Below are 144179 nucleotides of genomic sequence, written 5' to 3'. Positions count from 1 at the left end.
TGACCAGGACTGGGAATGACACGTAGACTGTGATGCACCAGAGACAGAGCCCAATAGAGAGGAGGAGTAAAGCCCAGGGAAGCTGCCTGCAGACAGAAAAAGAAAAGGGGTTGTCCTAAACACTCAGGGCCACCGCGAGGCTGCATGTCTAGGAACAGAGCTTAACTCTGCTTCTTACCAGCAAAGCAGTAAAAACATCAGAGCAACACTGGACCCTGCAGATGTGCTAAAATGAAGACTTAACTTAATGTCTTTCATATGAAGAAGAGGTACTACGGCACCACAGAAAATGATGAGATTCAAACACAATCTGAGCGACTTACCCATCATATGATGTTGGAACTATTACTCATTTTTTCTGAACCTTGGATTCCTCACTCACAAACTAAAGATGTCATATCTCCTTTTGAAGATTGTTGTGGTGATAAGAAAGATACCTATAAATTATCTTACAGAGTACCAGCAGGACGGCTTATAAGTTAAATAAGTTAAATGTTTGGACTTCTCTTTAAATATGTCAGTTTAAACTACATATCATGTTTTTACTCTCTCAGAAAATCACAAAAACAACAATAGAGAACAAAAAGAAAATCATAAACCCATAGGGACAAAGAGAACAGAAAATGAAACTCTTTTGAAGATGTTCTATCTGACTTATAGGAGTTGTAACCTGAATATCTTCCAACAAGAAGCAAGCAGTTTCCAAGCACAGAGCCCCAGAAAGTCTCAACAGTTGGCAAAATCAAGTACATATCAATCGGAGGTTAGACATGGAGCTGAAAAAAGGTGCAATGGATGAAATGCCCAAATGACCCATCTCTACGCTGTGGCACCAAATGAACTTTCCTCCCCAACCCCTCAAGACAGTGTATTAAAGTATTTGAGATCTAGGTAAATTGAATCAGAGAGGCTACAGTCACCAAAGACAGGTAGAGGTGAGATATCAGACTGAAAACAGAAAGATCCCAGACCTTCAGCAAACCCTCAACCCCTTGGTCTCTAGATTTCTGATAATCGAGTTCCTACAATACAAATAGGTGTTTGGCGCATTTTTGTGCTATGATATTATTGCTTTTGTTTAAATGTTCACTTATTTAAACTGAATATTTTAATGTCGTACAGAACTAGTTTTAGAATTGAAGGTGTTCTATTTCAGACCCTGACCACATGGAAAAATTACTTGGCACATAGAAACTTTCATGTCTACCAAATTCTTTATTTCGAAAATAAAGATGAATTTAAGAGTATCATATATGACATAAATCTAAGAAGGACAGATAATCCCCAATCCAGCTCAGCTATCATGTGGTGTATGCTACTGAACAGCCAGTATGACTACTGCCTTCCTGCCCTGTGTCGTTCGATGTAAAGGCACGTGTTTATGGGTATTTAGAATTTTGGAAAGGAAAGAAGACGGGAGTGGAATAATTGGAAAAGAAAATTACTTTCAAAAAATTAATTTCTGTTTTTATCAAAATAACACACACAATTTGAAATATCAAAGTTTTTGATGAAAACCACAGCCATCTACCCTGTTCGTCCCAACCCCTCTGCCCTGCTCCCCAGAGGCAACTACCTTCAAGCCTTTGTGTTGTTTCTTATGGGCCTTACCCCTGTATTTCTAGATAATATGCTCATATTGCTATTTTCTTAAGTTGATTTAACCAACTTTAAATTGATTGACCACTATTAGAAACATCTATTGACTTGCTCCTGTGGTAGGTGAGGATACAGTTCTCTTTACTCTCCTCTCCCCACCCCATCAATATAGCTATATCACCTTCCTTCAATATAGTTATGCCATAACTTTTTACTAAAAACTTTGGTGTTTACATTACTCTGACAATGTAAATTTTTTTTTTATTGTGGAGCAAAATAGTACTCAGCAACATTAGATTTCTTTTCCAATAAAGGTTATTTTCCTGTTATTATTGCTAGTTTCTTCTCTTGCTAATTTTTCTGTGTTGTTTTCATTAATTCTTCTGAATCCTACCAACATCCTCTCAATACAACTTTTAAAGTGATGAAATGTATCTGATCATCTAGCAAATCCTTCTTCTTCTTGCCTCACCCCCGTCATCACTCCCAAGGCCCTGCATTCACCTACTGCAATCTAGGAATCTTTCTGTCTTGGTTAATGCTATCATCCTGTCACATCTGAGATTCTTAAATCCATATCTTTATTTTCAAAAAAATGGAGTCTCGTAATCATAAAAATTTCTGTGTTCTGAGTAAGTTTTCCACATGATCAGGATCTGGAATAGAATAACAACTTCAATTCTAAAACTAGGTCTCTGTGACATTAAAGTTCTCAGCTAAAAAAAAAAACACTAAACACTTTAACAAAAGCAATAATGTCATATAAGCACAAAACTCACCAAACCCTTATTTACAGAATTTCATAGAAAGTTATTTTTATGAATTAATACAACCTAAAAGAAAGGCCTTGGTTTTCTCCATGCAGGGAAGCTCACCAATACCACGAAATAAAATAGAGAATGAAACAATAGGTCCGCTGCCTAGACTATCATTTCCATAAATCTGAAAACAGGGACTTCCCTGGTGGCACAGTGGTTAAGAATCCACCTGCCAATGCAGGGGATACAGATCCGATCCCCGGGCCAGGAAGATCCCACATGCCGTGGAGCAACTAAGCCTGTGCGCCACAACTACTGAGCCTGTGCTCTAGAGCCTACGAGCCACAACTATTGAGCCTGCATACCACAACTACTGAAGCCCGTGCTCCTAGAGCCCATGCTCCACAACAAGAGAAGCCACTGCAATGAATGAGAAGCCCATGCACTGCAACAGAGTAGCCGCCACTCACCATAACTACAGAAAGCCCGCACACAGCAACAAAGACCCAACACAGCTAACCAACAAATAAATAAACAAATAAATAAATTTATGTTTAAAAATCTGAAAACATAAAATGCCTTTTGCATCTTAGAATTAATCTAAGTAACCTACATTTAGATGCTGGAAAATATCTGACAGTTCTTCCCGTTAAAATTAAAATCCATCTTTCCTCTCCATCCTCCCTAGACCTTATGGAGGTTTCGTTTTGTTTTTCATTCAGGATGCTAAACAGCCCCGAAAATTGATAACAAACCAGCCTAATTTTCAGTCTCCGAGTTAACTGACACTATGTTACACAGACAATCAACCATCAAAATTACTACAGCAGTGTTTATTTTCTAGACTACGTTTTGTAGTCTTTGAAATGTCAAATATGCCTTCCCACTGAGAGGTAAATGTGGATATACATATGCAAGGATGTCATCCACGTGGAGAAGACTGAAAGCAGATTCTTGAGAATTCATTACAGGACTCATCCTTCCTAAAATTCTGATTAAACAAGAAACTGACAGGTTGCTGGATGTGACGGGATTCGAGTTATTGATTACTGACTAGGAACTGGAGCTCCTTATGGTGAACCAAAAGGACCTTCAGGTTTGAAAGTGTGTGGCCTCCAGATAAAGGACATTCATTTAGGGTGTGTGTGCTCTATTCAGACTAACATTACACAGTCTCGTCCTACCTGTAACAGATGGATAGCTGTCACCTGAAGAGCTGTATATCTTTTTACCACGTTAAAGAGCAAAAGGCCACAAACATGCTCATTAATGCGTCTAAAAGTCTCTTGAAAACATATAAGTCTTTTAGAGCAATGATGGGAAACATTATCCCAGACCTCTGTGCTGATTAGTCAGCCCAGGCACTTAAATTTGCCTTTGCTTTCTGGCTTAGCCAACTCTCCACCTCCCCAACCTACCCCAAACACACACACTTTAAAAAGTGTCTGTAAGTGTTTTTAACCACCACGTACAAGTGACTGACTTCTCCTGGCAACCACACTCCTCAATCCATCTTCTCTTGCCCTGAGTCGCAAAACACAAGGACTAACTGGGAACAATGGCCCTCCTTCAGATTCCTCACGCTCTTGTCCTTGCACTCTGTGTGGGGACAGTGGCACAGGTTTCTCTTTTTAAAGGGCTCATCGTTCGCAGAGACCTCATTTGAGAGCATCCTTGAAGGTTGCGGGAGGCAAGGGGTGCCAGCAAGGCCAAGGGCAATACTCTAGGCTGGGGAACAGCATCTCAACAGTGTTCTCAGGAACATACATCAGTGGTCCCCAACCAGGGACTGGTTTCGTGGAAGACAGTTCTCCCACGGCCTGGGGCGAGGGGGTGGGGGATGGTTCAGGCAGTAAAGCAAGCCATGGGGAGTGATGGGGAGGCGAAGATGAAGTTTCGTTTGCTGGCCCGCTGCTCACCTCCTGCTGTGCAGCCCGGTCCCTAACAGGCTGCTGACCAGTACCAGTCGGGGACCGCTGTTATAAATGGGTTCCATGTAACTGAGGTCAGAATGCGTTGGTAGAAAATGTAAGAGATGAGGCTGTAAAGTTGTAAGAATAAATGACAAAGGGTCTCCTTGCAGGGGAGCTAAGGAGCTTGGATTTTTATCTCGTAGGCCCTAGGGAACCATTCAGAATGTCTAAGTAAGAGAATATAGTTCTCAAAGTTTCAAGATTAATCTGCTTCTTCCTGTTTTACCACAAATTCACCTAAGAAAACTCTCAAAAGGCTCTTCTCTCCATTTTAGGCTGCTAGAGGATTCACCTACCAACACAAATTCCTCTCGTGGCCTTAGATCAAGGGCCCATAAAGGGAGAGAATGCATCTCTTCTATGTGCTTTCCACCCCCTCTAATTCTGCTTAGCCCTAAGCAAGGGAGCCTTAAGTGTAGGCTGAACCTATTCCTGGAATTTCCTAAAGTAATCCACAGCTTCCGTCTTCTACAAGTAACTTTCACCAAAGAAAACTTTCAGGAGCCTCTCATCTTCAGACTACATACTACTTCCTTCTCTAGGACTGATCTCGCCCAATAAAAAATTTCAGTGCACTTGGATTTTTTGCCCTTTCACCAATCCGATTATGCGTCATGACAGTGCCTCCATCCCTTCGCACTCCACCTCAGATGCAAACATTTGACCCTGGGTCACACACGAAACACAGACAAAAATCATTTTCTTGCATTCCTGTGAAAAGGAGATCCTTTTTAAAAACATAGTAAGTGCTTGGGGCTTCCCTGGTGGCACAGGGGTTGAGAGTCCGCCTGCCAATGCAGGGGGCGAGGGTTCGACCCCTGGGCGAGGAAGATCCCACATGCCACGGAGCAACCAGGCCCTTACACGACAATTACTGAGCCTGAGCTCTAGAGCCCTGTGAGCCACCACTGCTGAGCCCACATGCCGCAACTATGGAAGCCCGTGCACCTAGAGCCCGTGCTCCACAACAAGAGAAGCCACCACAATGAGGAGCCCAGGCACTGCAACAAAGAGTAGCCCCCGCTCGCCACAACTAGAGAAAGCCCGGCACAGCAATGAAGACCCAACACAGCCAAATATAAAATTTAAAAATAAATAAATAAATCTTTTTAAAAAGTAAAAAGTAGAATAAAATAAAACCATAGTAACTGCTCAATAAATGCCAACTGCCAGATTCGTGAGCACCTCTTGCTCGTTTCTCAGCAGATTAGAGGAGCAGCAGATCTCCCGACAAGGCCACATTCCCAAGGTGGATTTAACTAGAACACACAAAAACCATCAGCACTAAAATTAGCCTTAGCTGAATGCCGGCTAGAGACAGTTCTTTGAAGAGCTGAGCTGTACAGTGCCAGATGGACAGATGTAGTTTATTCAGAAATCTCTCCAGAGAGCTTTAGGCTAAAAATTGCCACTGGGGCTCAGGAGCGGTCAGTCCAGGCCTGGAGGCCACTGGCCCAAGGCCAGTGCCCGTCACACATACAGCTTGGGCTTCTCATGTTGTAGAGAAGCAGAGGGAGCAGAGGCCGGCCCCAACCCCATGTTGGAAGCCCCATGCAGCCCCTGTGAGTCAGCCGGTACCTGCTAGGCATGCCCTGGGCAGCCTGTTGATGGAGGTGCTCTCTGGGGAACGTCAGCACCTGCAGACCTGGCCACACAGTTACTCTACATTGATTTTTTTTTAATTCCCCTTTACAGTTTTTAACATTTTAAAGGTTATTTTTCAGCCTAATTAAAGATAGGGAATTAAACTACTTTTTAAAGCACTACTCTACATTTATCCCATACAGGAAATGTTGAAGGAATCGGTAGAGGTAGGCAGGACACCGAGGCTGGCAATACAGGAAGCAATGTTTATTGTACCAGGACAGGCCCAGTGGATTCACGTCCAAAGACTGAGCCCCGAAACAAAGAAAAGTTTCCCCTTTTATAAACCAGTTCCCACGCTTTTTGGGAGCCTATAGCTATGCTTATCTAGGCAGGGGCAAGGTACAGAGGCCAGAGTGCAGAGGTTAGGTTTTCCCTTATCTCCTTGACTCAGATGTCTGGGCTGCCCATGGCAGGATCTTTGTGAAAGAGGCCATAAGTTACTTCTTCCCTGAGGCTTGCATTCTCTTATGTTTGCCTGGTCCTTTCCGGCTTTTGTTATTAACCTGCCTCAATAACGTACATAACGTTTATGATAAATACTGTCCCCATTCTAGAGATGAGGAAAATGAGACTCTGAGAGGGTAGGGCACTCACCCATCACACGGCTTTTAGGGAGGGGAGCCAGAGCCGCCTCTCAGATTGCTCTGTTCCCTTGGCCAAAGCTCTTTCCTCTGGGCCACACTCCCTCTTGGGACTCCCTGGCTGAGTGGAATCAGTGAGGACTTCAGGGAGAGTTGGGAGAGTTCCTCCTGGAGGCTGTTTTCAGGTGTGTGATGATGCCCTGATAGAGAGGAGGGTGGAGGGGGAGAGAGAGAAGGGGGGTGGGGGAAGAGGAGTGGAGGGGAACCTAACTTGCTAATTTCCACCCCCTCCAAGTAGATCCTATGGTATGTTGGCCCAGGATGCTTCATAATTAGAAATACGTCTAGCTTCGGTCAAAGGAGCTAGAGTTTACCAATGTGGTGAGCATCCACCGCAGGATTTTAGAGTGATTTTTGTCAAACCAAGTGTGTTGGGTATTGATTTCCCTCCCTCTCTGCCGTTAACCATTGTTGCATTTCTGTTACGATGGGCAAAGTGAGGCAGAGGCAGGAGATTCCTGAGGCGTTCGGAAACCCCATGCCAGGGGGCTGCTTAAGTCCTTGAGTGTTGTGCCCTGGTTGGGAGAGGAAGGGGAGTGGTTTAAGACAACAAAAAGAGGCATTACATTTATTTTCTGCCTCAGAAATCACATTCTGTTTTTCCCAAACCCTTGTCTGTGACAAAGCCTGCCATTCTTCCATTCTTCCTTGGGACCCGGGTCTTCTTCCCACATTGCATCCAGAAAAAATTTTTTAGGAGCCATCTGCCTGGGGAAATCCTGTGTGAAAAACAACAAGACAGGCAATCCCTAATTGCTCCTCACATAATAGAGCTTCTGGGGGCCAATCTTAGAAACCTCAAATTATAAATTGTAGGCCTTCTGATTACTGAAGAATAATAACTAAATTACATAGAAATTTCCTTAACTGTAAGGTTGGAAGGAACAAAATAACTGGTAATTGGTCTCCACCGGAGTAAATGATGTCCTTCCTTTTATTTACATTTGGTTTTCCTATAACCTGCCTACTGGGTTGTGTGGAACTAAGAGGCTAGCAAAAAACTGAATCCCCATCCATCAGTATTAATCTCACACTTTCCTGTGGCTCCATCCATTTATCTTTCCGACACAAATTAGAAATTCAAGAGTTTTAACAAATGAGCCTGCAAATGTAAACTTATTAGGCCATATATTTTTACTACACACTGTGCTGTGCCCTCCACAAAGCTGTCCCTTCAGAGAGCATTTTCCTATTTTGTGTTATTGATGGCAGCTAACTAATCACATTTTTAATGTTGTCTTTGGGGAGGGCTGTTTGAGTGAATGTGCGAGCTAAACTACCCAGAATAAATCTACCTTATTAAATGCTTGAAATTATGTGTCTTTTACGATAAAGAAACTCCGGAGCATTGTTACATTTGCTAACCTTCTTTCTGCAGGAATCAAAAGACTGGGATTAATTAAAATAATACATCAAAACTGGGGTGTTGTACAGAATGTGTCTATGTGTGAGGAAAGGCCAAGAAAAATTGGTTAATTGGTCTCTTCATCCCTGTTCACTCCCCTCCATCTAAATAGCTTTAAGTGTTGTTTTCTGAACTGAAACTACAATAACAGGAGGCAGAAGACTCACTCTGCCTGCTTGTAGACAATGGCTGGTCTCCACCTCCAGGAAATTTGTTCTAGTTTACATAGTGCCTCTCTGATTAACAAAGATCTCCAAAAAAATTGGTCTCTAGACCCAGATGCTCTAAAACATACAGAAAGTATCAATATGTTAACAGCCCAGCATTATACTTCATCTAAACAAAGATGCACTGATTGAATGCCTGTGAACAATGGCATGTTTCAGAAGCGTCAGAAGAAAACGTCTTGAGGTCAATACCTCTTTCCTGGAAGCCCAGGTCCTCCTTTCCTTTATCTATGATGAGAATCTAACAGGGGCCTCCCTCCGTACTGTGTACAATCATTTCATTATTCTGAAGTGGTTTAATTACTGGCAGGTCCTTTATTACTGAGCTCAAGCGCTAATCTGTTCCCTGAGTGCATCTGCTTTCTACCTCTTCGCTTTGTAAATTTTGCACTCTCAGAAGCAAATGCAAACATGGCCACAATTCTGGCTTGTCACATAAATTTCAAGGATAACAAATGATGCTTAAGCATGAATAGAGGGACTAGAGATCATCTGGGAATCAGAGCTGTCAACAACACAAGTGGTATGAATTTGGAAGCTGAAACTGCATACACTTTAGGACATAAAGAGATGTAATAGAAATTTACCTAAACAAGGGGAAAAAAAAATGATTGCAAAGTGGGAAGTGATAAAGGAAGAGCTCAATTTTTTGCAAATTATCTTCCAGTTACTTGACTGTCCCACTTGAGATGTATGGCTTTTGTGAAACTGACATTTGAACACAAGAAGCATATGCTCTTCATTGAAATTAAAGTCACAAGCATTTTAAGACTGTGTAATAGATGGCTTTAGTGTCCCCCTGCAATCAGAGTTCTTCTCTATTACTTAGCTTGGAGGGGACACATAAACTTGATTAGTACTTAACTGGAGTGTAATGGCTGATAAATTGGCCTTAATGTTTCAAAACTAGACAACTATGCAAGCGTTGCCTGGAATTTCTTTCTTGACTTCACAGATACATTCATTTTTCTCACTTAGTCACAGGAATCAACAATTTAAGAACGCATTGGCTCTCCTGAAGTGCATTTCTTATTTATCTTGGATTACTTAGAGGAAAGATTTAGCTGTTATCTCTAGCAAACCTGCAAACCAAAGAGAGTTAAGGACTGATGAATTAAGACAAAAGTCATGGTCAGCAGAGGCGAAACTGACTGGAAAAGCCTTCTGCTTTAGAATTTGGTTTGAAAAATGCAAGGTGTTTATTTAGTTACTCAGCAAATATTTATTGAGCACCTACTGAGAGCCAGGACCTGTGTCAGGTACTAGAAAGACACAGTTAACTAACGTCTCCTGTCCTCAGTGACAGAGCCAGTAAAGAGGACAGCCCTGTAAGCAGGTAATTCTACAAAATGAGGGCTGTTACAGAAACATAAACCAAGAGTTTGGGAGCTCAAATAATCACTGAAGAAGCATTCCTGCCTCTCAAAATTGTATTTGTTACAGAGCTTAAAAGCTAAATTACACTTGCTTTCATTGCAGTCACATGGCGGAAAAAAACTCCACTCTGCTGTTTATGTTAATGGAAACAACATTCACATATTTTAAATATGTACAGTGTTACCTTCACTGTGAAGCAGGTAAAACTCCACATCACAGAAGAGCTTCTAAAAAGTTGCGTTTACAAAGAATTAAATAAATATTCATTTTAATGAGCCCATCTAAGGAATATTTACCCTTAAAGAGTACCCTGCAATTAATCCTTTATTTAAGCAAAGAATCCTTTTGCAGTATAAGCAATCCCCATATTTATTTGCAGTATAAGCCCGGATTTTCATATATTAGGTTTGAATCACAAAAATCTTAGTGATGGGTCCCCAGGCAACATATTGTATTATCTTCTTACGCCATGACACTGCCTGTGCTTGCAACGAATAGAACAAAAGGCATTAAAAGCACTAATCCCTCTTGCCCTCAGGGTAAAGTCCAAACTCTTTAACCTTTCATGGATGGGGCCCTGCTTAATCCTCCAGACTCCCATGGAGTGGCACAAGCTAGTGGACCTAGGTTCCTAAGTGGCTACATGGCAGAGACACCGCCACGCCTCCGACTGTCCCCTCCTGTCCTGTTGGCTATATAACATGAACCATAAGTAAATGAGCCATTTTTCTTACACTCCTGAATTCAGGGGTTGTTTGTTACAGCAGCATAGCCTCCCCTGACCCTCAGCCTCCTGCAGCCATATCACACTGTGACTTAGAGCCATGTTTTCAACACGTGAGCACTCAAGTGCTATCTTTTACCGTTTTTTACATACCTAAGTTCTATTTTTCATTTAAATTAATTAATTTTATCTACCTAAAAACATTTACTTTAAAATAAAGCTATATTTTCCTATTGTTAGTAAGTAGAAAGTAGCTGTAAAACCCTTAACTCTTCGAATAAGGTGTTTATTCATGTACCACATTAAAGTCTCTGATGTACCGCTAGTGTATAACACATCCTTAGACATGCTAGTAAAGAAAAGAAAGGCATAACCTTGATGTCCAACACAATTCCATGTGAATCTCAATTTTACCACCAGCTGTGTGTCCTCAGGTAAGTTACTGACCTCACTGAGCCACAGATATTTTATGGTGTGGACAACTATTAAATAAGATTAATTTGAAGGTAAGTAAGAAATGTATGTGAAATGCCTAGCACGTGTTTTTAAGAGCAAATTCAGTGGGTTTTGGTATGCTGGTACATTTTTAATGCTCAGAGATAAATTACATGTTACTATTGTTATCATTATTGATGTCACATAATTCCTAGTTGTGAGCTCCCTACACTATGTTTACTCATCTCTGAATCTTCCTCACACCTAGTACTGCCCTTAGCACGACAGAGGTGCTAAATAAATGAAGTGATCTGCATAATCAAAGATTTCTCACTGTATCTGTGGTGTTTGTTTTTCACACCTGTATGTGTAGTATCAACTAATCAGTTGAATTACTTCTCAAAGTTTGCATGTAAATCATTTTGGGTAGGCTTTCCATGATGTCCATGGCTAGGCTAATCAAGGGTTCTCATTTTATCAAATGAGACATCTGTATCATGTCTTTTAGTTCAAAGATTTAGTTACTGATTAGTCACAGAAAGGATCCCAAGTGTGAAATTCTGGTGCATGTATTTATATTAGAAGGCTGGGTTTTACACTCAGAAAACTCAGGATCCAGCACATTCAGACATGAGAGTGTCAATTACTGTGTACCTTTCTCAGACACATCAGGAGGCACACAAAACCTAAAATCAGAGATATGTGGGTTTGAACACTGAATTTGCTGTGGACAAGTTCCTAGACCCCTCTGTCCTTAGTTTTATTATTTGTAATATGACCCTATTACTAGAAGTCTCCCCTTCGGATTGTCCTGAGGGTTAAATGAGAGAATGTACAGGGCTTAGATGGGCTTAGAACGGGTCTTGGCATATAGAAAGAGCTTATTAAATGTTCACTGTTATTACTACCATTTATACCTAATTATTGTTATAAAATTTTACATTCTGACTGAGTATAAGGATTTATACTTTCAACCACTACAAACATTTCAGGTAAGTGAAGAGAGGCATCCTATAACTTGCCTTTTTTTATATTTGATTTTTTTCAATTCAGTCATTTTATTTACCAGAATAAATTAGACTAAGCTGTGGTTTAAAAAAAAAAAAGCCCAACAAAGTTTCTCTCTCGCTCTCCCAGACAGCAGACGACAGACAGCACTCTGGGCAGCTCATCACCACATGTTGACTTCATTTTCGCCTGCTGGAGTCTTACAGCATCTTTGCATCAACATGCATGTCCGTGATAATCACCATGGCAGGCACAGGCAGGCGGGAGAGCTGGGTCATGACTAACACAGAGTACTTCCACTCCCATGGCCTGGCCAAAGCAAACTGCAGGCTTACCTGTCTTCAGCTCAGCAGGTGGGGAAAAGCTGCCCCACATCTGCCTGCCCGAAGGTGAAGGAGAACCAGACGCTGAAGAGGAGTGGTAATGCCTGCCGCGGCTGTGAATGGTCACAGCGGTCACTCACTGGGTAGTCACTCATGGCAGTGGCTGGGGCTTGGGCAGTTATAAGTTCTCAAAGCTTCTAATAAAAAGCTATTATTGGGCTTTCTAAGTAGCGCAGTGGTTAAGAATCCGCCTGCCAATGCAGGGGACACGGGTTCGAGCCCTGCCCCAGGAAGATCCCACATGCCGTGGAGCAGCTAAGCCCGCATGCCACAACTATTGAGCCTGCACTTTAGAGCCTGTGAGCCACAACTGTTGAGCCCGTGTGCCACAACTACTGAAGCCCACGCGCCTAGAGCCTGTGCTCCACAACAAGAGAGGCCACAGCAATGAGGAGCCCGCACATTGCAACAAAGAGTAGCCCCCCTCGCCACAACTAGAGAATGCCTGGCAGTCTCTGATGTGATGAACTCATTTAAATCCTGGAAAATAGATCACTGTTTCAGTTAGGCCAACTCCTCAGGAGTTCCAGAAAAATATTTTAAAAAAAAGAAAAAAAAAAAGCTGTTATTATGTTACAAATCCAATAAAACATTTAAAAAATTCCAAAGCAGATATCAAAGGTCATGAAAAAGCATCCTACGAAAACATTTTTAATTCACACACAATTTCAGGAATGTATGGTAGCTCCCCACTCTGAACTCTGATCTTACTTCACACTGCAAGAAAGGGAGTGCCTTTTCTTTGCTGTCCCCAGAGCCGCAAAAAAAGAACCTAATTCTTGGGTCTAATCCAATGTGGAATTTGGACTTTGATATTGTTGACCTAAAACAAAGCAACTGCCAGCTATTTCTCCAGCAAAAATGGGTTTATTCACCATGAGCAAAGAATTGCGATTCGTGGTCTGTGACCATGGTGAGCTGTGTGCAAGTCCCCACTTGGCAAGGGAAGGAAAACTTTCATAGAGGGGAAAAGGAAGTTGGAAGGGCTCTAGTAAACAGAGTCCATGGCTCTTCATTGGCTGAGTTGTTATCAGGAAAGAAGAGGAATCTAACTTCCTCTTGTTGAGCTCTGCTGTGGTCACAGAACGTGAGAGCCCCTCCACTTCCCTCTAGTCTCCGCATTGTGTTTTTTCTTTTTTTTAATTAATTAATTAATTAATTTTTTATTGGTTGTGTTGGGTCTTTGTTGCTGCACACGGGTTTTCTCTAGTTGCAGCAAGCGGGGGCTACTCTTCATTGTGGTGCGTGGGCTCATTGCAGTGGCTTCTCTTGTTGCAGATCACGGGCTCTAGGCACATGGGCTTCAGTTGTTGCAGCACTTGGACCCAATAGTTTTGGCTCACAGGCTTCGTTGCTCCACAGCATGTGGGATCTTCCTGGGGCAAGGCTCGAACGCGTGTCCCCGGCATTGGCAAGCGGATTCTTAACCACTGCGCCACCTAGGAAGTCCTCCCCACTGTGCTTTAATTGAGGTTTCTGTTTATTAATTTTTTACAATATGATCATGTGACTTGCTTTGGGCAGAGGAACAACCAATAGAAAATCACCTTCTCATAGTAAAGAGGTGTCCCTACTTTACGGGCCCCTCCCAATTTCCTTCTCTTTTCTTGAAAAATAATAACTTTCTTATAATTCTCCTACTTGCTCAAGCTATCTCCCTAGTTTACATTCCTCTTTCACTGTCAAAGTCCTGAAACAAGTTATATCCCCCGACTCTAGTTTATCATTTTTCATTTCTTCCTTCCATGTAACTCTCATATTTGATCTCCACATCTGCACTTCCAATCTCAATCAAACACTCCAGCTACATACACACTATATTACTTGAAGAGCTTTATCATAAATCTAGAATTACACTCAGAACTTCTCCCCAAAGCCAGCTCTGTTTCATTAGTTAATATTCTGCCCAAGTTTGAAACATCAATGAACTTTGATTTCTTTATCCTTCTTAGCTCCAAATTTTATCTGGTCTCAAGACCTATTAATTCTTTTTAAGAAACTTTTGTTTTATGTGCTCTTCCCTTTCCATTTTTCACCACCTTTGTACTTAGTACCTCACACCTGGATCATTGAAATCATCTTCTAACTGGTCTCCCTTTCTTCAGGCTTTTCTCTGTCTCATTATTTCAGCACACCACCTGCACAATCATTCTAAAACAGTCATTACTTTCACTAGGTTAATCTCCAGGGGTAGGATCTGGGAGGCAGCCCCTTTTGTAACTTGCCCCTACATACAGTAGAAACACCAACCCGTTTTCACCATTGGAGCCTTTGTCTTGGGCATGAATTTCTTCTCAAATAAAATCAAAGCAGTCACTGATCTTAGGAAAGACCATCTACTTTCTCTTGCTCTGCCTTTCCCCTTATACGGCCTCTACTAGCATACGGCCTCCTATCTTCAAATCTCGCTTTTCATTTAAAGCCTAAAACCAATGCCTTCATAAACTCTTCCTGAACCATGACTGGTTCTGTAAATATAACATAATTTGCATGCAAGTAGTTAGAAAGCAACATCCCTCAGAATGTCACACAGATGTATTTTGTCTCATCAACATGATGTTGTTGTTGTTGCTATTGATGAAACGAAATTTCAGTACTTTTAGGGACCACACACACTCTTCAGTTCCCATACTGCTTGAGTTGGAAAATCCTGGTCTATGCATGTCATACTGATGGGGATGTTTATTTCCTAATCTTTATCTGCGATTTTTAAAAATATGTTTTGTTTATATTTCCAACCATCTTGTAAGTTTTCTAAGGTCAGGGAAATGTTTTTACACAATTAAAAATTAAAATAGGGCGAGGTGAGTGGAAAGCACTTTGTAAGTATAATTAGCCAAAGAGCTGTTCAGTCTCATTTATCTCAAGTTCTGCCAGCACCGAGACCAGGAGGATATATTAGAGCCATTCAGGAACCAAAATGGTTTCACTCACTGGGGAAGAGAAGTGATTCCATAAAAGTCTTCTCTCCTCTTTTCTTCTTTCCCAACCCAAATGACAACTTTTATTTTCATATTAATTCGTGGATGCCTTCAGTATTTTATCCCAATATAAGCTTAATATTCAATAAAAAAAATTCTATATGCTCTTCAAGTCCCAAATAAGAGTAGTCACTGAAGCAGGTGAGTCAAATATGGAGAAATGAATAAAGATGCTTTCAAAGAAAAAAAAATATCAAAACTCAGCAGAGAGAATAAAGAATCTCAGCATTTACAGTGTTTTGGAAATGGAAGAGGAAAAATATTTGCAGGAAATATTCTGAGAAAAGAGCAAGAGTAGGATTTGAAAGAGTAAATTAATATTTATTGAGTGCCTAATGCCAGCCAAGATTTCACATGCCTTAAATCACAATAACCAAACAAGGGTAGTAGGCTTGTTCTTATCCTAAATGAGGAATTGAAGTTCACAGATTTTGCCTGAGGTTACACAACTCGACAAATAACAGTATCAGGATTTACACCCGGATCTGTCTGACTTGAAGCCTGTATTCTTGGAACTAGGCTGTGCAGTTTCCTAACAGAAAAAAAAAAGTTTAAATAGTAGACTTAGTAGACAATTGATTCGATGTTTTATTTTAACTAATAAAAACTTTGAACTTTATTCAAAAACTAGAAGCCACAGAAGAATAATTCTAATGGTGCCAAAAGGTAGACAATAGTTAAGAGGAATTATTCTAATGTGAAATGAATAAGGGGTGACTATGACAGTAGTTACGACCTGGGATGTGACTTTGAGGGGACAAACACACCAAACAGGAAATGCAAGCAAGACCGACACCAGTGAGGGCAGAAATTGCGGTTGACGTGTTAAGTGCTTCAACTTCTTGGATGACAATTTTGCAATATAGTTCAATATTCATAAAGAGCCCATGCCATACGAAACAGGAATCTCACTTTGGAAACTTAACTCAGAGGAATAATACAAAAGGTGGGGGTAGTGGGATGGGGGCCTAAATGAATAGAGATACAGGTAACAGTGTTTATTTATAAAAGAAAAAGGACTAGTAATAATATGAACATCCACTAGGTGGGGAAATATTGGGGAAACTATGGAGTATTATATAAAACCATTAAAATGCTAAGTATGATTGCTTAGAAACCTTTCAAAGTTATTTAAAATAGGTCAAAGGCAAAAGTAAAGCATTAATTTTGTATGCACTGTAATAATAGCTACTACTTTTGAGCACTCACTATGTGTCAAATCCTGATCTAAAAGCATCTCATGCATTAACTCATTGAAACCTAATAACTAATCTATGAGGATAGTGTTATTACCATCTCCAGTACGTCAAAGAGAAATCTGGAGGTAACAATGAGTTTCTCCCAAGGTCACACAGCTACTGAGAGCATGAGACACAACTCCAACCCATGTCTGGTTCCAAAACCCAAACTGTTAACCACAGTGTTAATGCTGCCTCCATAATTATATGATTCATAATGAAACTAACACAAAATGAAAATATATGTGGATAAAGAATAAGAAATATTACTGAAGAGGAATCAGCACAACATGGAAGTAGAATGAAGGCAGGCAGTGCTTTAGACTTATTTATTTTGTTTCTACTCTGTAAAAGGTCCTATGCTAAGTGCTATAATAAGAGTTTCATTCAAGCCTTCCTAGAGTGTTAAATTAATTTTTGTGGTCCTTTCCAGAGTTTTGGTTTAGAGACATTAATATATCTTATAATCAATATTGTTCATATGTGACTAGTCATATCTAGCTGAAATTTATACATCAGGGTCATAGAGACTTTCACCCACAAAGTAAGAAATTACGATGGCATAAAAGTAGTGAAGTATAAACAAAATGTAATTGGGATGAAGTTATTCCCCTAGCTCTGTCAAGAAAAAAAAGTTCAACCTTAAGTTTATCATATACATGCTAAAGTGGTGAGCATTTCATACCATAATCTAACTTTAAACTAAAATGGGATTAGACATTGTAAAGAGATTAGTGTACATTCAAATTTTCATATTAGATTTAATCCCTCGGCATTCTAGGGGGTTGTGGCAAAGAGAAAGACATTGTTTTCTTTAGGGCAAAACTGTATAAAGTTATATACATTCAAACATTTCTTCCATTAATCCATTTCATATGACCTACTAAAAATAAATCCCAAAGGATTATTGCAAAATGATGTTACATCACCTTTTGCAAACCACAAACTGTAATGTCACATTTCATTTTAACCCAATTTCAAGAATATAACCCTCCAATTCTCCAAGGCAATTTAAGCTGTATTCAACCCTAAAAGTTTTCAACTTTAGTTAATGCCATCTTCACTGTTGCTTGAACATCACAAACCTAAAATACTGGGAACAAATTAATGCAATAAAGCTATCAGTGGTATTGTTGTGAATGAAAGAGACGTTTTCTTGTGTGACTCCTGGAAAACAAGTTTTTTGACTTTATAGAGACACCATATGTACTGTTTTAGTGGGCATCGAAAAATTACCAACCTAATTACCAGCCTGTAAAAAGAATAGTTAAAGCCTCTTTATGACAAATAATGCACCAGACTGTACCTAGTACACATACAAATTTTCAAAACACTCATATTACCTACCATTTAAACAGAGCTCTTGTGATCGAGTATTGTGAGCAAAGGAATTTTATCCATTGTTTCTAATACGATTTCAAATGGAATCATTTGAAACCTTGATTAAAAATGTATACTGGTATGTCAGGTAAAGTATTAGGGAACAGAAATGTGCTTTTTAAGACCCATTATACAAGTTTTGTTATTTGAGGAACAGAAGGAAGCAAAATAACACATAGGTTTTAAAGTAACATAAAGCTTGCTACAATACCCACCCTTAATTTTCTCCTACCAAAATGGTACATAAAGAAATAACATTATCAAATGGAAGAGCACACAGAGGCATCTACCAGCCTTGTAAAAATCAATTTAAGAAGTGCAACTGCAGTTGTCTTTCCTGGGTTTTTAATTATGTGTTTGTTTGCCATGGTGGCCTAATTTAGTCAAGGAGATGAGCCTACATTAAAAGCCGGGAGGAGAGGTAAGTAATCCCCAGGGTGGGCTGCTTGTGCTCAGGAGTTTAAAAGCTACACATACAGAGGCAGAAGCCAAGGCACATTTGAGAAGGGGGTCCACATGACAAACAGTGAAATGCAAGCAAATCAAATTTTTCACAATTAGTTGAACAACAACTGTGACAGGTTTAGCGCTTAGCATTTTCATTTGTGTGCTCAAATTTGGTTATCTGTCCTCTTTTATGCAAATGCGATGTGACAGGAGAAGCTGGGAGCGCTGGAGCAGGCCAATCACTCACAACAGGGGCTGGGGCAGCTCGGCCGAGCGGCCAGGATTAAATGGACTGAATGCTGATGGATGAATGACAGGAAGCGCGCTGAAAGCCTCATGAACTGATTTAAAACTTCTAAGGGAGGATGCCAAGAACATAATTATGCTTTATGCCCCAGCCCAAACTGTCAAAAATAAAAAGATAGAAGAATATAAATTGTACCAAATGAATATAATCAGCATTCACAGTGTAACTAAACCCAATATGTTTATCCCACATTGGAAAATAGATGAGAGTGGAAAGCTGTGTTCTTGTACCACAGGCCTTAGGACTGAAGCAAAGTTTAACATTTTTAAAGCGAAGCTCAATGGAAAGAAATGTGAGACATCGCAGGTTTTCTTAACAGGCTTCCATCTCCAACAAGGCAGAGGTCCTCTCTGCAGTTAATATAGGAGCTCATCTTCAAATGTGTCTCTGCAAAGAGGTTCAGGTTCAGGGTGGCCTCTCCTTTGTGCTCAGGACCTTGGAGAACAATCAGCAGCATCCAGGAGACTCTGAGGGACCATGACCCTGCATGTGTAGGGTGTTTGACCTCTGTGCCAACCAGCACCAACAGTCTCTGATTCTATGAAGCCAGAAAGGTTGAGAAACACTAGAGCTTGTTACCTAGTTTACTTCACCTAGGCTTATAATTCTGTTGTCCCTAGAAGTTCTTAATAAAATGCTTTACAATACCAAATTTCTTAGAGGGTAGGGTCTCCTGTCTGAAAATAGGAATATGAACTATTGCCCTCAATTCCTTTCAATATCTGACTTTACAATTTCTCTATTATCACTATACACACACACACACATACACACACACACACACCCCTTTCTGGGAAGACATCAATGATTTTAGACAAAAAGACAGAAAATGCCCACACATAGGTACTTTATGAATAAAAATATATTTAACCCACTTATTATATGGATTAGTATATGTATGGCGATATATACATATATTTAAAGGGGGAATGTAATCTTAAATTCTTTTTATAAAAAGAGAGCAGATCAAACAGTACAATAATTTATAAAGAGATGCAGAAAGTAAAGATGGCAAACCATTGATACTATTAGCTAATAGAAATTTCTTGCTCTACAAGAAACTTTGATATAATTTGTTACCCCATCATCTCAATAGATGCAGAAAAAGCTTTTGACGAAGTTCAACATCCATTCATAATAAAAGCTCTCCAGAAAATGGGCATAGAAGGAAATTACCTCAACATAAGAAAAGCCATATATGAGAAACCAAAAGCCAACCTCGTTCTAAATGGGGAAAAACTGAAAGAATTCCCTCTAAGAACAGGAACAAGACAAGGGTGTCCACTCTCACCATTATTATTCAACATAGTTTTGGAAGTTTTAGCCACAGCAATCAGAGAAGAAAAAGAAATCAAAGGAATCCAAATTGGAAAGGAAGAAGTAAAATTGTCACTCTTTGCAGATGACATGATATTATATATAGAAAACCCTAAAGACTCTACCAGAAAACTGCTAGCACTCATTGATGAGTTTAGTAAAGTAGCAGGATACAAAATTAATGCACAGAAATCTCTGGCATTCCTATACACTAACAATGGAAGAGCAGAAAGAGAAATGAAGGAAACTCTCCCATTCACCATTGCAACCAAAAGAATAAAATACCTAGGAATAAACCTGCCTAAGGAGGCAAAAGATCTGTATGCAGAAAACTTTAAGACACTGATGAAAGAAATCAAAGACGACACAAACAGATGGAGGGATATACCATGTTCCTGGATTGGAAGAATCAACATCATGAAAATGACTGTACTACCCAAAGCAATTTACAGATTCAATGCAATCCCGATCAAATTACCAATGGCATTTTTCACAGAACTAGAGCAAGAAATCTTATGATTTGTATGGAAACGCAAAGGACCCCGAACAGCCAAAGCAATCTTGAGAAGGAAAAATGGAGTTGGAGGAATCAGGTTTCCTGACTTCAAACTATACTACAAGGCCACAGTGATCAAGACAGTATGGTACTGGCACAAAAATAGAAAGGAAGATCAATGGAATAGAATAGAGAACTCAGAAGTAAGCCCAAACACATATGGGCACCTTATCTTTGACAAAGGAGGCACGAGTATACAATGGAAAAAAGACAGCCTCTTCAATAAGTGGTGCTGGGAACATTGGACAGCAACATGTAAAAGAATGAAATTAGAACACTTCCTAACACCATACACAAAAATAAACTCAAAATGGATAAAAGATCTAAATGTAAGGCCAGACACTATCAAACTCCTCGAGGAAAACATAGGCAGAACACTCTATGACATCTATCAAAGCAAGACCCTTTTTGACCCACCTCCTAGAATCATGGAAATAAAATCAAGAATAAACAAATGGGACCTCATGAAACTTAGAAGCTTTTGCACAGCGAAAGAAACCATAAACAAGACTAGAAGGCAACCCTCAGAATGGGAAAAAATAATTGCCTATGAAACAACAGACAAAGGATTAACCTCCAAAATATACAAGCAGCTCATGCAGCTTAATACCAAAAAAGCAAATAACCCAATCCACAAATGGGCGGAAGACCTTAATAGACATTTCTCCAAAGAAGACATACAGATGGCCAACAAACACATGAAAAGATGCTCAACATCACTCATCATCAGAGAATTGCAAGTCAAAGCCACAATGAGGTATCACCTCACACCGATCAGAATGGCCATCATCACAAAATCTGGAAACAACAAATGTTGGAGAGGGTGTGGAGAAAAGGGAACTCTCCTGCACTGTTGGTGGGACTGTAAGTTGGTACAGCCACTATGGAAAACAATTTGGAGGTTCCTTAAAAAACTACAAATAGAACTACCATATGATCCAGTAATTCCACTTCTGGGCATATACCCAAAGAAAACCATAATCCCAAAAGAAACATGTACCATAATGTTTATTGCAGCACTATTTACAATAGCCAGGACATGGAAGCAACCTAAATGCCCATCAACAAATGAATGGATACAGAAGATGTGGCATATATATACAATGGAATATTACTCAGCTATAAAAAGGGATGAGATGGAGCTATATGTAATGAGGTGGATAGAACTACAATCTGTCATACATAGTGAAGTAAGTCAGAAAGAGAAGGACAAATATTGTATGCTAACTCACATATACGGAATCTAAAATTGGTACTGATGAACTCAGTGACAAGAATAAGGATGCAGATACAGAGAATGGACTGGAGAACTCGAGGTTTTGGGGGGGCGGGAGGTGAAGGGGAAACTGAGACGAAGCGAGAGAGTAGCACAGACATATATATACTACCAACTGTAAAATAGATAGCCAGTGGGAAGTTGTTGTATAACAAAGGGAGTCCAACTCGAGGATGGAAGATGCCTTAGAGGACTGGAACGGGGAGGGTGGGGGGGAGTTGAGGGAGGGAGGGAATATGGGGATATGTGTATAAAAACAGATGATTGAACTTGGTGTACCCCCCCCAAAAAAAAAAAATTTGTTACTCCAGTCCATCTCTTAAAATCATCATTGCTTACCGCAGGATTAACTACTACAGAGAATGTCATAAAGTTCAGAAAATACTAACTGGTACACACATGTATTTAATGAAAAATAAAAATACTGATTCTTGTGCAGAATACTCGACCCTACTATGCTCATGAGAAATAAATATTTAAATCTATCTTTACAAGACTAGAATAATATTACAACTGAAGTGTTTGTTGCTAAAATCCCTCTTTAAATTTTTTATAGAAGTAAAAATATGCACACAGAAAAGTGCACAAATCATAAGTGTGTATATCAATGACATTTAATACAGTAAAGATACCTGTGTAATCACCATTCAGATTAAAAAAATGCAGCGTTACCCATGCCGCAGAAGCCCCTGATAGGCCTCTTCTTGGTAATTAACCTCTTCAAATATAACCACTCTTCTGAATTTTGTCAGCACAGCTTGGTTTTGCCTGTTTTTGAAACTCATATGAATGGAATCTTACAAAGTCTGCTCTTCGCGGTCTGACTTCTTTTTGGGGGAGGTGGGAGTACCTGACTACTTTATTCAATACATGTTTGTGTTGTTGTGTAACAGTAGTTTATACTTTCTCGTTACATAGTATTCCATTTTACGCACAGCCTATTCTTACCGTTGATGACCACTTGGTTCGCTGCTAGCAACATTCTTGTACATTTACTTTGGGGCATATATATTTTTATTTCTATGGAGCCTAATACTCAGAAGCAGGATTCCTGGGTCATTGGACGTACACATATATTTGAATATGACTCTATATCTTTAGTCGATCCTGCTGAACCATTTTCTAAAGTAGAACAAAGCTCTTTTTATATAGAAGGAAGTCTCTCTATGCACTGTGAAATTTTCTTTTAGGTTACAAAAAAAAAAAAAAAACCCAGCAAGAAAAAAAATTGACTAAAATTAAATACACGTGACATACACGCAATTCTCAGCCAGTAAATAATGTGCCCAAATTGAAACCTGAATGCTGATTTCTCCTAGCTCTGCCAATATCATATATGACTCACTGTGAAAAGAAAGAGTGGCTGTCCTGGCTGCCACTCTGATGCCATGTGCTTAAGGAGTTCATTAAATGGACTGGAAAATGATTGGTTCATTGAGTGACTTCCCAAAAGTGTGCTGTGCAACTAAAGTTAGATATATCTGCCCACAAATCCCAATTCTATGCGGCAGACACAGGACCCACTTTATATTGTTCAGAACATGAGCCATGTTTTTATGCATCTAACACATCTGATTTTATCCTTTTAGAACAACAAAAGGCCTGTTGCAATTTCAACGGTAAGTGTGCTTTTTCAAAGTGGGTAAATGGACAGATCCTCACTACTCAGTCTCACACAGGAGAGGGCCTGGATGATACTATTAGCCAATCATGGCATGAGTAAGGCTCATCTGCTGCCGAAATGGGTACATGCAGCTTAAAAAACAAATCCAACCGCTAACTCTATTTACCAGGCACGCCAACACGTAGTCACAACTCAAAGCACCAGCAACCAAGCCCTCTGAGCAACATTTAAGTTTATTTCAGGGAAATTTCATCTGGTCCACTCTCACTTTTTCCCAACAGTTTTCAATAGCTCGAAGGGAGAGGGAGCTGAGATCTGCAACTATTCCCTCTAAGGTGGCACCTGCTCTGAGAATTTCTCCACTTTACCCAGGAAACCATCACAGTCTACAGCGTATGTTTTTTCTTTTGTTTTTTGCACATATTAAAAATGAAGTCTTCAGCCACTAGTACACAATCAACATGTACCTCCGTGGGTTCTACATAGCCTTTCTTCTGGTGACTGAGTTCTCTTGTTCACCTGACTTTTGATGGTCATTCTCATAACTTAACACTTTATTTCACTATCATAGTCCAGCATGAGATACTGCTTCCACCTTTGTGTTCCTGGAGATGCCAAGTCCTTTCCTGGGAGGCCCCTGGTTTAGGGCCATCCCTTTCCAAATCGTTACACCAATTCCCTGATGAACCCCTCCAACCCCCAACCTCCTTCTCAGCCAGTGTGCCCTCTTCCCTTCTCTCTGTGTCTCCAGTTTTTTTTTTTTTAAAGAATATTTATTTATTTATTCATTTATTTATTGGCTCTGTTGGGTCTTCGTTGCTGCATGCGGGCTTTCTCTAGTTGCAGCAAGCAGGGACTACTCTTCATTGCGGTGCATAGGCTTCTCATTGTGGTGGCTTCTCTTGTTGTGGAGTGCAGGGTCTAGTGTGCGGGCTTTGGAAGTTGTGGCATGCAGGCTCAGTAGTTGTGGCTGGCCGGCTCTAGAGCACGGGTTCAGTAGTTGTAGCACACGGGCTTAGTTTCTCCGAGGAATGTGGGATCTTCCCAGACCAGGGATTGAACCCATGTCCCCTGCATTGGCAGGTGGATTCTTAACCACTATGCCAGCAGGGAAGTCCCTGAGTTTCCAGTTTTGATCAGCACAGTTCTGTCATCTCTCCTTTCAAGCTGTTCCCTGATGTTTTCATCCTGAGATAGTTAAAATTCCATCTAAATGCTTCATTCCTCTTCTCCCACTCAGTCCAAATTGCATTTCCAGGCCTACATCATTTGACAATATTTTCTTAAACAAACATAAGAATAATCACTAACAATTATAGTTCAATTTTCTATACTCTAACTTAACCAAACACCCAAAATACAAAACATCTGTGGGAAGAAATTCTTTTTTTCGATAATGTCAAAATACCTAAGCTACCCTACTTCAGCAGACAGACTTTTATTTACCCTTTAACACTCAGCTCAGATGTCATCTTCCGTGTGGCACCTGCAGCAACTCCTTCTGACAAAGTTAGTCTTTTCATTTTTTAAGCTTCACAAAACCATTATAGCATTTAACTATTGTATTGGAATTACCTGCTAGGACGTCTGCCTTGCCCACTGGGCCATGAACTCTACAAGAGCAAAGGCTGTGTCTATTCATCTTTCTATCCCCAAATTCAATTCAATTCAGCAAATATTCAACACCTGGCACTGTGACAATTTCAAAGTTGGTGCTTAATAAATATTTCATTCAAGATAGAAAGAGTAAAGGGAGATAAATTTACATTATTTTAAAACTCTTTCAAAAAAGTTCTGGCAGAAATTGCCTTTTTAATTTCTACTTCCAAAAGGAAAAAGTGTGTTTTTCCAAAATCCGTGTTTAGGTCAGGGAACCTCAAGGTTTGTTTTTCCAGTTTGTTTTATGTTTGTAAATTTAAATTATGAATAACTTGAATTATACAGGATGGCACAAGTGACCTTGGAGGTAAGCTGGTCTAGGGAGACAGCTAATATATGACACTCACAATGCTACTCTCCACCTCCTGCACTCATAGCAGACAGCACTAATCGATCATGGCACTCCTTCTCATTAAGTCCAGACTCAGCCTTAGAATTTTCAACTCAGCCCTTAACAGGCTAGTTTCTGGAGTTGGTGGTCAAGATGTATCCTGCTTGTCATTCCTGGTCTGATTCATTGTCTTTTATCACAGATAAGCAAAGTCGGGTCCAGAGAGGTTAAATGACTGCCTAGGTCACAGAGCTAATTAGTAGTAGAGCCTGAACTGGACTGGAACCCTGGTCACTGAAGCCTCTTTCCACTAGAATACACTTTTTATTGCTATAGTCAGTTAATAAAAATGAATACTTCATAGAACATGTTAGTTTTGTTCATTTTATATATGTACATGTTATATATGATACATACATATGCATATTATATATGATACATATATATGATATGAAGTTTAGAACCTTCACTTACTACTTCTTAGCCAATGGTGTTATTAGCAAACCAATGTATCATAAAGACCTCCTTGGGATGTTATACCAAGCCAGTCTTCCCTTAAAGCCACAGAGGCATAATTTTTCAAAAACTGACTGCAGCTAAGTCTAGCTCTCTGGGACAAATATTCCATTTTTTTAAGTCAAAAGTGAAGTTTCCACAAAAAGTTATAAAGCACAAAATGATGCAATGAAAAAGAAGCACCGATCAGTTTAACTGTTTGATATCCTTCTTATAGCTTCTTAGCATATCATAGATATATTTGGGGAAAAAAAGCTACAGAAATTAGAATATAAGCAAGACTTGTCATCTATAGTTAATTTAGTCATTTTTATTAACTTTCTCTGTATATCTCATTATCTTCTTCCATCCTGGTGTCACTGCCACCAGTACAAATAGGTATCAGGTAGGATCCCAGAACTGTCTTAGTATTTTTAAATGCTCAAATACTGTGGTTATCTATCTTTATCACACACAAATGCTTATGTGTAAATGAATGTATGTAAAAGAAAACAAGAAATATATTAAGAAGTATGTGCAAGCTTCTGTTTTCATTTCCAGAGCATAAGCTCAAAATTCTCCAAAGGGGTAGATTTGTTTCTTCCCAGTGGGTCAGGAGAGGTATAAGAAAGAAACAAAGAAAGTTGAAATGAATGAAGATTCCTTAGCCTCTTTTTCCTTTGAGTAGCATACTGAAAAATCCTCTCAAAAAATCAACACCCAGGATACCTCATTACCAGAAATAGGCAAACGAGAAAGGGAGTAAATAAAAAGCAACCCCGCAGCCTGAGAATAGATAAAAGAAGGCAAGCGAAGGTCTTGGACATGGAAATCACACAAAGGTTAGCCATTTGAGGATAAGAAATGAAGTAAACTATTACCAAATAACAATGATAGCCTTTGGGAAAAAGTGTCTGATTTTTGTGGACCAATAAAAAGTAGTTGTAACTGACCTCTGGTTGGTATTTGGGCAACGTGTCCATTTATTTCAATACATGACTTATAAGTGCAGCAGACGTATGACAGTGGCCCTGTAGACATGACTCTTTGAAGATCTAGGATATCAAAGCAAGGCATTAGCAATCCCATTTTTCCAACAATCCCAGGGAGAAATGGTGATGGCAGCTATCACTGTTATTTACCTACTGCCTGTCAAACCCAATCCAACCCCTCTTTGTAACACTGGGTGTCTATGAACTACATTTCCCAGACTAACTGCCAATGGGAAGCACTGTTGGGAGATTGCCAGATTAAGGAAGGAAGAAAAGAACCTTTCACTTCCAGCTCTTGTGTGTATCCTCCCAGCATCTTTTATCACTTTCAGAATCAGCTGTGTGTGGACTTCCTAGGCCGCGCAGTGGTTAAGAATTCGCCTGCTAATGCAGGGGGACACGGGTTCGATCCCTGCCCCAGGAAGATCCCACATGCCTCGGAGCAACTAAGCCCGTGTGCCACAACTATTGAGGCTGTGCTCTAGAGCCCGTGAGCCACAACTATTGAGCCCATGTGCCACAACTACTGAAGCCCAAGCACCTACAGCCCATGCTCCGCAACAAGAGAAGCCACAGCAGTGAGGAGCCCGTGCACCACAACGAAAAGTAGCCCCCACTCGCTGCAAGTAGAGAAAGCCTGTGTGCAGCAATGAAGACCCAACACAACCAATTAATTAATTAATTTTAAAAAAAGAATCAGCTGTGTGTGATCCCCTCAGAAGTCCAAGCAGCAGCTGTGAGTGGGTTCCTCTTCCATGACAGCTAACTGTCCCCTTCTATCCTTTGCTCTTGAGAGAGCAACAGCCCTCTCCACCACTTTAAAACTGTTGTAACTAACACTTCATTATCCATTTTGGTAAACTGTTATGTGAGTCTATCACTGGGAGACAAGAAGCCAACACAGCTATGTACTTTGCTATATGTGCGTGAACTGAATAAAAGATGAGCAGTGACCAATCACCGACGGACTTTGAAAGAAGCAACGTGACTGTTCACTGATGATGATGATGTGTATCTTGCACGTCACCTACTTACACAATAATGTGTGGACCCAAGAGCTAGTGGTGATGTTTGTACTTTATATAAGTAATCACAGTTAATATACTGTGGTAACTGATTTTGCATCATGGGGACCGGTGTTATTTAAGTAAACTGTGGTAACTGACATTTGTGCACATGGGAATGGTCTAAAGCAAGGGCTGCCTGTAGCCATTTGTGTTAAGACTCAACTCTTTGGGAGTTCATAACTTCATTCCTTTTTTTTGGTGGGGGGGGATACACCAAGTTCAATCATCTGTTTTTATGCACATATCCCCGTATTCCCTCCCTCCCTCAACTCCCCCCCCCCACCCTCCCTCGAGTCCCCCCCACCCTCCCCGCCACAGTCCTCTAAGGCATCTTCCATCCTCGAGTTGAACTCCCTTTGTTATACAACAACTTCCCAATGGCTATCTATTTTACAGTTGGTAGTATATATATGTCTGTGCTACTCTCTCGCTTCGTCTCAGTTTCCCCTTCACCCCCCGCCCCCTCCCATACCTCGAGTTCTCCAGTCCATTCTCTGTATCTGCTTCCTTGTTCTTGTCACTGAGTTCATCAGTACCATTTTTAGATTCCGTATATGTGAGTTAGCATACAATATTTGTCCTTCTCTTTCTGACTTACTTCACTCTGTATGACAGACTGTAGTTCCATCCACCTCATGACATAGAGCTCCATCTCATCCCTTTTTATAGCTGAGTAATATTCCATTGTATATATATGCCACATCTTCTGTATCCATTCATCTGTTGATGGGCATTTAGGTTGCTTCCATGTCCTGGCTATTGTAAATAGTGCTGCAATAAACATTATGGTACATGTTTCTTTTGGGATTATGGTTTTCTTTGGGTATATGCCCAGAAGTGGAATTACTGGATCATATGGTAGTTCTATTTGTAGTTTTTTAAGGAACCTCCAAATTGTTTTCCATAGTGGCTGTACCAACTTACAGTCCCACCAACAGTGCAGGAGAGTTCCCTTTTCTCCACACCCTCTCCAACATTTGTTGTTTCCAGATTTTGTGATGATGGCCATTCTGATCGGTGTGAGGTGATACCTCATTGTGGCTTTGACTTGCATTTCTCTGATGATGAGTGATGTTGAGCATCTTTTCATGTGTTTGTTGGCCATCACTTCATTCCTTTTGAATCATACATAGTTCATCTCTTTCAACCAATGTACCTCCAAACAGACTTGGCTCCTTTTTGAAATGAATTCATGGTGAAATATTCTGAACAATGGAGTGCTGTCTGTTCCCTTCTATTCTCTACTCCCTGATGCTATTCACATATTTCCTGGCACTCACAGGCTAGATATATGAGTCATGGTGAGTTGTGCCCATTGACCCATTTTCCCCTGTAGGCTGCTCTACTCAGCAGCCTTCTGTGCAAGAGCAGCCAAGGATGAGATGAGAGTGGGCACCTGATGCACACATAGATTATAGTTGTCTGGCACAGAGGTTGATTCAATGTTGACAGTTCTTCACAACTTCCTATCTTAGAAGTCCACATCCATGCCCTCTCCCTTGGGACACTGCTTTATTAGAGTAAGCAGAGGATATTTACTGCCCTATTGGTGGCTTGGCTATGTGACTTGTTTGAGCTGAAGAAATACAGGTGGACATGGCAATTTGCCAGCCTGAGGTCTCAGGAGACATGACTTGTTTATCTGCCATGAGAAGACAGTGCCCAGGAAGCTGCTTCTCCTTCAGCCTAGGCCCCAGTGGAACAGAGCTGAAGCCAACCCATAACCTGGAGCAAAGCTTCCCAGTTGACCCCAGTTCTAGATCAGCTGAACCACCATCAACCTGCAGACATGCATGAGAATAAAGGCTGAATCTGGGGATATGTCATTCTCTTTCTCTCTCTCTCTCTCTCTCTGTCAATAACTGATTAATATAGAACAAGAGTATGCATTTAGCCAATTAGCATCAACCACTCGCCCACCCCCCACAATTCTACTATAGAATACAAAGCAGAATGGAGAAGAAAAAAGAGAAGGCTGATACACTATGGGAAAAGAGGTACAGAGTGTTATCTTTCAACCTTGAATAATTTTGGAATTCCTGGCCACATATACCGCTCAAGCCAGTTTCCCCCCAAGACACCGAGCTCATAGGGAGTGCTTGAAGCAGCCTGAGTTCTCTGCAATACAAAAAGCTCAGCTATCACTATTCCACAGGCTCCATGCTCCTTTAAGTCAGGGTTCCAGAGTATTTAGAAGCAGCTGGAGAGGAAATGCTGAGACTTTCTCTAGGATTCCCTACTTCTAAACCAGACCAGATCAGAGTGTAAATCCAGTTCACCTTCACAGAGGAGGCACTGGGAGTGGCTGATAGAACTATCCCACATCTATTTTCATTATGACTCTCTGGGACTTCCTTTCCCCAAGACATGGAGCTCATAGGCAGTGTTTTCCATCCCCCAAGGCTTGAAAAATAATTACTAATCCATTGAGTCATTACTATGTCCCAAATGAATCCTTAATTTGTACGGTTTCATAAGGTTTTCTCAGTGGTTCAGTGAGGAAGGTGCTGTTTTTAGCTCCACTTTATATATGAAGAGATGAGATCTATGTTCCAAATCACTTGCTTGCAGTCACACAATTACTAAGCCCAGGAGCTTCATCTCTCGACTTACCTTACGCTACTTGTTACTAGGAAGCAGTAACAGCAGCCGCAAGTACCAGCTCTTACTCTGGGAAGATTTTCATTACTCTGGGCATCAAGGCACAGCTTGAAAGAAACAAATAGTTCCGAGAAAATAAAAACAAAAAGCAAAACGCGAATTTTCTGTCTTTTATCCCTGGCAAGCATAGACAAACACATGTTTTTCTTATACAGGGTGTGTTTTTAATTCTGGTGCCATGCTTTGTCATTTCATCTTTCTTCCCTGGGATTCTCCCTCTCCTCAATACCCTTTCTTATACCTTTATTATTCATAATTTCCCTTCTCCCTTTTCCCAGAAAAAATTCTCCCTTTTTCCAGAGCAGCCTAATCCATTTATTTTACAAATACTTTGGATGCTTATTATGAGCAAGGTACTTACATTTTGTAATGGACAATTATAATTTTCCAGTTGTGTTAAGGTTTGTGGGGACTGGTTGCAAATGACCACCAGCATCCCTCAGCACCTGCCACCTGCCTCAGTAATGACCAAAAGCACTATCAAAACATAGTTAAAGTACAGAACTTGGCTAGTTCCGTGCATCCTGTCTGCCACATTGCACTTGGGCCTTGGCAACCACATTCTAGCATACTCTCATCACTGTTCTCACAACTCCTCTGCCATGCCTTTCCACAGTGTACTCTGAAACATCTTATTGATTATAAACAAATTCCCTTACATTCTTCACCTCCTCCTTCCATTGACTCATTTCCTTCAGTCTATAAAATACGTTCATGTGTCTACCATTTTAAAAAAAACCAGTCACCACCTTTCCGTTACCCAGCAAGCTACCACACTGAATTTTCCCCTCCACTTTGAGTTTCCTACTGTCTCCACCTAACATCCCAGTCACTCTTCATTCCACATCAGTATGTCTTTCCTTCCATTAAACTATGTATAGAAGTATGAATTGTCAATTCATCTTGACCTTACTCGACTTCTTATTTGATCAAGTCCCCATTTGTGAAGTTCTCTCCTTCACTGGCTTTTGTGATACCACTTCAGTTGGGTCTTCTTTTCTTCTAGCAACTTCTTTCATCTACTTCATGGCTACCTCCTCCTCCAGTCCTTGCAAACAATCGAGGTCACCAACCTTAGTCTTCCCTCTTTGCTTGCTATGTGTCCTCACTGGGGAATCTCATTCGTATATATGGTTCGGCCCAGACCTATATCTGCATCCCAGACTTCTCTCCTGGGCTCCAGATAGTGGACATCTGCCCACAGGTTATTTCCATTATGATACGCTACAGGCCCTGAAGCTCAACACGTCAGAAATGAATTCAACTCCTCTTCTTGTTTTACAAACCAGTTCCCAAGCCCTCATGTCCCATCTCATGACCATCCGGCTTTACTGCTCAGCCCAAAAACCTGGGATTTCTCTGCCCATGTTAAGCTCAATGTCCTCCCTGCCTCCAATTCACCCCTCTTACCAGTGCAAAAACGATCTTCCAAAACTGCAAATACAATCATTTAGCACTCCCCTACCCTCATCCCTGTCTTCCTTCCATTCCATCATCCTCTTTCTTATAAACTTTCAAATCTTTCAGTGGCACACCAATGCCACAGGATGAAGTTCAAAGTTCTTACCATGCTCTGAACCTTATTTGTTTTCAGACTCTTTCTCTCCTAGCTTCTATTTTCCTTAAAACCCTCTACATTCTAAGTACTTCATGTTTTTTGCCACTCTTCTAAGCACTTATTTCATTAATTGATACTTATGGAAACTACTTTTTCCCCTAAATATCAAGAAAGAAAGAACAAAAACGGATTATGAGATAGCAAAATGTTTGTTTACCCACTGGCTTGAGAGGTTTGGGGCAAGAAATAGAAGGAGCTGTGTTCAAGAAAAGACAGGCTCTGAGCAAATGCTATGCACTGTACCCCAGGCACAAAGATTGACAGAGCTGGAGAAAGATCATTGACTTTCTCACACTACAGTGTAGCTCTGGTGTCCTGGGTAGGGGAGAAGGACACTGTGAGGATTTCCAGTAAAGCAGTGTTTTAACAGAGGCCACATTAGTGATAGAGGCCATGGTGAAGAGTCCGGATGAATCTGGTAAGGAAGAATGTGAGGGGACTAGTTAAGACTAGATATTTAGGAGATTCTCAGGTATAACTGGGAAAGATGGTAAAAGGGGGATTTTATTCAGCAGTTACACAGGTGAGGGCTATGCAGCAAATGATATTCCTACTTGTAAAGAAAACTGAAGTCATTTGCTGGGAACTCTTTTAGTTTTGTTACCAAACCTAAAGTCATAATGAAATTTTTTCTCTCCTTGCCTCCGGTTACAGTGGAGGACTTGCCTCTGTTACTATTTAGGGGCAGTGCTCCTACATGTGCCTTGGATCTTTTCTCACCCCATCTTTTGGGCACTGTAAACTATCATTATTTTCTACTCTATTTTCTATTGGGACTCCTGCAGGAGATTTAAACATGATTTGCTTAAGTGTCTGGCCTCTCTTTATTCCATACACCTTGCAAACTACTAATCTCTCTTCTATCCTTAAAAATGTTCTCAAAAAACCTGTGTATACTCTGTCTCCACATCCTTAACCTCATTTAATCCTTGGTCTATCCTTTTTGTCTCCGATATTCATCATTAAAAAGCAAATAAGCAAAACAAAACAAAAAAAGGTAAAAACATTCCAGGGAATCAATGACTTCTTATCTTAAAATGGAAATTTTCACATTTCATCTCACTTTGCCTTGCAACATTTGAAACTGTTGATCATTTCCTTATAAAACAAAGTGGGTTTTTTTGTTTGGTTTGGTTTGGTTTTATTTTTTTAGTTTGGCCTCTATAACTCCCGTTCCTGGTTTGTTTGCTTTGTTTGTTTGTTTGTTTTCTACCTCTGTGGTTGCCCCTTCTAATTTTCCTTTGCACTATCTACCCACATTATCTGGATTAAATGTAGAATTCCTCACTCTATACTTGATCTCTAGGAATTTCACGCTCACAGATTAAATTTTCTGTAGTAAAGAATTCTCAAATTGTATATCTCTGCCTTGCAGCCACCCTGGGCTTCTCTCATTCTTCAAATGCATATTGGGTCCCTCTGTGGTACTTTTGTACAAAACCATTTACTCCCTCAAGAATATGCCCTCTATAGTAAATTCCTGCTCAGCTCTCAGATCTCAAATGAAAGATCACTTTTTACGGGAAGACTTTCCTAAGTCAGATCCATTTGTTTTATACTTTCATAAAACTCTGTTCCTTCAAAGCATTTATCATTTTGCTTTTGTTCTGTTTCCTTCCACTTTTGGATGATTTCAAGCCACCTGAAGTATGGTAAAGGGCAGGAAGAGCAAGATAAACATCAATTGTTTCACTCCTCACCCACCTTTTCATCGGTAGGTGAGCTGTGCCATTTCTCAGTCTGAAGTCGCTTTCAGGCAGCAATGCTGATGGGAAGAATTGAGTCAGCATATACCTAGAACTACTTTATTTACTGGCACTGGTTGTGCAGTAACCAGTGAGAGAAATGTCTGCAATAATTCCAAAAATTTCTTAAGTGTGCAAATTCAACTTAATCATTTATATTCCTCAAATACTTGCTCTCAAGACTTTTTTTTTTTTTTTTTTTTTTGGCCACATTGCGCAGCATGCGTGATTCTCCACCAGGGATCAAACCTGTGCCCCCTGCAGTGGAAGCACAGACACCAGGGAATTCCCAAGACTTCATTCTTTATGGGGAGCACACATCCAAGACATTTCCCTAGATTGTGCCCTAAAATGGGACTAGTTAGATGTTACTCTTTTACTTTTTTTTTAATTAAACTTTTGATTTTGAGATAATTAAAATTCACATGCAGTTGTAAGAAGTAACAGAGAAAGATCCCATTACCCTTTACCAAATTACCCCTAATCCAATGGTCGTATCTTGCAAAACTATAGTACAATTGTCACAACCGGTATCCTTACACTCATAAAGATACAGAAAGTTTCCATCACCATAAGGATCCCTCGTGTTGCCCTTTCACAACCACATCCACTTCCCTCCCACCTCCACCACCTCCATAATCCCTGGCAACTACTAGTCTGTTCCTCATCTCTACAATTTTGTCATTTCAAGAATGTTATATAAATGGAATCACACAGTAGCCTTTTGGAGCTGGTTTATTTCATTCAGTGTAATCTCTGGAGAGTGATCCAGGAGTGGCATCTATCAGCAGTTTCTTTTTTTACTGCTGAGTAGTATTTTCATGGAATGAATGTATCAGTAACCATTCACCATTGAATGATGTGGATTGTTTCCAATTTTTTACTATTATGAATAAACCTTCTATGAACACCTGTGTACCGGTATTTGTGTGAAAAATAAGTTAAATGCCCAGGAGTATAATTGCTAGTTCATATGATAATTGCACGTTTAGCTGTTTAAGAAACTGCCACATTGTTCTTCAGAGTGGCTATCCAATTCCCACCAGCCATGTACTGAATATCTGTGATCCAGTTTCTCTGCGTTCTTGACAGCACTTAGTGTCATCACCGTTTTTACTTCGGCTATTCTGATAGGTATATAGTGATGTCACATTGTGCTTTAATTTCCATTTCCCTAATAGCAAAGAATGTTGAATATCTTCTCATGAGCTTATTTGTCTTCTGAATGTCATCTTTAAGGAAATGTCTCTATGTCTTTTGCCTGTGTTCTAATAGGATTTTTTTTGTTTTGCTTTGAGTTATCGATATAACCTAGATACCAATCCTGACACATACTAGAAATGTGGTTTGCAAGTATTGTCTTCTACTTTGTAGCTTATACTTTTGTGCTTTTATCAGATTCTTGCACAGAACAAGTTTTCAATTTTGATGAAATCCAATCTGTCATGCTTTTATGGATTAAGCTTTTGGTATCAAGTCTTAAGAAATTTTCACCTTGTCCTAGATTTCCTGGAATTTTTTTTCCTTCCTGAAAGTTTTATAGTTTCACATTTAAGTCCATGATCCATTTTGAGTTGAGTAAGATGTAAGATTTAAGTAACAGCTCATTTTGTTTTTGCCAGTGGATGTCCAACTGTTCCAGAATCTTTTGTTGAAAAGCCTATATTTCCTCCATTCAATTGTTTTTACACCTGGTTAAAAATCAGCAGCATTATTTACAATAGCCAGGACATGGAAGCAACCTAAATGTCCATCGACACATGAATGGATAAAGAAGATGTGGCACATACATACAATGGACTATTACTCAGCCATAAAAAGGAATGAAATAGAGCTATTTGTAGTGAGGTGGATGGACCTAGAGTCTGTCATACAGAGTGAAGTAATTCAGAAAAACAAATACCATATGCTAACTCATATACATGGAATCTTGAAAAATGGTACTGATGAACCTAGTGGCAGGGCAGAAAGAGATGCAGATGTAGAGAATGGACTTGAGGACACCTGGGGAAGGGGAAGCTGGGACATAGAGAGTAGCACTGACATATACACATTACCAAATGTAAAATAGATGGCTAGTGGGAAGCTACTACAGAGCACAGGGAGATCAGCTTGATGCTTTGTGAAGACCTAAAGGGGTAGAATAGGGAGGGTGGGAGGGAGGCTCAAGAAGGAGGGGATATGGGGATATATGTATACCTATAGCTGATACACTTTGTTGTACAGCAGAAACTAACACAATACTGTAAAGCAATTATACTCCAATAAAGATTTTTAAAAAATCAGTTGGGCATGCTCATGTGTGTCTGCTTCTGTGATCTCTATGCTGTTCCACTGATCTATATGTCTATCCCTCCCAACAAGAATGGTCTTGATTACTATAGTTATAAAATGTCTTGAAATTGGATAGATTGCTCCCACTTGATTTTTTTAAAAATTTTTATTCTAGCTCTTTTGCCTTTTCAAATTTTAGTATGATCTTATATCTACCAAAAATTTTTTTCTTATGTTAAACCTGTATATCAGTTCAGGGAGAAATGACACACGTACTACATTGGGTTTTCTGACCCATGAATACGTCTCTCCATTTACTTAGGTCTCCTTTGATTTTTTTGTCAGCCGTTTGTAGTTTTCAGCACACAAGTCCTGTACACAGTTTGTTAGATTTACACCTAAGTATGTCATTTTTTTACTTATAATTGGCACTGTATTTTTAATTTCAGCCTCCAGGTTTTCAAAGCTAGTATATAGAAATGCAATTAATTTTTGTATGTTTACAGTTTGCAGTACACCAGTTAGAATTGCACACAGGAAGGCCCTTATTGTTCACATTTGGAACGTTCCCAGGTCCAACTGGCTAACAGCAGTCACAGGTAAATTACATACACAGCACAGTCAAAACCTTGGGGCACTGAATCTGGACATTAGGTCTGAATGGTGTGGCTTATGGCTTTATGCAACAAGTTGTGCTGAGGTGCTCTTGTGGGGGGATAAAAGGGGGTTCTTGGGTGGTGAGGGGCACTGGAGCTCGCTCAAGGTTGCTATCATCGTCTCTACCTTGAGTGATTCCCTGTGAGAAACACAAGTAGGACTTTGAATAGGTGTACCCTGGATACATGTTTTTTCTATGAAATTTTCATGTCTTTTGATGTTCCATAAAGCTTATCAGTGGAGGAGAAAAATAAAAATGTACTACTTGCTTCCAGGCTGCTTCAGTCAGAACTTTTACAAATGCAGGATGAAATCTATAATCCATCCTCTTCCCATCCTTGGCACCTTAGATGGCTCTATTCTTTTATGAGCACTCCCAGTCTGGGGATTCTCCCCTTTTTCATAGGAGACCTTGACAAAACAAAATTTAGAAGACCTACTCCTTTTAGGTTGACCAAAAAATGGTTGGTTAGGATTATAAGTCTATGCAGTTTTCACCCATTGAATATGACACGTGTGAGGGCCGTCATCACTAATAATCAGCTCAGTACTCAATATTTTTGTCAAGAGTTACCTATTTAGTTTTTATTTAAATTCTTAACTCAATTCAGACATGACAACTGTTAAATGCCAGAGATCGTCCTTTTAATCATTCTTTAATTTTTGTTAACTTTGAATATTAACTTAAGAAAAAATAAAATATAAAGTTGGCATATTATCTACTAGTTATCAGAAAAAAAATCCTAAGCAACAAATACTGCATCAAACTTAGTACAAATTTGAAAGCTATCCATTTCTAACTTCAAACTTGCAGACAGCTATAATTTCCAAGTATTTCTTCCTAACAGACTTCTAATAAAAAATAGAGAATGTCCATGAAGTTTTAAATCACAGATGTTACAGGTGTAATGTCCCTGAAAATCCTGATTTAAATGAGATCTTAGGAACAAATAACATTTTAACATTAAAAAATGGTTCAAAATGTGAAAGACTTTAAAGGCTTTCTTTTTTGTGTATAATTTGTACTGTACCCTCCTTGAAATCAGAAGGATGAAATTGGTCTTTTCATTAACTCCATGGCCTAAATTCAAAATCAACACAAATACACTGCATACTGTATTTCAGATAATCAGAATGATTCTCACAGTACTGAATACAAATTCTTGCAGAGTACTTCAATAATACACATTTGAGATTTATAAAAAGTGAATGAAAGACTGACAACTTAGGAAAACGCTGCCATTAACATTGTAAATCCTTGAATGCTGAAACTGTCACATGGTATTGTGCTAGATAAATATTAGATGAAACATGACCATGGATAGCTCAGGAAATATTCATGGTTTGCAAGGAATCGTTCTTTCCAATAAAATGATTATCTTTTCAAAAATGGACTTTTCTATTTATGACACATAAGGAAAATATATGGAACCCACCGCCTTCCCATTTCTATGTAATTTTTTTTCTTTCATAGTTTATTTCATGCTTTATGTATTTCATGAAAAATGTTCATGAACTTCAAGGGGAAAACAAATTTTTCTGGAAAAAAGCAGTTTGCAGAGTTGAGATAAAAAAAAATGGGGAGTTTGTTATTACTACAAATTATTTGGTGCATATTTGTATATTCTTATAGTGTATATGGTTATTAAGACATGGAAATTCCAGTCCTTAATCTGTCATTTATCTTATTTAATAAAGATAAAGGTTCTCTGCCCTACTGTTCAATAGACTAGTTATGAGACTACAGTTCTTGAAAGTTTATAAAATGCCATAAAAAACGGTGTAAAAATCTGTAGTCCCAAGGGGAAAAATACTGCTATAATATACAAAATTCTGGCAACTGTATACTGTGGAAAATAATAATAGTGTAACTATTGCATCAGAGCTTAACCACTATAACAAGTATAATTTGGTTTTTGCTGTATTTAAAACAAATACAATTAAGTTCTAACACATCTGTAAAGAAAATTGAGTGTATGCTCTTCTCCAAAGCTAAATTATGAAAGTACCTAAGTTTTTACACACATCTGCTTTGGAAAAGATCAAATTCAAAATGTATCATTTTAAAAATAAGTGTACTGGACTTCCCTGGTGGTCCAGTGGTTAAGACTCCACGCTTCCACTGCAGGTTCCATTCCTGGTCAGGGAACTAAGATCTTGCATGCCCCGTGATGTGGCCAAAAAAATAATAAACAAATAAGTAAATAAAAATAAATGTACTTTGATGTAGCAGTTCTGAGAAAATATCTTGAAGAAATAATCAAAGATGTTTAAGGATATAGCATCACTTACACTAAAATAAAAGATGGAAAAGCCCTAAGTGCCCCAAATGCGGAAACAATAGATTATGATTCATTTACAAACTGAGGGGCTTTAAAAATGGTATATAAACCTGTTATTATAAATGAAAAGGCTACAAAACAGTATAGATTATATAACCCCATTTTTAAATGCCTGGTGATCATTTATAAATGACAGGCTATTATCCTACTTTTTATTTTTGAATTCCTAGTTTTTCAACAATAACATATAGCATATGTGATTTTCTACACAACTAAAAAATACCAAATCCAGTCATACTTTACACTAATACTTTCCAGTTTAAGAGGCTGACAACATGGTCATTCAGCAAATAGTCAAGGGACTGGCTAAATATATATATAGAATGCTCTTTAGTAATTTTACCAAGTGTCATTATCTATTAAACAAAGTCCTCTATTTTAAGCCAGAGACTTCTACTATTTCATAACCAGATCTCTTTAACTAGATTTTTATCAAAACTTATGTACTTTGAGATGATAATGTATCTTGTATCTTCTTGTGGAAGCAGTGGAAGACACATTATTACCAAACATATTTAATCCACTTTATAGATAATAGAAAGAATATCTACAATGAAAAACAAAACAAATATTGCAATATATATCATGCAATAAAAATAAATATGAAATGAACATGCTGAATGCTGGAAAAGCATATCAAATCAAATCAGGAGAAAAATGTTTAGATGAAAATTGAAAATTATGGAGGGAATTCTAAAAACTTTCATCGGCTTTGGAGGTTGACAGTATAAATACTTCACGTTTCTAATTTCACTTCAGAATCTATGGCAGTCCTTCTCTGACATCACAATACTTTTATACTTATCACTCATGATATGCAGAAACTTTTTAGCCCTCAAATGAAATAAAGAGAAAATTTCCAGCGGTAAAGAGGCATGAATTAGGGAGAAAAGGGGTACGGAAGATTTTTGTATACATGTGAGAAAAGGAGTCTTTATGTCAAGAACACTTTGATACCAAAGGTGACTGAGAACAATTTAAAGTGAGAATGGAGGTGTAGAGAGGAAGAGGCAACATAGAGCAATTTCTTCATATAAACATTTTCAGAATTCTCAATTGTGCAACACCCAAGGGCTGCAAATTTTCCTTTCTATTCTATATTAATGTAATTGATGCAAAATGCAGGACAATTTTAAAAAGTTAACAACTGCTTTTAGTAAGACTATTTTATTTTTAAAAATTTCAAAATATAAAAATAATAAACATTATGGATATTTAACAAAAACAACATAATTCAACTATAAATAATAAAAATGTTGACAACCCCACATAAACATGTAATACTATAAACATTCTAAGCATACAAGAGTAGTTTTCTAGTTCAAGTTTTACCATTTTCAATTCAAGTTTTATTATCACTTTAAAAAATAAACAAAAAAAAGCTGCTACAGCTTAACCAATTACTTTCGCTCCACTCAAAGAGCAGGGAATTTTCCCCCATGCCAACACACATTCGTGAAATGGGATACTTATGGGCACAGGTATTAAAAACTGGAATAATCCAGTCTCCAGACAAGAAAGAACTCCTTTGGTGTTTTTAGGTTCAACAATCCACAGAAATTGAGTTAAACTAAACTACTATTAAAGGAAATCTTGTGCCAGATATGTTCTGAAGTAATATCACACCCAAAACGGGTTCAGGATTCTGAGACTCAAAAGTAAACATCTATGAATGCTTTGCTGATACTTAAAAATTGTATCTTAAGAACATTCACTAAGGTGCTGGAATGAAGTCTTGCAGATGTAGAAAACAATCTGCACATCAACACAAAACGTGTACAATGTAAATAATACATCTCTTTACAACTCATCAAATGTTCTATAAATATTTAAGAATTACCCTGCCTTCTGTTGAGTAAAAGACAGATGGGAATTTAAAGCAGAACAGGATTACATCATATTTTAGGACTAGAAAAGTCTTCCATTTGAAATGTGGGAAAACTGAGCCATGCTGAATGTATCATTTTTTCTTATTCTAGTCATATTAACACCATTCCTTTTATCAAAAGAGCTAATGACAAAGTGAAGAAACTATTTTCTTTTGGGAAGCTGAACACAAATTAGTATAATGTCATTCTGTATCATATCTTTAAATTATGGGATGTTTCTAATTGGCTGGGCTCTTTACCTGACTCACCAGAGACCACTTTTATAATTATGCTGCTAGATTAGATTAAGTTACAAGCAATCATAGATTTAAGCCTAGCAGAGTCTAGATAACAGATTGAAAACTGATATTGAAAGGTTTTGTAGCACCAATGACTTTTTCCTAAGACACTTGAGGGGCTGCATCACTTTAAAGTATTATTTATTTTGTAAACAAGACCAAAAATATTCAATTGATCTATATTTTGAGCACAAATATTTATAAACTCTATTAAAAAAAACAAATATAGCATGACTAGGGCAGCTAATAGTGTAAAATCTAAGTATACTGAAAAATATAAAATATATAAAAGGCTTCCATAATGCAATCATGCAGAGTAAACTGCTTCATTCAATTACACAAAAGTGATTCTGTACAGTTATCTACACATAGATCCATGAGAATCCTCTTCAGGAAAATGAAATGATGAAAATCCCTATCTTTAATTAATAAACATATGGGAACTCAAATATGTACCTGACCTATCAGATCTCACAGCAATTTTCAAAAAGTACAATGATCTTAATGAGAATTAAATCATCTCAACTTCTGATTCCCAATGGCATGTTCAATTTTGTTTTGCTTTATTCTGTTTTTAATTTAAAAGCAAGGGGGAAAAAAAAGAAAGATGACAAAATAAAATTAAGAGTGGTGGTGTGTGATCGACAACTATTTAACCAACTAAAACTGTTAACAGCAAGTATGGTCTCTTCAGAGAATGTTCTTTGGGTTTTCAGCCCAGCAGGTTAGAACTATTTGAACTATTACACAGGCAGAGAATCTTTCCTTAAAAAGAAAAAATACTGAACTAATCTGGGAAAATATCTGTGAACTCCCAGTGGCTGTATGTTAGTTTCCAAATGTGAACTAAAGCAAAAGTCTAATTTTTAAAATGCCTTGTAGGCTACAAGGTCATAATTATGCTAAGAAGATCTTCCCTTAAACCAAGCCTACATTAACCATGCTATCTCCAGCTAATGTGGAGACAAAAACAGACAACTTACATTATGTCTGACGTGTTCATTTTTTTTTTTCATGAAGACAAATGCAATGCATACTCAAGAAAAAGTGCTTGCTGAATAGTTATCAATAACGTTGCACAAAAAGATGAAAATATGAGCATGACTGAATGGAACTTAGAAAAAAACAAGGGTGAAGAGAATCAAGTACAATTTGGACTTTTATAATAAAGAGTTGCTATGAAGTGTAACTTTCGATTTCTCAAATGCTAATGAGAATCTATGAAGGAATACTAAGATATTAATTTTCTGAAAACTTTATGGTGCCCATTATAAAGAGGGTACTTTGGATGAATATTTAGAATAAAATTTAATCACACTCCATAAATAATTCCAAGCCATACTGCTTATTAATAAATAATACGAACATACACCTTTTAAGGCAGGAAAACTACAGTCTTTAACAATGTTAGACACACAAGACTATTTCCCCTTGCTTTTAAGATTGTCTTTGATGTCTTGGTTGAAAGTGAGGAAAATAAGGAAAAACTGTACATTAAACATTTAATACATATTTCTCAATATTTATAATCCACAGATCATCCTACACTACTTGAAAACAAAGAAAATTATTCTCCTTGTGGATTTTGAAGAGTTAAGAACTTAAAAAAAAATTTGGGTAAGTGGCCTTGGCAATAACTTCAATAAGTATATTTAGAAGAAATAGGCAAGTTATTACCATGTGAAAAAAGTATTTTACCATTTGTTCAAAATTATTTTAAGTGACTATCCTAACTCTAGAAACATAGTCTAAAACCCAGAAAAATTAAAGCCAAACCAAGGTTTAACTTTTTAATCGTTTTCATCATTCTAAATTGTTCAGGCTAATGAACACGGTATCATGGCTTTACAGATTTCCTAGACACGATTTCAACTTGGCCAAGACTGACAACTTATCCCATGTTAGGAAAACCAAGAGGATTTTTCTTTTCCTTCTTAGAGTGTTTAAAAATAAATGGTTATAAAGGGGAGAAAACATTTAAGAATAAAGTCAGACAAAGCACACACTCAGATTTACTTCTGGACTCAGATGTACCCTAAGAGAACTGTAAAGATAAAATGCTAATTATAGTACATGTAAACATCTACTCAAATTGATAAAGGGCAAACAAAAAACGACAGAATCATATTATTATAACAGTCGTCTCCAGACAGGAACAGGTCTTGCTGTTGTAGTCACAAAACTAAATTCAGGCAATGATGATCTCTCTCTGCTGGAAAAAGAGAAGACTATTAAAAAAAAAAAAAACTTTGAAAACAGTAAATAAATCTAAAAATTGAATCATACCATACATTGACCTCCAACGTTTTTAAACATTAAATAAAATCTGAGAAAGGAATCAAAATGAAAATTGCAGACAAATTTCACAAAAGATCAGCCTTGGGTTATAATGATTTTAAAAAAATCTCTCTGCATCATGCTTCACTGAAACATTAAACTGCAAAGATCACAGCTCTGCGACATGGTTACGATCTCAAATTTTTGGTTAGGAAATGTCACAACTGACCACATAGTAAATTTTTATCAGTGTGGGTTGGCAAAGTAGTAATTTTAAGAAATCACGAACAAATTTCAAGATATAGATATAAAAATAAAAGCAAGAACAATTGTCGTAAGTTTCCCAAGGACTTCAAAGTAATTGTGAGCTATATATAATTTCCTTAAACTCCACGTGATGACCGTTTCATTCCTCAATCACACTATATGACATAAAATACTATACTAAACATAATGATTAACAACAAAAGTAAATAAAAAGGAACATGTCAAAATGAGACAGTGGTACACAAAGGAAGACTAACTTGGATGATGGGAAGATGAGAGGATGAATGAAATAAAGTAACAGGGAGGGAGGGATTAGGAAGAAGCAAGTATAATAAATTGACACAAAAGTAAAATAAAAATGCTTTCAATTATACTAAGTAATGAGTACATAATACTGATAAAAATTAAGATTTTTTTCTACTGAACAAGTATGATGTCCTCATTAGAAATTACTGAGCATGTCAGTCATGTTCACCAAGGTTTTTTTCTTTCTTAGGTCTTTTAGATAGCTATTTCGGAAAATAATCTGCTGTCATCTGATAGGTATACAATGATCAGAGAGAAAAAAATCTACTCTTCTCTAAAACCCTGTAGGCTGAATACATACCTTAGAGCAACTAGCCAGTTCAAGAAGTTAACAAGAACAAGGTAGTTCCTGAGATCTGGGAAAAGGAAATTTTCTTTCTGTCCTAAAAATACTGTATGCTGATGATTTATTCCCAGATTAAATTTCTACTTTTAATTTTAGGGTTTCAGAAAATTAGAAAAGCTTTGCAAAAAGTGAACTAACCTAATAAGCCAGAACTTTATGCAGGGCATTTTTGTTTTAAAAGGCTAAAAGACTTTTTGCAAGGGAAGAAAAAAAAATCTTACAAATATTTACATAAATTCTAGAAGGCCTAAAACAAATTTTCTATAATTAGTTCACACTACAGGTGGGAAAAAAGAAAATATAGACTGATAAAGTTTGTATAATACTCTAAAATAGCCATGATATTTCAGCACACCAAACAAGCAACTGTTTGCCTTCTTTTTGTTATTACCCTTAGAGCCAGTGATTAGTGTTCCAAGTAAGACTGAAAATACAGTCCCCATAAAACAGTTCCAGTAAAAGAAATTTCCTTCAATTAAGCTCAGCCACACTTTCTACAAGTAATCAGCTAAAACAGCTTATCTTTATAGTAAACTACTGTTTGATACATTTGATCATATTACAAAATAAAACAAGAGCTATGGAATACTCTCTCATACATGCAACATGATTTCATTAAATGCTGGAGTACTGATTAAATACTAAAATTAATTTCTAAATGTTACAATTATCCAATAACATTTAAAACAACACTGCTTATGTAGAGACATAAAATATTGAGTGAAATATGTAAAATGACAACTCAACCATCCCTTGAGGTAATCCTAATCAATCTTTTAACCAATGACATATAATTTCCTTCAATTTTTTTCCTGGAAAAAGTAGCTACCTACATCTCAATCCCTTTTTCACTCCCACCTCAACCCAGATCTATACTACAGCAGAGAAATTGTTAGGAGAACTGCACAATTTAAAAATGTGTTTCAAGTTTTAGGTAGCATACTGTAATATGAAAGAGTTTTAAACTTTTGAGTTTAGAAGTGAAAGGAAAAGTTACAAGTAGAAAAAGTGTGAATACAGAAGTTAACCTATACTTTATAGGTTAAATGGAATTTGTGTAGCAAAGGCAAACATTTGGGAACACTGTATACAAAACTGTACCAAGACACATTGTATGAATTATCATAACCAAATCTAAGTTGTTTTCACTGATAAAATGATAGAAACAGCAACAGCAACAACAGGTAGGGAGAATTGGTATAGATACGTTAAATTGTCTTAGATCAAACACTAATATATCACTAGGGAAACCAAAGATGTGAAAGGGACCTTAGAGATCATCTAGTCCAACCCCTTTCATTTTACAGACAAGGAAACAACCCTGGATAAGTTAAGAGACTTGTCTAAGGCCAGAGAGTCAAGTTACAGAGCTAGGGACCAAAAGCTAAATCTCTTAACCCTTGTCCAGTACTCTACACTAGCTCATCTTTGGATATAAAAAATTAATGGGATGGACTAGATTAGTAGCCCTTGACATTTTTATTCTTACAAGCGGATAGAAACCAAAAGGCTACTTTACTCCTGAAAAGGACAACATTTAATACTCCAAAATTTTAATAGCTTACTAATTGTTATGGAAATTCCACTAAGACTACATGTGTATTCCTCTGTCAGTATTTGTAACCCCCAGTGGTGCAATAATTAACAGTATCAACTGTTTACTAAGCCGGTCCCAATGACTGAGAAGACCTTCAAGAGAGATTTTTGGAAAATTGATAAGAATTAACAAGGGAGGTAATTGTCACTCCATTATTGGAGATTTAAATATGCATTCATTCATTAATTCACCCAACAAACAACTGAATGCCCACTATGAGCCAGGCTTTATGATAATCACTAGAGATAAAAAGATGAATAAGACATGGTCCCCTTCCTAGAGGAGCTTGTAATCTAGTGGGGAAGACAGACATATAAACCAGATAAATTATATTACAACATAAGTACTGTAACAGAGATATGAACAAAGTGCTGTATTAAAGGGGATGGTTAAGGTATGAACTGGCTAATGACCAAAAAGTCTACTAATTATGTGTAACTATCACATTTACTGCAAACACAATCTCATGCTCAATCAGTAATTAGGAAGGAGGCAGCAATGTAGAGCTTTAAAAAAAAAGTTGGCACGGAATCAGAATGCCTGCATACGAATCTAGTCCTTCTACTTACTAGCTGTTACTTTGGGCAAGTCATTCCATCTCTATTAGCCTAAGTTTCCTTATCTGTAAAATGGGAATTAACAACTACTTCAAAGGGATATCTTAAGTTTTAAACGAGAACACATGAAAGTACATGTAGAGTACTAGTATTTATAAACATACTCATTAATTTAAAAAATCCAATAGCAATTTAATACTAAGTAATATTTATAAATAAAATCATATTAATGATAATAAAAATATAATTATGGACCTAATAAATGTTGCTAATATTTAATCCCCATACTTCAGGACCCGATGAAAACATAGTTGTGTTCTGATTCATTCAAAGCAACATGGTGTAAAACATTTTAATTTTAGGTTACTAGAGAATTTAAGATTAGGGAAAGTGATTAGCTATTTATGGATTTAAATAAATAGTATGTGATTTCAGTTACATTATAAGGGAATTCTACAATTAATTGCAAAATATCATGCTAAAATTTACTAATCAAATTATAAAGCCAAAAATCAGCATGGAGATTTAACTGGCCTTTGAAAGATTTTCTTTCTTTATAATACCTGTTTGGTGTAAAGAGAAGAAACGTGAGCCTCTGCCAATTTGGCATCTTTCACGACTACTAAAAAGAAAAGAAAACAAACTTACCTAATGAATCAGAATATCACATGGTCAACATACAAGAGACTACATAAAAATATATCATAGCTCTAAGTATAGTAAAGAAGTTTGAAGTAAAGTCACTATTTTGACAAAAGAAATCTGACTGTGAAATTTTAAATATAAACATGTGCATCAATTGCAAGCCAAAACATTCCTATGAAATAGTATTACCATCAAGAATATATATACAACTTTAACCCTAAGTGTGGGAAGAAAAGAAAAAGAGGAACAGTATCCACTAGCTACTCCACTGGCAAAAGACTATGGTGGCGAAATTACAGTTTGTGACTGTGAGGACCCCAGTATGGGAAGAAAGTAAATTTTTTATGTGACTTTTAATATAATCATTATAATCTCAGGAGGGGTAGAAACACTTGCAACCAAAAGGATAAATTGTAAAAGATAAATATGTGATCTCCCACCCTCCATTCTACAAAGAATGCATTTATTTCCTGGAAATTGCTCTATCAACTTTCAATGATCATGTTCACTTGTAAGAGAAATCCACTTAAAAATCACTATATTGTTGCAAATGTCAAAGATTTTTTATACAAGTACAGGAAATGCACGCTTAAAATATCAGACTGGAACACTTACCAAACAGTGTTTTCCTAAAGTAGTATCTATAGTACATTTCTTTATTCATACATCTTCAAATGGTCAAGTTTTCTTTCATACATCCAAAATGTAATGTGATGTTTTCTTATTCACCAAATGTTAGCTCTACTTGAAGTCTGGTTCCAAACTAATCAGCCTGCTTTTAAATTTTAAGACATCTGTTGAAAGTTTATAGGATCAAACCAAACTGAAGTGGTATAAATTTTAAACAATGGATTGTACATTATTGTAAAGGTACCGGCAACCATTATTAAGAATAAGTTAGTGATTATAGCTCCTTTTGTGATAATTGGGGGGAAGGGTAGCTCACCATCTGGAATGGTCTATTTATTTTAACTTTTTTCTTTTCTTTTTTTTTTTTTCTTTCTTTTTTTTAAATCAAAGAACATTGTCTTTTTTTTTTTTTGTCATTGCTTTTTTCTTTTCTTTTCTTTTCAAGAGACCATTCCACTTTATTTTTAACATCTGAATGCATAAGGACTCAAATGCAAAGCAGTCATACACCGTTATCATTAAAACCCATATGGTAAAATACATACACAAGTCCAACAAAAGGCTAATACATAGTAAAGCCTAAGCACACTACTATGTAATATTATGAATACATAACTTGGAGACTTTAGTTAGAGTACTATGTTATCTATTCATTTTTGAAAACATTCATTAAGATTTTAAATGCAAATTCATTCCTTACTTGGAGTAAAACAAAATCCTCTAAGTTATAACAAGTATTGGTCATTAAGTCTTCAGACCTATTCATTAAATTACAAAGAACCCAAAGAATTCTGTAATGTTCAGTAGAAGTATGTAATAAAAACATTGCATATGCTTCTAGTGTGATGTCTTTACCAATTGTTTACTGAAATAAAACGCAAACATCAATCTTTCAAAATACAGGATTCAGAAGGTAGTTTTCTTCTCTTTTGTCTATTTCTGAAATCCATCTTCATCACATTTTACCAAAAATTGTTTTTACAAATATGTAAAAGTACATTAGATAATACTAATGAAACACAGGTAGAGTTCTATCATATGCAGATCAATGATCAGTCAAATCATCTTCTCCAAGAACGAGATTCATTGTCCTCTTCTTCTTCATCATCATCTTGAAGTAATGAGTCATCCACCAAAGACTCTTCCTGAAACTTTAGGTTAAAATGCATTTAGGAATTTACCCAAAAAAAAAAGAAAAGAAAAAAGGTGACACTTTTAAATACTGATTACTCTCAACAGAGTCGAATACAAAAGGTATTTCTATAGCTAGAACATTCAAGAAACAAAGAAAAGCAACTTCATCCACTCAATGGTTTCTCAATACTATCTACTCTATTGCTTGCATCAAACAGACACTACAAAAATATCAAAGTAAGACTTTGTATATGCCAGTTCTCCTGCCTCTCTGTATCAAATCATGCCATCTTCTATACCTACAAAACATTGCTCCACACCTTTTTTTTAAAAAAGAAAACAATAAGTCTTCTCTGACACTAAATTAACCACTTAACTTGGATAAAGTTTATCAATATTTATATTTATTTTCTGCTGTATGTAACAAACATTTTCTTTTATAGCATTCTTTTCTTTTCCCATTCCCTTCATAAAAGCTTCTCAGACTACTTTTCAAACTTTTCAAAATACCTAATACCAGGAGCTCTCCTGCTTTTCTCCCCATTCAATTCAAACTCATGGAAGGACAAAGGTATAATCTAAAATATAAAATGACAAATCATGTATATGAGTTTCAAAATACACATTTTATTCTTGCATTTGACTATGGATATGTATAACAGCCTTGAATGCTCTTCAAACAAAATGAAGTGCTATTATGAAAATCTAACCAAGATAAAACATGGAACCGTTTAGTTTCCCCACCTTACCTTTACTCCTTAACTCCCTCAACTTTTTCCTACAGCTTATTTCATGATTAAACAAAACAGAGTTGCTTATTTTTAGGTTTTTGGTTTCAAAGGGCTCTTCCACTTCACTGTTCCTTATGCTCCCGCCTCTCAGCCATCAGACTAACTGCTGTTACCCAAGAGAAAAATGTACTCTTCCACACCTGTATCTCTGCCATTTAAAATGCCTCTCTCAACTATATGCCCAGTCCCAGCTCTTGGTTATGAAAGCTTTTTTTTTTTATCACTCAGAGTTCAGCTCCACTGCTACCACCTCCTTCAAGATTCTTCTGGAAAGAAACAATCACTCCTTCCTCTCGGTTCCCACAGCATATTGTTCAAATCTTTATTCAGCATATCAGTCTGCCTTTTAACATAATTAGTTTCTTATGTGTCTGTCACCACCCCCTTTTCCAGATTATAAGCTCCTTGATGATAGGGACCGTGTCTTATTCATTTTTGTGCCTATCACAGTATCTACCATATAGCAGGCATTCATTCTAATGAACTAAAATGATACAAATTAAAATGAAACCTGAAATGTTAATAAAGCAATTGAGTAAATATAAACTCTAAAACTTAAAATATCACAAGATTTCCTGTGGATAAAACTCAATGAATAAATATTGTCTTCTAAGAGTAAATGAAAGCTGAGTGTGTGTGTGTTTTATATATATATATATATATATATATGTATGTATATTTTCATATATTCTTTTTGGATTAGCAATCCACAGTTCTCATTAATACATAAAACTTAAAGTTGTCTGCATTTATCTGATATCCCCTGCCTGGAAGATGGCTCAGGAATAAAAGTTTTATGTTAAAATCACAGCCATAAAATCACATTTTATATAAAAATGTAAACATTTAAGGGTAAAAATAAGTGGAAAAAAAAACATACTTCCTCTTCATCAGGTTCAACTTCTTCTGTTTCAACAGCTGAAATATTAGTTATTGGTTTATTCCATGCCAGTTTTAGATCCTGCCCTTTGAAACGAGCTCCATGAACTGCAGCCTAAAACAATTAAGAACATTGGAATATAGAACATTAATAATTTGTGAAGAAAAAAATGAAATGTTATAGTACCTAATATTTAAATTAAATTAGCTAAACACAAGTAAAGACAGTAGTCTATTCTTGCTTTGTGGTTTATTTCTCTATTTACTATTTATTATTGCAATTTATAATTTACTTCATATTGTTATTTACTTCTAAAGTCAGCCTAGTGATTGTAAATTCCTTTATAAAAAGAAAACAGGAACAATTTCTCATAATTGAGTAGAGCTATTTCACTACTGGCCAATATCCGACTAGAAGAACTGTCTCCATGCCTACAGTAAAATGATAATTGCTACTCAAAGCAACAATCTCAAAGCACTTCAAGATTCTGGCTGTAGATTTTTATTCTTGTTAACTCACAAATGGCTCATATAGTAACTATAAACTAGAAACCTTTAATAAATACAAGAATAATTTTGCATATGTATTTTTAAATTATATCAAGTAATCACAAATACCATAAAATGTCTGATGTATCACTATTACAAAATATAAATATCTCAATAAAGGGGAAAAAAAAAAAAAAAACCCTGAACTTTTCTATTGAAAACTAAAGCACTTCCCTACAAAGCTTTCAGAACTGTATATGATACAACTGAGTAAATAGTCAAGTCTAATACTTGCTACATGAAATGGCTGGCTTAGAAAGAATGCTTTCAAATTAATGTGAACTAACATAAATCAATGCTAGCAACATAACAAAATAACTCATAGTCACAAAAGATTTATAGTACAATCTCAAAGTACAGCATAATGTGAAATGTAGAAACAATTACATGTTCAATGGCATTTGACCATGAGTGGTGTGATATTAAAGCCCCCGGGTATAAATTTTAAATCTGCACATATAAATTTATGATAAATAAATTTTAAAAATTTCATGCAGATAAAATTCAGTTCAGGAGTTTTTTTTTTTTTTTGGCACACGGGCTTAGTTGCTCCGCGGCATGTGGGATCTTCCTGGAGCTGGGATCGAACCCGTGACCTCTGCATTGACAGGCGGATTCTTAACCACTGCGCCACCTAGGAAGCCCCAGTTCAGGAGTTTTTAGTCCATGACTCCATCATGTCGTACAACTTAAAAAATTTTAAGTACTTATATATAATATTTAAGTCCAGAAACAAACTGTAATTTTTTGAAGCTATAACTATTACATAAAAATATACTCCTGTAAGGAATTCCAACTGTCTCATGCAAAACGTCTACTCATAAAACTCATGTTTTCATCTAGCTAAAAAAGGCGAAAAATGTTATCCATGTTTTCTATAGGAAGTTCTTCAAAAATTTCCTATGACTTAATTTTGTAAGTTTCTATTCAGCACACACTTCAAATTTATAAGGTGAATCTACAACTTTCTAAAGTTTTAATTTTAAAATTATTAACCAGATGCTGTCATCCAGGTTTTGTTGTTCCATTTACAGAGCATAGGCAGAGAAGATTTAGCATAAATCTAACGGCCCTGAGATTTTCGGAATACTAAATGAGCTCTGGTTTCAATTTCAAGTCATTAGCTGCATTAGCCCCTACCAAGAGTCAGCCTGACCTCTGAAGCTTTGAAGCCAGCAGTGACTTCTCCTCTCTAGCTATGAATGTCCTAGAAGAACCTTCTTCCAATATAAGGCTGTTTCATCTACACTGAAAATCTGTTGTTTACACTAGCCACCTTCATTAATTATTTTAGCAAGATCTTCTGGATAACTCACTGCAGCTTCTATATTGGCACATGCATTTTTACATTATAGAGACAGCTTATTTCCTTAAACCTCATGAACCAACCTCTGCTAGCTTCAAACTTTTCCTCTGAAGCTTCCTCATCTCTTTCAGCCTTCACAAAATTGAAGAGGGTTAGGGCTTAGCTCTGGATTAGACTTTGGCTTAAGAGGATGCTGTGGCTGGTATGACCTTCCATCCAGACCACTAATACTTTCTCCATATCAGCAATAAAGCTATTTCACTTTCTCATCATTCATGTGTTCACTGGAATAGCACTTTTAATTTCCTTCAAGAACTTTTCCTTTGCATTCACAACCTGAATAAGTGGCGCAAGAGGCCTAGCTTTTATCCTGTCTTGGCTTTTGACATGTCTTCCTCACTAAGCTTAATCATTTCTAGCTTTTGATTTAAAGTGAGAGACGTAGGACTCTTCCTTTCACTTGAATGCTTAGAGGCCACTGTAGGGTTATCAACTGGCCTCATATCAATGTTGTTTTGTCTCAGGGAATAGTGAGGCCTGAGGAGAGGGAGAGAGATGGTGAATGGCTGTTCAATGGAGCAGTCAGAACACTCATTTATTAAGTTTGCCGTCTTATATGGGCATGGTTTCTGGTGCCCCCAAATAACCACAGATCACCAGAACAAATATAACAATAATGAGAAAGTTTGGGATCTTTTAAGAATTACCAAAATGTGATACAGAGACATACAGTGAGCAAATGCTATTGGAAAAATGGTGCTGACAGACTTTCATAATGCAGGGCTGCCACAAACCTTCAATTTGTATTAAAAAAAAAAATCTGCAAATTACAATAAAACAAAGCACGATAAAACAAGGTATACCTGTATATGTGTGTGTACAAAAACCATATAGTATAGAATTAAATGGGAAATACCAGTATGAGTCTTCAACTTATTTTCTTTATCCATGTGTATATATGTGATATACATGCATATGTATATGTGCACATGTGTATATGAACATATGTATTTTTTTTCCACTCCCAGCTCTGACCACTGAAAAAGATTAGTTATAGTAACATACTCAGGAGAAATGAGCACCCCTAATACTTAGACTGCAGTCTGTAAATACCTTTCCCAATAAAAAGAACCAGAGCTCCTTAGAGAAATGACCAGTTCCTGGTTTGGAAAAGAAAATTTATAAGATGAACCTAGAACACCTTTTCACACCAGAAAGCATAGAAAGTTATCATAACCCACTAGAGTTCTGTCAAAAGAACTCAGAAACAAACCTATATACTAGCCACTAGCCAAAGATGGGACATCAACACCTGAGAACAATGGGTCGATACCCATGAAATGTTTAAGTCTATGAATTTATAATTGCATAATACCAGTCAAGCTAAATCAAAATATGAATCTTATTCTGGATCCTGAAAGGAAGTAAGTAAAATATAAGAAAACAGGGGAAATGTAAACTCTGGGTATTTGATAATACTTAAGAAATATTAATCATTTTTAGGTGCAATAATAGTATTGCTTTATTTTTTTAAGGCTCTAATATTGAGAGACACAATGAAAGGTCTACAGCTGAAATGGTATGACTGGGAACTCCTCCAAAATAAGGAGGTAGAGGGTTGTAGTATGTGAGACACAGACAAAATGAGATTGGCCACAAATGGATAATGGCTGAAGCTTGACGATGAGTCTGTGGAGGTTCATTTTACAATTTTCTCTAATTTCTATGCTTTGAAGTGTAAATAAAAAGTCTGTTTAAAAGCTGAAGCATTTTATTCACAGACTTGCTCTAGACCTCTGCCTATTTTTTTTCACAGAGTCATTGAAAGTTGGTACCAAATTAGGAAATAAGGAAAGCAGGCATACACATGACAGAAGGAAAAAAATAAAAGGCTTGAATATCTGACAAATGAAGGAAGAAAAAAAAAGTATGAAGAGTAGTTATGAGGTAGGTTCCATATCTTACATGGAAAATGATTCTGGAAACAACATTTGTAAAAAGCTAGATTAAGCAAAATTAAACAGGAATGTGTGCCTTTTGTCTTTTCAAGTCATTGAGATTATAAATCTAAATTGAATATACAAAACACAACTCTTCACAAACCTACTGACAAGAGAATTCTTTGTTAGAGGAGCTCTTATAGAACCAGTGTTCTGTATAAACACTGTGGGAAAAACTGACCTAAGGCCAGAAGAGCTAAAGCTGCAATCCTAGTTTACCTTACTCTTTTAGTGACCATAATGATAAAACTATCTATAAAAGAAGGTTAAAACCAAGTTTATTAATGTTTGTAATAACCACAGTATACAATGTTTAGGCAGGAGTTACATTAAAGGACCACCAAAAACAAAAACAGAAATATGTAAAATCTGATTTTTAGAACTTATAGGGAAAGACTTCTTTCTTTAGCTCTTAAGTAGAAGCTACATGGCCACTTTCTCACAAGCTTCAGACTTAGATTTACTAATTCTCATAGCACAGTGTCCATTATATAGCAATACTTAATAACTATTAAGTAAATCAGTAAGAATACACACACACACACACACACAAAGAGTGTTAGATACATGATTTGATTTCTCTTGACTGAATCCACTTATACATTTAGTTTTTGCTATTAATTTACTATTTACTCAGTCAGCCCCATCCATTCCTGACTTGATGTTGTACTATCCTCTATGAATCCAATTCTGTGCTTCTATCATCAGGTCTAAAGACTGAGAGTTTTGAAATCGTTTATCTTGTTTGTATTCAGTTTCATTGATTTACCAATCAATTCTCATTCACATACACACATATACACACACACACTCATATTAATAATAGCTAACATTAAGAGGGTTTACTATGTTCCAGGCACTGTTCTAAGTATACCTTACAAGTTTTGAATCAATGACTCCTCATAACTACTGAAAATTGAGGCATGGGTGTCAAAAATGCACCAGTAGAACAAGATTCTCTTTCCTTTTGATATAAAAAGCTATGCACCTCTTTGAGTTTGGGATTGTAGAGTTTTATCTTTCAGACTGATTCTTATAAAATAGGAACTTAACTATTCGTATTCTAAAACTGGATCCTGGTTTCTTACAAAAGTACAGGAACAATTAAGAGTAGGAAAACGAACATTCTAACTAGCCATGGGAAAAGGTTACTTTTTTCTGTCCTGTTTGGGTACTTATCCACCTTTAGTGCATTGGGGATGGTGACAAACAAACTGGAAAATAAAAAATAACGCAGTAGGATCCATATTCTAACTAACCAGAGTCAAACCTTAACCAACTTAACCTAAAGCTAAAATGGTTCTGTTTATTTCTCCTTAAAACACTTCAGTCTCTTTTCTGAGGAAAATTTCTTACTTTTCAGTCATATATGAATGTCTTATCTTATTCCTACACCTTCACTTTGAAATATTATGCATCTATTGACTTAAGAAAACAGACACACATTCAATCATCTAATACAATGGTTCAGAAATTATGAACAAAGAAATATGTGGAAATAAACATTAGCAAAGGCTGACAATTTTCTTTTCTTGGGAAGGCCTATCCTTTATCTTTAGTTTATATCCACCAACATTTTGGTATTAAATTTTTATTTTATATAATGATGGTGATGGTACAAACAATGTTTTTTTGTACTTTTTAAAGCAGTCTTTCTTGACAAAATTAAATACTGGCAATCTAATGTCAAACACACTAATTTTTAAATTCCTAAATCTTATTGTTCCCTAAAATCCAGAAATTTGAAAAACACTGCTTTAGACTATATTCTGCTTATATAAGATTAGCTTCAACTTAATTTTCTATCCTCTTCTAAAACAGAATGTTACAAAATTTTAAGAAATTTCTTTGGCTTAAGGAAATGTTTATGTTTTAACAACTTCTATAACTTAATTCCTAATGTTTATCACAGCAATAGTATTGTTCCTTTTAGTCTGTTAAGTAAATCCAACTAAAATGGTATTTACTCTAAAAAGCTAACTCTCATCAGATCTAACTTAACCTAAGTTATTCTGCCACTTATTCAACCTTCATATAATTCATTGTTAAAATCTTTCTTTATACATTATCCCTGCTCCTTGAACTGACTGATATTCATTTGGAAAATATATACATAGTATAAAAATATATATTAAAATTTACACCTGAGATAGAAAAAGTAAAATCAAAGAAAGAAGGTATATGTCAACAGGTCTTATTTATTAAAAGCAAAACACCCGGGACTTCCTAGGTGGCGCAGTGGTTGGGAGTCTGCCTGCCGATGCAGGGGACACGGGTTCAAGCCCTGCCCCAGGAAGATACCATATGCCACGGAGCAGCTGAGCCTGTGCGCCACAACTATTGAGCCTGCGCTCTAGAGCCCGTGAGCCACAACTATTGAGCCCATGTGCCACAACTACTGAAGCCCACGCACCTAGAGCCTGTGCTCCACAACAAGAGAAGCCACCACAATGAGTAGCCCCCACTCGCCACAACCAGAGAATGCCTGTGTGCAGCAATGAAGACCCAACACAGCCAATCAAAAAGAAAAAAAATCCAATAAATAAATAAATAAACTTATAAAAAAAAAAAAAAAAGAATGGACTATTAACTTTTAAAAAAAAAAAAAAAAAAAAAGCAAAACACCCAAAAATTATTTAAGAGGCAGGAGGGTTTTTTTTTTTTTTCCTTCAGCCACTTAAGTAAACAGGGAGAAGTAGTAATATGTATTTTTAAAGTAGTTACTAAATTCACAAATTTGGTAATACTGTAATCATTTGAACATAACAACTACCATTGTTTTATAATATGACTTCTTCCAAGAAAATAAACAGAACATAAAAAGATGGTACTCAAGCTACCTATCCAACATTACATTAAAAACTGTCACTGAAGTAGTCATTTAAAGGAAGCTCATTCTTAACTTACACTCAATAATACCTCTGAGAGAAAACATGATCAAAAATCTACTTTTTCAATACAACATATATACATACAAGCTCATAAGAGAGTTTTAAACTCTTGTCAATTATAAATTACTTTTGTTTTCACAGAAGACCTTTAAATAAAAGACTTCTTAAAACTTAATAAAACTACAGGATGAGGAATTCCTATTCTATGAAACTATCCACTACCCACCCGCCTAACTCTTGAAACTATGTTACTCTAGGGCCCAGTTAAACACTTTTCTGAGACTTATCATACCCCCAGTCTTTTATAGGCTACAATTCCCCAAGAACAACTCCTACCAGGTAAGTTCCCAGCAATGTACTGGCAGAGTGTATTCACTACAAAGAGAATAAATCAATTTAGAAGATTTTCAAAACTTATTTAGACCACAATCTTAAAACTTTGAAAACCATCCTACTCTTCTATTCACATTAGGTTAACTGTTTGGAACACTTAAATGCATTTTTCCAAAGTCAAAATGGTACATCTACTTCTCCAGAATCCTGAACAAAGAATACACAGGGCCACAAATGTTCTGATGAATCCCCTACACCTCACACTCATTTTCCTTTTTTTAATTTTTTAAACCCAGAGGAAAGACAAGGTTGCATATACTTCTGGTCATTCTTTAGAAAGATAATTCAAAATACAGATTTTAAGACAACTATACTAAAAGGACCCTATAAAGGCTAGCATTATATATTCATGTCTTGGGCAAAAAGTTGTAGAGGCCTAGTTGGGGGGTATGCTGAGTTAGGGACATTGTAAAGTTCAGCCAACTGGGACTAGGAAGCAGCAGATGAGGGATGGTTAAGAAAAGCAGCCATCAGGATTACATCTCCGCTTCTACCTTACCCCTCACCACTCATTCTGCCAAAGCAGACTTGTTCTGGGCCAGCTGAGAAAGGGATAATGGAAAGTGGACTGGACCTATCTCCTGTTAAAGAGAAAGGAAGAATTCCTGATGTCTCAAGAGAGTACAACTTGGCATTCAACTTGGTGATTAACTACATATTCTAAACATTCACGTTATATATAAAACTGCCTAACTGCTTTAGGACACTCTTTGTGGCCACGAATTCCACTTCATACATTCTATCTACTGTCAAAGCGCAGTTATCTAGTAAGTCAAAAAAATTCATTTATATGAAAACTTAAAGGCAATATTTATAAAACATTTAAATCTGAATTTCAATAAATTAGATTATTTATAACACTTACTGCTTCAGCTTCTGCTCGCGTCTTGAATGTAATTACTGCATGTAGTGAAGAGTCATCAATCTGACAATCTTCAATTTCACCATATTGCTTTAAATTAAAAAAAAGTATTTCCTCCAAATAAATATTTTGAAACATCCAAAATCCTAATGGTTTTTAAAATATTAAAATACCAATAAATATAACCCAGAATACATAAAAATTCAGGGTGATTAGCAAAAAGAAATTATGAATAATGCATTTTAGTACTTGATATTGTATGATAAAGGGTATTTTCCAATCTTATTTACAATTCTATACTTTCTAGAATTAGGGAGACTTACACTTGACTGAACTATTCTTTAAATAAGGGAAACAATGGTCAAAGACTGAGCTTCCTCATTGCCATTCCATTTATACTCATTATTCCAATTCCAGAATACTCTAAATTCTTTCTAAGGCAGAATATTTAATCCTCAGAATATTTGTGAGTTTTTGTATCATTCCCAATTTAAAGATGGGCCAGGGGACTGGCGGGGTGGGGCTGGGGGGTGGGATTCAGAGAATTTAAGTAATTTTTCCAAAGTAACTAAGTTAACTTCCAGGATGAGAGTCCAGGTCTTTCGATTCAAAAGTTTCACTGACTCTGCTTTAATCTTACTTTACACGCCTCTTGACCACACTCTTTTAGGACATTTAAAAGCTAAATAAACATTTTAAATTATGCTTGTTTTGGGTGTGCTGGATTTTATTTTTTCCATGTGTAGGAAGATTTTTCTGCAAACAGCAGAAAACAGCACCTTACCTCCTTCTTTCTTGCCCCCAAATAAAACTGTAACCACAATCTCTTTAAATATATACACTCCACACAGAAAAATTCTGTAGGTCACAGTGAAGAAAACGGACCGCAGAATCAGTCACATGCCAGCTCTGTTAGTACTAGCTGTGTAAACTTGAACAAGTTACTTAATCTCTTCATGCTTCACTTTCTCAATCTCTCAAATAAGCATAAGAAAGGTACCTACCTCATAGAGTTGTCAAAATAACTCATAATATGGTGATTTATATAAAGCATTCAGAATAATACCTGCCACAAAATAAGTGCTCTATAAGTTTTACCTGTAACATTTATTACTACTACTGGTTCCAGTGAATAAATTAAAGAAAGCATTTTGTTAATCACAATTTGTAACAGTCAATAGTCCTTTAGCAATGTAGATTTCTTTCTCTGATACCTGTCATATATTCACATCACAGGGTGATAGAGAAGCTACCTTATTTAAAGACTGACAATTTTTTAATGTGCATCACCACTACTACCTTTGAGTAGAGTTCGAATTTCCAAATGCATGCAAGAATATCCATTTAGAGGCTCTGAAGGTTTCTAAAGCCAAAACCATTTCAGTCTCACCGAAACACATCCTTGTGCATTTGGATTATTTTAGCATATTCTTTGATAATTTCCTGATTAGCTGTATAACTATATGTAATACACCTGAGTTATCCGGATCTTCTTCTCCTTGGGAAGGTATGGAAATGAGGTGGATAGCAGGGAAGAATTGGGCTACAGTCTCTCCAAGCTAGAAAGCTTTCTGATTCCTTCCTCTCTCCCTCTGAAGCCATAAAACATAAGACTTTCCAGACTCATCATCCTTAAATATTAATCATTTTAGTTATTTCTTAAACATATTTCTTTCACTACCCCTCTATGTCCTAAGAAAGTATAGTTTCATATTGGTAACTGAGGTTAACTGCCTGGAATATAACTGTCAAACATTTAAATCTGAATATTCAGAAGGTTAAATTTTTTGTGTACCTAATTATAAGCTTACCTAACCTTCAAGACCCAAGCTCCAGTTTTACTACCTCATGAAACTTTCCTCTGCTGTTCTTTTACCATCATCATATGCCTGTGTGAAAAATACTTCTCTAAGTTAATGATGTACTTACAGTTTTTAATGAATTTAACTTAATCATAAATTGTTCATAGTTTACTTTAACTGGTTTGTGTTAAACCATTATATGCAAAATATTTGAGGGTAAAGAACTGGTTATTTACTTTGTATCTCCAGAGCAATTATCTAATGCTACAGGCAAGACCTATGGGTCGTAAGTAACTTTTGGGAAACCACTAAGAATCACAACAGTTAAGCTGAAAAGGCCTTGAGGCAGATATAATCTCCATTCTGAACAGGAGCCCAACAGATCCCAGGAAATCCAAGTAAAATAACGTATTAGCAGGAACTAGAATCTTATTTTCCTTCCTCCTACATCAGTCTACTACTATTAGACTGATTCCCTTTAATTATACCCTAGGCACCAACTAAGGCAACTTCAAGATCATTCTCCAAAATTTTGTCGTTTCACTTCTAGGTTAGCTAGATCAAGATTACAATATTAACAAATAAAATTTCATCTTAATTTTTAAAAATCTGGATGGTCCATCCAATATGCTAAATTTTTCCTAAAAGTAAATATCAAATGAAATCAAACTATAGGATTTCCCTCTCTGAAACAATAAAGTTTAAATCATTCCTTTCATAATATCTGAAAGCCTACTAAGTGTAAGAATAGTAACATTTCTTCTAGACAATGATTAAACTAACAAAAAAAACCCCTACAGTTTGTTTTGTAAATAATTAACAAAAGATTATTACAGATTAATCAAATCCTTTGGTGAGATTAATGGGTTTAAATTACTCATTTCATTTTCCCTTTAATATCCATTATCCCCAACAACGATTTATCAGTATTTGTTTCACTAGACAGTAAGAAAGTACCGCAAAATGAGGAAGAAGATCTTCTCTATCACTCTCTGTGAACGCAGAAATCTCCAATGCCCTGGGACGGTGATCCACCACCGCGTGACCAGGCACACCTCGACCTCGACCTCGACCCCTGCCTCGGCCGTGAGCTGCACCTCGACCTCTTGAATGAATTCCTCTACCACGACCAGATGAAAGAATCCCTCGTTTTGCAGCCTAGAAGAGATCAGACAAATAGGTTAATCATAGCAATTACTAACACAAGCCAAATATACTCAGTCAGATGAGTCACACAATCTGACATGAGTTATACAATTTGATATCATATTAAAATAATGCCCTACAAAAGGATTTCATAATATAAGTAAGGGTTTTAGTTTTTAAAGTGAAAGCAAATTTAGGAAGCTAATGAATTTAGAAAACAAAATAACATTATTTTAAGCAATGTTTGAAATTCTTAAATGTGCCTTTTCTAAGTTTTTACTCTCCATGACATCAAACTATACCACAAAAAGACCAGCAATTATTGAGTTCCAAATAATGCAGTGTTGAATGTTACTTCAGAAGTTAGTGTAATATAGAGACACAAAATACCTATATATATATAAGTATATTTTTTTCCAGTTATGACTTTCAAATACAATGTTTCTTCTTGTTTGCCTGTTTACTTCACTAGGTACAGTTATTTCAAATTCATCATTTTGATCACTGTATACAGTAACATTTTGATAACAGCTGTATACAGTAACAACAGTATACGACCAAGGTAGAATAGTAACATATTCCACTGTATTCTATATGAATAGCACACCATTCCTTCATTCCACAAATATTTAACGAGCACTTCCTGTGGGCTAGTCTTTACACTCATGAAACTCAAATCCTAGAAGGGTAGAGACATGAAGCAACTAAGTTATTTAATTATATTAATGAGAAGTGGCTCAAAAAATGAGGAAATGCTCTACTTAAAGATTTGAATAGAATATTAAAGATTTGCAATGAATAAACTACTAGAATAAAAGTTCCATGAGGAATTTTTTCCTTATTTTATTCTCTACTTTATCCCCAGCACCTACAATAGCAGCTGTCAGACTGCAGAAACTTAATATTTGTTCAATGAATCAAAGAAGGTACAAAGAACAAGCAAGGCAAGGGTGAGGGGCGGGGGTTACAGCATGAACAAAGGAACCAAGGCTGAAAGGAACATGGTACTTCTAAGAATAAATAAAATCCAGTACAGCTGGACCACACAGGATGAGAGATGAGGCTAGAGAGATAGGCAGAACCAGATCATGAACAACTTTAAGGACCATGTTAAAGATTTTGATTTTATCCCAAGAGCCATGAAAATCAATTAAAACATCTAAAATTGAGAAGTAGGGTGATGTAATCAAATCAGTGTTTAAAATGTTATTCTGGTAAAAGGAAAAAGAGAACAAGCTGGGAAACTAGTCAAGCTGTGACAATAAATAGCCAGAACAACTGAAGACAGAAACTTGGTCTACAGTGGTGGCAATGGAGAGAGAGAGAAGATCAAATAAACACATTTAAGATATACTAGGGAGTAACACGTATAAAACCTAGTAATTAAATGGATATAAATACCAAAGGAAAGGGAGAAATCAATGAAGACTCCCAGATTTCTGATTTGGGTAACTGTATAGATGAGTTTAGGGACAAAATAAGCACAATTTTGAACTTGTTGAGTCTGAGGATGTGAGACATTCAAGTGGAAATGTCAAGCAGGCACCATTGCCAAAATCTCTGCAAGTATAGATATTTTAGTTTATTCATCTCGAGACAGTTAATTTTATGTTTGGCTATATCATGATAAAGAATGAAAACATGGACTAATAATATAAAGGATATTAGTAACATTATTATTCATTTACTAAAATTATGGGCCAAAATTTTTTAAATGATAATGTTTTTTAAAGTTGCACCAACACAGGCATGAAATCTCCAGAGTGGTAAAAACACAATTTCTATATTAACATAAAAGAAATCTTTTTCAAAACTTGTTATCTTAGGCAGGACACACAGACAACCATATCAATTTTCCAGAGAAGGCAAAATATATGCAGCTTTAAGACACCATCCTATGGCTTCCTATGATAGTTAGAGAAGACAGAGTCTTAAGATAAGAACAGTGGCTGCTAAATGTTAAAGTCTTTAATACATGGATACCAGTACTCAATATAGATTTGTACTACATTGGAAAAAGAAAATCAAGTTGCTAACAAATTTGGAAAAAAGCATTATTTTCAGATTAAGCAAAAGCAATAAGCTAAGATATAAAAAAATTAAATTGTGGCAACAAACAATGATAAAAATAGACAAGTACCAACTACACAGATGACATAAATGTCCCTGCAGTTCAAAATGTAATTCTGATTTTTAAACATCTTTTTGCTAAACATTAAAAATTCTCATTTTTTTCTTTTATAAACATCCACAGCACCATCTATAGGCAAAACTTAAGTAAGCATGTTCTTCAATATAATTCTACCACTAAAAGTCTGATCCTTATAGTAACTCAATGTAACATGACTTATACGCACAGAATATCTCTGTAAGAATATTTGCAAAGCTTTTAATAATTTTGGTCCCAGGAAGAAAAACAAACAAAATTCACTAGAAGTAGAAGGATTTGGGTATAAAAACAGAACATCTTTCACCCCTCATTAAATACTAAGAGATTTTTCTGTTAGTTCTGAAAAATTTGCTAACCTCTTCCCTCTTTCCTACATCAACTCCCAATACGTTTGCCAGAAACTGCCAATGATTGCTGACCAAAATAAGATGAATATATTTTCAAATAAACCATCAAGACTACAACTGTTCCTCTTTAGCGTACTATGTGGTTGTGATGAAACATACCTCCAGCTGTAATTCTGTATACTTTCTCCTAAGTTCAGTGACTTCTTCTCCAGCTTGCATCTTCTTATATAAGTCCAGTTCTGTGTCAAGCAATTCTTTCTGCATCTAGAAAACAGTAACTAATATTTTAGGTGACAATAATATCCTGCATTTATACAAAACTTTTTACAAAGAATTTTTTACACATTCCCATTTAATCCGTACATTTCTTCCTACCATCCCAGCTCAAGCCACCAGTCACTTCTGGTCTACACTACTGCAATAGCTTCCTAAATTGTTCCTACTTCCACTGATTTCCCTACAATTCATTTTCCATACAGAAGCCAAAGTGAGATTTCTATGGACTGATATGGAGTAATTTTCAGGAAATAACTGTGAAAAGAAAAACAAAAAACCAAGGTGTTATTGAGGATTATACAGTATGCTTTTACGCAGGAAAGAATATATATACACACACACCAAGAGGAAGGGAAGAGTGGGGAATAGACTGTCAGGGATCAAAGGGGAACAGTCCTCTGTATAAACCTTTCTATATAGTATAACTTTTGAATCATGTTAATGTTTTACTTGCTCAAAAAATAAAATTAAATCAGCAAGAATGAAGGAGAATACATATAGAAACTGAATACATATAGAAATAGACCTAACTTTATCAAATTAATAACATAACAACACAAAAGGGAAAAAAAGGTGACCCTACACCACAGTTTTGACTCTTATACTCTTAGTGGGGTATACTGTGAGGTTGTAAAGAATGCAAACAAATTCTGAATTTTATATTTAGTTAGTTGTTGGAAGTGGTATTGTCTTAGCAATTCTGGAACGATCTGAACATATTACAGGACTGTGCAAATGTATATTGTATTGATGTTAGTGGGAACCAAGTTGTTATTATGGGAACAGGGAGATATGGCATAAGAGAACAAAAAGAAGAACCCTGTGGTTCAAATATCAACATGAACTCATGATTGACATATATACACAAACATACACACACACACACCAAGTATAAGTATTGTATAACTCCATAAGTTTTTTTAAAAATCACTTACTGTCATCTGAAATTAACTTGCTCACTTTTTGTCCATAATCAGTTAATCGACCTGAATTTTCTCCTGTTCAATCAATTCATTCTGTACAGTGATGTCAGGTTGTTACTTCTCTGTTCATTTATATTTTAACCAACTACTTAAAAATAAAGCTCAAACTCCTCAGTGAAGCATTCAAGTACCTATATCGTTTTGTCCTCAAGCTAGCTTTTCAAGATTATCCGTAACTATTCTCCTAATTAATGACTTTTTAACTACAATGTGCAGGATTCAAAAGATGAAGAGAATCCCACTACTGGGCATATGCCCAGAGAAAACCATAATCCCAAAAGAAACATGTACCATAATGTTCACTGCAGCACTATTCACAACAGCCAGGACATGGAAGCAACCTAAATGCCCATCAACAGATGAATGGATAAAGAAGATGTGGCACATATATACAATGGAATATTACTCAGCCATAAAAAAGAATGAAATTGAGTTATTTGTAATGAGATGGATAGACCTAGAGTCTGTCATACAGAGCAAAGTAAGCCAGGAAGAGAAAAACAAATACCATATGCTAACTCATATATAAAGAATCTAAAAAAGATGGTATTGATGAACTAAGTGACAGGGCAAGAATAAAGATGCAGATGCAGAGAATGGACTGGAGGACATGGGGTGGGGGTGGGGGCAAAGGGGAAGCTGGGACGAAGTGAGAGAGTAGCACTGACATATTTACACTACCAGCTGTAAAATAGATAGCTAGTGGGAAGTTCCTGTATAACACAGGGAGATAAATTCGATGATGGGTAATGACTTAGAGGGCCATGATAGGGAAAGTGGGAGGGAGTCGCAGGAGGGAGGGGATATGGGTATATATGTATAAATACAGCTGATTCACTTTGGTGTACCTCAAAAACTAGCACAACAGTGTAAAGCAATTACATTCCAATAAAGAGCTTTAAAAAAAAAAGATGACGAGAGTTTGCTTGTTTGTATTTATTTACTTATTAATTAATAGAGAAGGGGAAGAATGGTAGTATATAATGGTCAAATTTTGAGCAAAGTATATTAGCTGAAGGAAAACTGAATTTAAATAATGTAGTGTTTTAATGTTTTTTTAACAAGCAGTAATATGAATAGCAACATAAACTGAAGTACCTGAGTCTTGGTTTTTATACTTTTTGGAAGACAGCGTCCAGGAGAAGCAGCTTTGACCTCATCTTTCAACTTGGTAATATTTTTTGTCAAAACCTCTAAAGTTTTCATTATTTCTGCTTTATCTTCAGACTTCATTGTTTTGTTTTTCTCCAGTTTTGAAATTAACATCTGGCAAGTTTTTAAAAACAGAAAAATATAAGATACATTCCTATTATTATTTAAAAAGCAAACAGGGCAAAGTGAATATAAAAATAAATTACTACTACTTTTAGTTTATGTATTCATGACAATGCTTACAATCACTAAGACAGCAGAATAGCAGACTGGTGATGCTAACTATCTCGATTCAAATCTTAATCTTGGTTTATGTTGTAAAGAACTATATTACTATTTAAGACTCTAAGAACATAAGTTCAAAACATATAACCATAAGAAATTTAATTCAATCCCTGAAAAGTTGTCAGTTTGAAACAGCAACAATTTTACTTTCTAATCCATTTGTTGATACTACTGATTCTAAGTATTCCCAATCCAAACATAGTCCACAATCCAGAAAGAATCAGAGGAAAAGTTTTAAGGTTTCCCTTCATAGAAGATACTAGAAAAATGGAATCCTTAATTACCTACTCTCTTTGTCAAAGGGTACAGTAACTGGCTAGGCTAAGAACAATATGCCCAACATAGATGGAAGTAAGAAGATAAACATGGTAATATGACGTAGAAGACACCACACAGTATTTATTATAGGTTCTCTCAGTCAAGATGGTTTCAGTGTTTGGTGTAAAGCACTGTGATGTCTATCAAGTACATACAAATTTAGGGGACTTCCCTGGTGGTCCAGTGGTTAAGAATCCACCTCCCAATACAGGGGACGGGGGTTCGATCCCTGATGAGGGAACTAAGATCTCACATGCTGCAGAGCAACTAAGGCCACGCGCCATAGCTACCGAACCCAGGTGCTCTATGGTCCACGTGCAACAACTAGAGAAGCCCGTGTGCTGCAATGAATATTCCTCATGCCGCAACTAACACTCAATACCGCCAAAAAAAACCAAAAAACAAAAGCATATACAAATTTAAATTAGGAAAGACATACATTTTAAACCAAAAGGTAAAAACTTTGTGTATTTTTACTATTTTGGAATGTCATAACTTTTACTAGACATAATCAAGAATTGACACTAATTAAATGTCATAACTAGAACACTGTACAAAAGAAATACTGCAAGCCACATAATTTTTAATTTTCTAGAAGCTGCCTTACAATGATAAAAGATACATTAAAATTAATTAAATAATATATTCTATTTAACTCAATTTATCAAATGTAACATTTCAACAAAAATTACTGGGATGTTTTACCATTTTTCTTCATACTACATGTTCAAAATCTAGTATGTATTTTACACTTACAGCATATCTCAATTTGGATTAGACACATTTCAAGTACCTGATAGTCAGATGTGGCTCTTAGCTACTGTACCAGACAACAAAGGACTAGAGGATCCCAAGCCAATTAAAGAAAGGTACATATATCAACGATGAGAAAAAGGTTCCATTTTACTATCTAACAAACTACTGTGCAGCAACATACCTGGATAAACACTCCTTATTTTCATTTCAAGTTAATAGTCATAGCTCCATTTAAACTACTCCAATTCCCAGTCCATTGTGTAATGCATGCACTTCATCCCCAATATATTATCGATTAATATACATATTATTAGTCATAAATATTTCAGTTTTACTATTATCAATTACAATAAATGTTTCTCAGGACTATCTATATAGTGTAAGTTTAAATTCACTAAAACTTAGACACTCATAAATATATTTTGCCAAATCTGACTTTAATAATTTACCTTCTGTGTTTCAATGTGCTTTTCTAAAATTTCTTGTTTCCTTTTCCTTACATCCTGCTGAAGTTTCAGTGCCTCCTAGAGAAGGGGTCAAAAAAATTATTAGAATACTTACTACTTACTTTTCTTTTTTTTTATTATTTTTTTGGGGGTACACCAAGTTCAATCAACTGTTTTTATACACATATCCCCGTATTCCCTCCCTTCCTTGACTCCCCCCGCCTCGAGTCCCCACCACCCTCCCCACCCCAGTCCTTTAAGGCATCTTCCATCCTCGAGTTGGACTCACTTTGTTATACAACAACTTCCCACTGACTATCTATTTTACAGTTGGTAGTATATATATGTCTGTGCTACTCTCTCGCTTCGTCTCAGCTTCCCCTTCACCCCCCGCCCCCTCCCAAACCTCGAGTTCTCCAGTCCATTCTCTGTATCTGCGTCCTTGTTCTTGTCACTGAGTTCATCAGTACCATTTTTAGATTCCGTATATGTGAGTTAGCATACAATATTTGTCTTTTTCTTTCTGACTTACTTCGCTCTGTACTACTTACTTTTCTGATAAAGAGAATTACTCAAGAAGACAGAACTGGTTGTAACTGAAGAAGCCTGGCAACAAATATTAAATGTAAAGTTTTCCTACATAAAGCTTAAGTAAGTATGCAAGTTTCAAAGATCAATCAGGAGAGCCTTTCATTCCAAGAAGAAAATTAATATTTACTAATATACTATGGAAAATAAAAGTTCAGTGGCAGCCAACATACACCTTTCAGCTATTTTATGATAAATATTGAAAAAAACACATACATGCAGAAAAGCTTCCCTACGTGCAAATTCTGTACACTACTAGCTATACTTACCTGTTTTTTTTTCTGTGCTTCATTATTATCAACTGCAGAGGTGGAAACAAGTAAGGTTTTTTGCGCAGCCTTCAAAGCAGCTGGATTATACACCGTTTTTGTTAGGCCAGTAGATGTAGACAACACCTACCAATACAAATTCAATTTCTCAAAAAACATATCAAAAATTCATGATTTCCTAAGTCCCATTTCCCTCAAAACTCAACTTTAAAGCACTTCTGTCAAACTTTAGCACACTGAGCTAAAAGTATTATATATTTATAACTAAGTTACATTTAGTGATTTGAAAGGAAGGGTATGAGTGAGGGATAAACTATAAAGTGAAAAAATTTTAAATTAACACCATATACCTTTAGAACAAAAAACAAACATACAAAAACTTCAAATCAATAAAAAAAACACTGCCATTACTATATCACTGAGAAAATATTAGTTGTTGACTACATTAATAGTATTACTAGTGACTAAAGCAAAAACGACACAAGAACACAGCACAGGAGGAAATTAGACACTGTCCTGCAAACAATTTAAAATGATCATTTTTAATTTATATGTCCGAAATTAACCTTACTGCTTTCTCTCTCCATTCCTTTAACACTGCTCCTTCTACTTTAAGTGACTTTATTCCCTTAAATTCAGCTCAGGTTCAGTACAACCATTCAAGACTTCCGCAAAACCCTAATCATTTATTTCTTCTACTTAGGTCCTTCAATGAAATATTATTCCTATTAAAATATTTAGGAAAAATGACCTGATGATATATTAATTTATATCTCTCCCTATCTCTCTCCCTGTCTTCACTTTAAGAGCTCTGAAACAAAAACCATGTCTTTCTCCTCTTTGTCTTCTTCCAGTACCTAAACCTTGCTACCAACTAATTATGAGACCATGGGTAAGTTCAGGTACCTTTTTGGGCCTCAGTTTGCTCATTAAATAAGAACGTTCAACCTGATGGTGTCTAACGTCCACAAAAATTCATTCCATGAGGGCAGGGATTTTTTGCTTGGTTCATTGCTGTATCTTCAGTGCCTAGAACAGTGCTGGGGCACACAGCAAATACACAATAAACACTTCTGCACTGAATCAAAATGAAATGATGGTAGATCAGAGTGGAAAATCTTTTCCACACAAAGGTCAATTTAAGAAAATTAAAGTGTATAGACTGCCTTTTTTATCCTCCAAAAGTAAAAAGCTGTAGGTTACATAATAGAGTGGTTGGTTACTGGTTCCTGGAAAGGAGTTTAGAGGTCCCTTCAAAGACATCTATGAATGCTATAAAATCTAAACATGAAACCATGTGTGTGAAGACTGTAACTTTCCAGAGGAAAAAACACAGCTTCCAAAGTCTTAGAGGAGTTCATGAACCAAAAGAGGTTAGAAGAACTACATAAATAGAAGAGTATCAATGAGAAAAAGAGCCCTACTTTCTGGCTACTAAATGTAAATAACTGGGTATATCAGAGAAGTAGCAATCTGGACACTGCTTTCTAATCTTTTCTCATGAAATTAGATTAGGGGACATCACAAAGCTTAGGCAACTCATCACTAATTCTAAGTATTCAAGAATGTCTTGGGCTTCCCTGGTGGTGCAGTGGTTAAGAATCCACCTGCCAATGCAGGGAACACGGGTTTGATCCTTGGTCCAGGAAGATCCCACATGCCACCGAGCAACTGAGCCCGTGTGCCACAACTATTGACCCACGTGCCACAACTACTGAGGCCCATGCACCTAGAGCCCATGCTCTGCAACAAGAGAAGCTACAGCAATGAGAAGCCCCTGCACTGCAAGGAAGAATAGCCCCCGCTCTCCACAACTAGAGAAAGTCTGTGCACAGCAACAAAGACCCAACACAGCCAATAAATAAATAAAACTTTTTAAAAAAAAATTTTTTAATGTTTAAAAAAAAAAGAATGTCTTAGCCTCTAAATGAAATAAAAACCTAAAATACTGTAGTTATACTAGTTCCACACAGCACAGCTGATGCTTAAAAATAAAGGTTCTTTACAATAGTTAATGTGTATCAAAATTTGATATTTTCTTTAACAATAGAACACTGAAGATATCACTAACAAATATGAAGCAGCTGCATTCAGAAAAATATAAAGTAGATGTAGATTTAGTTCACAGTCTAACTTGTCACTATTCTCTTTAATTCTAGAGAAAAATTTCTTCCATGCTACCTTACCACACCATACAATGTCAAAATGTATGATTACATAAGGGTGAACAATAACTCTATAAAGGGAGAAACACAAGATAATCTGCTGAAGAAAGAGTTTGTTTCATCATGATGGTTCCATAACAAGTTGAAAAGTTATGACCAAAAAAGATTTCTATACTCAAATTTGGAAACAATATCATAACCCTATTTTCTAGTTTCAAAATGTATATTATCATAAGAGCTGTGAGAAAACCATAAGTGAAGAAACCCATATAATTTGTTTAACTCAGCATTTCTCTAATTTCAGTGAGTACCGAACACTCCCTTTTCTAACTATTGTTATTAATACCAGATATCAGACTAAGAATTGCTGTTTCAAAGTGAATAAAAGTATCTAACAATAAGAAGACTCCTTTATTCCTATGAGCATCTCACTTTCTTGTTTTTTCCAGGAACTTCCTTCTGTAAAAACAGAACATCAGCTAACATATTTATTGAGCTTAAGACATCACTATGTAGGAGAAACACGCTCATTTAAAATTACCCTACTAAAGGAAAAGGCTGCCAATTGTAACCATAAACACAAACAACTATAAGATGTAGCCCAATTTCAGAGGTGTAAAAATGTGAAAATAAAATGTCTTAGAAACAGTGAACTAAATGCTTACAAATATTGCTATCTGAATCTATTTGGTCGCAGAGTTCAGATAGTAAGAGTTTGAATAACAAGAAATATCTGTGTTTTTTCAAAAGATGATGACAGAATTGTGACAAAAGAGAAGAAAATCTGTTAAAAATGAAATCAGTGGAGGGAAGTAACAAACCCAACAGTAAAGATGATGCTAGAATTAGTTCTTAAAACTAACATTAACTCTAAGAATACAATCCAAACATAGTGGCCTTTCTAAACAACCACACCTCTATTTTCCAAAAGGATTTCTGCATATGCTGTATTTTTTACATATTGACTTTATTTCCAGTGACCTTACTACATTCACTTATTAATTCCAATTGCTTGTGAATTCTTTTGGATTTTCTACATATATAACCATATCATCTGTGAGTAAACTTAGTTTCTTTTCTCCCTTTCCAAAGTTTATGCCATTTATTTTATTTTATTGCCTCATTGTACTGGTTAGGCCCTATACTACTAGAAAAAAGTGACAAGAGTGGACACCCTTTGTTGTTCCTGATCTCAGAGGGAAAGCATTCAATATTTCACCATTGCATCTGTTAGCTGTAAGGGTTTGTTTTTTCGCAGATATACTTTGTCAAAATTAAGGAAGTTTCTATCCTAGTTTGCAGAATGTTTAATGTAACTAAATCAAAAATTTTACATTTTTTTTCTACTGAGATAATCACATGGGGTCCTTCCCTTTCCCTCCAACATCTACCCCATCCCTCCTCCATTTTTGTGTTTATGTTCATAAGATATTGGATTGTAATTTTCCTTTCTTGTAATGCACTTGTCAGATCTGGTATCAAAGCTTTGCTGAATTCATAAGATGAGTTGAAAAGTATCATATGCTTTGTTGTTAAAATATACATCACCAATACCTCTTTACTTCCCAAGATAAAAGCCAATTTTCCAATAAAATATAGGTTATAATCCATTAACAACTCCTTATCTTACTTCCTATATAAAATATTATAAGCCATGACTATTATTAGTTCTTATAAAAAAAGAAAAATGGATATTTCTCATGGATAAAAATGGAAGGAAAAAAAGTATTTTGTAAAAATTGCTTACTGCAAAGGAAAGTTATTACAAATTAAGTCATCCAAAGTATCATTTTTTAATAACCAGTGCCCAAGTTAAAATCAAACACAAAAGAAACAGGATGCCTCAAAGCCACACTCACAATAAGCTAGTTCTCAAGGTTTCTAAAGCAGAAGTGCCTTGCTTAAATGCAATAAAAAGACAGTATCTGAGAAGTTATGTGTCAGAAACTTATAATTACCATATGGTCAATTTTTATATTAAGTAAATAATCAGTCTTTCAATAAATCAATGTTCACTTATGATATTCTCTTAAAGCAGCATACAGATGTGTTTCCTATAGCAAAACTGAATTAAACTGGGAATTCTAGTGAAGCCAACAGGAGTTAACTTTAAAGTTAGTTAAATTTATCAAATATTTTCAGGAATTAATTTTATTTCTTACAAGAATACTAAGTAGCTTAAAAGAGACAAAGGGATTGAAGATCTTGCAGAAAAATATTTTAACATCAAAGAAAAAATGTGTCAGTAATCAATTTTTGCTACAACAGCTTGGTTCCCAGAAAATTCAGCATAGCAAATAATTTTATATAAATCATATTTCTTTGTAAGAAAAACAGTCCTGGTAACGATCCTGAGTAAGCCACTAAATAATCCTGACAGAGGCCATTCCATTTTAAAAAATCAAAATTAGTCAATAACTGTTATGAAAAGAAACTACCATAAATTTCTTTAATCTTTATAATAAAGCAGCAAAATTATACAACAAATACAAATTTTAAAAATCAAAGGGTTGGACTTCCCTGGTAGTGCAGTGGTTAAGAATCCACCTGCCAATGCAGGGGACACGAGTGCGCTCCCTGGTCCAGGAAGATCCCACATGCCGCAGAGCAACTAAGCCTGTGCGCCACAACTACTGTGCCTGAGCTCTAGAGTCCACAAGCCACAACTATTGAGCCCGCGTGCCACAACTACTGAAGCCCATGTGCCTAGAGCCCGTGCTCTGCAACAAGAGAAGTCATGACAATGAGGAGCCCGAGCACCACAATGAAGAGTAGCCCCGGCTCTCCACCACAAGAGAGAGCCCACATACAGCAATGAAGACCCAACACAGCCAATAAGTAAATAAATTTATTTTAAAAAAAAATCAAAGGGTTGCTTAAATGACTATATTTTATTGTTAAGGAAACAGAGAGAGTAAGACTTATTCAGGATCATCCAGAATGTCAGCTGCTAAATCCTAACAGCTGAATTCTCTATATGACACGCAATGTTCCTTCAATTATGCCACACAATATCCCTTTTTAAAGTTCTGTGGTACAGATGTTAGCTTATCATCATGCAAGGGGACCAAGATATATTTTTAGATTACCAAAAAAAAAAAAAAAACTGCTTAGGAACAGTAACATCCTGTATCATAAGTCTGATATATCTAAAACTGATATAAGAACACTAAATATTCAACTGATTAATCAGTTTAGCTTCTTAGAATTCAGAAGGACTTTATGGGGATAATTTGGACAGTCTAAATCTTTTTTAAAAAACTAACCAGGACGGTACATGTAGATGCCACCTTTATTCTTCATGAATCTCTCTACAGGAAGCTGAGGCATTCAAACAACATTTTAATGATCACTCTACTCAAATAATACCTATTTAATACCTATTACAAGTATCTTAATATTTAGCAGTAAAAATTAGGTTTTAAGTTTCCTCTTAGCCCTCTCACATGCAATCTTAGAATAACAAAGAATCAATAAAGGGTTTACTGGGTGTTATTTAGAGGTAGGGGATAAAATTTTACTTTTGTGTATTTATTGGCTTTAACAATGACAGAAGATACTGTTTAGATACAAGGTTTGAGTTTTCCCCTGCCTTCAATTCTAAAAAATTTAAATAACATTTGATGATGAGGAACATTCTCCTACTCTTCCTAAGATTTCTCTGAATCACTGAGCTCTCAGGATTATGCAGCAAAACCCCCTATGCACTAGAGGAACAGAAATAACCAAGAATAAGTAAAAACAAAATGCAATTCTGTAAACAGGTTCACTGAAGATAACTGCAAGTTACATACTTGTAAATAATTGCTCTCCTTAGAAGATTCTTTACAATGTTTACTGAGTAATTTTTTTTCATCAATAGCCCACTACCATTAGTGATTTTTCACAAATTCACTTAATGCTAACTATATTAGCAAATTTATACTATCAATTCCAAATGTGTACACCTTTTATCTAAAGCTATACAAAATGCGTTAAAAAACAATAATGAGAACAGTAGCAAAACACACTAGAATAGTTCTGTAAAAGTTATAATTAGTACACTTCAATTTCAGAATCCAAATCTTGACATAAACAGATTCTAAACATAATCAGGGTTGCAGATCTCTCCAGAATTGCTCAGTACTATACTAAGTGTAACAGCCCTTATATTGTTGTTTTATTCCTTAGTTACTTATTGTCAAGGAGGATAAAAATAATCAAAATAAATATTTAGATACTTTAGTAGCACAGACTAAGCCACACAAATTCAGAGGGGGGGTGGGAGGCATACATGTAAAAATCTGGAGGTTTCACAGTAGAGGTTAAAGAATTTCAGTCTTTAAAAGAATGACTAGCATTCTGTTAAGCAGAGGGAAATGCACTCCATAAAAACCACCACCAAAAATAAAAAAAGAAAGAAAGAAAGAAAGAAAGAAAAGAAAAAGAAAAAGAAAAAGGAAGAAGAGGCAGGAAATAGCAAGAGACAATGAGCAGAAAAGGGCTCATTAGGGTAGAAAGGAAGATCTAAAGCAGAGGTAACAGAACCAGAATAATTGAGGTATGATGAGTTATGAATCAAGCAAAGTCATTTAGCTGAGGAAATGAAAGTTTCTGTAAGGAGTTAACATTAAAATAGTCTGAGAGTAGAATGGTGGCAATGTAAACTTGAGGAGGGGGATGCCAGCCCAGAGGCCAGGGAACTGAAGCTGGCAGAGAGAACTGGATCACAAACAAGTGAATGACTCTAAGGCTTCTAGACTGCATAACATGGAAAATGGTGGCATCACTTACAGAGGTGGGTGGCTAGGAGGAAAAATTAATTTATAGGGGAAATAATGAATCATTTTTGGCATTTTATGCCTGAAGTAATGCTGAGGTATCCAAGAAGAAAATCTGATATACACAATGAGAGACAGTAAATAAGGAAAATAACACACTGAAGAACCAGTGAAGAGAGCAAGTCATCTGTTTCATGGGATACTCTAATCATCTTTAATGTCAATTTCCCATGTAAACTTCATAACGGAAAGAGGCACGGACCAGAAATAGAAGACCCAGATTTCAGTCCCAGCTCAGTAACTCACAGTGTATAGGTCAACCATAAAGCTATTTGGGCCTTACCTTCCTTTAAGGTGAAGATAAAGAAATAAGAAATATTATCTAAATTCTAATATTCTGTGATTCCACATACCTCAAAAAAGACTAAAGATCAGAGCCATTCACTCACACCTAAACAGAAAAAAATAGCACAGCTACACAGAACTATAAGATAGGTCCAAAAATGCTCTTAATTTAATCAGCATTTGCTCCCCTCATTTAAAAAAAGAGATGACTAACTGTATTATCAGGCTATACACAATAGCTGTTTGTAACAAATAAAAAACTTATTTACATCATTCTTTCCAATTTACAAAATACTCTTAAATAATTGATTGTATTTAATCCTCATAAAACCCTGTAAGACAAATATTACCATCACCATGTCACTGATGAGGAAAAGGGTTCAGAAAGGTTAAGAGCACTGCCCAAAGTCATGCAGTTAATAAGTGAAGAGCCAGAGCTCAAACAGTAAAATTCCTACTTCACTGCCCTATTAGGTTGTCAGAGTTTTCAAATTAAAATGTACAATAGCTCTAAAGAAAAAAACAGTAAATAAAAAGATAAAACAAAAAGAATGGAGCATAAGGAAATACAGTGAGCGGCAAGTATTAAAATGCTGATACAAAAAGTAAAAAGAGGTAGGCAAATATTTTTCTCTTTCAGCAAATGGAAAGCAAAAAGGTGGGAATAAAAGATACAGATACTATTAAGAAGCAAGAGTTTGGAACTATGAAAAAAATTAAAAAATCAAGATGCCACCTGAAAACATTTATGAAGCCAAGACACACACATCATGCTATTCTTCTTACCTTTTCAGTTGCTGAAACAGATGGCTTTGATACAAAACCCAACCTGTCCTTCACAGATAACTTAGTTACATTCTAAAAAAATTAAAATGGACATATTCAGTGTTTCCCCAAATATATATGCCTGTAGGGATTTTGAACATTTTGATTCTACTAACATATACTGACTCTATAAGCATACTGACGTTAATAATAAAAATTGCGGCCATTTGCAAAGACAGAGACAGAAAACGTGTCTGGAAAAGCAAACAGTATACAGTATTATTCAACCATGGAAAATTATGATGTAAAATAAGAGGTCTGAACCAGGTGATTGCTAAAGTCCCCTCCACTGATACAGAATCACAAATTCTTAGAATCCTATGTTGACAAGTAGAAAGTTTGTACATTCTAAATATTAGATTTGAGTAGTTAAAATACATGCCTGCTTCTTGAACTTAAACGCCATTCTTTCCTAAAGTATGTTTGTTTTATAGTCAAATACACTGTATTTAGTGATGATCTGGGATAGCAGGATTGGAGAGGTTTTTTTTAGTACCTAATAATTTACTAATTTACATTCTGCATGTTTCTATAAAATCTCAATATCTTGCTCTTTAGGAATTATCTATGAACGCTACTTTAAGAAGGTGGCATCCATTAGCTAAGTAGGATACTACATACATCCTATTTTACACAGTAAATATTGAAACATCTGTAGACAAAGAAAAGTTAAGTTTCAGAGACTGAGGGTGCAGAAACAAGAAATTGCCACTCAAGTGTGGAAGGCAGTGGGAAGGGAATGATATATGGAGAAGAGAATTTGAGAGTCAGAAATAAGTGACGCAAAGTTCTAAGAGAGCTGCATAAGTAACTTGAAGGTTTAAGCCTTCCCTTCCCAAAAGCTTTCAGTTCCATCTACTGTATAATTATCTCTGAAATAGCATTCTAGTTAAGTAAAAGATGATGGGAAAAATAAGATTTAATGTATTAAAACTTTACTTTTTAGGCACTTTTGCTGGAAAATGTCTCCTCTACAAAGTGAAAAAGAACTCTTTCTCATAAATAAGTGTTAGCAAGAAAAGAATTTAAGATTCAAATACTATAAGGAAAGTAGACTGGGAAAATGTTATGGTAATGGTGAAAAAAAAATGTTACGGGCGGTACTCAAATACATATAAACCATCATATTTCTGTAAAAAAAGTTTATATATACGTATACAATTAACTATAATTCAAATCACCAAAGGAAACTAAGTGACTGAAACCTACTACATGACAGGCACAATAAGACTTTTCATTTACCTGAGGAAGGTCTGAACTGGCACTCTGGGCTTCTGCTGGTTCAACAGTACTTGAAGGTACCGGACCCAATCGCTCTTTGACTGACTGCTTCACAACAGGCAAAATGGGCTGCTGGACTAAAGGCTGCATTACCTCAGAACAAGAAAAAAATGTTAAACAAGCTGATTAGTTCATGAGCAGGGAAGGTAACCTTTGTTATTTTGTTACTAAGTTGCCTATGCAGAGAAAGTTTTAAAAGTGCAGCTTATAATCAAAACCTAACCACCTCTCAAACTCCTTCATGCATGTATATAGATGCATAAAATATTTATAAAGTAGAGGAAATAATTAAAATCTACCCTTCACTATCTTCTCTCTTTTTTTAATTAACAGAAGAAAGTTAAATAGAAAAACAAACTGCTGTAGTACACCTCTACAAACAAATTTTACATATTGATTGACTCACTGAAAGAGAGAAAAAGAGAGGGAAGGAAGAGAAGGGGGGAAGGATTTCCAATATGAATCCATACACTGAGTTTCTAGAATACATATAGCTACCATGTACTGGAGAATCTCCCATCTACTGGGGGGTATTCCATATGCTTTACACATATCATCTTATAATTATCGAAACTAGGCATTAATGTCATAATAAAATGAGAGAACAGGTTAGAGAAGTTAAGTAACTTCCCCAAGTCTACATACAGTTAACAGTAGTAGAGCCAGGATATGAATTCAAGTCTACCTGACTGCAATGCCTCTTCTTTTAAAAAACATTATGCTTTCCAAGAAAAGCATTTAATTTCACACAAATCTCTCTCTTACTTTTGGAGAAGTAGTTTGTAACTGCTGGGTGCTTCCTTCTCTGTGCCAATAAACCTTAATGAAGCGATTATTTAGCACTGCTTCTGTACTTGATATTGCTTTCTTTGCTTCTTCATATGTTGCAAATTGGATAAGGGCACCTTCAGGATCACCATTATACGCAACCTAAGATTTAAAATATTAAGCACAGTGAATTTGCAAATGAATCTGTTGTTTCATACAGTAAAATTCCCCAGGAAATGAAATATTGGTCCTTCCAAGTAAAAGTCCATCTTTACACTTTCTTGTATCTAGATTATTACTATAGCCTACTTTCACTCCAAAAGAAATGGCAACTGAGGACCCTTCAGAGTGGAATCAGAGCCTCCTCTATATAACACTTAGTAGCGAATGCTCACTGCACAAATGCTATATACAAGCATTCAGAATGTTTTCCTTTTTACCCCCAATATTAATGCTATGAGAAATAATCCTTATGTCAATGAGTGATGTGACTAAGACCTACAGAGTCAGAAGGCAGTAAACTACTTTGAAAGGAGTGATCTCTAAGTAAAAATTAGAGAAATCCATCCATAAAATTTTTCAAATTGGTAACTCTCACAAAAATATTTCTAAGAGCACAAGAAAATTTAGGGGGGGGAGAGAAAAGCAATAGCAACAATCACATTTTACACATAAGGAAACTAAGATTCAAAGAGTATGTGATTCTGTAGACCCATACAATGAATAAGTAATAGATCCAAGGCTTTTTAGTATTCAAATAATACCAGTGCTTTCCAAAGTGTGTTATATAAACTACTGGTGATGCATAGCAATACAAAATAGGGATTAAGCACAAAGACCCTGAATCAAACAAGCTGGCTTTAGATAACAACACCCACTCTGTAGTTGTTAAGAATTTAATAGTAATTCATGTACAACAGCTGGGGGGCAGGGGGAGGGAATCAATTAGGGTAAAGCTAAAGGGTTTTTTTAAACTAACTTTTTTAAAAGTATATATTTTGGGACTTCCCTGGTGGTGCAGTGGTTGAGAATCCGCCTGCCAATGCAGGGGACATGGGGTGATCCCTGGTCTGGGAAGATTCCACATGCCGTGGAGCAACTAAACCTATGCACCACAACTACTGAGCCTGCGCTCTAGAGCCCATGAGCTGCGAGCCACAACTACTGAAGCCCACATGCCCTAGAGCCTGCAGGCCACAACTACTGAAGCCCATGATGTGCTTTAGGGCCCATGTGCCACAACTACTGAGCCCACGTGATGCAACTACTGAAGCCCGCGTGCCTAGAGGCTATGCTCTGCAACAAGAGGAGCCACTGAAATGAGAAGCCTGCACACAACAAACAGTAGCCCCCGCTCGCCACAACTAGAGAAAGCCCTCGCAGAGCAACAAAGACCCAAAGCAGCACCCCTGAAAAAAAAAATGTATTTTATAAATAATAATGCAGATAGTATAGATACAGCAAAAGGACCTGTACAGAGATATGATATCAATCTCACTAGCAACTGAGGAAATCAAATTGAAACAATAGTGAAATACCATGTTTTAACCCTCGGCTTTAAATTTCTTTAAATTTAATATTGCTAACATAGTTAAATTATGTAAGGAAGAACATTTTTAAGTCTAGATCTAATGTGGTAGATCAAATCGAATTGCCACAGAAAGATATTTGGAGATATTCAAGATACGGTAAAAAAGTACAGGGTAATATGTATACTAGGGACCCACATACTTTTAAATACATGCATATTTTTAAGTTTGCATACTGATTTACAGGTACATATATACTCACAGAAATACAAAACAAAAAATCCAAAATAACACATGGTAAATTGTTACCAATAACATAATAATATTATGGGGATATATGAAGAGAAGAATGGAAGAGACATCTGAAAACATTTTCTTTAAATTCTATATAAATCTCTACTGCCCCACCTCAGGCAAGCATGCATTTTCTCATCTATTATTTTTACAATATTATTTTTAAAATGTCAAGAACATAAAATTTTCCAAAATATCAACTTAAGCTGTTCTAACATTTATTCTTATTTTTATCAGATTATGAGAAGTAATTATTTTAGTTGAAAAGAATGCCATACAAACTGGAAAAGAAGCCCAACATTATTTCAGCACTTTCAACATATCACATAATGTAAACTCAGTAATAAATAACCTTACAAGTAACATCTACCTAAGCCAAGGTCTAATTTCAGGTGAAATCAAATACAAATTACACTGATGTTTATCTTAAAAGAAGTTCAAAAGTGACAGCGGAAAAAGTAAATGTTTAAACTAATTATGGACTACATGGCATTTGGGCCCCCAAAGTTATCTGTTAAATGTGTCCCACCAGAGAGGTGGCAAAAACAAATCTGACAGAAACATTCTGCTAAAGTGAAACTAAGAAAACAAAAACTACTATAAGATTAGATTTTACCACTGTGGTTATTTAACTTTGTTCTAATTTTATGATAATCTCTATTAGGTAAAAAGCATATAATATGATCAATCAAACCCCCTGCCTTTTGAAGGTAAATATGTTATTCAAAATCATACATTTTTCTAAAATATAAAGTTTCACTTCATATCCAATTTTCTAAATTTAGAATATAACCAAATTTTCCATGATACTTTCTTATAAAGGTATTTTTCTTACTATATTAAGGTTCCCTCTCTAAATAATTAAGCAAAGACAACAGAATCACTTCATAGCTCTTACCTGTAAGTTAACCAAGGTTCCAAATCGACTAAAATGCTCATTAAGTTTGCTGATATTATTTAATTCTGGAGGAACTTTCCTAAGTTCAAGTTTGGTATTTTCATTTCCAAACTGAACCTTTTTCTGGAAGCCTGGGCTGTTTGTTCTATTAAAATTTGGTCTGTAAACAAAAATCAAGTTAATTAATACATTCATTGATAAATCCGGATCCCTATCAAATATAAAGTGATAAAGTTTTACAACTTAAGTTCAATTTTTTTTTCAAAATTGAAATTGCTAGTTGATAAAGAAAATTTATATTTTTTCTCAAAAAATGAATTTTCCAAATTATAGTGCTCATATCGTTCATGGAAGCCCAGTGAGAAGGGTTCTTCCATATCATTTGTTCCTTTCTACTTCTTTTCCACTCTTACATAAAATTCTTAGTCTTAGCACCCTCTTTCAGTCAATTTGCCTATATGACCTTTGTTCCATTTCTGCAAAAGCTAGCTTATTGAAATACTTCCTATTTTAAAACATTGATTAAAAGCAAGAAATTACTGTCTCGACCACTTTCCAATTAAAAAAAAAAAGTCAGAACTGTAGACCTTATGTTTGACTCTTGAAGAAAAGGGGGCAAAACTGTAGCCCAGTGAGGTTATACTGCTTGCCTTAAATCACAGAATTAAAGGCAAATTAATTCAGAACTAGAAATTATCCATTATTAAACATGTTAAAGCTTAGCGTGATCCTAGTCTTTCCTCACACATGCACACATGTGTGAATCATCAAACACACATACTAACATTCTGATTCTTTACCCATTTCGCTGAAGTCCTTCCTTGACAACTCTGGTGTCTATTCAGCCTCCCCAACCCCCACAAAAGATTGCTTTCTAACTCTTAATAGGAATGGCCCACATGCTAAAGCCTCCTCTCATAACTAACTCTTCCTTCCTTCCTTAATAGTAGCCTCATGACTATCCTTTAAATAGCTAGTATTCAACAACAATTCTAAGTTAAGGGGTGGGGTTTTTTTCTTTTTTTGGAGGTAGGGGAGGTACAAATAGGAAAAATTATGTGGTCAACCACCATACCGTTTCTATAAGAAAGTACCAGACAACTAACTTACAAATTTTTAGAAAACAAATACTATACACTTTAGTTGGGGATTGCCTATCAAATAAATTTTATTTTGAAAGAGACCACTATACTGTCACAGTAATACTGCAACAATCCTAAAAATCAATGAACAATAAAATTCCTCAATTTCCTCTGCCAGCTTACTTATCAAACCAAGTCTTCTTTGTAGGAACTCCGGGCTCCCCAGAACCGATCGTTCTTTTCCTTGACTCTGAATCCACTACTATCCTCATACTGCTTTTATTAGGAGGCTTTTCTGTTTGAAACAAAAGAAAAGAAAGCATAGATTAATTTCTGTTAAGCATAGTCACCTCCTTAAATCTGCATTAAAAACAAAGTTCTGGCTTTTGGTCCAAATATACATTTTAGAAGAAACAGAAATAAATGTATATCTAAGTATAGAGATCTAAGGGATTTTAACTTGAATTCCTTTCACACTTAACTGAAGAAGAATCAGTAATTCTCACATGTCAGATTAATGATAAATCATCTTGAGGCCCTGAGTTCAGAGTTTTGAAATCAAATGCACAATCTACCAGATTCAAAATTTAACACTAGTCCAATGACCTTAAAAATCCGTAACTTAAAAGAGTTATGACTGAAATGAGTTGCTATTTAAACATCAGCATATTCACATGAAAAGAACTTAGGATCTGTTTCAGCACAATCTCTCTCATGACTACCACTACAATCTCCATGCCCATTTTCCTACCAAATCTGTTCTTCCTCTCAATGAATGATATTATCATCTGCCCACTTATCCAAAGCAGAAACCTGGGGGTGTCTTTCATTTCACCCTCGTCATTACCCCTATTCTAAGTCTTCAAATTCAATAAGTTACAGGTGTTGTCAATTCTTTCCACTAAACTTAAATCTTTTACTTCCCACTGTTACTACCCTAGACTAGCTACTTATCATCTCTTTTCTAGAATTTTTCAAACGCCATTAATTGACCTCCTACCTCCCCCCACATCCCTTACTCCCTCTGTTCTAATCAAAAAGATCTTCCAGTTTCACAAAAGTATCACAGGATATATATGCTTTATCGACCCCCTTTTTCCGGCTAACTCTGACTTATCCTACATCCCTACAGATCAAGTGGAAACAGCCAGTACCTGGCACTGCAGGCATTCACAGTGCAGGTTGCAGTTTCTTTGCCCAGTGGTATTTTCATAGGACCAGTTCTGAAACAGAATTTATGGCCTTTTTCCTGCCTCCCAAACATGTTCACTGGCCCGTTTAGTCTTTGAGCTATCCAATATCATTTTCTTTTTCTTTTTTCTTTCTTTCTTCCTTCCTTCCTTCCTTTCTTTCTTTCTTTTCTTTCTCTCCCTCTCTCTCTTTCTCTCTCTCTCTTTCTTTCTTTCCCTCTCTTTCTCTCTCTTTTTCTTTCTTTTATTGGCTGTGTTGGGTCTTGTTTTGCTGTGCGGTGGCTTTCTTTAGTTGCAGTGAGTGGGGGCTACTCTTCATTGTGATGTGCGGGCTCCTCATTGCCGTGGCTTCTCTTGTTGCAGAGCATGGGCTCTAGGCGCGTGGGCTTCAGCAGTTACAGCACATGGGCTCAACAGTTGTGGCTCACGGGCTCTAAAGTGCAGGCTCAATAGTTGTGGCGCACGGGCTTAGTTGCTCCACAGCACGTGGGATCTTCCTGGAGCACGGATCAAACCCGTGTTCCCTGCTCCAGGTGGATTCTTAACCACTGCGCCACCTAGGAAGCCCCTCCAATATTCTTTTCTATTTTAATATGTTCTTCATCTTAAGATTCACTAAGAAAGGCAGTGATGTGTTTGCTTCAACTCATCTGTATTCTCTCACTCATATTCTCTTTCACTGTTATTTACTTAAGAGGGAGTGTTAAACACACAGAAGCAAGTTCCTCTTGATATACAATTAGCAAATGTGTCTATTAGTTGTAGGTACTGTGTTTTCCCCCAATATTTTTTTAATAAATTGTTTTTCTGCTTAAAATTTTCAGCACTGGTTTTGTTGATGGCAAATGGAAAACTATTCAGCCTTTCCTCCTACCTATCTATATCCAATCAAGGGAGTATCTATCAAGTTCTCCACCACCTTAGAAATCTAGAAAGTACAATTATCAGGGTCTCTAGGTCACTTTTTTAGTAATTCAAAGGCATCAAAAGGCCTGAAATTTTTTCGTTTGTTTAATAACAATAATTTCCTGAAGTTTAAAGTATGGAGCATAAAAATATAGTTATCACATAACAATCTGTGACAAATTTAAATGAGGCCATCTATAGGCTATTAGAAATGTATAATAATTATATAATGAACAATATTATAAACTTCTAATTGTTTGTGTCACAATCCAGGCCAGTAAATTTCAAACCAAAAGGGCAATAAATAAGAACATTTTGGGGGGAGGAGGACTGAAAAAAGATAAGGAAATAGAAGTAGGTAATCCTCGATTTAAATGGTTTGCTAAATCAGTTGGATGGTACATAAAAACAATATTACTAATGGAGAATATATTCCTAAACCAGCTTATAAAAACAGTATATGATGTATCTAAAGAACAGTACTAAAATAATCACTATGTATAATGATTCTATGGGAAAAGGCATTCAAATTTCTAAGTAGGCATACCAGACATTTGTAACTCAATAGAGCCATTTCCTATAACTTGTAAAAACTATATGCTTGTGGAGCTGAAATTACCATAACTCCAACTTCTACATGGTAAGATTTATGTGCAAGGAGTTTGATCCTTCTGTCTTTTCTCAATCACTAACAAAAAATTGGCCTAGATTTGGGATGGGTCTAATAAATACTGACCTATAGTGGCATACATTTATGCCACTCTAAAGCAGCAAGATAAGAAAGAGACGATTTGATGTCAGAGGTTCCAGTGAGAGCAAGGAATACTGGTATAATGAAAAGAAAGTGCTAAGCAGTGACCCAAAGAAGGAAGGGGTATTCTCTGAACTAGTCAGACAGGAGACACTCAGGGAATGAGTAAATATCATGAACAGCTATAATCTTAAGTGGCTACTTTTCAATTACAAGCAATCTTATTTCCCTTACATAAAAATCGTTAAGAAACCTTTTTTCTTTTGTTGTTATTAATGAAAGTCATGAGAATGCCTCAAGGAGACTTTAAAAGGTGTGGGGGGAAAGGGGCGTCCACATGAAATGTTGTCCTGTGATCTCCTAGGATATAAATTAAACTGGGTATAAATTAAAATGTTCCTCACTCCTCCAACACAAAAAGTTCTCTGAACACTCAAGGTAGATGCTCAGAATCTGACAGTTTCTAATGAACAAATAAAAAAGTGCAAAGTGTAAGTAAACACAAGTTTACTAAACCACATTAGGTATGGACTGTTACTTAGGTAAACAAGTTGGACTTTTATTCACAACTGATAATGCATTGCTTTTTTCTTTTTTTTTTTTTTTTACTAGAAATAAAAGATGGCAAGGAAAGATTGGAAAGAAAATGGGATTTAAAAGTTAGTTTAAGTAGTTAGGAAAATATATTTTTATTGGTGTATAAAATATTTTCTATAATGTCTGACAGCATTGTCAAATATTATCCGTAGCAAATGCTTCATCTTTCAAATTAATGTGAACTCTCCCTCCTCTGAACCTTCATATCAGTTTGCACTTCTATATAGCACTTTTCCTCCCCTGGCTTGTGGACCAGTCTAAATTCTATCTTCTTTTCCTATTTAGAAATTGTATCAAAAAGTCTGTCTCCTCTAAGAAAAGTTTAAAAGCTATCAAGTCACTTTCTAAAACATAATTCTTTTTGCTTAAAATATTATAAGCGAAATAATATCAAATTCTAACATGTCAAAAGCAAACAAAAATAAAATATGTATCAAGCATTAAGTTTGTACAGCTAATTTCATTATCTAAACTATGAAAGAATTTATCTTTAGTAATTAAAGCATGATTCTTAAGAGTTTAAATAAACCAATTAAGACTGTAAATGACAGAATATACCCCCAAAAAGCTAGAAAATAAGTACTCTGGGGAAATTCCTTTCCCCTTGGATGACAGAATAAAATGTCACCAACACCACAAATAGGGTACTACACATTACCGTTTCTCTCATGTGAGACCAAAGAATTCAAGGAACAAACATAATCATCATTCCTTACTCAACTCCAATAAACACAGGACCTACTATTCTTTTTAAATGTTTTGCCACTCTTGATATTATGAAAATGATAAGAAGAAAAGATTCATCATAGTACCTCTGGGTGGCAAATCCATATCCCCTGATGTTAGTCCTATCAAGTTAGGCCTTTGTGCATGCACTCTGTGTCTATACATTGGTCTGGAAGTGTTTGTTATGCTTGGGGCTTCAGGATTGTAGCCATCTGTGTCATATGTATCTGGTAATACAAAAACTGTAATTAAAAAACAATTATAAAACTCCACTTGGTAATTTTTTATATTGATAATAGAAAAAGTAAACTATGTAACATATTACTAATTTGTAGTAATTACTACTGTTTACCAACATGTTTTATATGTATTTTAAAAAATAGATTCATAAAAATGTTATTAAAAACTTAAGTTTTTTAAAAATCATAACCAATGACGTATATTTAATGTACATTCACCATGTCTACATTTTATTCCATATAATTAGTGATAAAAATAGACCTGATAGAGCAATTCACTCTCTAGACATTTTTAAATTTCTCACCTAAAACTCTTCTCTAAGTTATATTACATTATTAATATAGAGAGGGCCAAAACTGCACCTGCAGTAAAAAGAGAGGGTGGAGCAGGAGGAGGCTGGTGATGAATGCCAGTTGTTACTACAGTAGGAACAGAACTGGTTGCAGAGTTTGGGGGAGCATCCATGCCAGATGGTTGCAAAGGAGGAAGTGGAGGCGGTGGTCCTGTCAAAACCAAAGAATAAGAAATATCATCTGAAAGCAAACAAATAAAATAAGTTATTGTATATCCAAACATGATATTCTCATATATTAGTTAAACTATAATATCTACAAACACCAAACTCTTACAACTGTACTAGTTTTCTAGGGTAAAATATTCCTTTAATGTATTCCAAAACAGGTTTGTCTTAAGCTATAAAGACTACAGACAGCTGAGATTCATCAGTGACGTGCAAAATTCAGGGCCACCCTAAAGCACAGTAAACCATAGGTTTGGGATAGTCTGCAAAATAGGAGTATATTCCAAATGGGAGCATCTTGTTCTGAGTTTCCAGCAGGCATCTATAGGCTTACTTTAGATACTTTTAACAAAAGCAAGCATCAAACTATTAACTTTTATGAATGATTAATAGATAGATAATAAGTACAGGCAAACATATTTACTTACCTGTGACAGGTGGTAGACTGGGTGGTAATGGGCCTGGCGGTGGCACTGGGGGTCTCAGATTCACAGGTGGGGGTGTAAGAATTGGTGGCGGTGGAGGGAGTCCAGGAGGAGGTGGTCCTTCAACAACAGGAGGCTGTGCTGGGAAAGGCAGCATACCAGGAAGATTGACATCTTCTACAACTACCGGGTCACTTCCATGATCAAAAGGGCACATGTCTCCTCTCATACAGAAACCCTTTTCTGTGAGGAAGAATAGTTAGAAAGAAATATGAAAAGTACTGGACATACACATTTTCTGTAAGTTATTTACAAATAGGAATGTTTTTTGATATTGGACAAGATAAGTAACCATATTACAAGAGCTATCTACTAATTTCCAGTAATATAAAATATTTATTAAGTGATAATATAGCTAACATACACACTAAAAATATATCACCAAATTACAATGAGTCTACCTAGCTAGCAAGATGGTATAAAACATATATTTCTGTTGTATTTTTAACATTAGAAACATTTCCTTTATTTAAATCTCTCACTTAAAACTTTAAGGATACTGCAACTACAGCTTTAATACAATTTACAAAACTTTTACAGTAAAACCTTAAGAGTCTTCAATTCATTTATAAAATTCTTACATAGGTGATATTCATACCTCTAGGTTTTACTTACATGCCAATCACCACTGATTTCTAAAGTAGCAAGTTTTGTCAAGAATGTTTCAGTAGCAAACCCCCTGATAAATAACTCAGTAGATATTACTTATTCAGTAAATTTCAAAAATACGTTAAGACTTAAGTGCAAATAAACACTATCTTTAAATTGATATTCAATAGTAATGGTGACGAATGAAGACTTCAGTAATGTACTGAGGAATTCATGAAGTGCTTAAAACTAATTTCCCACTATTTTCAATAGGTTAAGTCTTTGAGTAACTGTGTATAACCTAAATTTACAGAATTTACTCAGCTGAAAATATGAATTCAATACTTCATGAAATGGTTGACAGGCTTACCATCATAGTCTCTACACCGTTTCTTTGGCATTGGTGGTCTTACATATGAGTTATGGTCCACTTGATCTTCATGAAATTCAGACCAACTTTCCGTAGTGTTATTACCATGATGAGTAGGAGCAATTACTGTAATAGTGCTGCTCAAAGTAGGTACAGGGTAGTGGCCAGATGAAATACTAGGTACTGAAGAGACTGGAGTATAATTGTTTTCTAATGGATCTGCTCTATCCAGGTCATATTTAGGTTTTACCAGATCTCTTTCTGCAACAAAATATAAGTGACTCATAAAACAACACTCTTAAAAAAAAGTTCCAAATCTAAGAAACAGATATCAATATTTTTGCTAAGCATAGAGAAAAAGTTCAAATTTTACACTCTATAAAAACAAAAAAACAGACCCTAAATCCAAGAAACAGGCATTTTTACTAAACACAGAGAAAAATTTCAAATTTTACACAATCCTCCCATTAAAAACTACTCAATGTATACACAATGTTCCAAAATAAGCTATTTCTTTTCAATATGACCTAAACTAAAACAACACACACAAAGTTCCCATACTTAATGAGATTTTTGAGTTTTATAGAAAAGAGGTTTTTTATTTTCTTCATTGCAATCTTAGTATGCATAACTTCAGCCAACAAAATATGAAATATACTTTCATGGTTATTTTTTCTGTGATGAACATTTAGTTGTCATCCAATTAAAGGTCCTAGTATGGCTTTATACAGTAAACACTACTTGTTGAAGATGAGAATGGATGAGTAAAGAGGACGAAAAAGGAATTCACAATAAACACAAACAAATTAACTGGGCCAAGAAGAGAAAATTTACAATGGAAAGAGAAAAGCTACTAAGCAGATTAGTTAAGTGAAGCAATTGTGCAGAAAGGCCTAGAACACCTAGATCACAGAGGGAAAAAACCCTTAAGAAAAGAGTAACAGAGAAATACAGGACTTATACAAAAGCTGTAAATATTATTTCCTAAAGACTAAAAGCAACTATACAATAAAGGCTGCAAGGGTAGTAAAACTCTAAGCTTGAGTAGAGGTGTTTTACTCTAAGGTGTTCAGTTGTCTAATTGACTGCAGTATATTCCTTTCAGTAATACACATGGGAAGAAAAATTATGCACATTGGAAATGATATGCTCTTATAAACTCACACATCTGAAATGAATATTTTTAACTTTTCATAGTTCTGAGGTCTGATATATAATAAACTGAACATATTTAAAATATACAATTTAATGAATTTTGATCTATGTATACCCTTGTGAAACATCACAATCAAAATAATGTATATGCTGTACATACTCGTCACCCCCAAAAATTATCTTTGTCCCCCTTTATGATCCATCACTCCTTTACTTTATCCCAGGCAACCACTGATTTGTTTTGTCACCACAGATTAGTCTGCATTTTCTAAAATTCTCTTTATTTCTCTCTCTCTCAGACACACACACACACACTCACGTGCCTTCTTTCAATCAGCATAATTATTCTGAGATTCACTCATTTTGTTGCATGTATCAATACTGCTTTCCTCTTTATCCATTCTATGGATATACCACAATTTGTTTATCCATTCACCTGCTGTTGACATTTGGTTTTGTTTCTAGCTTTTGGCTGTAACAAATGAAGCTGCCATGATCATCTGTGTATGTCTTTGTGCGGAAATACACTTTCATATCTCTTAAATAAACACCTAGGAGTGGAATGGCTGACTGGGCCATTTGGTAGCTATAGGCTTAACATTTTTAAGATACTGTTAAAGTGCCTTCCAAATAGTTCTAGCTTATCTCCATCCTCATCAACACTGCGAAGAGCCAGCCTTTTTAATTTCAATCATTCTGATGGGTGTGCAGTGGTAATTCATTGTGGTTTTAATTTGCATGAAACAAAAATTTTTAAAGAAATTATTAAAAAGTATTCACTTGGACACAAAAAATACATCAAAATAGAAAAAAATAAAACACTGACAAAATTAAAACAATTTTTAAAACCCTCAAATACAGAATTTTTTCACAATAAAAGCACCAACCAAAATATACATATATGTGGATTATTTACCCCTGCTTCGTGTCCTGCTTCTGCTCCTAGTCCTGCTTCTATCCCTATCCCTGTCACGAAGCCTCTCTTTACTCCAACTTCGACTGCGACTTCTGCTGTAACTGCGACTTCGCCCTCGTCTTCTATTGTACCGGTCTCTGTATGAATCTCTTCGAGGAGGGTTTCGATCATAATCTCTTTTGCGAGAACGATCATCTTTTTTCCTCTCATCACGACTTCTAAAGAAATATATGATCACCTTTATGAAAATACTTAAGTGGATACAGGAAAAACTCCAATTAAAAGCAAAAGTTCTATTTTATTCATATAACATCATGATTCTTTATCCCACCATCAGAATACAAACACAGGAAACTCAAAAAACTGAACGTCATCTGCTCAAGTACTCTAAAACCCCTTCAAAGCAAAAAAAAAAAAAAAAAAAAAAAAAGAAAACTCTTTTGAAGTCTTAGTCTTATACACAAAGGCTCTATACATTAAGGGATCTGTACATATGTCCTACTGCCTTGTACACAGTCTCATACTTATAGGCACATATCACATGCACTGCCCTCTAAATGCTTTTGAAGCCTTAATGGGAAAAATAATTTATTGACTCTAAAGGGAAACTTTGGGCAAGAAAGGGTCTCACATTAAGACTTCACTGGAATTTGAAGTTAGGAAGAAAAATAATAACAATAACTAACATATGCCTAGCATTGCTCTAAATCTCACTTTTGGACCTACAAATCTCTCCTGCACATTCTTGGTAGAAAAGGAATGAGTTACCACTTTCCTAGACCAATAACAGAGTAGATATTACTTGCCCTTATGTGAAAGAAAATCAAGTCTAAATATTCATATAAAAGTTAAGCAATGTCTAAACATTGAACATGGTTCAAAAAATCAATCACCTATTTTCTCTGTAGCGGGAGCTTGACTGTGGAGGACTGTGATTTAGCCTTCTAGAAAACTTCTTCTCTCGCTCCTCCTCCTTTGTGATCTGATATATGAAGAAAAATGTGTATAAGTTTAACAACAGTTATTCCTTGTCATGTTACTGTTTCAATGACTTAACTGATATTAAAATATAAGCAATATGGTCTTCTTGTGAAAGCATTCAAACAAAATAAATTTCTCTTCTAAATACAATCATTTAACAATAAAAGACAGGCCTGCTGAAAGTTAGGAAGCGAATGGTAAAGAAATTCATAAATGTTTATCTTAGGTAACAGTAATAAGAAAAACATTTTAAGCAAGTGTCTTCATTGTAACATAATTACTGGAAAGCCAATTTTATTCCCTCTTTTAAAAGTCCATTCAAGTTTTGGTTTCATGGATTTTGTCTGGCACCAAACACATTAGGGGCTAAAGGAGAACACATTAAAACTAACCAAGTCACAGAAAAAGAAAATATTTGAGAAAACAATACATGTGAAAAACAAACAAGTAAAAACAGTTCTCTAACTTCTCATAGCAGTGTGACAGCTATATATTTCTCTTCCCTACAATTCATATTATATAATAGAAAGCAACTCTGAAAAACATTCCCTTGATCAGTGCTACTTTCTCTAGACCAGTTTTCCATGTTCCCCAAAACACTGGTTCCAAAGGACATTAAGAGGTGTCATTAGAGAAAAAAAGGATTTAGAGGATGAACAAATTGAGAAAATATTGACCATGAGCTTCTATAAATATGATAGGGCTCAAGATTTTGCATGTTTAATAAAAACCCTAAGACAGTCTGATGCAGACAGTCTACAGATAGCATAAACATGTCCCAGTTTATGCCAGCTGTTTCACCATTCCTTTTGGTAAAAGCATCTCACTGTCAAATGTCCCACAATGAATGATAAATTAAATGGAAATCCTATCAATAGGCCAAACTCTGAGAAACGATGCTTAAAAGCCTTCTTTTGAACAGTTTCCATTTTTTTCTTTCTTGTAAGTACTTTTGTTCTACTGTTCCTATCCAATTTCAACCTTCCCCCCTGCAAAAAAACAAATAAAAACCCTCCTGATGCACTTCTTCCCTTCTATTTGCTTCCATGCACTCTTGTAAGTAATTTATGTTGACAGATCATCATATTCCATGGTACATGCCCAACTGGGAACTTTTACAACATCCACAGCATTTAAAATCCAGACTGCCATCTGACATTTCAGTTCTGGAAGATGAGGAATACATATCCTTCACAACTGGTCAACACAACTGTGGTGAAATATTATTATATCAACAGATGTAAGACTAAGGCTTCAACATCAATTCATTTGGGGGGAAGATTTCTTACTGCTTCTCAAACCAAGAGCCCAGGATTTACTAAAGATTTTTCAAGAATTAAAATATAATTTGCAATTATCTAGAAAAAATTCTGGAACCAACTCAAACTTCCATCAATGGGTAAAATTTAAATAAATGATTGTGTATCTCTATGTTTCATAAGCAGTTGCCAAGACTATATCCACTACCCCATTCTTCCTTACTAACAGAACCCCTGTGTTGTTAGGTACGAAACATGCAGTTTTAAATTTCTGGTCTTCCCCGAAGACAGAAGTGATGGGGGTGTTTTATGTATGTGTGTGTGTAACTATATACATATTCATGTGTGTAAATATGTTCAGATATAGGGATAAAAAATACATTTGAGAATTATTACATAATACATATGTAAATATATTATTACATAATAAACATATATTACTTATATAATCTGGAAAACCACAGAGTATCAGGTGAAAAAAACTAAAGGTCACAACCACACCACCCACCACACAACAATCTCAACAATAACAGCAACTATCATTTACTGAGAACCTACTTTGTGCCACACACTCTGACAAGTGCATCACAGACCTTATTTTACTATTCTTCACAACAAACCTATAATACCTCTATTTCACAGCTGAGTAAACTAAGGGTTGGAAAAGTACTAATTTCAAGGTCACAAAACAGTGGCTGGGAAAGGCAAAATTTTAACCACGATTTGTTTGACCTAAAACTAGGCTAACCATGGAAATATTACATAATAGCTTAACTGTCAACAATTATTTTTGTTAAAATTATAACCTTTAAACATCAAACTAAGGAAATTTGAATTATTATATGATTATTAAGCAAGAGTGGTAATCTTGTATAAAAGGTAAAAACTTCAAAACCTCCTAAAGTGTGAAGTCATTTCCATTGCCCTGTGAAGGTCCTTTTATTTGACTACCTTAAAAATAGTCCCCTACAAAATGCACATAGGCAGAAGCAAACAGATCTACTGACAATCTAATTATTTTCATAGAATACAGATAATAAGAGTCTATATCTACAAGATACTGTGCAGAAAAGAGTTAAAAGCACACCTGAGACCGTTATCTTTAGAAAGGCCTGCTGACAAGGTACACCCTTGGCTGGCACCTGCAAACTTTGATTTCTGGAAGGTTCCCATCATTACCTAATAATAATAGCTCACTATGCCTGAACTGTCTGGATAAACAATACGGTTTGTGCTGAACATATGCTTTCCTCCTCAGAGTCTGGAATTTTGGTACATACTAGGCTGAAGGTGCCTATGTAACCAGCCCTAAATAAAAACCCTGGGTACTGTCTCTCTAATGAGCTTCCCTGGTTCACACGCGATGTCACTACTTATTAAGTGCATCCTTTTTGACTCCGCTGGAAGAAACCTCTGGAAATTTGTTTCTATTTTCCCTCAGACTTTGCACCATACACTTTTTACCCTGTGCTGATTTTGCCTTGTATCCTTTCTCCTTTCACTGTAAGAAATCACAGACATGAGTATAACTATATGCCAAGTCCTGTGAGTACTCCTAGTGAAATAAACCTGGAGGTGGTCTTAAGGACTCCCAACACAGATACAAAAAATAAAACTCAGTTTAATTACTCCAAATATGTCTTTAAAGAACATGCAAAGTTTAACACAAATTATTACCTCTTCTTTTTTTATATCTTTTTCTTGGTGCTGAAAAAATTCTACCTTTAAGCTTCCTGATGATGGCTGTTCTGGAGGAGGTAGATAACTCTTTGTATTCACAGCATCAAAAAGTTTTTCCACAAATATCTGTGTCTCTAAAAATAAAACCAAAACCAGCATAGATTAAAAAACATTTGCTAAGATATTTATTCTCCACTTCTCCACATCAAACTTCAGTATGATGAAATAAATATCCTTGATTTTTATAAATCTAAAAATTATACTAAGACCAACAGCTTCCCAACCAGTGTGCTATGGCACAAGTCCCATGGTAATTCTGATCCATTCAATTCTCAGGATGCTGAGGGCTAGGATGGCCAGAGCTTCTGGGTCAGTCGCTCCCTGCCATCACTAGTCTCCATGTATCCTGCCTAGTGTGTCAAACAGAAATATTTTCTTTTTTTTTTCCTTTAAGAACTTTTATTGAGATACAACTGACATACAATACACTGCATATATTTAAAGTGTACAATTTGATATTTTTTTTCTTATTAGTAATGTATATATGTCAATCCCAATCTCCCAATTCATTCCCCCCCCAACCCTCCCCGCTTTCCCCACTTGGTGTCCACACAGAAATATTCTCATTACTAAGATGCTGCCAAAGTGAAAAAAAAAAGTTGAGAAGCACTGTGCTAGACAACATCCAAAGCAGGTTCCTAAGCAGTACTATCTTTCATTTTCTTAATCTTTTAAGAAAAAATATCAGCATTCTTTAAGAATGAGCATAAGGATGTTAATGAAAGAAAAGATTTCCATTATAAATAAGCTATGGATATAATCAGTAATAATACTATTTGTTCAACTTTGTTACAGTTAGAGCCAGTCTCTTACAGAACTCCTTTAATACTCTGAATCTTAAGTAACTTATTAAAGTAGTATTTTTAAACCAAAGATCTTACCTTTTTGAAGAAATACATCCAGTTGATCAATACATAATGCCTTTAACTCTTTTTCACTTTTGTCTTTCTTTACCAAAGCCAGAACATATTTTGCCAGGGCTGATGGATCTGCATCACAGCTAAAGAAAAAAGCAATGTTGATGGAAATTTAGCCATAAACACTTGCACATTCTACAAATTCCAGTTACAAACTGTCAGTATGATAGTTAAATGAGTTAATGTATGTAAAAAGCATCTCGTTCATAGAAAGTAATGAAAAAATATAAGTTTTTCTCCCTTATATTAATATACTTTACATGGTATATGTAGTCATTGTTCAGTATTCTGTCAAATATACAGTAATACATGTACTAAAGATTCAGTAGGCTCTATTATTAAAAAAAGAAGTTACAACAAATTATAAACAATACCAAAACATCAAAAACTAATAGTAATTAGTGTGGTACCAATAAAAATACCAAAAGGTTATTCTCCCCCAAAACAAGGTAAATAATAGAAAAATCCCTGAAAAGCAGAACAATAAAGGGAAACTTGAAAACGTACCATACAATACATAATTTTAGTGAAAGAAAAGAAAGTTTAAAAATAGACCCAAATGTATATAGAAATGTAGATTTTATAGAGGTGACATCCAAATAAAGGAAGAAGAGATGAACTATAAAATAAATGGTACTGAAAAAATTTGGCAGTTACCTTTCTAAAAATTAGATTGGATCCATAACTTATTCCATATACCACAGTAAAAACATGAAACCATTAAAGTATCACAAGAAAACAAGAAAAAGTTATTTTTACAACTCTGAAGTAATGAAGACCTTTAAAATTATGACAGAAAATCCATATGTTGCAAAAGTGTAATCTGATTATACCAAAAAGAAAAAAAAGCAAAAACTTAAGAATGTAAAAAAGACTTAAAAGTCAAATGAAATACTAAACAGAAAAAGAAATAAAAAAGATTCTTAAACGTGAGTAAAAAACACCCATAAGAGAAATTCAAACTTAAGCTATACTGAAATATCATTTTTGTTATAAAGTTGATAAAATCTAAATATATGAAAACACATTCTGGAGGCAAGACTATGGGAAAATCAGTTTTCATATATTATGGCTGCTGAGAGTAAACTGGTACCTCCTAGGGTATTGCAGTATCAATATCACAAATGCAACTGACCCAGCAATTCTACTTCAATGAATTAACTTTACAGATATACTTACACGTTCAAAATGACATGTGTACAAGTTATTGTGTCACACTGACTGTAAAGTCAAAAATCTGCAACTGTCCACTTACACAGGACTAGAAAAAGAAAATATACCAAATCTACACAAGGGAATGGCATACAGCAAAACGACAAAGAATGAAGAATTTTTCATATCGTGGAGAAATTTTCCTATCAATTTGTTAAGTTTGAAAAGCGAGAGAGAAAAAAATTGTCTAGTATGTTACCATTTTGTGGGGAGAAAAGGAGATTATATGTTTGGATTGGCTTATGTCTGAATAATGAATACATGTAAGTAATAACAAGTAACTATCGTTACTTGATGGGGGTGGGAAGTAGGAAGTAAGTGAAAAAGAAACAGGGTCAGGACGGAAAGTTTTTGATGCCCAAACTATGCCCATCTAATTTCTAAAAAGCAGACAATTGTTTTTCAACTAAGCTAAAGTTGTTACCTATGTAATTAAAGATCATTTTACAAGTTAGGGTAAATAATAATAAAATAATAGCCACAGCTAAGCACTAACATTTACTGAACCCTCATTTGTGCCATGAACTGTGCTCCACACTTTACATTCTGTATTTACCTCTCATTGCACTGATGAAACTGAGGCTCAGAAAAAGCTAAGCAAACTGCCTAAGCCTACACGTACATTAGTAACAGAACCAAAATTTAAACCTAAATTTCTTACTCTCAAGTCCACTCTCTTAACCACTACCCCAGATTGCTTCTTACAGTGAGCTACCCAAAAACCAGACCTCCAATTTACTTACTGCTACAAACATCTAGTTATAGCCACCAACTCCCTACCCATCCTAGTAAAAGCCCCCTACAATATCTCCCTATATACTTAGCTGCTGTCCAAGGCACAGTTCCTCTAATTTACTTCCTCCTGTACTCTCCCCTCAGAGTCCATTATTTCAAACAATCTCTAAACTCCTCAGCCACACTTGCCTCACTTTCTTTCTACTATTCTTCTATGCCACTGACTTGGCAAAATCCCAACTTAGAATCCACCCCAACACCAGCTTAGATTTAACTTCCTAGCCTGGCTTAGTTTCATGCCAGTAACATAAATTAGATTTTCAAAGGATACTGATGACACATAAAGACTTACCAATCATAAAAAAAAATACTAATATATTAGGGAATTACAGTAGGGAGAGATGACTATGAATGAAGGAGAGAGGCAGGACAACTTAATAGTTCATTTGAGGAAAAACAAATATATACATGATACCTGACATCCTTCAACCCTTTTTTATTGCTCTTTATTATAAAAACAGTTGTCAATTTTAACTCTAACAATAATAAACCCAAAATAGAGATTCCACGTTCTACCAAAAGTTCAAATGCTAGAACATTAAGGAACCCATACACATTAAAGCTAGAAAATACTATAATATATATACCAAAAAGTCTTCATTCCTATACATATCTGGAATATAACAATTCCACAGAAGTACAGCATGGTATATAGCATACTATGGAAGTACAATATAACATGTCACTGAATCAAAAAGTACATCTTAAGGACAATGGACAGCTTTGGTTGCACAGTAGAAACACCTATGGAAACTCTGCAAGTGAATCAACAGGTCTAATACAACCAGCTGCATTTTCCTTTATTTTATAAAAGCTGCACAGATAAGTCTAACATAGTACAGATACGGAGCTGGGAATTACTCTATTAAGGAACTAGTACAGCATTTATCATATGCTATTAAGACTCCGTAGTGTACATCTCTGTGGTGACTGTGTCTTCAAACTCTTCAATCTTCCCTTCAAAAGACAGAGCCCAATTCCCTACCCTTTGAGAGCAGGCACAATTTAGTGCCTTGCTTCTAAATAAACAGAATATGGCAGAAGTTTAAGAAGTAAGACTTGTAAGGTCAGACACCATCTAGGTCATAAAAGGCACAGTGGCATCCTCCTTACTCTTTCTGGAATCATTTATTCTAGAGAAATCAGCTGCTATGTTTCAGGGACACTCAAGCAGCCTTATGGAGAGTACCACGTGGCTATGAAATGAGCGCTCCAGGGGGACTAAGGTCTCTTGCCAATAGCCACATGTGAATGAACACTGAAATCGATTCTACAGACCCAGTGGAACCTTAAAAAGACTGCAGCACTAACAGCCTGACCACAATCTCATGAAAGACTCAGAGACAGAAATACCTAACTAACTTGCTCCAAATTTGACCCACAGGAATGATATATGTCATGAGATGATAAATGTCTGCTGTGTGTGTGTACTAAATTAAGTTTCAGGGTAATCTGTTAGTAATCATAAATCGACTTTTCTCATAGATGTATTTCCATTTATTTAGAAAGACTTGAAGTGGGTTATAACCTAAACAGAAAGAAAAAAAATTTATTTCAATGGTATGTGAGATTTTTAAACACTTTCTCTTTGAAATTTATTTCAATATATTTATATCAACAATTTTTAAATGCAGACAAAATGATTTGTGGTAAGTTAATTTTTTCAGGTTTAGCATAATGAGCATGGAAGTACTTGGATCTGTGATGAAATAAGCATGAAGAAATGGGACAATAACCTAATGATGTATCTACAGATACACTTATGTCTGGCAATCTGAAAACACTGCATAAGAGACCATGAAACAATACCTATTCATGTTAGGTAACCTGAATAAGCACAATCAACCAAACGTTAACCTATACAGACATCAACCTGAACATACTTCAGTTTACTGGAAATCACTGTGATACATATTATCAGTTATAGTGTTTTATAGCAATTGCTGTTAATGAACAAATTCAGAGTCTCTACATTAAGTCCAAATGCTATAATTTGACTGAGTATTGGTTTGACTGTTGTGGTGAATTTTCAATTTAATAATGGCTGGTCTAATAACTGTCATTTTACATTTCTCTTAGCTAAACACCAAATCTATTCCATTCCCTCCATTATTTTTTTTCCCTCCATTATTTTTTAAACAGAACACTTTGAAAGTGAATTAAAATGTCAGCAGCTAAAAAAATGGAGAAAGATTTCTGTGATTTTTTTAAAATTATCATGCTCTAGATTACAGTTTTATAAAACAGCGAGACAGAATTCCTGAACAGTCTTTGCTCAACGTCTTCTATTAGAAGCAATTCACATCAAATCAAGAACCAATAAAAGCCACAATAACGAATCATCTACCATACAAAAAAATGCTAAATACTTAAAATAGTCTAAAAGGCAGATTACTTTTTAAAATGTGTTAGACTGCAAAGTACATAGTAGAAGTAAGGTTTATAATTTCACATTTAACAGCAAAACAGGTAAATATGCATTTGGGAGGAAATTTTTCTCAAGTCCTATAGGAAGCCATTTCATTTATATTTTGATACTTTTGAAAACAAAAAAAAAGGTATGTACTTATAAATTATAGCTAAGTAAAAAATAATGTGAACCACAGGAGTTTAATAATATACCAGAACGTTATGAGTCAGGGATAAAAGGCAAACTGTGTGTTCTCTTTTCTACTTGTCTTAATTAAAAGTACCAGTGGGCGGGGGGGAAGTCAAGGAAGGGAGGGAATACGGGGATATGTGTATAAAAACAGATGACTGAACTTGGTGTACCCCCAAAAAAATAATAATTAAAAAAATAAAAAAAATTAAAAGTACCAATGATACTTCATCTGAACATCTAGCAATAACCTGCTATACAACATTAATGAATAAAAACATTTAAATTACTGAATCAAAAGAAAACTATATTCTGATAGTAAGGGGTTAGTTATTTTTAAAAACTGTCTCCAATGGTAAGGCAAGATTGTTCATAAAATACTTCACTATACCAGCTGGTACTGCTGATGATGGGTTTGTGATTTGAATGACACATTATCTTGTCAGAGCTAGTCTTTACCCTCTGCTATACTGCCAGCATTCTGGAAACATGTAAAAGAAAAGTGGGAGTAAAATCTTCTTTTAGATCAGAGAAAGAAAAAAAAAGAATCAGAGTTTGAAAATGTTAGGGGCAAAGAAAACACTGAGTGACGAACTTCACTCCTACCTTAGAAAACAGGCTGAATTCCCACTAAGTCTCTGTTTCCATAAGTACTTCTAAGCCCAGCAAAAACATAATCTGCCAATAAAGTATGATTCTGACCACAGAGTGCTCCAACTTCAACTACCCTTCTGTGTATGTGCTGGGAGGGGAGGGTGGAGGCAGTGAGGGGATAGGGGATGGGAGCAGGTAAAACACAAAGAAAACCAGAAACTACAAAATAAAGAAGATATGACTTATCAATAGCACTGTGGAAGGTGGGGTTAAAGGGAAGAAACTAAGTATTTTAATTTACAAAAGTCAAAAGAGATAAAGTGTGAAATGAAGGAAAACAAATCATAACGGTGCAATAAAATAGAAAACTTGAAAGTAGAGAGGAAACAGTGCTGCTCTCCTGTGCAGTAGGGAGTGCCACTACTTTCACTTTTAGGTGCCACCTTTTATAAATATATAAACAAACTCAAGCATTCCTAGAAAATGACCAGAATGGTAAATGGATATCATTACCAGATAGCTTGCTAGAGATTCTCGGCCTGGAAAATTGAAATGTCAGAGTGAACTTGGTAGGTTTTCAAATAATTGAAGGGCTATCACAAGGAAGAAGGATTACATTTATTCAATATATCCTCCATGGGATATAATTAGAACCAGTAAATGGAAGCAACAGATTCCGGCTTAAAATAGAGATGGAATTTTTTAATAATCAGAGGCCTCCCAAAGGCTGAATAAACTGCCTGAAAGAAAGTGAGTTCTCTATCATTAGAATGGTTTCAAGCATAAACTCAACAGCCCCTGGCAGACAAGCACTAGATTGGATAGTAAATCCCTCACAAACCTCAAAGAGTATAATCCTCAGGTTTAATTTGTTCATGGGATATTGTGTAGACATATAAAATATAATACAGCATTCTTTTCAAATCTATAAATATTAGTAACAATTTTTTTAAATTACACTACACTATAGATAAAATACATACTATAAAATATAGTTTTATCAAAAATATACCAAAATCCAAAAACAGAACTTTTTACTCATACGTGCAGCCTCTGGGCCTAACATAGTACCTGAGACAATACTGAGAGAAAAAAAGAATATATGTACAAGTCTCACTAGATCATTAGTTCACTTGTCAGGGACCCTTTCTTTTCCATCTTCATAAAATTCTGAAAATAAAATGTAAAAATAGTTCACTGATTATCTTCCAATAACACATTTATCTTTCAAAAATATTTAATAAGCACCTGAAATGTCAGGCACTGTTCTAGATTCTGAGGATACAATTTTGAAAAAAATAAAGTCCCTATCCTTACAGAATTTACAGTGGGGGTGTAGAGAGGAGACAGACAACACATATATACAAGGCATTCTCACATAGACAAGTGCTCTGAAGAGAAAGAAAAACAAGGTAAAGGGATATAGTAGAAGAGAAATGAAGGGGAAAAAAAGAGAAAGAAAAGGGAGGGAGGAGATGGAATGAATGAGTAGATCCTAGATAAGATTAATAAGGAAGGATATTTAAACAGAGGTCAGAATTTAAATATGGTACAGAATGTAGTGCAAGCAAGCTTTTCTGGCTTTCTGGACAAAGGTCAGCCCAGACAGAAGGAACCAACAGACAAGGCCTGAGGTGGGTATCTATTGATACTTGACACATGAGAGACAGGGGTCCAGTGGGATGGAGTGAAGTGAACATTCATGAACATCTGGATTTCTAATCTCTCACCTTTGTAAGCATTTAAATTTACATCAGATCACCATGAAGTCACTCAAACCAATGATTTTAAAGGCATAAAAACAAAATTTTATCAACCTCTAAACATACTTTGTTAAGGATACAACTAATAATAACACCCCTGAAGAGCATGAGGTGAACATCTAAGAGGGTCATTCTCCTTCAGCTATATCTGGGGAGGGGAGCACATGCACTAAATAAGTTAGAAAAGCCAAAGCAATGCAGCAAATCAAATGTTTTAACAAAATCTCCCAAAAGAACTCAATTTTCTTAAGAAAGACTTCAAAAAACATGAATCAAATAACTGAGTCACTTTGCTGTATAGCAGAGACTGGTGCAACACTGTAAATCAACTATACCTCAATTAAAAAAAAAACCCTAGATATAAAGGTTCTAATTAATCCTCCTAACAAACTCATCACATTAGTTTTTACTTTTTAATTTAGTACTTTCAAAATAGTAATAAGACAGTAAAGTAAAAGAAAAAAAGCTAACACTCCAGTACAGTATTTCAAGAAGAAGTATGTTTTGTTTTGCTCAAGTTTCTTGGAGGTTTTAGAAATTCAGTGGAAGATAACTGATGAAATTTAACCCAAGCTTCCATTTTCAGTAATCTTGAGAAGGAGGAGCTGGAGGTGGCAGTGGGAATTAAAAATTAAATTTAAATATGTTAACTCAGTAACTTTAGAACACGGATATGCACCCACGTCTGTTCCTACCAAATTTTCCCTTTATATTCAAGAAAAATATCTAATTTGCATCAGTCATGCAATTATATTCTCTACTGAGAATTACTCTCTTAAAAAAAACCCAAATTCCATTGCAACAAACATACTATATACATTGAAAAATTCAATTACCATAGTTTATTATACAGCGTCATTCAATTCAAATAAAGACGCAAAAATAGATTATCTGTATGTAGTAATTAGTTACAGCAAAGGTTACTCATTAAGAATTACTTATTACATAACCACTTCATTCTACAAAATAAAATGACCACCACAAAATAAGCATATCTAAACATGATCCATCCATGAGCATTACACAAACCACTTCTTATCACTGCAAAAACTTATCACAAAACATGTAATTATAATGCTGAAAATTATTCAGCAAGTTCCTTCATTCCCTTATATTACCACGAAGAAATGACAGGAATTCCTCCTTACCTTGAGAGCAATGGTTCTCAAACTTTTTGGTCTCAGAATCCTTTTACACTTTAAAAATTATAGAGAGCCCAGAAGAGTTTTTATTTAAAAGGGTTCTATCTGCCAGTATTTACCATATTAAAATTGAAAACTGAGAGAGTTCTAAATTATTTAGTTTAAAATAACTAAACAAATCCATTACAATTTAACATAAATACTTGGGGGGGGGGGCAGGAGGAGAAATCAAAAGGAGGAACTTATTGATATAAATAAATTGGAAGTCCAATATCAGGATTGACTTTAGGCACAGATGGATCCAGCAGTTCAAATGATGTTACCAGGCACTCCCTTTCCATTCTGCTTTCCTTTGAATTTACTTCATTTTGAGGCAGACACTCTCCATATGGCAACAAAAACGGTCCTGAGCAGTTCTGGGGTTATATTATTCTGACAGCTAATGAAGCCAGAGAAAGTAGCCTCCCTTCTCTCCCAGAGCATCATATTGGTCCTTGAAAATGACCAACCTTCTCCAGTTTGAGCTATATCCCCACTGCAGGGATGGGCAGAGCTCGATAACTAACAGCCTTACCTGAAACTAAACACAGGTATTCCCTGCTGTTTGAAAGTTTGCTTTATGCCATTTCGTGACACTTTTACAGAAGACCTACAATGGTAACTACTAACCACAAAAAATTCAGAAAGGATTTTCACTTTTATGAGAAAAGACAAAAAGCAAAAATAGTGTCCAGCATTTGTTTTGTAGCAGGTCGTACAGAGGTAGCCCTTATCATGAGCAGCCAGAGTGGCACTGCCAAGATCCTTCCCCAGGAACTACACTGGGCATCTCAGCATCAAGCCGCCATAGCTTTGAACTGTGTCTGTGAGCATTTATGTTTTACCTCAATTTATTCTGTGCATCCATTAACAAGATGTGTCCTAAAGCAACTGCTTCTTCACTTTAAACCATTTCAGTTTACAAAAAGTTTCAAGGGAACACTCTACTTTCAGGTATCGGGGGAAAACTGTACCCTGTATTTTCTTATGAAAAAAGTTATATTCCCACAACAAAATAAAAACTTAGTAAGAAAATTGACAATGTTTCTTTTTTCTTTTACTCTTTTTGCAAATACCATTAATGTATGGCTTAAATAATAGATGATTCTTATATCTACTTTTACATTCAATCTGTTGTGATATGCTGTTTCAGTTGAAATATATGAAGAAAACCTGGCCTCACACAGGTATACAGCTGGAAAAGTGAGGACCTCACAGACTCCATGAGAGGGTCTCAGGAATCCCCAGGCATCCTCGGAACCATATTTGAGAATCACTGCTTTAAAAGTTATTCAGAAAGTATCAAGTGTCTAATTCAAAGACAAAGTCAGTCTTCATACTCCCAAGATAAGACTTAAAATTGGACTGTATACTATTCAAAGCAAAAAGCAGTAGTCCAAACAGCAAACTGAGCACAGATAGCTGTGGCTATAGAATCATGTCATACAATTCTCCCCTAAAAGAAAAGTGGAACTGCAGGTGAAATGCTGATATGGCAGCCCACAACAAAACTCCAATATTTCTTGTATGTTTTACATTCCAATTCACAGCTGAGGAAGAATCAAATTCTTTGGGAAAAGGCTCTGGCTTCCAAAGGCTACCCCTTCAGTTACTTATACATAGATTCATGCTTACCTAGTTACAAAACAGATCTGAAGTACTTCAACCCTTCACTTATTAAGAGAGAGGAGATGCTAAAGATTATTTTCTCTCTTAAACAGAAGGGGCAGAAGTATCCAAAAGAAACAGCACTAAGACTAGAAATCTGAAAAACCTAGTTCTGTCATTCTGTTTTCAGTTAAATTCTTAAACAACCTGTTTCCCCACTCATATATTAAAAAAAAAAAAAAAAAAAAAAGTCTGCCTAATGTTGTGTGGCTGTATGGTGTACTTCTAGGTGTTTTCTAATATCGACACAAAAGTTTCTAATACTACAATCAAATCACGTTGAAATTTTTTCATTAAAAAGGGGATATTTTTCAGGTCACAAATTTCAGGACTAAAGAAACTAAGTTTCAGTTTCCTTATATGAGAAAACAGCTGCTCTGCGAAATTAGAAATAATTACAAAGAAATATGATTGCAAATAAGAAAGCATTTTATTAACCTGCCAAACACCAGAACAAATGGACTACTAAAGAGTGAAACAGAATAAAAATTTGAAGTTACAAGATGCCTATTATCGCCACACCCTTAGAACAGATGTTAAAATCTAGTTACTATATTTTAAGCACTATTTCCTTTCAAATCTATGTTGTCTTCTAAGCCAAATTGTCAGCTTTTCCTTGAAGCAGTCTGGTATTACAAAAAAAGCATGGAACTGAACTCCAAAAACTCAGGGGTTTTCAGATTTCTAGTCTGGTGTTATATTACTTTATTCTTGGTTATGTAATCCTGGGTTAGCATTTTATTTCTCTAGGCTTCAGTTTTCTCATTTTTAAAACAAAGGCATTGAACCATATAATCTGAGAAAATGGGTCATTTTTTAAGAATAAGATGCAAAGCTTTCACCAAGATTGCACTCCCTTCCCTACTCTCATTCCCAGGAACATTCAGTTAACTGAACTTAAAAATAATTCAGTACATAATCTGAAAAAAATTTTTTTTCTCTAGGTCTTTTTCGAAAGCCATAGAATTCCCTTTTGTGAACACTCATGAGCAAAGTTTGAGCCTTTGGGAAGGATAAAAAATAACTAAATTCTACTAAGTAGAAACATTTTACATATTTTTCCTGAATTTGTCAGGCCTTATGATCTGTTCACATTTCTACCACTGTTAAAATGTTACTGTTGGTGTGTTTGTCTGTTTCAGATTAGGTAACTATGTCTACTTTTTCCCTAGAACCAATCATATTGGTTGAGAAGTATCTACAAATTATCCCAGTATGTAATAGCATACTAAATCAGGAGCATATCAACCAAAACTCACAAAAAAACAATTCTCAGTTTAGGTCAAACCTAATTATGATAAATATAAAGGTATGCCAACAAGTTCAAAGAGCTGTCACAGATACCAAAAAAGTCCACAAGCATTTTTACAAGTCCTTCCCAGTTGCTTTTTCTTTCATATTCTGACTGATGAGATGGCCCTCAATACATATTTAGTACATATGTTCTAAGAATATTACCTCTCTTCCTACCTCTTGCCAAAGTCCAAATTTAAGCATTTTACAACTCCCTCTTAAAACTAGAATTAAAAAATGCTTGTTTAGTCTTCCTTATTTCCAAAATGTTACAACTTAATCAAATCTCTAAACACCATAGTTTCATTCTTAAAAAAGAAAGCTGACCAAGTTACACCACTTTAATTAACCTTCCCAGTATCCCCTAACCTTATCCCCAATGAGTTCAAACACTTCAGCATGGCAAGACAACCTCTTCTTAATTTGAAACCTTGGCTAGCTGGAGTCAAAAACCTTTTCCTAACCATTAATGAACAGTCATAATTCCTCATAGAACATAACTGTTCTTCCAATTTGGTGCACTCAATGTCATCGGAAGCTTCAAAACTTTAACACAATCCAATCTGACAGAGTGCTTGAAAAACGTCACAGACTAGTAAGTACAAGTTTATAAAACAGTTTTCAAAATGAGATCACTCTTTCAGTCTGTTATTATAAAAAAAATTAAACTTTCTGAAAATGTAAAATAAGTACTTTAGCTATCATTAAAGAAAATATAAAAATAACAAGGGTTACACTGACAATTTCTTTTAAATATACCCTAAAAAGGTTTTAAGTTACAGGTTTCAAATACTTGTTGTTGCATTTAAAATTATATTAGAAAGAGTAACAAATGATGTGCTGCACTGCTATTAGTGCTTATATGTAGGATGTGAAATCATTCAAATGTTTTTTGTTTATAATAACTGACAAAGATTTTTATAAATGTTTTTTCCATATTAACTTTTAAACCTCCAGTAAGCAATGCAAAATTAATAAATGCAGAATACAGGCAGAGCAGTTGTTTTGTTGCTCCTTCCCTTTTTTTTTTTTTTTGGTAGAGTAACCACCCAATTCTCTGTGAAGGCCTGGAATGCCTAAGAGGAGTTTTGTTCAGACCTCTATGTTTTACTCCCAGACTTTGCTAGCTGAAAGCTGGGAGTGCCTTGGCAGATTGCTTCTAGTTCTCATTCCCTAATTCCAAAACTACTCCTGTAGTCCCGTGGTTCTGTAGTGTTGAGTGGTTGTACACTTAATTATTTTATGCTATTGTTCTATTGCCACTGTCCTCCACTGATAATGATGAGAAATCAGCCACCATTTGACAATTTGACTCTTTATTTTCCTGTATGTTTTTTTTTCCTTTTGACTACTTTTAAGATTTTTTATTTGGTCAGCAGTCTGACTACAATATGCTTAAAGGTGTGTGTCTGTGTGTGTGTGTGTGTGTGTGTGTGTGTGTGTGTGTGTGTGTGTGTGTGTGTGTGTTTTATCCCGCTTGGTTTTGCCAGTTTGTATCTAAGTTTTGATGTTTTTCATCAGTTTTGGAAAGTCCTTGGTCATTATGTCTTCAACCATTTTTTCTGCCTCATTTTTCTTTCCTTTTTCCAAGACTGAGGGTAACTTGTATTTTAGATTGCTTGATACTGTCCTACAGATCTCAGATGTATCTTTTTTTAACAATAAACTGCATATTTAAAGTGTACAATTTGATTTTTTTCCTTATTAGCAATGTATATATGGCAATCCCAATCTCCCAATTCACCTCACCCCAACCCCCACCCCTTCCCCACTTGGTGTCCGTATGTTTGTTCTCTACATCAGATGCATCTTTTAAAATTACTTTTGTCCCTTTGTTTTTGGTTTGGATATTTTCTATTTTCCTATATTCAAGTTCACTGCTGTTTTTTTCTCTATGTTATTCAGTCCGTTGCAAAGCAGAATTCTTTATTTCTGTTACGGTTTTCATTTCTAGGTTTTTCCATTAAGCTCTTTTTAATAGCTTCTGTGTATTAGCTGAAGGTCCCCATATCTTTATGCATGTTGTCCACATGTTTGAATAAATTCTTCAGCATTTTCATCACAGTTATTTTAAAGTTCTTGTCTAATAATTCTACTAGAGTCATCTCTGGTATGTTTCCATTGACTATTTCTTCTCATGTGGATCTTACTTTCTTACTATTTTGTGTTCCTTGTTATTTTATCTTATGCTGAACATTTTGTGTAAGAGAACATTGAAGTGGAGACTGAAGTAAATAAGATACATCTTCAGTAAACGGCATGCCCTTTCTTTTGTTAGGCCACTAGAGTGGAGTCAATCGTTCTGTAATTGACATGGCTTGGGCTTTGTAAGAAGCTTTAGTTTGATTTAGTTCACAACTGGCTTCAAATGTTTTGAGGGCAGGATCAGAATTTTGCTTTTCGGAAGGACTAGAATCTCAGCATTAACATGGTTCTGGATATCTGCCTGTGCTTTACCTCCAGGCCCCCAGCTTCTGAAACTAAAAGAAAAATTTTAAACCAATGACATAAGTTTCCACGTTAAGAAAGAAGGGAAGACCAAACAAAATTCAAAGCAAGTAGAAAAAAAAGAAATAATAAAAATATATTGAAACAGAAAACAATCAAGAAAGCTAATACTGTTCTTGGAAACAATGAATAAAACTGATAAATTATTATTAGCAAAATTGGTTGAGGAAATAAAACAGCAATAATACCAACATCAGATATAATTTTTAAAAGGGGAGGGGGAGCATCACAATAGATTCTAGGGTCATTATATGAAGAGTAAGGCAACAACACAAACAACTCTATGTGAATAAATCTGGCAACTTAAGAGAAAAATCCTTAAAAAACACAAATTACCAAAAGTGACACAAGAAGAAACAGAATACCTAAATAGACCTATACCAATTAAAGAAATTGGTTTCATAATAAAAGATCCATTTCACAACAAAATCTTCAGTCTCAGATGGCTACATCAGTGAAGTCTACCAAACACGTTAAAGAAAAAATAAGATGCAGTTAGCCCTCATAAACAAAAGCAAAAATTCTTAACAAAATATTAGCAAATCAAATGCAGTAATATGTATAAAAAGGATAATACATCATGACCAAGCAGGGTTTATCTCAGGAATGCAAGGCTGGCTTAACATTTGAAAACCAACCCACGTAATATACAATATTAACAGAAAAAGAGAGAAAACCCCTATGATCATCTCAGTATATGTAGACAAAGAATTTGACAAATTCAATCCCCTTTCATGACAGAACACTCTGCAAATTAAGAATACAAGAGAATTTCCTCAACCTGGTATTTAAAAGGCGGTTATAAAAAATCCAGCACTAACATCAGTTAATACTTGAAACATTAAGTCTCTTTCCTCTAAGACTGAGACAAAGCACATACCACTTCAATTTAACTTGTACTGTCATTCCTAACCAGTACAATAAAAAATGAAGGCATAAAAAATCACAAAGTATAATTGTCATTAAGCACAGAGGACATGACTAGTACAAGAAATTCCAAAGAATCTATAAAATAGATACCATAACTAGTAAGTGTACTTAGAAAGTTGCAGAATACAAGGCTGATATGCAAACATCAATCATATTTCTATAAATGACAATAAAAATTGAAAAATTTAAATTTAAAAGGATTTTATAAAACATCACATACCCAGGGAAAAAAATCTGACAAAAGACTTAGAAGACCTCCACACCAAGAACTACAAAATGTTTCCGGGAGAAATTAAACTTGAATAAATGGAGAGATTACTGCATTCATGAACTGGAAGACTAAATATTATGAAGATGTTCTTTCTTCTAAAATTGATCTCTACATTCAACACAATCCCTATCAATGATCACACAGGCTTTCTTGCAGAAACTGAAAAGGCTGATTCTCACCTTTATAGGGAAATGATAGGAATCCAGCATAACCCAATCTTTTAAAAGGACAAACTAGGAGGACTTACATAACCTGATTTCGAAACTTATTATAAAGTTAGCTTTAGACAGTGTGGTATAAGCATCAGAATAAATAAATATCACTGGACCAAGACAGAGTCCAGAAATAGACTCATATATACAGTTAATTATCAACCAACATGCCAAGTCATCCAATGGGAAAAGGAAAGTCTTTTTAGGAACCACTTCTGGAAAAATTAATAATATACTTATTAAAGAGAAAAAAGGAGCCATTAGCCCTATCTCATTCCACATGCATTTTTGTTTTTTGTTTCTCTACTCCAAACAGCCTTGAGCCAGGGCAGCCAGTACCTGTCAGGGAGAGTCCTTCTGAGTTCCCCCAGAGCGAAATGAGTGCTGACAGCTACTAGGGACTCACGGAAGAGGCTTCTCCTGGCTGGGGTCAACCTGCCACAGGAACAGACTACTGGGCTGGCTCGCCAAAACTGTTTTCAAACGTAAGTTTGTGTGCCTGACGGACACACAATTAGGCCAAACAGACACACAGTTAGGCCAAACAAACCAAAACATCAGAGTTTGGTGCAGAGAAACGTTTACTGCCAGGGCCAAGTAAGAAGAACAGGTGGCTTGTGCTCAAAAAACTCGAACTCCTCCATATGCATTTTTTAAAATTCTCATTTGAGATGAACAGATCCAAACATAAAACCAAGAGGCCGAAAATTTCTAGAACATAGAATATCTTTATGATCTTGGAGGAGATAAAAGCTTTTTGGACACAAAGAGCACTAACCACAAAAGACAAATAAATTGGACTCAGTAAAAATTAAAAATTTCTGCTCACAAAAATGACATCATTATACAGTAGTCCCCCCTTACCCATGGGGAAATACGTTTCAAGACCCCTAGTTGGGGGGGGGGGGGTGTGAAACCAGTGAAACCACAGATACACTCTATATACTCTATGTTTTTTCCTACACAGACATACCTATGATAAAGTTTAATATATAAATTAGGCACAGTAAGAGATTAACAATAATAATAAAATAGAACAATTATAACAATATACTGTAATAAAAGTTATGAGTGTAGTCTCTCTTTCTCTCTCTCCTACTTTCAAAATAATTCATTGTACAGACTGAATGCCTTTTCCATCTTAAGCACTTATCACTCACTGTTGCTGTAACTTTTGCAGTTTGAAGTGTGACAGCAAAACTAGAAAGAATTTATTTTTCCTTCTTTACAATTTCAGATACAAGATTCGTTCTTACTGTAAATCTCAACAACTTCGGAACTGAATTTTTTCTTTCCTTATTAAGTTGAGAATTTTCACCAGATTCATTCTTACTGTAAATTTCAGCAACCTCAGTATTGAATTTTTTCTTTATTAAGTCATGAATTTTCACCTTTTCACTTAAAGGAAGCACTTTACGGCTTCTCTTTGGCATATCCAAATTGCCAGCATCACTACTCTTGTGTGTTGTGGTCATTATTAAGTAAAATAAGGGTTACTTGAACACAAGCACTGCAGTACCTTGGGAGCTGACCTGATAACCAGGACCACTACTAAGTGACTAACAAGTGGGATAGGCTGGACAAAGGAATGATTCACATCTCGGACGGGACAGCGCAAGATTTCATCATGCTACTCAGAATAGCATGCAATTTAAAACTTACAAATTGTTTATTTCTGGAATTTTCCATTTAATGTTTTCAAACTGCAGCTCATCACAGGTAACTTAAACCACAGAAAGCAAAACCACAGATAAGGGGGAACTGCTATATAAAAGTCACAGATTGGGGGAAAAATCCGCAGTGCACGCATTATATATGAATAAGGAGCTCCTATAAGTCAACAATAAAAGACAGCCCAATTTTTAAAATAACCAAGACTTAGACACTACACAAAAGATACAACAGTCAACAAGCACATGAAAAGGTCCTCAACAGCATTAGTCACCAGGAAAATGCAAATTAAAACCATAAAGAGAATTAAACTGTCAGTCCAAAAAAGGTAAGACACCATTTTATACTCACTATAAAGGTTTAAAAACAAACAAAAAGAAAAAAAATCTTGACAATACTAAATATTGCTGAGGACATGGAGCAGCTGGAACTCTCATAAATCACAGGTAGCAATGTGAAATGGTTCAACCACTTTAGAAACAATCTGGCAGTTTCTTGTAACAGAAAACATATATCCACGCTATGATCTAGCAAATACCCTCCTAGGTATATACCCCCCCCAAAAAAGAAAATATCTTGACAAAGACTTGAATAAGACTATTCACAGCAGCCATATTCATAATGTCAAAGTTAAATAGTGGATGCCTTTGTTGGAGAGGGAAAGAAAAACTCAGAGGCACGAGAGAATCTTCCAGAGAATGTTTTAGACCCTGTTTTATATGGTGAGTACATAGGTGTCTATAACTGTCAAAACTTATGGAACTCATCTGTTTATGTTAACTTTATTTATTAAAAGAATTATGGTTTTATCCATTACATTAAAATACTATGCAACCTTTAAAAAGGGGGCAAGTCTCTTATGTATTATATTGAATGACCTCCAAGTATGATACCAATTATATAAAAAAGGAGAAAGAAAAATACATAAACATATTTGCTTGCACATAGGCAAAATACCTCAGGAAGATCCTATGAGTAATATATCTCCAAAGTACTCCATTGTTTCATACACACACAAAATACTAACTATAACCCCAAGTTAAAAATAAACTTTTACCTATTTCAGAAGTTACTATCTGTAAACTGAAATGGATTTTTCCACAGAAACAAGGCAGTAGGAGGGCAGTGAGTAAGTCTAGTAGGAAGCATTCACCATCCACTCATTTATTTCACTCATTCTCTATTCTCTGGGACTAAGGAAGCAGAAGGAAGAAAAAAAATTCCTAGAAGCCTACATTTAGCTCAAGTTTGAGTTAGTCATTCTCAATACGTATACACCAAACACTGGAATATCTTATTTTCCATTTTTTTCATAATACTATCCCTATATCTTGATTTATGCATATAAAATAATTCATTTGAAAAGTACTATAAGCCAAGAAAAGGAATTGCTAAAACAGAAAGAAAATGCTAAGTGCATTTTAACTATTCATCACTCAGATGGAAATGCCAACTAAGGCTGCAGCAATAAAATGTGGTAATGAAGGTCATGAAAAATATTTTAGCCAATAATTATAGAAAAACTTTTCTACTAGCTGTAAAATTCATCAGACTAGAATTACCATACGTAATTTTTTGTGCAGCTCCATGGAGGTGAGCAATCTTGCATACAGCAGCATTCACTAACACTTTAATGAGTAAATGTTAACACTCTTCAGTCCTTTCACCCTAAAAAAAAATCACTTAAATTTTAGTTAGTTTGAAAGTGCTGTAAGGTAAAAATAAAGCAAAACAGACCTAGAGATTAGTAAATCTTCAAATTGCTCACATATCTGCTTCTCTAAAGTAGTTTTACACAAACGCCTCTTCTCTCTTCTTAGGTCACAGGGGCACAGAGTAGAAATTTCAACTAACGCATTTGAAACTCAGGTGTACACCCCACACATGACATTGTTCTGGGTGCTATACAGAACAGGAGAACATTTAACCTTAAGATTTGGAGTTTACTTTCAAGGACTTTAGACTCTATTCTAATAATAATACTAAAACAAGTAAAAATGAACTACCGAACAAGTTTGAAAGTGGTGAGTGTCAAAAACAATGAAAACTAGCACTAGGAGAGGAGAGTCATGGAAGAGAGTTACTGCTTCCAACTGGAAAGATGATATATGGCTTTCTGGAAGAACTGGAATCACATTTGACCTTTGATTTCAACATATATAAAAGAAATGGAGAAAGGCAGTACATCATAATGCACAACAAAGCTCTGGAATAGAAATGTCTTATTTTTAACCCCGTCTCTATCATTTATTAGCTATGAAGTATATTACTTAACCTTCCTAAGAGTCAATGTCTTCATCCTTAAAACTGGAATAACAGAACCTAGCTCACATACAACGAATGCACAAGGATTATCACACAGTAAGCACTCAATGAATATTACCTTCTACTTAAAGTTGGGGGGGAAAGGATAGTATAAACAATGTGATAGAGAATCAGAATGGAAAGTTCAACTTTGCTGAAATTAAGACTTACGTAAAAAAGCAGGAAGATATAAACCGCAAAGATAATTTGAAAGAGTTCCGAAAGCCAAGTTAAAAAGTATGCAATTAATTATTTAGGAGGGCTGAAGATTTTGATCAAACAATAGGATATAAACAAGTTAGGCATCCAGGCCAGAAGAACTGGAAGAGAGAAAGACTGGAGATAGGGAGGTTTGTCAGGAAACAAACTGCACTGGTTTAGATAATGAGTGCAGAGTCCCCTTACTGAGCACTATCATTCGTAAGAATTACTAAAAGAGACAGAGCCCAATGATTAACTGAATGGAAGAAAAGCAATGAAGGGAGGAGAAGCAAAAAAAAAAAAAAAATCAAGCCCAGAGATTTGGAGAAATGAAATGGAAATAAGTGAACATTTTATTTTCAGAAACACACAGTAGTTTGATGTTCAGATGAGAGGATCATGTATAGAGGTAGCAATTGGAGTTAAGAGCTTAAAACTTTGAAGTGGTTAAGCCTAAACATACTTGTATGAAAAATAAATTCATACAGATACTCTTGGAAAAGCCCTAAAATTCAAATGCAAATATGTATATGCAATATCCTAGGGAAAAGAGTCTTCAATCAAACTTTCAAAGCATCTACCCCACACACACACACAGTTTTTAAAAACCACTGGCACGTATTACAATAGAAATCAACCACAGGACTGAATGTGAATGAGGGGGCAGGAGTAGAAGTAATTAAAAAAAAAAAAAGTCATAGGAATAGAACTAAGAAAAATACAATTCAAAGGCAAGAAAAAGAACTGAAGGATATAGGACTGATTTGAGAAGAAAGAGAAACAAAATATTAGGGATCCAAGACATGAGAAGTTAAAAAAAAAAAAGACAGCTATCAACACTGTCTAATGTTATACACAGAGGTCAATGAATTGAAATTTATATAAAGTCTTTAACATTTAATAAACAAATTCACTGGTAACACTGAAGTAAACAATTTTGGTTGAACATAAGCAGGAAGAAACTATAAGGCATTAAGAAGTAAATGGTTGGGGGCCAATAAGTGAAAAATTAAAGGCTGACTACTATTTCAAGATTTAACAGTGACAGAAAAAGAAAGCTAGCATGAAAGTGACTAGAAATATAATTTAATTTTGTTTTGTTTTTTGCTATCGTTGCTGAGCTTCTCTTCCTTAAGGAATGGGAGATTGACTATGCCCAATGGAGTCTGTAGAAAAGGAACGATCAAAGGAGAGAAACAGGAGTAAAGTTCAGAAATAAAAAGATCACCTTTCAGTTCTTCCTGTAAAACAGGAACAAAAATAAATTTTAATGTGGTAAGAAAAGTATAGTAATAAGTGTGGGTGAAGGGGAAAAGACTGCAAAAACTCTAGGTTTCTTTCTTAAACTCTAAAGCTCTGATAACCATGATGCTTTAGAACTTTTGTTTCTTCACAATACCAGCTACTACTACAAAAATATAATAAAAAAGTATACACACACACACACAGACTGTATAGGAAAGAATACACTGTATTGTGTTATAGTAAATTAAAAACAAGGCTCAAGAGTCAAAAACTTGAGTTTAAATCAATGTTTAGACACATGTAAGAGCTGTGACTCTGGGCAATCTTAACTTCATGCCTTGGTATCATCACTTGCAAAATGGAGGTAACAGTATTTACCTCATAGAACTTGAAAGTAATACAAAATTTTAACAATGCATACAAATGTTAACAGTAGCAGTAACAGTAATGTAACCTATCTGTGTTTAATCAACCAGGTATTTATAAAAGGAGGGAAGGACTAGGCTGTTAAAAATATGTCTCATTTCATCTTTTCAACTACAGAAAGAAAGAAATATAATTCTCCCTATCATACCAGCAAGGAAAACGGAGGTTCATTTGCCTAGATTATTCAGTTAATAAGTGGCAGAGCTGAGACTGGAACACTGGTCTACGTGGACACAAAAATATTTTCTTTCCACTATACAATGCTACTTCCACAGCGCTACATATTAGCAGGAACACAAAACTAGGCATATTCTGTTCTTCACTACTAAACTCAGCAAAATCTGGGCACATCATTAAGTCTGTCACTCAATTTTATTTTCTGAAAGATTAAGGGGTTTGATAAGATCTTGAGGCTTCCCTTAAACTAAAAATAATCTGTGATTTTATTAAATCACCATATTTAGTGATGTGTAAACTCATAAAAAGTTTTAAAACACAGCAGAAAAACCTTTTCTGTTTAAAAAACAAACAAAAAATTCATACCAAAAAAGCAAATAACCCAATCCACAAATGGGCAGAAGACCTAAATAGACATTTCTCCAAAGAAGACATACAGATGGCCAACAAACACATGAAAAGATGCTCAACATCACTCATCATCAGAGAAATGCAAGTCAAAGCCACAATGAGGTATCACCTCACACCAATCAGAATGGCCATCATCACAAAGTCTGGAAACAACAAATGTTGGAGAGGGTGTGGAGAAAAGGGAACTCTCCTGCACTGTTGGTGGGACTGTAAGTTGGTACAGCCACTATGGAAAACAATTTGGAGGTTCCTTCAAAAACTACAAATAGAACTACCATATGATCCAGTCATCCCACTCCTGGGCATATACCCAAAGAAAACCATAATCCCAAAAGAAACTTGTACCATCATGTTTATTGCAGCACTATTTACAATAGCCAGGACATGGAAGCAACCGAAATGCCCATCAACAAATGAATGGATACAGAAGATGTGGCATATATATACAATGGAATATTACTCAGCTATAAAAAGGGATGAGATGGAGCTATATGGAATGAGGTGGATAGAACTACAATCTGTCATACATAGTGAAGTAAGTCAGAAAGAGAAGGACAAATATTGTATGCTAACTCACATATACGGAATCTAAAAATGGTACTGATGAACTCAGTGACAAGAACAAGGAAGCAGATACAGAGAATGGACTGGAGAACTCGAGGTATGGGAGGGGGCGGGGGGTGAAGGGGAAACTGAGACGAAGCGAGAGAGTAGCACAGACATATATACTACCAACTGTAAAATAGTCAGTGGGAAGTTGTTGTATAACAAAGGGAGTCCAACTCGAGGATGGAAGATGCCTTAGAGGACTGGGGCAGGGAGGGTGGGGGGGACTCGAGGGGGGGGGTGAAGGAAGGGAGGGAATATGGGGATATGTGTATAAAAACAGTTGATTGAACCTGGTGTACCCCCCCAAAAAAAAATAATAATAATAAAAAAATATATATATATATAAAAAAAAAAAAAAAAATCAAAAGAAGACAGTTTAATTTTTTTCTAGGACTGCACCTTATGAAAAAGAAATCAATGTTAGAGAAAAGACAACATCTAATTTTATTTTATTATTAGCATGTATGACTAAGCAAATGTTTGGAAGAACAAAAACATCAAGTATTTCAAGATGACAATTTTAACACCAATATTTTCAATAAATTATGAAAAAGAAAACGCGGAATCCTAATATACCTACAAACGTTATAATCAAATACAATACAGATTTACCAGCTTTTATTTCATGTTGAAACTGCAACCAGGTCGACTTTTTTTTTCCCCCTCTTAATGTCCATCTAAAACTCTCCTCTCCTAAAACCCTTCACTGGCTTCCCACTAGCCTCCAATGACATCCCAAATCCTTAACATGACTCAACAGTCTCGTGCAATCTGGCTCCTCTCTGGAGCTATCCACTGCTATGCTTCCCCGGCTCGCTTTTCAATTTCTTTCAATTCCTCCAAGACACCTTTTTTTCCTTTATTTTAGGGCCTTCATACCACCTACCCTCCAAGCCTTGCTGTCACAGCTCTCCATTCTCATCCTTCTGCCCCAGCAAACTGCTCTTCATCCATCCCGGTTGAGATGAAAAATTATCATGCCAGGAAAGCCTTTCCTGACCTCCCAGATATATATTATGACAGCATTCTGGATTCATAAGACTCACAAGTCTTATACTTATTGGTTCAACATCTGTCTTCCCTGCTAAGTTGTAAACAATATGAAGGTCATTTTATGTTTCCTAATATTTCCCCAATACCTAACACACTGCTTAGAACATAGCAGATTAAGTGCTCAATAAACATATGCTGAATTAGTACATTTAAACTATGAGGCAAGTCCAAAACCATGAGATACTTTACTAGCACAAATGGCTAAAAAGTTCTATACAAGTTTCTAGTTCTGTCTTATCCTTGGTCCTTCATATGATCCTGCCTCAAATAGGAGCTATCTGACAATCATAAAGTAAAGCAAAAAAAAAAAAAAAAATCTTTAGATAACAAACACATCTTAAAGTTTCACAAAACCAAGGTTAGAAACCACAGGTCTTAAATAACTGGAATCAGCTCTAAAAGTCATCTAAAAGAATTCACCCGAAATGCAATTAGACAGGACAGGAACTTGGATAAAGGCTCAACTTTAGCATAGCAGTGTTATAAAAGGACCAATCCCAGCTCCTACCACTGTCTAGATTCTACAAGTGGTACTTTATTCCAGCAGTAATGACTGCGGTGCTACAGTCATCTGAGTAGGCTATATGATACCGAAATATGCTTTATTAAGACTAAAGAAAAATTACAAGCAAACAATAAGTAGCTATAAATAATGTTCTCGTTAGTGAAAAAAAAGGAATGGTAATAAAGCTGATTTGAGAAGTGAAGGCTTAAAAAAGGGAATGCTACTTTAACTCAAAACATTCTTCTAAGTTTTCTGTTCACCTAACACTTATTGAGTGCTAATTACAAACCAGGCAGTGTTCAAAGATTTTCTTAATACATATTCATTATTTTCCCCATTTTAGACATGAGGAAGCAGAGACACTGAGCTAAGTAACTTACCCAATATCATACAGCTGGTAAGTGGCACAGGCAGAATTCAAAGGCAGCCATTCTGGCTCCAGGGTTCTCTCTCTCAAGCACTATACTACACCGCTGCCCACTCTCTCTCCAATCCACTGAAACAGGGCATCTATCTACTTCAGTGCAACTTTTCACTAAGTTCACCAATAATTTCTACCTTGCCAAACCTAAGAGCCACTTATTTCCCTCCACCTTTTTCATACATTATGCAGCATCCCATCAAGCTGACAACCCTTCTCTTGTCATTCATTTTTTTCATTAGTGACATATATCCCAATTTTGTTCCTACCTCAGACCTGGACTCTCTCCTCTTCCCTATCTACACATTCTTCCTCAGAAACTTCCCACAGTCTCATGGCTTTAAATACTATCTTCATGACTCCAAATATCTCTAGTCCTGGCCTGAGTTCTAGACTCATACCCAACAACCTATTTGACATCTCATTTAGACTTATAACAAACACTTTATACATAATGATCGAAACTAACCACCCTACTCTTCTCCCCTCACCCTGTTCTTGCCAAGCCTTCTCTACCAACACGGATTCAGCTGCTTAAGCTAAATTCTTAGTCATCACCCTATCCGATCTATTTATTAACATATTTAGTTCCGTCTCCACTATCACTCTAATGCAAACCACCTACAGCTCTGCCTACGACGTCCTTCAGGATGGTCTCTGTACTTCTGTTCTTGATCCCTTAATCTCCACAAAGCAGGCAGAGTCAAAACAAAATCAAATCAATCCCTGCCTGCTTTAAATCATCTAACGTCTTCCCATTATAACTTAGATAAAATCTTAGCTCTTGACCATCTTGACCTAGAAGATCCTACATGATGTGGCCCCTGCCTACCTCTCCAACTTCACAACCTTCCATTCTCTGCCCCATCACAAGGTTCCCTGCAGCCACAACTGCCTTCTTTCTCTTCCTGGATCACACTGTGATCGTACAGTTATCATTTCTGCTACAGGGCCTTTGCACTTGCTGTTCCTTCTGTAAGGAGCATTCTCTCCCACACTTTTAGAGTTCCTTCTCCTCCTTAGGTGTTGTTCAAATGTCACCTCCTCTGAGAGGCCTTCTAATCACACTTTTACATGATCCTCTATTATTACAACTGTCATTACTCTTACTACCTTAAGTTAGCTTATTTATTAGTTCACTATGTCTTGTTGATTTTGGAATTTAAAAACTACAGCCCCAATGCCTCCCAACGTACACAGAAGGCGCTTAATAAATTTATTAAATGAGTGGATAGTCCCCATTGCATTTTAAGCTGCTTATTGCAAATCACCCAATTATGATAAACACTTGGCCCATGATATATTCTGTATGTACTAAAAAATAAATCCTTAAAACACTCAATATTCCCAATCTAATATATTTCAGCACTCTGACACTTCCCCCCCCCCCCCCAACACACACATACACACACACAGAGTCCACCTACAGGATCCTACTTAAAACTGCTAAATAGTCCATATGGATAGACTGCATTTTCTTCCTCCAGCGAACAAACGTGTAGGAGGGAAAGGGGAATTTTACTGGGCGCCTTAGCACCTGTTACATCTTCAATCAGTTAAGAGAGGTGCTGATGAGCCAGACAGCACATGGGAAAGACACGGCCTTTCTTTCAGGGATTGTATTTAGGTAAAACGTTAGAGGCTGAGAGGAGAACTGTTCTGATCCCTAATAAGGGCTATTCACTTCATTTAAAGAAACAAAGTAAAATAGTCTAGTGGACAGGAGATTACGCTCGGGTTCACCAAAAGAAACTGATTTGGCGGCCCTCGTCAAATACGAGTTGTGTGTGTAGCTTGGGGTCGGTCTGCAAATAACGAGAAAACAAGAGGAAGACACATCGGTTTAAGGATCAACTCAGCGATAAGGTAATGCTCAGCTCAGGCTCCCACGCGTATTCTGAACTTGGGGACCAGGGTGGTAGAGGAGAAAACAGAGCCCTGGGACCTCCGTTCACCGTTTCGGCCTCCACCGCAGGCACCTGAGAGCCCACCTATCTCCCACTTCCACGCCTGCAAGGAAATAGCCCCAGGATACTCACATGGGCTCGAGAGTCTTGCTGAGCCAGGACTTGAGTGCTTCGAAGTTTTCAATGATCATTTTAGAAACCATCCACAGCGGCCCCGGGGCCCGTCACACACCTCAGCCCGTCACACTCCTCAGCCCGCCCAGGTCGCGGCCGCTACAGCCGCCGCTGCCCCCGCCCCCTCCTCCGCGCGCCGCCCGCGTGGGCCGCGGTGGGAGGCGCCGGTGGCAGGTTCCCGCGAGCCCGGATCGGCGAACAGCTCCGCGGGGACCGCCGCAGGCCGCGAGTCCACGGGGTGCCAGGAGCTCCCCCTCCCCGGACCCCGGCCCCGGCTGAGGCAGCAACGGTTTGCCCGGGCCCTCCCCCTCAGCGAATCTTCCTGGACCAGAGCGCGACACGCGCCTAGACCCGGGCTTTCTCTCAGCCTTGAGACCAGGTGCTCGTTGCCAACGCAGAAGAGACAAAAGTGAAGAAAGCAAAGACGAAGCGCAGCTGAATGGGAACGATTCGGGGGGTCTTCCCGGCTCCCAGCACCCCCAAGAAGATGGCTGCCGGTAAATCTCGCGAGAATTGCAGTCTCGCGGTGACTCCCGGAGCCTGCTGGGAAGAGACGTAAGATCAGCGGAGAGCGCGCTGGGCAAGTGCGGCGACTTTTGCGTCTTTGCGTGACTAGTGGGCCCTATGCTTTTTCACGCTTCGGTCGTCTTAAGGGCTAACGACTATTTTTTTACCAGGAGGGAAAGGCCGCTGACTTCCGAACCAGCGGGAAGCCCAGCTCGTCCTCTGTAACAGACGGCGTGACGCGTCGGCTGGAACGACCTGCGACGGGAGCGCTCCTTTGAGAGCGTCCACTCGGATGTGGCGGGACGCAGGCGACCAGGGGGTTACAGGTGTGCTGCGCTGTGCTGCCTCCTCCGTTTACCTCAGGGTCCTGCAGTACTGTATTCTGCATATGCTGTGGACAGGATTGGGAAGAACGGGCTGGTCTCATCTAACGCTCTGAGGCCCCCAGAGGCTTAGTTAAGTCGTGTCCAGAATTACTCGACTTATGGGCAGAGCGCTGGTGATCTAGGGATCCCTCCCCTTGACAGTTCTCAGATAATTTCCAACCATCTGAAACTTTCGGACTTTTCCCCAGCTAGAAATAAGAGAAATGTTTGTGCTGTTAATCCTCTGGATTTAGAGCCGACTCAGCCCCAGATAGGGAAATTACATATCAAAAGAGAGAGCCTTCCTATCAGCATCCTAAACAAATTAACTTCCTTTCTCCTGGGTGGTCAAATAAGCTTGATTCGTGCCTCAGTTGTTCTATTTGCTGTTATTTGCTCCCATTAAGGCACTAGGTGGAATTTTACAAAAAGTCTAGTGCCTGTAAACTATAATGAAATGAAAATAATTCACAATATAAAGACACTTAAAATAGACCAATGAAAAGCTTTTTATGGCAGACACAGTGATAGACTAAATTGTTAAGAACTCTGAGTTTATAATTTGCTTGAGCAAGGTGTCCTTAAGCAATAAGTGGAAAAGATTTGATCAAGTAAGAAAAGCTAGACATTTGTTTTAAAATATAGCATATAAAGTAGTATGCAAATTAGAAGCCTGCTACTGATTAACTAGGGTGTTGATTAAAGTGAGTTAGGTACGTGAAATAAGCTGGATGCAAAAGGGCACCTATTCTGTGTTTCCACTTATGTGAAGTACCTAGAGTAGCCAAACCACTAGAGAGAGAAAAATAGAATGTTAATTGCCAGTGGCAAGACGGGTAGGGGAGGATGGGGAGTTATATTTTAATGAGTAAAGAATTTCAGTTTGGGATGAGAAAAAAGTTCTGGAGATATGGTGGTTGCACAACAATGTGAGTTGTGAACTGTACACTTAAAAATGGTAAAAATGATAAATTTTTGTACATTTTGCCACAATAAAAAATGATTGATAAATTTAATATTGCTAGGGAAAATGTAAAATCCGAATTGTTTAGCCTGTCTGTTTAATAGCCTTGCCATAGGCTAACTCCACCAGTGTTTGCAACCTCATCACCAACTGCTGGGTTACTCTGGCTCTCCACTCCAGCTAATCATCATTCTTCTGTTAAATGCGATATCCTCCAGGGAAGCGGATTTGCTCACCCTTCCCTCCTCCAAACATTTATTCACATCATTTCCACAGGGAATGCTTCCACTTATTTCTTTGTCTGGCTACTCAAACCTTACCCATCCTTCTCTCTCAATACCGCTGCTACTGTATTTTTGAATTCTTTTATTTTTCCTGAACAATAGTAACAGCCTTTTCTCTGCCTCTTAGCCGCCCCCCATGTCAGTTCATCTTCAGTTGCCTTCATCATCATTGCCTTTAATAGCAATCATTGTACAGTTTGGATCTAATCATGTTACTTCCCTGCTTAATATCTTCAACTTACATGTTGTCTTCAGGATAAAAATCTAAATTCTTTAATATCTGTAAAAGACCTTTTGTAATCAAATCCTTTCTATATGCCTTAGAAACTCCTTTCACTACCTTTCAGCCTTTGCTTCAGCCACCCTAAACTATTTTATGTTCCTTGAAAGAGGTGTGTTCTCTCGCTAAACTGATCCATTGCAAAATGTGTTTCCCTCCCTTGCACTTGAGTCCTACTCATACATCAAAATTCAGTGCATACAGCATCAACTTTAAAAAACCATCCTTGACCTCCCTGCTTTAAAGCAGGAATCTGTTCATTAGTAGACTATGGTTTTGAATCTCCTGTTCAGTGCACAGCCCCTGATATATACACTCAATTCTCAGTTTTTTTGAATGATTAAATGAAGCCCTGACACTTGCATGAAATCGTCCCTGAACAGTGTAGCTGATAGCAGTCCCTCCCTCCTCTAAATCCTTAGTTACAGTGCTTGTTACCACTCCAGGACTAGTCATCAGTGCTTCCTAGCATGATTCTCTTTCTTAACCATTATCATTTATCCCTCATCACTTCAGTGCCTCATCTTCTTTGGCTTTGTTTTCAAAGGTGATAATTAGGTAATGTGATAAGCAGTGCAACTAAGAAAAGACTAAAATAACCCTATAGACTACTTCATGTATTCAGTAACAGACATTTCAGAATGTTCAGGACTAGGTTACCTCCTTAACATTTTCCAACACACCATGTTCCTTCAAAGCCCCGTGACTTTGTTTGTGCTGTTCCTTTTGCCTGGAATGACTTTCCTTATTGCTCAAATACCAGATGCTGTAGGCAGAGGTTGTTGCCTCTTGATTCTTACCTGTACAATAGGAGTTAAAACATCTTATTTAGTTTTTCATCTGTCCCTTTAACTAGATTGTGAGCTCTTTAAGGGCTAGGACTCAAGTTTATTCTTCTTTGTTCTTTCTACACTTAGCACAGTGTCTGGAACTCAAAACTGTTGAAGGGTATAGGAAGAAAGTAGAGGCAGGGGAAATATTTTTGATAGGCAAGTCATAATGATATATATCCCATAAGACCTACATCTCCTTACAGTTTGCTTAGCTGCCCTGATCCTAGGAATATTCTCTAGAGTATACTTAACTCCTCCTTAGGTCCCTCCAGTTCTCTCACCTAGCTGATGGAGACAATCTTATTACTCTCAACGGTACTTTGGGGGTCTTGATTAAAAATTTAGCCTGTATTTCAACATCACAAAGATGTTCTATATTTTTTCTACTATTTCTTTTATAGTCATTCTCTCTTCAGAGAATCACATTTAGGTTTTTATTCTCTCTGGAATACATTCCTTTATTTGGTGTAAGGTGGGGATCTAGCCTAGCCTATTTTTTCTCCAAACAGCCAATTTTTCTCTAATTCGACTAATGTGTCTTCTGCTTCCGTATTGATTTTTTTGATGCCACCTTTATCCCTTTATTGTATATTCGTATTTCCTTTTATATATGCTCAGGTTCTGACCTCTTCTTCAATTGGTCTCTTTGTCCATGACTATGCCAGTACCATATTGTTTTTATTTACCATCATCTTACAGACTACCTTAGTGTGTAATACGGAAAATCCCTCCCCTGTGCCTCTTCCCCTGTGTCCCTCTTTCAAATTTGACTTAGCCAAATGTGAACCCTTGGTCTTCCAAATACTTCCTAGAGAAAGATTGTGGAGCTTAGCAAAAAAAAAAAAAATCCTTCATTCAATTTATATATTAATTTGGGTTGAATTGGCATCCTACGTGTGGCAGTCACAGAGGTATGTTGCTCAGATTCACCTTCGAGAAAGGAGTCACTGCCCAACTGCAGTGCATGTAGTTAGCTGACAGCTTTCAGTCATTAACTTCTTCTGGGTTCATTTCAGCTTCAAAGCTGAAGTTACACTATTCTCAGGGCTACCGCTCTCTCCCATGCCCATCCTCAGCTAAAGACTGAGTAAGGCATAGTATAAGGACCTACTCAGCATTAGGATGACAGAGGTTTTATCAGACCTGAATGGCAGTCTGATGGCTGCCCCTACCCAATCCTACTTTCTCCCTTTCTCTTTCACAAGTGCTATTCTCCAGTAAACCTTTTGTACTTCTAACTGCATCTCAACATCTACTTCCCAAAGAGCCTAACCTATGACACAAGTTAAACCATATGATTCATTCTATTTTTATAAATTTTTTTAAAAAATTGTAGTTAATAAAAATCTAACCATCCCTTGCAGCCCAATTACTTCTTTGAAACCATCCCTAGACACCTTAATTTACTATGCTCTCTCCCAAGACGTACATTCTAACAAACCTTTGACTTTCTATGGCCATCATTGATTTAGCCCATATTGTTTTATTTTTTAATGCACATATATTTTATCCCCTGTGGCCTCTTTAGTACCTTGTTTCATCAGTTACTTCCTATCTCCTGTTTCCAACTCTTGTACTCTATTGGGTCTTTCCAATTCATCATTCAACAAATATTTACTAAAGGTTTGCCCTGTTTCAGATATACTACTAGCTGAGAATACAGTGATGGGCAAACAAAGCATGGTATCTGCACTATGGAGCTTTTAGCCTAATTTAGAAAGGGAGACATTTAACGGAAAATCATATAGGAAGAAAATTTTAATTTTTATAATTAAATTTCTAAATTTTAATACAAATTATATTAGATATTATGAAAGAAAATAGAAATATGAACTATTATAACAATTTAGACTGGAAAGACTCAAGCATGGCTTCTTTTAGGATATAGTGTTTAAATGGTTATGAAAGGGAATTTACAGATTCAATGCAATCCCGATCAAATTACCAATGGCATTTTTCACAGAACTAGAGCAAGAAATCTTACGATTTGTATGGAAACGCAAAGGACCCCGAATAGCCAAAGCAATCTTGAGAAGGAAAAATGGAGTTGGTGGAATCAGGCTTCCTGACTTCAAACTATACTACAAGGCCATAGTGATCAAGACAGTATGGTACTGGCACAAAAATAGAAAGGACGATCAATGGAATAGAATAGAGAACTCAGAAGTAAGCCCAAACACATATGGGCACCTTATCTTTGACAAAGGAGGCACGAGTATACAATGGAAAAAAGACAGCCTCTTCAATAAGTGGTGCTGGGAACATTGGACAGCAACATGTAAAAGAATGAAATTAGAACACTTCCTAACACCATACACAAAAATAAACTCCAAATGGATTAAAGACCTACATGTAAGGCCAGACACTATCAAACTCCTCGAGAAAAACATAGGCAGAACACTCTTTGACATCCATCAAAGCAACATCCTTTTTGACCCACCTCCTAGAATCAGGGAAATAAAATCAAGAATAAACGAATGGGACCTCATGAAACTTAAAAGCTTTTGCACAGCAAAAGAAACCATAAACAAGACTAAAAGGCAACCCTCAGAATGGGAAAAAATAATTGCCTATGAAACAACGGACAAAGGATTAACCTCCAAAATATACAAGCAGCTCATGAAGCTTAATACCAAAAAAGCAAATAACCCAATCCACAAATGGGCAGAAGACCTAAATAGACATTTCTCCAAAGAAGACATCCAGATGGCCAACAAACACATGAAAAGATGCTCAACATCACTCATCATCAGAGAAATGCAAGTCAAAGCCACAATGAGGTATCACCTCACACCAATCAGAATGGCCATCATCACAAAGTCTGGAAACCACAAATGTTGGAGAGAGTGTGGAGAAAAAGGAACTCTCCTGCACTGTTGGTGGGACTGTAAGTTGGTACAGCCACTATGGAAAACAATTTGGAGGTTCCTTAAAAAACTACAAATAGAACTACCATATGATCCAGTCATCCCACTCCTGGGCATATACCCAAAGAAAACCATAATCCCAAAAGAAACTTGTACCATCATGTTTATTGCAGCACTATTTACAATAGCCAGGACATGGAAGCAACCGAAATGCCCATCAACAAATGAATGGATACAGAAGATGTGGCATATATATACAATGGAATATTACTCAGCTATAAAAAGGGATGAGATGGAGCTATATGTAATGAGGTGGATAGAACTACAGTCTGTCATACAGAGTGAAGTAAGTCAGAAAGAGAAGGACAAATATTGTATGCTAACTCACATATACGGAATCTAAAAATGGTACTGATGAACTCAGTGACAAGAACAAGGATGCAGATACAGAGAATGGACTGGAGAACTCGAGGTATGGGAGGGGGCGGGGGGTGAAGGGGAAACTGAGACGAAGCAAGAGAGTAGCACAGACATATATATGCTACCAACTGTAAAATAGTCAGTGGGAAGTTGTATAACAAAGGGAGTCCAACTCAAGGATGTAAGATGCCTTAGAGGACTGGGGCAGGGAGGGTGGGGGGGACTCGAGGCGGGGGAGTCAAGGAAGGGAGGGAATACGGGGATATGTGTATAAAAACAGATGATTGAACCTGGTGTACCCCAAAAAAAATAAAAAATAAAAAAAAATAAAAATGGTTATGAAAGGGAACAATGAGTAGAAGTTAGCCATGTGAAACAAAATAGAGACAGGAACATTCAAGGCAGACATAAGAGCTTGTGGGATGTTCCTGAGGTAAGGAAGAGCTAGGATCTTAAAGCCAGAGGTGGAAGGGTATCAAGTTAGGGGGACATATGGCTCTAGGGCAAATTAGGTAAACAAGAGCCATGTTAAGATTTCTGAACTAGATTTTATTTAAAATGTGATACACAACCATTGAAAGTTTTTCAGTATAACAGGATGAATTGAAAACATGAACACTCACACACTTCTTTTAATAGAGAACACTTAATTAAATTTGAGAATTTTTAAATAAAAACAGAAGGGTGGCAAATCGCTTTTAACATAATAATGCCAGGATTTTTATTTCCCTAGAAGTGACTCAAGAGCATGTTAATAAATGGAATACAATTTTCTCATCTGACACTAGGCACTGATAACTTGGAAAGAAAAATAATGTTTGCTGTGGTGAGGTAATTTAAGAGGAAACACTTTAGCAATTGCTAATAGTGTAAACGAGCATCAGAGGACATTCTGTCATTTCCCCCTTAATGAGTTCAGAGCAATTCTAGTAAAAAAGAGTTTGTGGGACAATCACCAGTTCTTCAATGGGCACTCCATTTATACCTGTAATTGCTTATAATGACTCCATATAGCAGTACTTTTATAGAAGGGACCCAGAACAGTACAGAGTAAGTGGACTAGTTGTGCTGTTAATATACTGAGCTCTTTACTTTATTCCATATAAGGAGAGGAAAACTCTTTACATTAAAAAAAAAAATGCTGTCCGATAAAAATATAACGTGAGCCACTTATGTAATTTGAAATTTTCTAGTGGCCACTTTTTCAAAAGTAAAAAAAAAGTGAAATTAATTTGAATAATATATTTTGTCCAACTTATCCACAATATTTTCATTTCATTGTGCAATTAATAATATAAAAATAATTGAGATATTTTACTTTGTTGTTGTTTCTAAGTCTGAAATCCGGTGTATGTTTTTACACTTATAGCACATCTCAATTCAGATAAGCTGCATCACAAAGCTCAATAGCCATACATTGCTAGCGGCTATGGTACTGGACAGCGCAGCTTTAAAACTTTAAAGGGTGCCTCATGTGGGCCTTTAATTGTACCTGATGTCTGTTGTTTCAGGGTTACTGGTCATTTTCCCTCTGCTCAGGTTCTGCCCTCAATAAGAGTGGGCTTGAATTTCAGAAGCCCTAATTAAGGTTCTGCATCATTACTTTTGTAATAGACAGTTTTGTCCTAAGGCTACTAAGGAAATGAGAACAAAATGTAGAGGTGAACCTTCTTCAAAAGACTGTGTATTCCTCCGCTCTCTTCTATTAGCCATGGTATAAGACAGGGACTGGGAGGATATGGTTTACACAGTTTTCTTCTGATTCTTGGCTTGAAGACAAGACAAAGACATCTCCACAATAAATATTTGTTTTTTAAAAAGCAAATGAAGTGTTATGACAGAGTACCTGCAGAAGCTTTCTAGGGATCATATTCATATAAGCATGTAAATACCTACTTCTCATGGAACACCAAAGTGAACTTTGAATCTGCTTTTCTCTCTCTTTGGGTGGTTTTCTTGAGGTCTTTTTCCTTACAGTAGCTACTGAGATATCATGTGGCACAAAAGTTGAACCCCAGGAATCTTGGCTCTCAGTCTAAGCTGTCAGACTCACTCAGGTTATGGTTTTTGTTCTCCAGCATTCATTCCTTCAGCAAATATGTACTGAGAGCCTACTGCGTGGCTATGAACTGCTCTAGGCCCTGGAGATACAGATGTAAACAAGACAGGAAAGGTCTTTGCCTTCACAGAACTTGTATTCTAGCCAGTCTATTAGGCCCTTCCAGGGAACTTTTTGTTTTCTGAGTCTGCCTACCATAATCTATTCTATTAACTGTTTTTATGGAAAAACTTTAATGTATCTAAAAGCAGAAAAAAATATAATCTTTCCTACCATTCAGTTTTAACAGTAATCAGCTCCTGGTCAATCTTATTTCATTGACACTCCATCCTCTCTCCTTACCCCATTTTAAATTATTTTGACAGATTATTACATCATTTCACTGACAGATGATTTTAATGTTACATATGCGATTCCTCTGGGAACAGATTTACACCTGTCGTCATCTGTGGCAGTTTGTATAGGAGACTTTGTAAATGTGTGTGTGTATGAATATGTAATATATGTATATATGCAACATATAGATATATGCATATATATCTTCAGCCTCCATCCAATCATTAATATCTATTGAGTCTTCCTCTTGAGTACACTTAGAAGCTGCTCATTGTCATTCCACCTGGACCATACAGTGCAGCAAAGAAATCCATAAGAGCCCTTTCTAATCATATCAGTACTTAAAACGCTTTATTGACTCCCCATTTCTCAGGCTGAAGAATAAATTTATTAACAATAATACCTAATTGAAATTGTGTGTTTTGTGATATTAAGCACTGTGCTAGTCCTTTATATTTATTATGTTAATCATCACAATTTAGCATTTCCATTTTACAGCTGAGGAAATGAAGGCTTTGAGTTGCCCAGTCATATACAGTGAGTGACCAAGCATGGCAGAGATTGAACCCAGGTCAGTAGACAACAAAGACCACATCTTTAACTACATCTCTAAATCTCTCATTAACGGGTGCCCGCCTAGCTCCCCAGCTTTATCTCTCACTTCTTTACCTTTCACACTCTGTAATGCTGCCACACTAAAGTATTTGTAGTTCCCCAAAGAAACGGTAGTACGTTATGTAACAGACAAACTGGTATATGCTGAAACACCAAAACAGGAACATGAGTATATTTTTTAGAGAATTAAAGATTTCTTTTAAGGTATAAACTACACATGGTGAGAAAAACCAGAGAGACTTTCCTACATGTATTTTATAGTTATCATTAATTTTTATTTTGAATTTCAAGTGGAAGAACATAGCAATATTTTCAATGTATTGGGCCTATAAAATCCTTAGTCTATTCATAGCTGTCCTTTATTCTGTTCCAAGCGTGCTGTCCTTTATTCTGTTCTTTGCACAAGGAGCCTCTGCTGTTTAGAACATTTACTGTGCCCAACCCTATTCTTTACCTAACTCCTAATCACCCTTCAGGATTTATCCTAAAAAATCACTTCTTCCAGAAACACTTCCCTGACTGGGCCAAGTGTTCACAGTGCTTATCTTGATTATAATTATATCGCATTGTGCTGTTAATATTTGTCTACCTACCACATTTAAAAGATTAGGACCTTTGAAGGCAAAAGGTTTTTTCCATTCACGGTTTTATTCCCAGTATCCAATGTACAATAGGTAGTACTTTCTTTTTTTTTTTCAAACAAAGGTTTATTAGCTTTGCTGCAGCAAGGAGGTGCACACACAATGGAGGGTTTGACATTTTAACAGGTGGAAGTTAGGGAAGATTATCTATAGTGCTTGCAGGATTGGAGTTAGTCATTGGATGGCCTTGGCAGAGATTGCTCAGAGAGATCAGTCAGAATTTGTAAACTAGGAAGTTGTTGGGACAATCAGTAGTCTTATCTTTAGAAGACATGACTTTGTGTGGAGTTGTTGTTAGGTTATTTTGTCTGTTGTCTTATTTAGCACACCATGAGGTGTTGTTAAGAGTACGAACTTAGTTTCTCTTGCATATCATGGTTTTGTACAGTGTTTCTATTTTGTGACTCATAAAACAATTTTGCAAGTTGTGGTTTCTGTTTCAATTTTCAGTTCCCCCCTCACATCCTAGTTGCCAGCTGAAATGGTTTTCCCTTTATCAGAAGAATGATAACAAAGTTCCTGTCCTCAAGGAATTCCCAGCCTAGGCTATTACAATATAATCTGATATGTGCCATAATAGAGATGTGAATAAGGTATTACAGAGTTCAGAAGAAACAACTAACTTTTAAAAAAGAAAAACTACCATTTTGTTGAAAAACCCCTGCTCGCTGCAACTAGAGAAAGCCCACACATAGCAACAAAGACCCAATGCAGCCAAAAATAAATTTATGTAAATATATTAAAAAAAACGCTACCATTTTGTTGAAATCTTGCCATATGCAAAGCTCTGTATACAAGTATGTACTAGGCAAGTTACATACATTATTTTACTTAATCTTCAGCTATGCTATGAAATTGGTGTTATTTTTCTTATCCCCATTTTAAAGTCAAGAAACTGAGATACAAAAAGGTTAAGTAACCCACTGAAGGTCACAGAGCTACGAAATGATAGATTGAGGACTTTATTACACAAACGTTTGGTGGGTACTATTCTAGGTGCTTTATCTCATCTCCAAAATAGAATTTTGAAGTAACCACCATTCTTTATCTTATTTAACTGTTGAGGAAACCAAGACATGGGGATGTAAAATAACTCACCTAAGATCACAGAGCTCATGACCACATTGTAAAGGCAGGATTCAGACCCAGGCAGCCTGGCTTCATGGTGCATGCACAGCACCACCCTGTCTGCTGCTTCTCTTGAGCCCTGTCATTGGGCTCTTAAGTCTTTGTCCTTAACCACTGTGCCATTGTGCCTCATTGGCAGAGGAGAAGCTTTACAGAAGGGTTGAGTGGGCTGGTGTGGCAAATAAGTAGGATATTTCTGAATAGGTCAGAGAAACAAAGCTGTATCACTCTATTCGGAGGAGGAGCCCTGTGCGAAGCCCTGGGAGCAGGAAAGGCTTTGCTCACTTGCAGAATGGTGAGGTTGGAGGAACTCTGAATGCATAGGATGGGGAGTGGTGGCAGCTGTAGACTTGTGTATTGGGACCAGATTGGGATTTCACAATCACCCCTCACATTTGACCAAAAGGATACTCCTCTTCTCAGTACCACTGTTGGCTCTGAATAACTGTTCTGGTCATAATGCATCCCCAAAGGATAGAGATTTGTCATTACCAAAGGTACTCATGCTGGAGGCAATTCCAAAAGAGAAGGTCCAGAAGTGGGTTAAGCAAAGAGACTTTTAGGGGAAAAGTGCTGCTTAGAGATATTCTTATGTCACCACTTTCAATCAATCCAGATTCCTGAATAGTAGCTTTTATTTATGGAGTTCTGGGAGCCGATATGCATTTACTCTCTACATCAATCCCATAGGTAGATATTGTTCATGACCTGACTGTATAGATGAGAGAACTGAGGTTCAGAGGATTCAGGGAATTTGGGCAAGTCACACAGTAGAAGGTGACAGAGCCAAGATTTCAATCCAGTTTTCTGATTCCAGAGCCTGTTCTGCCATACGGCACCAAGAAGTCTGTGTCCTTTTAGCTTGTGAAAGTGCAGAATGTTCCAAACACAGCAGGCATGCAAATGCCATGGAGAGCTAGTAGTCAGGCGAGGGAAGGGCAGTGATGGGACCAAGAGGAGCGGACTTGTTGGAGCTTCATCCACACCCATTCTGTATCAGACCCACCCCTCTTTGCGTACATCATTGGGATTTACTGGTATCAAATAGTATCCAGTAAAATAGTAACCCAGTGTTACTTCTTGGACAGCAAGAAATAGCCCAAAAAACTAAGGCATAAAATTCTGATCCCCCTTGGGCAATGGAACTTCCCTCAGGTTTTCTGGGACATGGGCTCATTAGACAATTAGCAGATGTGTTTGTGTTGACTTTTCTGTTACCAACCTAGTGATTTTCTTATTTGACTAATGACAGGTAGCCTCATTAGGAGCTGTGGGCACAGAAAAATCTTCATTGGCTCTGGACAAGTGATGATCTTTGTTAATTTGGGGTATGGCAGTCCACTTCTTCACAGCATCAGGGAAAAAGTGATGGCAATAGCTAGTGAGCCCTGACTATACCTTCTGGAGATGAAGGAAATTATTATCATTTTTTTTCTATAGAGTATGCTTGCGGATTAATTGTATTAACTGGTTAACTTGACCTGTTCCTGTGGCGCTGTGATTGTCCGTGCCGGGGCAATGGTAGGTCACGTGGCCAATAAGACCCTGAGCTGTAGTTAGGCCAGCAGGGTCTGAATCCTGATGCCTTGATGTATCTTTGGCAAGTTACTTAAACTTTCTGCACATTAATTTTTTTCTTTTCTAAAATGGGAATAATAAGGAAATACATTTTTTTAAAATTGTCATTTGTCATTGGGCAGGTGGGTTCTGCATAGTAATTGTAATGGTATTGTGCCTGTGATGGTAATTGACACTTGTCTAACTCTCAGTGTACCAAAAAGTGAAATATTAGTCACAAGAGTTTTTTTTTTTTTTAATGGCCTTTCTTAGATATTTGTCATCCTCCCAGAGAAAGGGGAAAAAATATAATGAACTGATTTAAAAAAGATTTGACAGAGGTTTTTGGAGTTCATCTTGTATTTAAGGAGCTAGAAAGTCAAAGGAGTTTAAAGGCTATCTCTACTCATATTTTCAAGCCTATGGTAAATTACTACAGTAATGGCCCTGCAATTTGTTCACATTTTCCATATCCACTTTCACAGTTTCCTCTCATAACAGTTTTTGACTTGGCCATGTGATTTGCTTTGACTAAATGAGATTAAAGCAAATATACTGAGATAAATGTGGTACAACTTGAAAAGTGCTTGCACATCCTTTTAAACCCTGAGAACACTGAGACCACCACGTGAAGAAGTCCCAACTAAATCCATCCTGCCAACCACCAGACGTGAGAAAGACCATCTTAAAGCACTCAGCTGGGACTTCCCTGGTGGTGCAGTGGTTAAGAATCTGCCTGACAATGCAGGGGACATGGGTTTGATCTCTAGTCTGGGATGATCCCACATGCCACAGAGCAACTAAGCCCATGCACCACAACTACTAAGCCTGCGCTCTAGAGCCTGCAAACCACAACTACTGAAGCCTGCATGCCTGGAGCCTGTGCTCCACAACAAGAGAATCCACTGCATTGAGAAGCCTACGCACCGCAACGTAGAGTAGCTGCTGCTCTCTGCAACTAGAGGAAGCCTGTGTGCAGCAAAGAACACCCAACACAGCCAATAAATAAATAAATATAAATTTATTTTTAAAAAAAGGAACTGTGATTAAAAAACTCCCAACAAATAAGAGTCCAGGTCCTGATGGATTCACAGGTGAATTCTATCATTCTATCATTCAATCATTGTAACTTTCATTCCATCACTCAACAAATATTCATAGTTGATTTACTTTTATGAAAGGAGATTCATGTTTTGAATGAAATTAAGGTAACTTATGGCATTGAAGAATGCTGAACAGCAAGCCTCCTAGGCAACAAGAACCAGCACACTTCTAGGAATCAGAGCAGCCAGTATTTGTTCCTTCATGGATGTTTTCTATAGACTGCTCCTGTATTCTAATGACTCAATAGCAACCACCAACCCTGTGCATCTCTGTTCAAGATGCAAATGATCAGGATAGAGAAGCTAATTGATTTAGCTTGAGTCTATGCTTATCTCTTCACCAAGGGAGAGGGATTTACCACAAACATAAATTGGAGGACAGAGCATGTAATCAGAGATAACACTTTAACAGGAATCAAATTCTGATTCTTTCTCTTTAATAATTACCTTGTTTGCATGTAACTTTCCAGAAGATGGGTATTAAGTTAATTTGGGAACTGTATGTCCAAAAGGCAAATGCAAATCACAAGTAAAACACACAAGCACCTGTATAGTCCAAACAAAACCAGTGGAAACTATCATTGTGAAAGACACCGGGAGCTGAAGAAGCAGTAACGATCTATGAGAGTGACTCAGCTCTCTTAGAGCTGAGAGGTTCTGGATCAGGGTCTTTCATGAAGCTGCAGTAAAGATGTCTGCTTGGGCCACAGTCTTTGAAGCCTTGCTTGGCGCTAGAGAATCTTCTTCCAAAATAGCTGTTGGTAGGAGTCCTTAGTTCCACACCATGTGAGCCTCTTCATGTGGATGTTTGTGCCTCATGACATTGCATCTGGCATCCCCCAAAGCAAGCAATCCAAGAGGGAGCAAGTAGGAAGCCACAATATCATTTATGAATTATCCTTGGAAACCTAATACCTTCACTTCCACCACATTTTACTCATTGGAGTCAAGTACAGCCCACATTCATGGTGGAAGGAATTAGTACTCACCTTTAGAAATGAGGTGTATGAAAGAATTTGTGGATGTATTTTAAAGCCATGGCACTTACCCTTGAGGCTGGGTGACTATTACAGTCCGTGATTCCTTCAGGAGCCTCAGCAGAGAATTGGCTGTTTGCCTGCCTATACCACTTCTGGGGATAGAGACTTTGGTGATGTGTTGGTTAATGTTTAGCAACTGCCTTTCTAGAAAACAAAATGTATAGATACATATTTATGTGCATAATTTGTACTGATATAAAAAATGTGTAGCACACAATTTACAAATATTGGGTTGACCAAAAAGTTCATAGTTGGTAAAAGATGTTACAGAAAAACCCAAATGAACTTTTGGGCCAACCCAATAATAAAATACACAATACTCTTTATTATAAATTTTGCACAACAAATTGGTTCTCACAAAGTGTTTTAGTTGATTTTTGCCAAGTGCTTATACCTGTAGCATTTTCTTGCACCACTTTCTTACATCTGGACAATCAACAAAACAATAATCAAGCCCAGCTCTGTACACTCGCCATTTCATATCACTGAATGTAGAGTTGGAAAGAAATTTGCAGTAACACACCATTATACAGTATTTTCACTTTACAGATACAATAGATGTAAATAACCTGAGTAGCACAAATAATAATAAAATAAAGTAGAATAATTAGGAAATGAGTTTTGAGTACTTTTTTGCCTCTTTAATATAATTAACATAATTTAAGTTTAGATTATTTTGATTTTAATAACAGCTGTGTTTAACAACTAGCTTGCAAAGTTCTTGAAAAATTAACAATCAGGTTTCATAGGCTGCTAACAGCTGACTCCAGCACACCATTGACTAGAAACAGCTTTATCTTCTACCACATGGGGAATTCCCAATATTTCAACAATTGGAATTGAACAGGTGAACCAACCAAGAAAAACAACATCTTATGTAAGAAGCACGAGTAGTTTGAAAGAGGAATCTCAGTAGAGCAAATAATTGGAAAATACAACTGATAGAAGAGATGAAACCCTGACTTGCTTTTTTAAAGGCATCCTTAAAGAGATTTAAGAAAAACAGAAAAAAATAAATAATTTAGTAGATACATAGAAGGATAAGATGGTTACCACAGAGACACTAATCAATGATGTGGAAGATGGAAATCATGAAAAGAGAAGTAGGTATTAATTTTGCACAGCACATCATAACCATAGATTATGCTATCATGACAAAGAACAGAACAATATTTACAGTTACTCAGAATTGTCATGTAAATCATTGTTTAACTATGCAAATATTTTATATTCCTTCTAACTTCAAAATATGCATGATATTTTAAATCAATATGAAATATTAATATACTAACCCAACATGTACATTTTATGGTTACTGTAACTTGAAAGCCATAATAAATTTTTTTTATGTTTTTTTTTTTTTAATTTTTTTTTTTGGGGGGGGTACACCAGGTTCAATCAACTGTTTTTATACACATATCCCCATATTCCCTCCCTTCCTTGACGCCCCCCTCCTCGAGTCCCCCCCACCCTCCCTGCCCCAGTCCTCTAAGGCATCTTCCATCCTCGAGTTGGACTCCCTTTGTTATACAACAACTTCCCACTGACTATTTTACAGTTGGTAGTATATATATGTCTGTGCTACTCTCTCGCTTCATCTCAGTTTCCCCTTCACCCCCCGCCCCCTCCCATACCTCGAGTTCTCCAGTCCATTCTCTGTATCTGCTTCCTTGTTCTTGTCACTGAGTTCATCAGTACCATTTTTAGATTCCATATATGTGAGTTAGCATACAATATTTGTCCTTCTCTTTCTGACTTACTTCACTATGTATGACAGATTGTAGTTCTATCCACCTCATTACATATAGCTCCATCTCATCCCTTTTTATAGCTGAGTAATATTCCATTGTATATATATGCCACATCTTCTGTATCCATTCATTTGTTGATGGGCATTTAGGTTGCTTCCATGTCCTGGAAAGCCATAATAAATTTAAAAACTAAAATTCTCCTTTACATGTCATGGTGTTTGTAGACTTTGTTCCTGCACAACCCACTTATGTGGTGCCATATTTAGGGATGTATTAAAGGCACATACTGAATAAAATTTTAAGATTTATATTGAAATGCTCATCTAACCTGGCAATATTAGTGATGTATTAGAAGAACTTAACATGTATAAAATTGTGGAAAACACAGTTTAGAATTACTCTCTTAAATATTGGCAAATGAATTAATAGCAATAACCATATGCAGGTTTGTTTCTAAATAAAACCAAAATTTACTCTGATATGCTACTGCAGAGCCAGCAGAGGGAGCTCAAACTTTTTGTTTTGTTTTTTAACTAAAGAAAATTATTTTCTCTTTTAAAAGCTGCTGGATTCTGAAAAATAATGTAGTAATTATTTAAATAATAAAAATGTGTTACTAAAAATATCATATTTCTTGTTCAAATAATAAATATATTCCTGAACAAAAAAGATATCAATATCACTTATTTTACTTAGAAATGGCAGGCAATTAAAATTAATTCTTTCCATTTATTTTTCCAATAGGCTTTACTTAAAAAAAAATTTTTTTTTTAACCAAGATTTCTGGTTCTGGTAAGGTGGACTGAACTAAAATGAAAATCTTCCAGTTACAAATATAGAACATGATAGGTAAAATATGATATGTTTTAAATGTAATTCTTGCATGTGTAATAAAACATAAACATGTTTCCACACACTTAATTCTCGGCCCCTCCACGTTCATGGATAAACATTCATTATTAGTTTCTTATGTATCCTCCCAGAATTTCTTTATGAATCCAGATACATGTGTATCTCATTCTAATCCATTTTTTTCTTATGCAAAAAGCAGCATATCATACACTCTATTCTGTATCTTGCTGTTATTACTAATATATCTTGGAAATCTTTCTATAAATCTATTGTAGAAAACTTACTTCTTTTTTTTCTTTTTGAAATGTAGCCATTTTGTTACAGTATTGCCAACTGAGTGTTATCAAACTTCTGAATTTTGCCAAGCTAATAGATGAAAAATGTACCTAGTTGTAGGTGTATTGTACATTTCTCTTATTATGTCAATTGAACATCACGTCAGAGCTATTTTTATTTCCTTTCCATGAACTTACTGTTCACAATCCTTTGCTCATTTTCTTTTGAGTTGTCAGTCATTTTCTTATTAATCTGTAAGCTGTCTCTCTTTAGTAGTATTAATTTGTAAGCTGTCTCTCCTTTGTGATGTGTGATATGTGTCATCACTTTGTTGTCTTTGGACTTATTTGGTATGCAGAAAGATACAAATTTCCAGTTATAAAGTAAATAAGTCATGGGGATGTAATGTATAGCTGTAATACTGTATTACATGTTTGGGAGTTGCTAAAAGAGTGCATCTTAAAAGTTATCATAAGAAAAAAAACTTGTAATTATGTATGGTGATGTATGTCAGCTAGACTAATTGTGGTGATAATTTCACAATGCATACAAATATTGAATTATTGTATTGTACACCTGAAACTAATAAAATGTTTTATGTCAGTTTCCTCAATTTAAAAAAATCTGTTGACTATATTTATGTGAGTCTATTTTTGGGCTCTCTGTTTTGTTCCATTGATCTATTTGTTTGTTCTCTTATCAATACCACACTGGGTTTTTTTTGTTGTTGTTGCTGCTTTAATTTACCATTTACTCTCTCTCTCTCTTTTTTTCTTTTTGGCCGTGCCACATGGCATGCAGGATTTTGGTTCACCAACCAGGGATCAAACCTGTGGAGCCTGAACCACTGCATTGCCAGGGAAATTCCTACTCATTTATTTTTTGTGTATTTATATTTTTGGCCACGTGGCATGTGGAATCTTAGTTCTCTGACCAGTGATCAAACCTGTGCCCCCTGTGGTGGAAGCACAGAGTTCTAACAACTGGACCACCAGGGAAGTCCCAATACCACACTATCTTGATTATTGTAATTTAATAATAAGTTTTCAAGAATATCAGGTAGTGTCAGTTCGCCAACTTTGTTCTTCTTTTTTTCCTTCAGTCTTGAGTTGGTTATTCTGGGACTTTTTCTATATAAACTTTAGAATCACAAAGTAACTTCCTGGGATTTTGAATGGGATTGCACTGAACCTACAGATCAAGGTTGGAAGAACTGACATTTTGATGATGATGAGTCTTCCTAGCCATGAATATTGAATATCTCTCTACTCATTTTGTTTTTCTTTATGTCTTTCCTCAGAGTTTGGAGTTTTCCTTATATAGCCTTTGTACATATTTCATTAGATTTATACATAAGTATTTCATTGAGGGGCGATGCTAATGTAAATGGTAATGTGTTTCTTAATTTCAAATTTCACTTGTTCATTGCCAGTATTAGGCACCTGGCTTTTGTATATTAACCTTGTATCCTGCAATCTCAATATAATAACATTAATTCCAGGAGGTTTTGTTGTTGTTGTTGATTCGTTTGGGTTTTCTACATGGACACTTATGTCATCTACAAAAAATGACTGTTTTATTTCTTCCTTTCTTATCTGTATAACTTTTATTTCCTTTTCTTGTCTTACTACATTAGCTAGGATTTCCAGTATGATGTTGAAAAGCAGTGGTGAGGAGAGACGTCCTTTTGTGTCTGATATTAGCAGGAAACTTTTAAGTTTCTCACCATTTAGTATGATAATTGCTGTAGGTTTTTTAAAACTTTTTTTTTTTTTTGGCTGCATTGGGTCTTGTTGCTGTGTGCTCGCTTTCTTTAGCTGTGGTGAGCAGGGGCTAATCTTCACTGCAGTGTGCAGGCTTCTCAGTACTGTGGCTTCTCTTGTTCCAGAGCATGGGCTCTAGGCACAGACTCAGTGGTTGTGGCACATGGGCATAGTTGCTCTGCAGCATGTGGGATCTTCCCAGACTAGGGATCGAACCCATGTCCCTTGCATTGGCAGGTGGATTCTTAACCACTGTGCCACCAGGGAAGTCCCTAGCTATTGGTTCTTTATCAAGTTCTTTATCAAGTTGAAGAATTTTCTCTCTATTCCTACTTTGCTAAAAGTGGCATTTGCTTATTTGTTTGCTTTTTAGTATGCAATTAACATATCTGGACTTACACGCCAAAATCTGTCTTCCCTATAGAGGGCAGCAGCTAAATTACTGCTCACATCTTTTGGCCTATCTGAGCCCCTTTAATCTGTCCTGTGCAAGTAGAGTTCGGGTTTCAACTAAAGATTTGAGCAGAGAATTTGGAACTCTCCTTTATGAGATTTTTTCTCTTTCTTTCCAGCTTCAGTGGTCACCCTAAACTCAGTACTTTGTTTCTTGTTTCTTTAAGCTAGTATTACTGTGGGTTTCCATCCAAGTTTTAGCTTCCTCACTGGAGCCTGCCTTCAGGATAAAAATCAACTGTTACCACTTCCTTCAAGTTCTGACTTTCCTCCAGCTTCTGCCTGATTGTGGTCATTCTCCAGCTCATTTAGGTAGTTGTTTTCAAAGCAGTTTTTAAAATCATGATGTATACTTGAATGATCACTTTGATGCCAATGCAGAGAATTGGGTTTAGCAAACAAAAGATTGGGTGCAGGAAGCTCCAAGTTACAGACTGATGATGTCCTGAAATGGGACAATAATCATAAAAATGGAAAAGGCCAACAAAATGAGAACATCTACAAGCTCATATTGGTGACTTTGTGACTCTGAACTACCACATTTGACCCATCTAAAATTGTCTTCATTGTATAGAAAGGATCAGAAAAGAGGTTGCAGAAGTAGCAGCCAGTATTATTAATTGCTTGTCACCCAAAATTCATAAAGAGAATTACCTGTAACTTTAAGCAAAAATATTGTTTCATTTCTCTTCATTTCACAGAAAATAAATTCAAGCATCTCCTGAAGTACCATTGATGTTCAATTTCAGAGTTGTATTATATCAAGTAGGAATTTTGTCAGCTACTGGCAATGAAAACCTGACTATAATGGCTTAAATACCTAAGAGTTTATTCTTTTACATATAAGAAACTCAAAAGTGGGCTATCCACACTGGTACAAAGTTCTACAACGACAACAGGAGTCCTTTCTTAATACATGGTTTCCATCCTCAAAATCACAATATGGCCACTGGAATTGCAACCGTCATATGTCTCTTTCAAGAACAGATAAGTAGAGGGCGAGGAACAGAAGAACTCATCCAAGCTTTCTGTTAATAAGTCTTCTAATAAATCCCAGCCTATGACTTCTGCCTATATCTCTTGACCAGTACTTAGTTACATCGTCATTCCTACCTGTAAAGGAGGCTGGGAAGTACTTCTTTTTTAAAGCTAGGGCAACTGGCACCTTGAATAAAATTGAGATGCTGTTACTAAGGATAAAGAGGAAAATGGATATTGAATAAGCAACCAGCTGTCTCTGCCACACATACCAAATGATATTGTTGGAGCTCTCTCAACCAACTTAAGCCAAAAAAAAAAAAAAAAAGGAAATACATTGACCCAGATTAGCAAAGTGTTATCTCTGTACAGGCATACCCAATCTAGGTACTCAAATGATCATGGAAATT

The 144179-nt window shown here is 36.3% G+C and overlaps 1 protein-coding gene across 12 annotated transcripts; it reads right to left on the bottom strand.

Moving 5' to 3' along the window:
- Positions 1–37437: 37437 nt before the first annotated feature.
- On the bottom strand, positions 37438–123176 carry RBM26 (RNA binding motif protein 26). Of its 12 annotated transcripts, none has more exons than XM_057707154.1 (24): positions 122656–123175; positions 96532–96650; positions 95588–95724; positions 92564–92652; positions 91671–91888; positions 89600–89860; positions 88585–88824; positions 87999–88169; positions 87483–87638; positions 83410–83521; positions 82145–82304; positions 79421–79585; positions 78617–78748; positions 77336–77407; positions 69280–69405; positions 68426–68500; positions 66564–66731; positions 64366–64470; positions 61501–61701; positions 58745–58831; positions 50742–50855; positions 47922–49087; positions 47225–47283; positions 37438–43523 (listed from the first exon to the last, which is right to left on the bottom strand). In XM_057707154.1, exons 1-22 carry the CDS (start codon positions 122724–122726, stop codon positions 48998–49000), a joined length of 3069 nt encoding a protein of 1022 aa, XP_057563137.1. In that variant the 5' UTR covers positions 122727–123175; the 3' UTR covers positions 37438–43523; positions 47225–47283; positions 47922–48997. The 12 variants fall into 12 exon arrangements, with proteins under 12 accessions (XP_057563137.1, XP_057563138.1, XP_057563139.1 ...); XM_057707155.1 differs by having other exon boundaries at positions 37438–43520; XM_057707156.1 differs by having other exon boundaries at positions 47225–47280.
- Between the last annotated feature and the right edge of the window lie 21003 nt (positions 123177–144179).

This window comes from Hippopotamus amphibius, chromosome 14 (assembly GCF_030028045.1).
Source record: "Hippopotamus amphibius kiboko isolate mHipAmp2 chromosome 14, mHipAmp2.hap2, whole genome shotgun sequence".
NCBI classification, from domain to species: Eukaryota; Metazoa; Chordata; class Mammalia; order Artiodactyla; family Hippopotamidae; genus Hippopotamus; species Hippopotamus amphibius.
This window is presented reverse-complemented; position numbering and strand designations above follow the sequence as displayed.

Coding starts and splice junctions, on each gene's coding strand:
- RBM26 (XM_057707154.1), bottom strand. CDS start 122,726: ATGGTTTCTAAAATGATCATTGAAAACTTCGAAGCACTCAAGTCCTGG. Junction 89,861..91,670: donor AAGCAGGACACGAAGCAGGG/GTAAATAATCCA, acceptor ATTTTGTTGCAG/AAAGAGATCTGGTAAAACCT. Junction 68,501..69,279: donor AAGCACAGAAAAAAAAACAG/GTAAGTATAGCT, acceptor CCCCTTCTCTAG/GAGGCACTGAAACTTCAGCA.